Source organism: Grampus griseus, assembly GCF_964374135.1.
Source record: "Grampus griseus genome assembly, chromosome: 9".
In the NCBI taxonomy this organism is placed as follows: Eukaryota; Metazoa; Chordata; class Mammalia; order Artiodactyla; family Delphinidae; genus Grampus; species Grampus griseus.
In genome coordinates this window covers 85378131-85522309 of record NC_139003.1, presented here as the reverse complement: position 1 = coordinate 85522309, position 144179 = coordinate 85378131, and the positions used below count along the sequence as shown (strand labels likewise).

General features: G+C 36.9%; 2 protein-coding genes across 3 annotated transcripts in view; one reads left to right on the top strand and one right to left on the bottom strand.

Moving 5' to 3' along the window:
• The window catches only part of FBXL13 (F-box and leucine rich repeat protein 13), a gene marked incomplete at both ends in the record, with an annotated part of 180714 nt that extends 114712 nt beyond the window's left edge, over positions 1-66002 (top strand). Inside the window, 11 exon segments of the mRNA XM_082661714.1 lie at positions 15861-15959; positions 16701-16818; positions 16911-17073; positions 21985-22104; positions 23074-23200; positions 44710-44746; positions 44749-44789; positions 56260-56291; positions 56293-56392; positions 61321-61484; positions 65816-66002. Coding sequence (XP_082517840.1) covers positions 15861-15959; positions 16701-16818; positions 16911-17073; positions 21985-22104; positions 23074-23200; positions 44710-44746; positions 44749-44789; positions 56260-56291; positions 56293-56392; positions 61321-61484; positions 65816-66002 — 1188 coding nt within the window.
• A 10404-nt stretch (positions 66003-76406) lies between these two features.
• Positions 76407-142624, bottom strand: FAM185A (family with sequence similarity 185 member A). 2 transcript variants are annotated; one of them, XM_082662364.1, is made up of 8 exons: positions 141985-142624; positions 139328-139437; positions 133955-134047; positions 128976-129114; positions 116315-116356; positions 101236-101331; positions 97240-97374; positions 76407-76630 (listed from the first exon to the last, which is right to left on the bottom strand). In XM_082662364.1, exons 1-8 carry the CDS (start codon positions 142409-142411, stop codon positions 76518-76520), a joined length of 1155 nt encoding a protein of 384 aa, XP_082518490.1. In that variant the 5' UTR covers positions 142412-142624; the 3' UTR covers positions 76407-76517. The 2 variants fall into 2 exon arrangements, with proteins under 2 accessions (XP_082518490.1, XP_082518491.1); XM_082662365.1 differs by having other exon boundaries at positions 142288-142624.
• Positions 142625-144179: the final 1555 nt, after the last annotated feature.

Sequence of the window (144179 nt, the reverse complement as noted above, 5' to 3'; positions counted from 1 at the left end):
TCAGACAAGCCCGGAAACCCATACAGAATTAGCCACCTGCTTCCAGCAACCTCTGCTGCAGCACTCAGCATCAGGAACACAGCCATCACTGGGAGAAGGCTCAGAGGACAGGTTCCTGACCAGAATGTAAGGTCTGACTTTCTACTTCCTGTCTGAGGTGCTCCCCCAGAGACACTCTACAATACCAACGAATCTGTTCATGTGGGTGTCTCGGGTCCTTTTATGACAACATGGCTGTGCCCTATTGAAAGTGGGTAGTGAGAATTACAGAAGCACCCTAGCTGAAAACTGTTGCCACGGGCTCTACAAAGCCAAGATCTGCAGTTCCAATGAGAGCAGAAGACTGAGTAGTGAATATCCAGACAAACCCCTCATTCTCACGTGATCTGTCAGCTCTGGCTTGTGGTCAATTTGACTTTCCCTCTTTCTTTAGAGGACACTGGTCTGTGCCATGCATGTCTTCAGACCAGAGGTCACTAGCATCTCAAAAGTAGGATATATGGTTTTATTTCCTGTTCTTTTACTGGGGCTACAGAGTATGGCAATGGACAGTGACTTAAAAGCGGAAGGGAAGGAAATATGCTGCAGCCAACCAGCCCCCATAATCATAGAAATCTTTAATACACAGGCCTCAGAGAATGCTAATCCTTGCTTTATATCATATATAAATCCTGGACTGTATCTAGTTTTGTACCATCTGATGTCAAAAATTCAACACATGTCAATTAGAAATTTTTAAATGTAATATGGTATCCTGGACTAGATCCTAGAACAGGAAAAAAGACATTATAGAAAAACTGGTGAAACAGGAATAGAATTTGTAGTTTAGTTAATAGCACTGTAACAATGTTAATTTTTTAGTTTTGACAAATGTACCATGGTTATTTTAGATGTTAGCATCAGGAGAAGCTGGGTAAGGGGTATGTGGGAAATCTCTGTATTATCTTTGCAAATTTTCTATAAATCTAAAATTATGCCAAAAAAACCCAACAACACTCATATATGTATATATGTAAAATATATATAATGTATATATAAAATCATTACATATGTATATGCATAATACACACACACACAAATATATGCTCACATACGTATATACACATACATATATATGTAATGTATGCACATAGGAATAAGTTTATATATGTGTATATACATGTGCATGTATATGTGTTTATAGGAGTATATATGTATACAGGAGTACTTATATATGTTATATATAGAGAGAAGTAATATATGTATATATGCATGTACATATATATACATATACACATATTATGTATACATACACAGGCACATATATATGATAGATAATATAGATCTTCAACCCAGAGTTCTCTCTCGAATTTTAGACTCATATCTTTTAAAAAATTTATTCATTTATTTTATTTATTTTTGGCTGCATCGGGTCTTAGTTGCAGCACGAGGGCTCTAGTTGAGGCATGCAAGCTCAGCAGTCATGGCACGCGGGCTTAGTTGCCCCGCGGCACGTGGGATCTAACTTCCCTGATCAGGGATCAAACCTGCGTCCCCTGAATTGCAAGGCGGATTCTTTACCACTGGACCATGAGCGAAGTCCCTAGACTCTTAAATCTTAAAAAAAAAAAAAAATCCCTGTTCAAAAATGTAACTCCTTGCTCCACCTTTGGCCTTTCCTATCTCAGTTAATGACAGCTCCATGTTTACAGCTGCTTAGGCCAAAAGTCTTGGAGTCATCTGTTACAGACTGAATTGTATCTGCTCCAAATTAATATGTTGAATTCCTAACCCCTGGTATCTTAGAATGTGACCTTGTTTGGAAATAAAGTCATTACAGATGTAATTAGTTAAGATGAGATCATTAGGGTGGGCCCTAATGCAATGTGACTGATGTCCTTACAAAAAGGGGAAATTTGGACACCGACACATGCATTTACATGGAAAGCGCCATGTAAACATGAAGATAGCCATCTACAAACGAATGAGAGAGGCCTGAACCATACCCTTCCACCAACCCCGCTAACACTGTGATCTTGGACCTTTTGGCCTCCAGAACTGTTGGACAACAAATTTCTGCTGTTTAAGCCACCAGTTTGTGGTACTTAGTTACAGCAGACCTAGCCAACTAATACAATATTCTTGACTTTTTCTCTCACACTCCACATGCACTCTGTCAGGAAGTCCAGTTGACTATTACTTCAGAATCTCTCCAGGATCTGACCACTCCTCACCATTTTCACAGTTACTACCCAAGTTCAGGTCACCATCATCTCTTGCCTGGATTATTGTGATAGCTTCCTAACTGGTCTCTGTGCTTTCACTTCAACCTCTAAGTTTCCTCTCAACACAGCAGCATCTAGAATGGTCTTTTGAAAACCCAAGTCAATGTTCTGCCTCAGTTCAAATACCTGGCAATTCTTCCTATTTACTCAATAAAACAAAAGCCTTCGAAGGACCTTCAGGATTCCATATAATCTGCCTCCTTCCCTAATTGTCTCTCTGACATCACTTCCTACTACTCTTCCTCTTATCAACTCTGCTCCAGCCACACTGGCTTCCTTGATGTTCTTTCATCACACAAGCTCTTGCCTTCGGGTTTTTTGCACTGGCTGTTTTCCTTGCCGGGAACACTCTTTCTGCAGCTACCTGTATGGCTTTCTCACCTCCTTTAAGTCTTTCTCACATACCCCCAAATGAATGAATAAGTGGATAAAAATGCATCAGCTAAAATGCTCCAAAGAGATCCATATTAGTTCCATGTTCATATCAGAGCTCTCTAACATATGATCTTGTTTCTTTCAAAATCTCAAAGAAGAAAATATGGGTAGGATTAAGAGTTTTAATGGAAAGGATAAGTCTATCTTACATGTACACGAGAAAGTGCCAATTAGGAGGCCAGTGATTCCTGGTTATGCTTTTCCTTTACCCTCTGCTCTGTTTGTGTGTAACTCCAAGGGTTCTCATGTTGATATTGCCTTTGGGTAGCCACTTTTCCTACAGATTCATGTATCTTCAATTGTGTTTAGCAGTGGGTTATAGCTAGGCATGGAATAATCACAGCTATGCTGGGAAGGAAGGCTAGGCTGAAGCCAATCTCTGGTTGAAACCCAAGTGCCCAGAAACCAGTAACTCTGAACATGGAGTGGGAAAAGGAGCCAGATGAAGAGTGGGGAGTTTCGGCCAAGGTACAGATTTACATGTTCAGATTTAAGATTTAAGTTAAACCAGAGAGCAAGAGAGCTTACAACAGTTTCTGCCTCTCCGTTCCCGTGCTCTTCATTTCCAGCCTAAGTACTTCCATTAGGCTCACTTTTTGCCCTCTGACTAAACACCCTCATCCTTTCCCTTTCTCCCATTCACCAGGTTAACTTTCACATACCCTTTGAGGCTCTGCTCAATCACAGCGTTCTCTAGGAACCCCTTGCTGACCCCTCATTTCCCCTAACCCAGGTTGGGTTAAGATCCCTTTATTCCACTTCCACTAAGCATTCTCTGTGTATTTGATGGTCTGCTTATTTGTCTGCTCTCCGCCCCACTGTGAGCTCCTTGATGGTCAGGATGGTGACTTATTTATCTGTATCTGTATCCTCAGTGCATAATAAATACCTGGCACATAGTAGGACTTTGATCAATGTTTCATGAATGAATGAATGAAACTGCAGCCAGTTTCAGGGTATGGCTAGCCAGGTTCTTCAGGTGGAAGCTCAGGAGGCTTGTTAGGTATCTGAGAAGTTGGCAACTTGCTACAGCAAGGTCTGATGATCTTTTCTTGGTAAGAGTTGGGTCTGACATTTCTTTCGATTTACAGGGAGAAAAGAGCCTAGGAAACTACAAAATACTAAAGTGAAAGTATGTTTTAATCAATTATTTTTCAGTTACTACACAAGTCAACAGAAATGAAAAGGGACAGCATCCCAGAGATGTTCAAATGATTGGAATACTCAATATAGTAATAATGGTTTATCAGTAATTCCTGTACTATTAAATCTCTCTGGGAACCATGAATCTTAAAGGTACACTGTGTAAACTGCAAACTGGAAGATTCTAAGGTCGTTTTAGTTCTCTCTAGGCTACATAAATTCCAACCTCCCCTTTCAGAGAGGCAAAGATCATGGAAGGTCTTACTTATTCACCTCTGGGGTTTGTGGTGGAGGTGGGAGAAAGCCACGGAGGCACATCCGGGGATGAATGCATTAGCCAAATGGAACAGAGACGGCATAAGCAGAGCAACCTCTCTCACTCTCTCTCTCATACAGCAGAAGGCAGTGGGATGGTGAAAGGAGCCCCAAACTGAAGTTAAGAGACTCAGGATCTAGTCCTTGCTATGCCACTAAGCACTTGTGCAACCCTGGACATTTACTTGCTTTTTCTGCTTCAGTTCTCTCTTCTGTAGAATGGCTAGGTTAGCTAGATGATCTCTGAGATCTTTTTCAGCTTTAGGATTTTGTGTTTCTGTATGATGACTAACCAAGATAACTAAAGAAGGAGTAAGACTGGGGGAAAAGAATAATGAATGGTATTTTGGAAAAGCTGAATTTGAGGTTCCTGTGATATACCTGGTTGTCAATGACAAGAACTAATTGAAAGTGGAAGTCTGGTCCTTGGAGCAGAGCTGGGAGTGGAGGTACAGATTTGGTAGTTTATCAGCAGGAGGTAAATGGAACAATAAAAGTTATGTGACCAGCTAAACCAGTTGTGAATAAACAGGTTATGTACCAAAATAACTTGGTAACAGCCAAATTATAATTCATTTAATATTTATTTGATTACATTTTCCCTTATTCTATATTTTAATGGATGGTAATAATAACTGCTACCATTTGTTGGGTATTGGCTATGAGCTAGCTGTTGAAGAAAGTGTTTTACATTTATTATCTCATTTAATATTTATAAATAACTACATGAGGTCAGTATCACTATTCCCATTTTTGAGATGTGGAAACTGAACACTGGTCTGTTGGTAAACATCTAACAACTGGATAGGAACACGCAAATCCCTGAGTTACAGTGGTTGTTGACCTCCATGGTGTAAAAACTCTCACCATGGCCTATTTCAAGCTAACAACAAGAGGTCACTGAACAGAGAGATAGGAAGAAATGTGCCTTATGTAATACTGTCACCATACAGATATAATAAACATACATATCTTCAAGAGCATAGATAATGGTAACGCGGTAAAATAATTAGAAGGTCATGAGTTTGGGTATTCACTACACTTGTTAATATTGTTTATTTAATTTTAAGTTTATATGATTTAATCTTTTAACTAGCTGTGTTTAACAACTGGCTTCCATAGTTCCTAAAATTTTAACAATCTGCTCTTGCAAGCTAGTATAAGCTGGCTCCACACACCACTGAAAATGATGCTAAGACAGAGTAAGTAACTTGCCTAAGGTCACATAGAAAATGTCTGGGTCAAGATTAGAACCTTGATCCACCTAATTCTGAAGACCAGGCTCTTAACCACTAGACTATCATCTGTAAAACTATACAGTGCTATATACTGTGTATGGTAAAAAATTATTGCTGCATTTCGTATTTGAAAAAAATGTTATGTGGTCTTAAGTGTCATCAGTAAGGAGGGGTTCTAGTGGAAAAGCAGCCATGAATCAGAAAAGTCACAGTGCAATTTCTGCTTTTCTGGGTCAGTTCTTGTGCTTGAGTTTCCCTGTTAAAGGAATGCTTTGTGTCCTTTTTGAATCGCACTTAAACCCGCATTGGGAAAAAAAAAATAGAAGAATTTATTAACATCTTTTAACGTTTCTTGTAGACAGGACTCATGGAAATTTAAATGGTTGTTATTATTACTTTGAATATAACTTTATACTAGCCATACTGAAAATAAAATATAAAGAAATATAACAAACACCTATCGTTTAGCATCCATAGATTAATGCAATCTCTTTGTAGCCAAAATGTATAAGGATGTTTATTACATTAAGTAGCAAAAAAATAAAACATCTGGAAACAATTTTTAGATCTTGAAGAATCAGATGACAAAATGATGAGTCTCAGGGGACTAATCATATTCACCCCTCTGGAGACAAGGTTTGAAAAAAATTTTAATGCTTTCTGAAAAACCATACTTATTTTAGCTTCTCCTCTGCTCCCTGTCATAGGAAATGACTTACACACAGAATTTCATGAACTGCTCATAACACTCTACTTAGGTCTTTGGACCTGAGTGAAGCCCGTAGTTAGGATTGCAGCTGTAAAGCCACCATCTAGCTCAATAAATCTAGACAAACCAAGTAGCTCTATGGATCACTGTGTTGTAAAAATAACGTATCATAGTTGTGATTCTCTTGGTTAAAAAAGGGACTTCCCTGGTGGTCTGGTGGTTAATACTTCACCTTCCAGTGTAGGGGGTGAGGATTTGATCCCTGGTCGGGGAGCTAAGATCCCACGTGCCTTGCAGCCAAAAAAACGAAAACATAAAAAACAGAAGCAATATTGTAAAAAATTCAATAAAGACTTTAAAAATGGTCCACATAAAAAAAAATCTTAAAAAAAAGAAGGAGATAAAGCTCCGTTATAATACAGGGGAAGCTATAAGTAATTTGGCCAGTGGGTGAGGAAGAGAACAACATAGTATACTCTGGACAAGAATGGTAAAGTTTAGGAAGGGTCAGCCTGCTTCTGCAGATCGCAGCTCTGAGTCATTGTGCGGTGAGTACATGCTGAGTTGGCACGCATGCTTGCCTTCCTGGCATCCGCAGGCTTTACTAATCTTGTGTTCTAGTTCCTTACTCACATTGGAAAATGAAACTTTTTTTCTTGTTTGGCTGTTCAGTGTTTTTAGATATATATGGCAATCTTTAACAAATGACTGTATTGACTATGCTCCACCCCCACACACACTTTGGAACTACAAATTTACATTCTACAAACAACTTATTTGACAACTATTTGGTCTATGAACAAGCGGTTGTTGCATCATACTTTGCGCTAAGCATGGTGCTGTACTGTAAAGGATATGATGGATAAGATGCTGTTCATGTTCCTTGGCAGGGATATTAGACATGTGCATAGATATTAGACATGTGCATATAAGGCAGAAGATGCAAAATGCAAAGTGAGGGCTCTGGTCGTTGGTGCTCTGAGATGTAAGACAAAGAGACAGCTCTATCTGAAGCTTCTTCCAGGGCTACCTGGGAGAAGTGCATTAGTGAACATAGAGGAGGGGGTGGCCATGAAGAATATATAGACTGGAAAGTACAGCATCATCCAAACAGAGAGATTGGCAGAGATAATAATTAGACCTCTCTTCCTGTCACCACAGAGGACACAATATTTGAAAGCCTGTCAAGCCCTGTTAACACAGATCCTGGGAAGTGTTCCTATTGAAGCTTGTGGCACATTTGAATGCAATAAAACATAATATTCCATAATGCTTTGGGAGAAATCTTTGTCTTTCCAACAATTCATTCTACTTGCTAAGCCACGCTTCTCTGAGGTCACCAAGAAGTCATGAAGGATATATGGATATGACTAAAGTCATCACATTACACGTTAGTCACTGGCTGCAGTGCTGGTTAGAATGAGAGAAACAGCTGGCAATGGTACAGGAACACAGTGTGGGCCATGTCTACCTAAGATGGATATTTCTAGCTGTCATAGAGGGTCTGGCCCTATATATACCTCTTTTCTGTGCTGTTGAGCTAACTGATTCAAAGACACTGTTGTTAAGAAGTGGAAACTGGGAGCTTGGTAAGATGCTATCCTCACTGAGGTAAGTCTCTTCCTTCTTTTTACCACTTTGGAGTGGCTAGGAGGGATCTGAGCTAGACCTTGATGCACAGCACTCTCGTCTTCATTTTGTATGGTTCACTGATAGCGCATTTCCCACACAGACAGCTGTGTCCTGTTGTGCTGATGGGTTGAGACACACGAGGCAGATGGAGAGAATTTCCCTGTGATCACCAAGGTTTCTCTGCCCCCAATAGCAGCAGTAGCAGTCTGCTGGGACTTGAGACTGGAACATCACTGGTGTGGCCAACTTCCCCAAGTTCCTAAATCATTGGGAACTTAAACCAGAAAATAGCAGAGTGGCAGGGCTCCAGTTGGTGCCCAAATTGAAGCCCAAATCACCTCAAAACTAAACAACAAGATATTAGATCCCAAGTTTTGTAAGAATACTATACAGAAAATGCACAGATACCAGATGTGGTGAAACCCGGTATTTGAATGTGGTAAAATATTTTGCTTTTTCCTCCTAGAGATGAATCTTTAATTTCAGGCTTATATCACCATTCTTTCAGTGAAGAGAAAGGACAACTAATAGTTGGTTACCCTAAAGGATTCTGACAGGAATACTTGAGTCATGAAATATTAGCCAAGCAACTCTCTGGATATTCTAAAATAAACTGTGTAGAGAACTAAGTGTTTCATGCCAGGACAAAACTAAAAAGCTTTTCTCAGAGGTCTCCCTGACCCCCCTTTTCTGTATACAATCTTATTGGTTGATAGCACCCAGTTTTTGGCTGCAGTGCAAGGAACCACTCAGCTGTGGCTGATTACTGCTCTCATTTTTTCCCCTTGTTCAGGAATCTTCTCATGAGCATGTTTCTGAGAAAGCAAGACAGAAAAAGTTTTTCGCTTGTTTTGGGGAAGCCATTATTGGAGAGGCTAGTGTTAGGGTAATAGACTAGGGCTGAGATAAAGGGGAGGAATTTAGAAGTGTTGTGAAAAACAACTGTTTCCATCCCTGGAGTTGTGAATCACAACGGGAGAAATAGTCTCTATCCTTGGCTCTGCGGTGGAGAGCCGCAGAGTCACGGTGTGACTCAGGAACATTCTTTCATTCATTCGGCACTTATGGAGCTGCCACTCTGTGTCTGACACTACGTCCAGCACTAGGGACGCACAGTGAGGAATAGATAAGGAACCTGTTCTCAAATCACACAATTTCTCTAAATACCTTTTCTTTATGTTTACAATGTGAGGGATGGACTAGAATGATCTTTCAAGGCCCTCTACCTCTAGTACTTGAACCTTTATTTTTCTGTGGGCTCACAATGTGCCCAGAAGAACAGTAACAGGAAAACTGGTTCTCAAAGCACATGCCAGATATTGTGCTAACTAATCACTTTTATATACATTACTCTATTTGTTTTCTCAAGAAACTCCTAAAATAAGTATTATTATATCCATTTTATAGATGAGAAAACATCTATAAAGCATCAGAGAGGTTGAGTTACCTTTTGTTGTAAGTGAGAAAGAGGCAGTGCCAGACTCAAACCCAGCTCTGCTGACTCCAAGCCCAGCATTCTTTCCCCCTCCTCTGTTCTCCAGATTTATAATGTTAATTCATCTCCCCTGGACTTTTCTCTGGGAATATTTATGGAAAACTTTTTCAAGAACCCATGGCAGTACAATATGAAATATGTAACTTTTGCCTTATGGGTCTTCCATTAGTTTTCCTTCCCTCTTTACCTACTAAGTTTTCTTATTCATCCCAAGGGTGATCTTGCCACTTCATTTAAGCCCAGGGCTTCCACTGCTTTGCCTTTGCTTGTGCTTTACTTTCAGTTTGGAATCATTTTCAATCTTGTCTTCAGCCAAATTCTGTACTCTTTCCCAGACTTTGTCTTACTCCTAAATTTAATTCATTCATCCCCTAATAGTTATCCAACACAGTAAGAAGTTAAAAAAAAGAGTATAAGATCATGTCCTTGGGGGAAATAAGATATGCACAGATTATAGGAAAGTTATAGGCTAAAATACTTATAGACCTGTAAGGGAAAGAGAAGGAAGGTAGCAGAATAGGGCTGGAGTCACTGGAACTTGAGGAATAGTTAAGGCTTGATTAGATGAAAAGAGAAAGAGGCAGGGAGAGGTAACAAGGTCAGACAAAGAGCAGAGAGGTCCGCTGAGTATTGAAGAAGTTGGATGTCTTTCTGGCTGGAGTGACTAGGTTTGAAGAACTATGGAAGCTGGAATGGAACATTTGAACTGGATGTTATTGTTGAAGAATGTTAATCAGAAGGAGTACTGGATTAAGAGTTTGCACACCTGTGTTCTTGCCTGATCAATTTGTAATCTGGAGAAAATTGATCAAGAGACCTGAGTCTCCATTTCCTTATCTCCTGGGGCTACCTCGGTCTATAGAAGTCCAAGCTCCTTAGAATAGCCTGTTTCTTCTCCTACTGTTCCCACCTCCAGCCATTTTATAGTATGTCTTTACGTGTGAGGAGTCAGTTATGAGCTAAGACCTTTCACAACATGGTATAATCACATGTACTCTGTGAGAACGCTCACAGTGCTGAAAAACATGATTTCTCACAAAGGTACACAAGTTAAATAATAAAAATTAAGCTATACAATTTAAATAATGAAATCAGGCTACACAAGTTAAATAATACTCATACACATGCATTAAAAATTGAATTTTTGATCGTGAGTTTGGGATTAGCAGATACAAACTAGTATATATAGGATGGATAAACAAGGTCCTACTATATAGCACAGGGAACTATTATATTCAATATCCTGTGATAAACCATAATGGAAAAGAATATGAAAAAGAATATATATATGTATGTATAACTGAATCACTTTGCTGTACAGCAGAAATTAACACAACATTGTAAATTAACTATACTTCAATAAAATATTAAAAAATGGAATTCTTACCCTACCAATTTCATAATTTAACTTTAAGACACTAAAGTTCCTTAATTAAATATTTAGAATTAAAACTTTAAGGCTAGAGAGTTTCTGTTTTAACTTGAAAATGTGAGGCAACAATAAGGTCTTAGGGCTTTCTTTTCAGTTGTGTATGATTCAGACAGTTAGTGGTGCCAGATATGATGAATGGTCTCAAAGATGCTAATCTGGAAAAAAATGTGGCCAGGCAAGCGCAGATGATCAGCCAGAACAAAGCAGGCAAGAGCAAAAAGAGCATCAACCATGAGTCTTAGGAAAAGTCAATGTCCAAAGTCTTCAAGGAAGCTGTGATGTTAATTTTGGTGTGTCAACTTGGATGGGCCATGGGGTGCCCAGTTTTCTGGATAAACATTTTTCTAGGTTTGTCTGTGAGGGTGTTTCTGGATGAGATCAATATTTAAGTCAGGAGACTAAGTAAAGCAGATTGCCCTCCCCAGTGTGGGGGTCTCATCCAATCTGTTGAAGGCCTGAATAGAACAAAAAGGCTGAGAAAGGGAAAATACACTCTCTTTGCCTGTCTTCAAGCTAGAACACTGGTCTTTTCCTACCTTCAGACTTGGACTCAGACTGGAACAATACCTTCAGCTCATCTGGGTCTCCAGCTTACCAACTGCAGATCCTGGGACTTCTTAGTCTCTATTGTTGTATGAGCCAATTCCTTATAATAACTCTATGTATCTACGTATGTATGTATGTATGTTTCTATCTATCTATCTACCCATCCATCCATCCATCCATCCATCCATCCATCCATCCATCCATCTATCCATCTATCTCCTATTGGATCTATTTCTCTGGGGAACCCTGACTAACACAGTAGCATTAGCATCTGGATCCAAAAGTGAAGGAACAAGGCAGCAGGTTTCTCTCAGAGTCCAGTGGCAAAAGGTCTTTTGTGTCCTTTTAAAGACATATGTACCCCAATGTTCACTGCAGCACTATTTACAATAGCCAGGTCATGGAAGTAACCTAAATGCCCATGGACAGACAAATGGATAAAGAAGATGTGGTACATATATACAACAGACTATTACTCAGCCATAAAAAGGAACAAAATTGGGTCATTTGTAGAGACGTGGATGGATCTAGAGACTGTAATACAGAGTGAAGTAAGTCAGAAAGAAAAAAAACAAATATACTATATTAACATATATATGTGGAACCTAGAAAAATGGTACAGATGAACCAGTTTGCAGGGCAGAATTTGAGACACAGATATAGAAAACAAACGTATGGACACCAAGGGGGGAAAGTGGCGGGGGTGATGGTGGTGGTGGTGTGATGAATTGGGAGATTGGGATTGACGTATGTATAAAATGGATAACTGATAAGAACCTGCTGTATAAAAAAATAAATTAAGTAAAATTCAAAAAAAAGAAAGGGGCTTCCCTGGTGGCGCAGTGGTTGAGAGTCTGCCTGCCGATGCAGGGGACGCGGGTTAGTGCCTCGGTCCGGGAAGATCCCACATGCCGCAGAGTGGCTGGGCCCGTGAGCCATGGCCGCTGAGCCTGCGCGTCCGGAGCCTGTGCTCCACGACGGGAGAGGCCACAACAGTGAGAGGCCCGCGTACTGCAAAAAAAAAAAAAAAAAAAAAAAAAAAGAAAAGTCTTTTGTGTCCTTTTAAGCAGTAATGCAAGCTGATCTTTTTAAGAGGTAGTGTAGTTTAATGACTACATTGGAACTAGACTGCCTGGATTCTTATCCTGGCTCCACTATTTATGAGCTAGATGACCTTGGACACATTACTTAACTGCTCTGGGCCTCATTTTTCTCATTTGTAAAAAAAAAAAAAAAAAATATCTCCCAATAGGTGGTTGTGAGGATTATATAGACCAGTATATGAAAATTGCCTAAAACAGTACCTGGTACACAATAAGTGTTACTTAAATGGTAGTTATTATAAATCCTCCTGGACTCATTGAGCTCACCACAGTCTCTCATAGAACATTTTGGATCTTCTGATCAGCAACTTTTTCTTCCAGTCACTGACTAAAGAGTGGGAGAAAGAGGAATGCCACAGATGTATTCTTGAGCTTTACCAGGAAGTCTTTGAAATCATCTAACAAGATACTTTTAGGCCAAGTATCACCCAGTGTCTTGGCTTTTCAATAAGTTAAAAGGACCATGTCCTGGAGCAGAAGTTCTCAGTAGATGCTCACTTGCAGCTTACTTCAGCAGCACTTTCTTTAGGTATGTGACTGTAAGTCTACTGTGTGAAGAAGAGGACTGAATTTCCTTCTTTCCTTTGATATAAATTGCTTTCTGATTACAGAAGAATTATACACTCATTATATAAAATTTTTAAAATATAAAAGAATATAAAAATAATCCATAATCCTAGCATCCAAAGATAACAAACAATATTTTGAAATGTGTCTTTCTAGTTTTTTGTCCATTTGTCTGTGACACATACCTTTTTAATTTTTTTATTTATATTTACTTATTTTGGCTGCACCATGTGGCATGTCATTCCCTCACCAGGGATTGAACCCATGCCCCCTGCATTGGAAGTGTGGAGTCTTAACTACTGAACTGCCAGGGAAGTCCCAACACATACTTTTTTAAAACAAGATTAAGATCATAATATATACAACTGCTGTTCCTCAATCTCACTGTCATGCTATTGTGAAGATGACTCTGTGGGAGAGTTCCCCCTGATGTTCGTTTCTGGATAGAGTCTCAGTTTCCCATTACTGAATCAGTATATCATTTCCCATCCATGACCATTTGTTAGGAAATGGAGCCTAAATAACATGTTATTTTAAGGTAATTCATTCATAGGTGAAGATATTTGATCTTTTGACCAGTAATTACTTTGAATACTCTCTACCACTGCTGCTTCCATTAATGTGGATAATGATAGTTGAAAGAAAGAAATCAGTATACAAAGCTGTAGTAATCAAAACAGTGTGGTACTGGCATACGGACAGACGTATAGAATTGAGAGTCCAGAAATAAACCTATACTGTCATGGCCAATTGATTTTCAACACAGGTGCCAAGACCATTCAGTGGGGGAAAATATATTCTCTTCAATAGCTCGTGCTGGACAACTAGATATATGCATGCAAAAAAATGAAATTGGATCCCTACCTCACACCATATATAAAAATCAACTGAAAAGGGAACAATGACCTAAATATAAGAGCTAAAATGATAAAACTTACAAGAAAATACTGAGGGTAAATCTACATGACCTTGGATGTGGCAATGGATTATTAGATATGACATCAAAAGCATATGCAACAAACTATAGAAATGACCCCTGAAAGCATAGTCTTGTACCACAATGTTCATTGTAGCTCTATTTACAATAGCCAGGACATAGAAGCAACCTAAGTGTCCACTGACAGATGAATGGATAAAGAAGATGTGGCACATATATAAATGGAATATTACTCAGCCATAAAAAGAAACGAAATTGAGTTATTTGTAGTGAGGTGGATGGACCTAGAGTCTGTCATAGAGAGTGAAGTAAGTCAGAAAGAGAAAAACAAATACCATATGCTAACACATATATATGGAATCTAAAAAAAAAAAAAGGTCATGAAGAACCTAGGGGCAAGACGGGAATAAAGACACAGACCTACTAGAGAGTAGACTTGAGGACATGGGGAGGGGGAAGGGTAAGTTGGGACAAAGTGAGAGAGTGGTAGTGTATATATGGACATATATACACTACCAAATGTAAAACAGACAGCTAGTGGGAAGCAGTTGCCTAGCACAGGGAGATCAGCTCAGTGCTTTGTGACCAGCTAGAAGGGTGGGATAGGGAGGGTGGGAGGGAGGGAGACGTAACAGGGAAGAGATATGGGGATATATGTATATGTATAACTGATTCACTTCGTTACAAAGCAGAAACTAGCACAGCATTGTAAAGCAATTATACTCTAATAAAAACGTTAAAAAAATAATAAAATAAATAAATAAATATTCATTGCTTAAAAAAAAGCATATGCAACAAAAGAAAAAACAGAGAAATGGACTTAATCAAAATTAACAACTGTGCATGAAAAGACATTATTAAAAAGTGAAAAGATAACCTAAAGAATGGGGAAAATATTCTTAAGTCATATACCTAAGGGTCTAGAATCCAGAATATATAAGGAACTCTTACAACTCAACAAAATGACAAATGACCCAACTGAAAATTAGTCAAAGGGCTTGAGTAGACATTTCCCTAAAGAAGACATTCAAATGACTAATAAGCACATGAAAAGATGCTCAATCTCATTAGTCATTAGGGAGATGCAAATCAAAATCACAATGAGGTACCACCTCAAACTCATTAGGAAATTTTTTGCAAAAGGAAAATATGGAAAAATAAAAAATAAGTTTTGGCAACGATGTGGAGAAATTGGAACCCTTGTAGATTGCTGATGAGAATGTGAAATAGTATGGCCAGTGTAGAAAATATTTTGGTCGTTCCTTAAAAAGTTAAACATAGAATTGCCATATGATCTGGCAATCTCACTCCTAAGTATATACCGAAAAGAATTTAAAACCGGTACTCAAACAAATAGATGTACACATATGCTCATAGCAGCACTATTCAAAATATACAAAATATCTATCAACAGATGAGTGGATAAACAAAATGTGGTATATCCATAAAACAGAACATTATTCAGCCATAAAAAATGAAGTACTGATATATACCACATTGTGGATGAACTTCAAAAACATTAAGTGAAAGAAACTAGACACAAAAGACCACATACTGTATAATTCCACTTATATGAAATATTTAGAATGGGTAAATCCATAGAGACAGAAAACAGATTAGTGATTGCCAGGGGCTGGGAAAAGGTGAGTATGGGGAGCAACTGCTTAATAGGTAAAAGGTTTCTTTTTAGGGTGATAAAAATGTTTTGGAACTACGTAGAAGTTGTGGTTATACAAAATTACGAATGTTTAAATGACCTTTTAAGTGACTGATTTTATGTTATATGAATTTTACCTCAATAAAAAATAGAATAATAAGTTAACTAGACTAACTGTGATGATAATTTCACAAAACCTACATATAAAAATTAAAGAAATCAAGATTAGATTCTTTGTTTCCTTTTATGTCTGCAATATTTTATGGTTTCAATTTTAAAACACAGTAGCAAAATCATGACATAACTTTGGCTATTACTATCTTAGGGTTTTATTAGAGGTCATAATAATGGGTTCTCCCACATTTTCACCAACTCTGTACAATTCAGATTTCAGTCCAAGGCTTCAGGAACATTGCAAACAGCTGCAGTGGGATTAGGCATCTGACCATCAATGACACGCCAACTCTGACGGACAACTGTGTAAAAGTATGTAGTTGGAAACTATATTTTCTTTTCAGTCACATTTGGTTGGCACATTTTCTAGAGCCTTGAATTATTGAAAAATATGAATGGGTTTTTCATTTTAGTTTTCTTATATAAGAAAATCATTAGGAAATTTATACACACACATTTGAATCCTTAAATACCCTGAGAAACTTCGTTGCACAGTTAGGATATTTTTATTTCAATGATATTGTGGCTTAAGCACAAACCTTAAGTCTAATTCTACATGTCAAGCTTCTAAATGTAGTGATTCTTTTCAGCATTCCATTTTCTCATGTTTTCCCTTACTTTTTTTTTTTTGTTTGTTTTTTGCGGTATGCAGGCCTCTCACTGTTGTGGCCTCTCCCGTTGCAGAGCACAGGCTCCGGACGCACAGGCTCAGCGGCCATGGCTCACGGGCCTAGCCGCTCTGCGGCATGTGGGATCTTCCCAGACCGGGTCACGAACCCGTGTCCCCTGCATCAGCAGGCAGACTCTCAACCACTGCACCACCAGGGAAGCCCTCCCTTACTTTTGTAACATCATTTAGTTGATTCCTACGCATTACTCAAATGTAAGTGTACTAAAATACATTGAAAAAACGTCCCATTTTCTTTGAAATTAGGACAATTTAATAGCTAATGTGTCTGTTTCTGAAAATATTGAGAGGAAGAAAATAACCTCATCACTTTCATAAGCTTGTTCTCTATACTCTGGTTAATCTTTTTTTTTTTTCTTCTAAAGGCTTTAGTTGAAAAATGCCATCGAATTACATCAGTAGTTTTCATTGGTGCACCACATATTTCCGATTGTACTTTCAAAGCTCTTTCTACTTGTGACCTCAGAAAGATCCGATTTGAAGGTCTGTGATGTTAAAAAGTGGTTTAGCATTAATTTTACTTTTAATCTTGTGGCAATTCAAATACAATACTTCTTTTTTTAAAAAAAAAACAGGAAATAAAAGGATTACTGATGTGTGCTTCAAATTTATAGACAAGAATTCTCCAAATATCAGTCACATTTACATGGTGGACTGCAATGGAATAACAGATGGTAGCCTCAAGTCACTCTCACCTTTGAAGCAGCTTACTGTGTTGAATCTGGCAAATTGTGTAAGGTAATGAGTCATTCAGTCAAGAAACACTGATTATCTAGAATGTTCCAGACTTCCTCAAGATGCTCATCGGTTAGGAGAGTAAACATGAAAGCCAGGAGTCCAAGTGGAGGTAAATGCATAGTTCTGCGGTAAAACAAAGGAGGGGCACCCAACCCAGACTAGTTATGTAGGGGCATTGTCAGGGAATGCTCAGGATATGTGGAATCACAGGCCCTTGTAAGATTAAATGAATTTGCTGGAACACTTATGGGCCACCTTTCCTAGTGATGGTTCTCACAGCTAGTTCAGTTAATAGGTCTTTTTCCCAAATGGACTTTCCAACTTGCTTATGAAGAACCAATCTTACTGAAGTGTTTCCTCTTGGGTACTAGTTAGATTTCTCCTCTGTGTGGGTTTGCTCACAGATGGACAGAGGGCAAGTTCTTACTGAAACCCTTTCTTCAGCTGGGTTACAAATGGGCTTCTATCCCGGTATTCTCAGGTGGGCAAGGATCAAATTCTTGCTAAAATTTCTTCCCCGGTGGATAGCTCAGCCTCTTGCTTGTATAAATTTCTTATAATATTAAAGGGCCAGATGATAAAAAAATCATTTAATCTACAATGAAATTGGCTAATATTTGGGAAAACATAAATCAAGTCAGAGTAATAAGCTAAGCTACACAAAATCTTAACTCATGTTCCCTATTATTAAAATGGGGAGGCACCATGGGTTGTGGAGGGGAGGTAAAGACAGGATTTGAAATGGGAAAAACCTGGATTATGAAATGAAGCCTCCAGTCAACAGCCAGCAAGGAACTGAGGCCTCCTGTCAACAGCCATGTGAGTGAACTTGGAAGCAGACCCTCCACCCTCAGTCAATCCGTTGGATGATTAAAGTTCCAGCTGGCATCTTGGTTGTAAGCTCATGAGCAAGCTGGCACCATAATGCAAGCAGGATAACTGTGTGTGTGTGTGTGTGTGTGTGTGTGTGTGTATGTGTGTGTGTGTAACAGCTAACCCTATCTGTATTAACATGTGAAATAAAATTGAATTGCATTCATATATTTCACTCAGGCTTCTGCAGGTTACCTAATTTTAAAAAGAAATGGAGGTTTTTCTGCGTCCAGCAGTAGAGTTGACAAAACACTTCAAAGAACTCCTTGCTACAAACAATTTAGATCTTGGATGAAACATACTTTCAATACATTGCTGAGCCCACAAAGAGTACGAGAAATATCCAATATCATGATTCTTCACCACCTTCTCAATGAGTAGACTCTCTAAGACAAACAGTGAATACCAAGCAAACATAAAAGATAGAGCTGCTATGAGCATAAATGTTCATTTCAACATTGGCATTGAGACAATCAGTTTTAGCGAGACTCAAGATAGGGAAGCAGGATGAGACTTCTGCAGTGCCTGGACCTCTTCAAGGGGAACACAGTGGTCTCAGGTAGATAGTACCTAGACCCCTGGAAGAAGTTAGCTCAAAGCTTTTCTGAAGGAAAGCACCTTCTCTTTAGGCATCCAAAGTTCCCATAGGTTAAAGTCAAATAAATAGGTACTCGCAATTAAAGACCATCAAATGTACAAAGATATGAGTCACCATGAAGCAAAATAAATTTGAACTTCCATAATTCATATATTAGAATTATCACAGAATATTAAGTAACTATACATGAAATAGTTGAAGAAATAAATAATGGAAGCAGAAATATGAGCAGACAACAAAATGTGATAAAAATAACTAGATTTACTTGAAAAACTAACTTTTAGAAATAAAAAATATAGTTATTGAAATAAAGAAAATGAATTGCTAATCAGCAGATTAGAACTCACTGAAGAAGAGAAGTACAAAGCTGGAAGATAACTGAAGAAATGACAGCAGAGTGAAAAAATAAAAAGAAAAATGTGATAGAGTATAACAAAAGACAGAGAAGGTTTAATATCAGCGTTTTAGATTAGATTTTTAAAATTCATCTATAAGAGATACACCTAAAACAGGAAGTTTGACAGTCAAAGTATACATTTTTCTCAACCACATATCAATCCTTCAAAAAATGGACTATGTATGAAGTTTTAAAGCAAGTTCCCACAACTTTCATAGTATTGGTAACAAACTATATTCTCTAACTACAATGCAGTTAAATTAGGAATCAGTAATAATAAAAAGATAAATTTCAAAAATATATATGATTTAAAAGTGAAAATTCCAGGGCAGCAGAATCACCTGAAGAGCTGAATAAAACTACATATGCCCAAGCCCTACCCCAGAGCTACTGAATCTGAATATCTAGGGATGGAACACTCGCTTATATATTTTTTAAAAAACAACATGGGTGCTTCTGATGCACAGCCAGGTTTAGGATTAACTGCATTAAGCCATTAACTTGGACCATTACCTGTAAAGTCCTTTTCTATTGACTTTTATGCCTCCAGGATTATCATATAAATGTATATATATATCTATATATACACATCCATATATATACACATACACATGTCAGTATATGTGTATGTGTGTGTGTGTGTGTGTGTGTGTGTGTTAGTATATAAATGTCTGTTTTCAGGCTATCTTTTCTGTTCCATTCATTTATCTGTTTTCTGTCTAATCTTGCACAGTACATTATCTGTAAAATGGGGAAAATAAAGAGTATATACTCAGGATTGTTGTGAGAATCAAATAAGTTAATTCATGTAATGTACTTAGAATAGTGTCTGGCACATAATAAGCACTCAAGGAATGTTACCCTTTATTATTATTACTGCTTTATAATATGTTTTAATATCTAATAGAATGAGACTCTTTATTAGTAGTCTTCTTTTAAGTTATTAGATATTTTTGCCAGTTTATTCTTCCAAGTGAACTTTAGAATAATTTTGTCATATTTCAGAAAAAATCCTATTATTAATTGAAATTATGTTAAATATATAAAATTTGGAAAGATATATAGTTTTATAATACTTATCTGATTTTCTCTTTACCCAAGAATTATTTATTAAAAATGTATTCAGATATCCATGTAGTTTATATCTAATTATCATTGTTACTAATTTTTCATTTTATGACATCATGGTACAAAAATACAGCCTGTACAACTTCTGTCTTTTGGGATCTTTATTTAGGGGTAATGCTGGTGAAAAAGATGATGGTTATGTTGTTTATCATGTTGAATATATATGAATAGTCCATGGAACTTAAATTACATTAATTATATTACTTAAACTTTATGCCCCTTTTCTGTTTGTCAAAAGCTAAGTCTAATACAAAATTGTATCTTAATTATGTTCTTTTTGAATTTTTATTTTTCTTTCATTTTGTATTTATGCTATATTATATATTGCATAAAAGTTCATGACTAAAATTACCAAATAAAAAAAAAAAGAATCCAGACTGGCCTTGGATTTCTCTTCTGTAACAGAAAATTATTTATAATTGATCTTTTTATTAATATTGTTTATATTGTTATATAATATATATACATTTATATGTTTGGTATTTCTGTTACAGAGGAGAAATCCAAGGCCAGTCTGATTTTTTAGGGTTTTTTTTTGGGGGGGGGGTTGTTGGTTTTTTTTGGCTGCACTGCACAGCATGTGGGATCTTAGTTCCCCAACCAGGGATCGAACCAGTGCCCCCTGCATTGGAAGCATGAAGTCTTAACCACACTGATTTTTTAAAAAAATTATTTTACTGGGCTTCCTTGGTGGCGCAGTGGTTGAGAGTCCGCCTGCCGATGCAGGGGACACGGGTTCGTGCCCCAGTCAGGGAAGATCCCACATGCTGTGGAGCGGCTAGTCCCGTGAGCCATGGCCGCTGAGCCTGCGCGTCCGGAGCCTGTGCTCTGCGATGGGAGAGGCCATAACAGTGAGAGGCCCGCGTACCGCAAAAAAAAAAAAAAAAAAAAAAAAAAAAAAATTATGTTATTGAAGTATAGTTGATTTACAATGTTGTGTTAATTTCTATGGATAGTCTGATTTTTTTTATCACACACACACACACACACATATATATATTTTAATTGTTACATCATTACACCATTTCACTGTATGCAATTTCATGGCAGTAAAGAATATGCTCCCTAAATTCTATACCCAACCATATTATCTTCATTGGGGTGATACCTAATCAATGTAAAATTACCCTGTTCGTCTTGCTTAATATTTTTACTAGTATAGTATTCTAACTCTATGTAAAATTATCACCCCTGTGTTAATTTTATTTACCTTTACCTAATACCACTGCACAATTTTCTTTGTTTTTGTTGTCATCTTATTATAAATCTGTTTCTGGTTGACTATTTATAATTTAGAGAATCATTTATAAATGTGGACTTACATGGGAGGGGTGGGAGGGATGGCACTGACACATAGGTGTCTATGATTAAGGACAGTATGGGAAGACTGAGGTCAAGATCTTACAGCATCAGATTTTCTCTGCTTCAGAAAGAAAGGATCTTTAGGTAACTTATTAGGTTCCCAGTCCAGCTAAATTGACCTGTACTTAGTGGAAATTCCTCCAAGATTTTGACAGTAGTTTGACTGTTAGGCTTGGTTCTCGCTATCCTAAGCTTTTGTCTTTTTCTTTTGCAGGAGATTGCGTCAGGCACTGTTTAACATGATCACATTTTAACCCCAGGGAAGAAACCTTATAGGCTATCTGTTTTATTAATAATTAGGCCACCTAATTAAATGAACAGATGAATAGGAATACCATTTTTAGTAATATTTCTCCCATTACTATCATTTATATATTTTCTATTAAAATAAAAGCTATATAATCAAATTTGGTTTACAAATGTTGGCAAAATACCAGATATAGATATCACCTTGCTATTTTGGAATGTATTGGGTATAGTAACTTATTTTAATAGTATTCTACATATTTATACATAAAATCACATGTAGAGCTTTTCTTACTCTTTCCTACAGAATTGGTGGCATGGGACTAAAGCAGTTTCTTGATGGTCCTGCAAGCACAAAGATAAGAGAGCTAAATTTATGTAACTGTATCCACCTGGGTGATGCCTCTATTGCAAAACTATCAGAGTGGTATGATAAAACAATAATATTTTACATCATGTTATTAGTAATCGTATATTTGTTAATAGGACAGATCAGAGGTAGACTTTTGAAGCCATTTGGAAAACATGAGGGATGTCCAGAAGCTGGTCCAATATTCAGCAAAATGAAATAAGACATTGGAGTCATGGAATGAATGAATCTTTTGACTATATCTAAGACGTTTCTTATAAAATTTCAACTTGCAGAAAGTCTGAGATCGAATCACTCATGAAGTTATGAATAGCTATACCTGGGTGACTTCTCTGTACTTTTCAAGGATATCATCTCTATGTAAACCTTTACAGTGTTTCCCAAGGGATATTCTAGCTGGTGGGTTTATTCTTGATCCTGTTTACTTGTAAAAGGTCTTGTGTACACTAAAGGGTTAAGTACAATTCTTGTAACACACTTGTAAAGATAAGTGAGAAATTTAACTTTGCACTTTTAGTGGTCATTCATCGTGGTATTTAGGAGTTGCTCCACGTGTAGATGTATTTCTGGTGTATCCCAAAGCCGCGAAAGAAGGCGGTCCCAATCGTGGTATTTACATGATAGTTTTTGTATGCATGTAACATATTTTTTCTTAATAGAAATTGCAATATGAAATGAAATCACAGAATGTTTTATACAATAATCCACCTCTCTTTCATTCAACTTTGTAATGTCAATTATTTCTACTTTTTTTTTTTCCTTGGCTGTGCTGCCCACAGCATGTGGGATCTTAATTCCCGACCAGGGATTGAACCCGCACCCCCTGCAGTGGAAGCGCGGAGTCCTAACCACTGGACGGCCAGGGAAGTCGCAATTATTTACACTTTTAAGCTTACTTTTATGACAAGAAAAGGAAAATCCTTGTTTCAATAGCATTTGCTTTCCCCAAGTAGTTTTTAATATGAAGAAATTTCTACTGAGTGTGATTAAAAGCTAAAATGAACTCTTCATGCTACTTTCTTTCAGCTGCTCTAATTTAGACTACTTGAGTTTACGAAATTGTGAACATCTGACTGACCTAGGAGTTGAATTTATTGTAAACATCTTTTCTTTGGTATCAGTAGATCTCTCTGGAACAGACATCTCTAATGAGGTAAAAACAATTCAATGACTTCTATTGCTTTCTGTAATATAATCATTTTCCATTGTGTAAACAATGGAGAGAACAATTATTTTTATTTCTTAGAATATTGGATTATAAAGGGCAAGTTTGGGAATATTGTTTCTGGAATAGCGATGGATGAAGTTATTTGTAAATCAATGGTCTTGTTTTTCTTCTTTAAAAATTGGCAAAACACAGTATTTTGAGGAAAGTCCTGACAGATCAGAGTTTTATGTGATAGATCTGACATGTGTTTCAATTATAGACATTTGGTTATTGTGGAGATATATTTTGGATGGCTTAGGTATATTCTTCCTGTGGATTGTATATTCTATAAGACTACCTGAGTGCCTTGAGATCCAAGTCCTTAGTTCAAAACTGAAGTCTAGAAATGGCCTCTACAAATCTATAAGAGGATACATTTTAAGAAACTCATTTCTTGCAAGCTGCTGTTGCTACTCGTCAGAGTTGAAACACAGGTCACACCTATCCTATCATTCCAGCACTGCCCCATTTACTAATCAAAATGAAGATAAACCCAGAGATCTGTCATGTTTCTGAAAGACTTTAATGGACTGTAGTTAGATAAGGAATGTACTGGCTTCTCTTAAAAATCAAAGCATTGGGAGGGATAGAAGAGGACAACAGAGGTGAGGATCTCTCCCCCATCTGCTTGCTAAATCCCTATTCATCCCTCAAGTTCATCAAATATCACCTGTCTCTGAGGTCTTCTCTGAGAAGTCCTACCTTACAGGCAAGTACAGGAACTTCTCTATGTACATCTCCAGCCACAGTGCATTCTTTAACATGACCTGTTTCTGTTTCTCACTGCATTACTGATACCTGTGTTATATGTCCATCCTTCCCTACATATTAATTGGGCTCTTTTAAATAACTATGTCTGTTCATTGGTTCAGGTTCTTTCCTTTCTTTATCTAAGAGTGAATTTAGATTCAGCCTCCATTCTGCTAGGTGGTCTCCTCTTCCCTTCCCTGGAGTGTTGTCTAAATGTAGTATGAGAGTGGGAGCTCAGGGCAGTTACATGTAGTCAACTCATGGTGGAATCAAGCCTGGTCTTCTCAATGCTGTCTTTTGTCCAAGGTGGAATCCAGTGAGATGTCTGAGGGCCCATTTGGTTTCCTTCCAGGTAAATTCCTGATGTGTCTTCCCTTTCCTGGCTCCAAGCCCCCCTTCAAGTCTTCAGGCTCCTTTGTCATAGGGGCCCTTGCTCTGGGCCCCTCCGGGTCATCCTGGGGCATGGGGACTCTGTGAGGCCTTCTTAGGTCCACAATCCCAGACATCCACTGCAGACATTTTCCTGCTGTTACATCTGGGTGTATTTGCCCTCAGACCCGTGCCTCACCCTTCTCACTCTCCTGCAGAATGGCTGATTCATGTCAGTTAGATTCCAGTTGGGTTTGGTGCTTGTGAGGCATTTGTGCACAATGGGAGGGTCAGAAGGAGGGAGAGGCCAGGTTTTCCTCCACCTTTCCTTTCATTATTGTCATCAGCTGCATGTCTTTTGTGATCTACTCCCTTTAGTCAGAACTGCTGTGGTTCTAGCTTCCCTCCTGACCTTGGACTCTGGGCTCTAATAAACACCATTGTTTCCTGTTGTCTTTCCAGCATAGGGGTGGTAGTGGTTTCCTGCTGCTAAATCTCTAGATTTTGTCATTATTCCATTAGGCTTCTCAGTTCTCTAACACCTATGTCGTCAATTCTCTTTCACAATTAAATTTCCTCAGTTTGAAATTAGAGTTGTTTTTATTTTCCTTATTAGATCTTAGCTGGTAAAATGATGAGCGTAGGAAAACTCTCCTGCCTTGTCGCTTTGCACAGCCATACCAGGGAAAGGTAGAATGAGTTCTCATGTACTCTTAGACCCCCAAACCTATCAGGAGATAGAGTCCAGGGAGGTCTGGAACAGGGCCCTGTATCCCAGCACCTCATTCTTTTGCTTCCCTCCTGCTCTCCCTTCCCCTCTTCTTCCTCCACTCTCCCCTCCTTCCCCCGCTTCTCTCTCCCTTCTTCTCCTCTCTCCTTTCTCTTCTCCTTCCCCCTCTGCTCCTCTCCCCTCTTCTCTTCTTTGCTCCCAGTCTCTTCTCTTGGCATAGATTCTTTGTCTAATCTGAGGGTGGAAGAAATGTTCCAACTGATTACATGGTTTTTAAAAATGTCATGTTCCAAGTCTTTCAGGGTTTAGAATTTAAAGCTTACAAGTCTAGGATGTCTTTCTCCTGTGTTGTTCTGTAAAAACCCTTCCCTGACACATATAAGTAGAAGGCCAGGCTGTTGTCTGAAGGGTCACAGGGTAACAAGAAGGATCAAAGCACATTTTAAAGTACATCAAAATATAATTCCACCACAGCACTCATCACAAGCCTGAAGGATCTGGTGAACATCTGTTGAATTAACGAAGGTAGGCTCAGATGCTCTATCCTAGTTTTTAGCATTTGCGAAAAGCTCAGTTTTTATTTTCGAAGACCATATATTAAAATTTTTAACTGAGGAAAAGTTAAAAACTTAGGAATATAGCCTCAAGTCCCATTCACTTTTAATTTTCTTGTAAAGAATACACACAATCTGAAAGAGCACCTATGGAGAAGAAAGCTAGTTGTTTTCTGCCAAAAGTCTGAAAAATATGTCTTCTGAAGGCTGTTGTTTTCTTCCTCCAAGTAAGTTAAATTGTGATCTAAAAGTCAAATCATTGACAACATAGTGCTACAACAGCTGTGGAAGCTAACCTCAAACAGTCAAATTAAAATGAGTCAGCCCAGATGTCAACTCAGGCAGCTAAACACCAGCCTGGATTGTAGGTCTGATGAAGTGCAAATATGACTATAGACTTAACATTCGAGATTTAAACTCTGGAATGTTACAGATATTCACCAGAGATCAAATGTGACCACTTACGCCTTTGGGAAAAAAACAATTTATGTTTTCTAATAATTATGTTCACTCACAATTCTTTTCACTAGTGAGTTTTTAGTTACAATCACACTACTTACTTAGTTAACAAAAATATACTCCAATTACATTGTGCTTGGTGCTGGGGATACTGGGCTGAACAAAACAGACAGGGCCCCTCCTCCTAGCCCTTACATTCTAGTGGAAGACAGGTGTGAGACAAGTGGTTACAAAACATGATGGGTGTGGGAAACAAACAGATGGGAAACTTAACCTGGCTCAGAGAGTCAGAGAAGATCTTCTTTTACGAGAGAAGGAGAAAGAGTATGTGGTGAGCCAAAGAAAAAGCTCGCACAAAGGTAGAGAGGTTGAAAGTATGGTCGCATCAAGGAAATCTGCACATTTAGGTATAGCTTGATTAGGAGGAGAGTGGTGAGAGATGATGTTTGAGAGGTAGGCGGGGGCCAGGTCATAAGGGGCCCAGAAGCCACAGTGAGGAGTTTGTTCTCTGCCTTGTTGGCAATGGAAGGACATTCAGTATTGTCAATTAGACAGTAACACAGTCAGACTGACATTTTGAAAAGGTCCCTCTATCTGCTGGATAGACATGGGGATGACAGATGTACTAGTGACCAATTATAAAGTAATCCAGGTGAAAAATTATGAGGGTCTATATTAGGGCTATAACCAGGGAGATGGTAGTAGGGCTGGCACAGCAGATTGAGGGACATTTAGAAGAAAGAATCAAGGGGAGCTAGGGATAGAAGGAGTATGGGGGTAAGGAAGAGGGGGAGGGAATCAAGGATGATGCCAGATTTTTGGCTTGAGCATCTGTATAAATGGTGGTGTCCTTTACTGAGCTGTGTCCCTTCCATAGGGGGAGGAACAGGTTGGCTACAGGTTGGGAAAATAGGCATGTTTAGTTTGAGTCACCTGCAAGACAGCTTTATAGAGATGTATAAGCGCTCCAGAAATAAGCAGGGAAATCAGTGAAATTTACTCTTTGGAGGTAGAAAAGCTCTCTAGGGTTGCAGTGGGTGATGGGGCACTGTGTTCAGAAAGTCATGGATACTTATGAGCAAGTTAATCAGCAAAGGCAAAACTACAGATATTTAGAAATCCAAAAAGATGTTTAATTGAGAGAGCTAATTTAAATGGGGGAAGCCAAGAAGAGAACACAGTTATTTCAAACTTTATACATTTTTTATAATTATTTTACTGTCTTCGGCCATTCTTTTTGTGGACAATAGTGACTAATGTATTACATCATCCATGAATAAAAGTTACTTAGGAAGTTATCTAATAAGCATATTTTATAGAAAAGGAAAAACATCAACTTTTCCAATATAAACAGGATAGGGTTTGTAAGTGAAGGAAATAGCTTATTAATGTGATGGTATTTTAAGCTATCTTTAAAATTCTTTAACTTTCCATAACTTTTTCTTAATGTCTAATTTAGTGGGATGTTATCTGTTCTCTACTTACCCCAGAGGATTGTTTGAATATAAGGTTATATCTCCATGTATACAGGAAAATGTTTTCCACTCTAGTTAGGAGAATTATCATTTGCTGAAGACCACAGGATCCACAGTTAGGGCAGTTCAATCTGTTGCTTAAACTGTTTTAGTCACCACCATACTTGTTTAAAGGAAAAATGAGTCAGAGCAATGTTCCAGACAGTATACTTAGACAGAGGCTTTAAGAAGACTCTTTCATTTGCCTGATTTTCAAAAGTTTTCACCATGAGTGCCTACTGTGTAGGCCATCTCCTGGAGTCCCCTCACTGGAATGTGAGATCCATGAGGCTGAGACTTTGTTTTGTTCACTGCTGTTTTCCCTGGGGGTAGCAGACACTCATAAGTACACATTGAATGAAGGAACAAATGCTGAGCTCTAGGGCACCAAATTTGAATAAGATCTGTTCCCTGCAGCCCAGTTTGGAAGGGTGTGACTAATTTAAATATGGTGTGGCAGGTGTAGTGGTAGAGGAAGCAGAGAAAAGGATCTATTAACTCAGTCTGTCTAACACAGAAGCATGCAAATGCATGCTTGTTGAAGGAACTTTACGTAGCTTAGTACTGCTAGAATATACTGTGAAAAGGAGATGTCACTGAGGGAATATCACGTTATCCCCAAGGAGCCTGGACTTGAATCAGTGGATGATGAAGTAGCATCTAGAAGGGGAGCCACAGTCAGAGTCAGCCTCCCATTTCAGATTATTTGGGTTATTCTCTGGGTGACAGACTGGAGGGGAGACCAGTGGGAGTTACTTCAGTAGTTAAAGAAAGAGATGAGGAGTTCTTGAACTAGGTCATAGGACAGAAGTAGTATGGAAAGAACATATTCAAGATTACTTAGGAGGTAAAATTGAAAGAACTTGATGACTGATTGGATGTGGAAGATAAGAGCCTGGGGGTGAGGGGGAGGATAAGAATGATTCCAAAATCTGGCTTTGGGCGGATGGAAGTCCTACCTGAAAGAAACTTAGGTAATGTAGGAAAAGTAGCAGGTTTTGAGGGAAAGGTGACGTCAGTTTTATCAGACTGAGTTAGAGTGTGTGGGATATTCAGGCCAAAGGCTTGGGAGAGAGATCCTGAAGGAAGACTCAGATTTAGGAGTCATCAGCATGGAGGTGTGAATGTGGCCAAGATCCGGAGAGACAGTGTAGGGAGTAAGGAGAGATGTGTACCCAGGAAGAACACAATAGAACACCAATATTTAAAGAATGGGAAGAAGATAAATCCATGAAGGATACTAAAGAGAGAAGATGAAAAATGTTGTAAGAGAATCAGGTGAGTGTAGTCATGTGTGGAATGTTGAGGGAATAACCAACAACGTCTAATAAAACAAAAATAAAATCGGAGAAAGACCAAAATTTGAAAGAACATTTACCATTAATTAAACAGATGCCTGCCAACCCCTCTGATATCATTTCATGTGCCTGCTCCTCTCATTCTCTTTCCTCCAGCCCCACTGCCACTTTCAAGCTCCTCAAACAAACCAAATTCTTTACTACCTCAGGATCTTTATACATATTATACTTTCTGCTTGGGATGCTCCTCCTCCCACTCTTGTGCTTGGGTAGGTAGATGCTAAGCAAGTAATCCCTGATGTCCCTGACAATAGCTGTAGAATCTTGACATGGGCTGATAATGCCTTTTAAGATATTCTGGATGTAATTTTATAGATACTAAACATTAGGCATGCTATCTGTAATTATCAGAAAATCACACTCTCACAAGCCTCTTAGATAGCCTCATCCACGAGAGGGCAGACGGCAGAAGCAAGAAAAACTACAATCCTGCAGCCTGTGGAACAAAAACCACATTCACAGAAAGACAGACAAGATGAAAAGGCAGAGGGCTATGTACCAGATGAAGGAACAAGATAAAATCCCAGAAAACCAACTAAATGAAGTAGAGATAGGCAACCTTCCAGAAAAAGAATTCAGAATAATGATAGTGAAGATGATCCAGGACCTCGGAAAAAGAATGGAGGCAAAGATCGAGAAGATACAAGAAATGTTTAACAAAGGCCTAGAATTAAAGAAAAAACACCTCGAGGATTTAAAGAAAAAACAAACAGAGATAAACAATACAATAACGGAAATGAAAAATACACTAGAAAGAATTAGTAGCAGAATAACTGAGGCAGAAGAATGGATAAGTGACCTGGAAGACAGAATGGTGGAATTCACTGCTGCAGAACAGAATAAAGAAAAAAGAATGAAAAGAAATGAAGACAGCCTAAGAGACCTCTGGGACAACATTAAATGCAACAACATTCGCATTATATGCGTCCCAGAAGGAGAAGAGAGAGAGAAAGACCCGAGAAAATATTTCCCATGTTAGGGAAGTCAAAAACTTCCCTAACAGGGAATGGAAAAAGTCATCCAAGTCCAGGAAGTGCAGAGTCCGAGGCAGGATAAACCCAAGGAGAAACACGTCTAGACACACAGTAATCAATTTGGCAAAAATTAAAGACAAAGAAAAATTACTGAAAGCAGCAAGGGAAAAATGACAAATAACATACAAGGGAACTCCCATAACATTAACAGCTGATTTCTCACCAGAAACTCTACAAGCCAGAAAGGAGTGGCATGACATATTTAAAGTGATGAAAGGGAAGAAGCTACAACCAAGATTACTCTACCCGGCAAGGATCTCATTCAGATTCGATGGAGAAGTCAAAAGCTTTACAGGCAGGGCTTCCCTGGTGGCGCAGTGGTTGAGAGTCCGCCTGCTGATGCGGGGGACATGGGTTCGTGCCCCGGTCTGGGAAGATCCCACATGCCGCGGAGCGGCTGGGCCTCTGAGCCATGGCCGCTGAGCCTGCGCGTCCGGAGCCTGTGCTCCGCAACGGGAGAGGCCACAACAGTGAGAGGCCCGCGTACAGCAAAAAAAAAAGAAAAAAAAAAAAAAAAAAAAAGCTTTACAGGCAAGCAAAAGCTAAGAGAATTCAGCACCACCAAACCAGCTCTACAACAAATGCTAAAGGAACTTCTCTACGTGGGAAATACATGAGAAGGAAAGGACCTACAAAAACTAACCCCATACAATTAAGAAAATGGTAATAGGAACATACATATCAATAAGTACCTTAAGCGTGAATGAATTAAATGCTCCAACCAAAAGACACAGGCTCGCTGAATGGATACAAAAACAAGACTCATACATATGCTGTCTACAAGAGACCCACTTCAGACCTAGGGACATATACAGATTGAAAGTGAGGAGATGGAAAAAGATATTCCATGCAAATGGAAATCAAAAGAAAGCTGGAGTAGCAATACTCATATCAGAAAAAATAGACTTTAAAATAAAGCATGTTACAAGAGACAAGGAAGTACACTACATAATGATCAAGGGATCAATCCAAGAAGAGATATAACAATTATAAATATATATGCACCCAACATAGGAGCACCTCAATACATAAGGCAACTGCTAACAGCTATAAAAGAGGAAATTGACAGTAACACAATAATAGTGGGGGACTTTAACACCTCACTTACACCAATGGACAGATTGTCCAAACAGAAAATTAATAAGGAAACACAAGCTTTAAATGACACAATAGACCAGATAGATTTAATTGATATTTATAGAACATTCCATCCCCAAACAGCAGATTACACTTTCTTCCCAAGTGCACATGGAACATTCTCCAAGAAAGATCACATCTTGGGTCACAAATCAAGGCTCAGTAAATTTAAGAAAACTGAAATCATATCAAGCATCTTTTCTGACCACAACACTATGAGATTAGAAATCAATTACAGGGAAAAAAACGTAAAAAACATAAACACATGGAGGCTAAACAGCACATTACTAAGTAACCAAGAGATCACTGAAGAAATCAAGGAGAAAATCAAAAAATACCGAGACAAATGACAATGAAAACACGATGATCCAAAACCTATGGGATGCAGCAAAAGCAGTTGTAAGAGGGAAGTTTATAGCAATACAAGCCTACCTCAAGGAACAACAAACATCTCAAATAAACAATCTAACCTTACACTAAAGGAACTAGAGAAAGAGGAACAAACAAAACCCAAAGTTAGCAGAAGGAAAGAAATCATAAAGATCAGAGCATAAATAAACGAAATAGAAAAGAAGAAAACAAGAGCAAAGATCAATAAAACTAAAAGCTGGTTCTTTGAGAAGGTAAACAAAATTGATAAACCATTAGCCAGACTCATCAAGAAAACGAGGGAGAGGACTCAAATCAATAAAATTAGAAATGAAAAAGGAGAAGTTACGACACCACAGAAATACAAAGCATCCTAAGAGACTACTACAAGCAACTCTATGCCAGTAAAATGGACAACCTGAAGAAATGGACAAATTCTTAGAAAGTTATAACCTTCCAAGACTGAACCAGGAAGAAATAGAAAATATGAACAGGCCAATCACAAGTAATGAAATTGAAACTGTGATTTAAAATCTTCCAACAAACAAAAGTCCAGGACCAGATGGCTTCACAGGTGAATTCTATCAAACATTTAGAGAAGAGCTAACACCCACCCTTCTCAAACTCTTCCAAAAAATCGCAGAAGAAGGAACACTCCCAAACTCGTTCTATGAGGCCACCATCACCCTGATACCAAAGCCAGATAAAGATACTACAAAAAAAGAAAATTACAGACCAATATCACTGGTGAATATAGATGCAAAAATCCTCAACAAAATACTAGCAAACAGGATCCAACAACACATTAAAAGGATCATACACCATGATCAAGTGGGATTTATCCCAGGGATGCAAGGATTCTTCAATATATGCAAATCAATCAATGTGATACACCACATTAACAAATCGAAGAATAAAAACCAGATGATCATCTCAATAGAAGCAGAAAGAGCTTCTGACAAAATTCAACACCCATTTATGATAAAAACTCTTCAGAAAGTGGGCATTGAGGGAACTTACCTCAACATAATAAAGGCCATATACAACAAATCCACAGCAAACATCATTCTCAATGGGGAAAAACTGAAAGCATTTCCTCTAAGATCAGGAACAAGACAAGGATGTCCACTCTCACCACTGTTATTCAACAAAGTTTTGTAAGTCCTAGTCATGGCAATCAGAGAAGAAAAAGAAATAAAAGGAATACAAATTGGAAAAGAAGAAGTAAAACTGTCACTGTTTGCAGATGACATGATACTATACATAGAGAATCCTAAAGATGCCACCAGAAAACTACTAGAGCTAATCAATGAATTTGGTAAAGTTGCAGGATACAAAATTAATGCACAGAAATCTCTTGAATTCCTATGCACTAATGGTACAAAATATGAAAGAGAAATTAAGGAAACACTCCCATTTACCACTGCAACAAAAAGAATAAAATACCGAGGAATAAACCTACCTAAGGAGACAAAAGACCTGTATGCAGAAAACTATAAGACACTGATGAAAGAAATTAAAGATGATACAAACAGATGGAGAGATATACCATGTTCTTGGATTGGAAGAGTCAATATTGTGAAAATGACTATACTACCCAAAGCAATCTACAGATTCAATGCAATCCCTATCAAGTTACCAATGGCATTTTTTACAGAACTAGAACAAAAAATCTTAAAATCTGTATGGAGACACAAAAGACCCCAAATAGCCAAAGCAGTCTTGAAGGAATGAAACGGAGCTGGAGGAATCAGACTCCCTGACTTCATAGTATACTACAAAGCTACAGTAATCAAGACAATATGGTACTGGCACAAAAACAGAAACATAGATCAATGGAATAGGATAGAAAGCCCAGAGATAAACCCACGAACCTATGGTCAACTAATCTCTGACAAAGGAGGCAAGGTCATACAATGGAGAAAAGACACTCTCTTCAATAAGTGGTGCTGGGAAAACTGGACAGCTACATGTAAAAGAATGAAATTAGAATACTACCTAACACCATACACAAAAATAAACTCAAAATGGATTAGAGATCTATATGTAAGACCGACACTGTAAAATTCTTAGAGGAAAACATAGGAAGAACACTCTTTGACATAAATCACACCAAGATCTTTTTTGATCCACCTCCTAGAGTAATGGAAATAAAACCGAAAATAAACAAATGGGACCTAATGAAACTTAAAAGCTTTTGCACAGCAAAGGAAACTACAAACAAGATGAAAAAACAACCCTCAGAATGGGAGAAAATATTTGCCAAGAATCAATGGACAAAGGCTTAATCTCCAAAATATATAAACAGCTCATGCAGCTCAATATTAAAAAAACCAACAACCCAATCCAAAAATGGGAAGAAGACCTAAATAGACATTTCTCCAAAGAAGATATACGGATGGCCAAGAGGCACATAAAAAGCTGCTCAACATGACTAATTATTAGAGAAATGCAAATCAAAACTACAATGAGGTATCACCTCACACCAGTTAGAATGGGCATCATCAGAAAATCTACAAACAACAAATGCTGGAGAGGGTGTGGAGAAAAGGGAACTCTCTTGCACTGTTGGTGGGAATGTAAATTGATAGAGCCACTATGGAGAACAGTATGGAGGTTCATTAAAAAACTAAAAATAAAATGACCATATGACCCAGCAATCCCACTACTGGGCATATACCCAGAGAAAACCACAATTCAAAAATACACATGCACCCCAATGTTCATTGCAGCACTATTTACAATAGCCAGGTCATGGAAGCAACCTAAATGCCCATTGACAGACAAATGGATAAAGAAGATGTGGTACATATATACAATGGAATATTACTCAGCCATAAGAAGGAACGAAATTGAGTCATTTGTAGAGACGTGGATGGATCTAGAGACTCTAATATAGAGTGAAGTAAGTCAGAAAGAGCAAAGCAAATATCGTATATTAACACATATATGTGGAACCTAGAAAAATGGTACAGATGAACCGGTTTGCAGGGCAGAAATTGAGACACAGATATAGAGAACAAACGTATGGACACCAAGGGGGGAAAGTGGCGGGGGGGATGGTGGTGGTGGTGTGATGAATTGGGAGATTGGGATTGACATATATACAATAATATATATTAAATGGATAACTAATAAGAAACTGCTGTATAAAAAAATAAAATAAAATTCAAAAAAATTCACACTCTCAACCTAGGTCATTTCAAGGCAATATCAGTAGGTTTTATTTTATTGATGCATTCTCTCTTTAAGAAAACATAAATCACATGGTGAGATTAATTACTCTAGATGGTTTTCTAAATAAGTGTTCTTTAGTTCCTAATATATTGTATCTTATCTCTGCCACATTACAGTATAGTCCCCTAGAGGGGTGTTATGCTTTTAGATGGCCTCATTTGGGTAGCACCCTAATTATTTTCAAATTGAACTGCAAAACAAACAAAAAAACCAGTAATCCTAATTGAATATTGGCGTGTGGTTTCCATCTTAATTTTAATTGTATATGTTATAAGGTCATTTAGTTTCAGATATTTCTAGCCAAAAAAAAATAAGCCAACGTGAGAACTTCAACAATAGCTCCTGTATCTGTCCCCTGCCTCCCCTCCAACCCTGCTGCCACTGCCATAGTTCAAGCACCATTTCTCCTTACTAACCTCTCTTGCCTTAAGTATCACTGTCCTCAGATCTGTTCTCCACTCTGCTGTGGTGTGATCTTGCACCATGCAAACCTGAGCCTTTCACTTCCTTGCTCAGACTTCTTCAGGAGCTCTACGTTGCTTTCAGCATAAAGTCTAAATAGTCTACTGTGGAGGACCAAGCTCTTCCTGAGGTGGTTCCTGCCTACTTGTGCAGCCTCACTTCCAGATGACTCCCACCTTTCATCTTTGCTCCAGAGACATAGAACTGACTCTCCTACAGCTCCGCAAACATGTCATGCTCTCCTTGCCTTCCCATTTCTGTGAGTTAATCTCTCTGTCGGAAACAGCCTTTCTTCTTGTCCACCTAGTAAATTCTTGCTCATCCCTCAAGTTTCAGCTGTGTGAAGCTCATCTGGAATTCCTGGGCAGGCTTAGGATCTACCTGCCTTGTGCTTCCGCTGTACTTTATAATGCCTCCAATAAAGCAATCAGCTCGATATATTTTAATATTTTTTTCCACGCCTATCTCCTTACAAATTGTAAGTTTCTTGAGGGCAGAGGCTGGATCCTCCTATCTTTGGGATGCCCAGCATTATGCTTAGTACATAGAGGTGTGTAAAATATTTGATCAGTGAGTCAGTGAGTGAGGGAATGAATGGATCTGGTACCGTTTCCTTCCTGTAAACCAAACACTTAGACTTTTAAAAATTCCACATTTTCTTAGCTATGATCTGAGCTGGAGTGGGAGAGCTTACAGTTGCATGTCTTAATCTGATGATGTGCTTTCAAGAGACCACCCATCTGCATGGAACACACATACAAATAAAGCCTGAGCTTTAGTGCAGCACAACCCCTAAAGGAGGAAGCACATGAAATCACTTGAGATTTAAGAAATAGAAAGAATGGGAGTTAAAAGAAAGCAGAATAACTCAGAGACAAATGGATTTGCCTTGGATTAAAAACAAAAAACACATTAGAAGTCTGCCCTACTGAACTTTTTCATATGAAGCTGGACCTCTCCTTAGTCCATTCCAGGCCCTTCTTCCCAGCCAGTGGCCTTATATGAGTCTGCTGGTCCCATGACTAGCAATAGTGGTTTTCCTCATAGAAGTTCCAGTCAATTTTCTCCTGTTTCCAGCAAAATGCCTACTAAAATCATTGCAAAAAGAAGTGACCATCCTGAGCTTGTCTTTTCCCTCAAGGAGAATATCTGGTTGATATAACCTTCCTCTCAACCTCCATCAGGTAGGAGGCAAGTAGACTCAAGGTGACTTTTCTATTTCCAGGTAACAGAGATGCTAATTTTCCTTCCCTCCATAAACATATAGAGGACCAATTTCTGTGTATTGACCAAAGCCTGCTTTCCTTTAGACTTGTAGGTTGGTAAATTAGGGTGGAAAGGTTGACACATTTAAAAAAGAAGTATGATACAAAATTCGTACTAATAATCAAGTAAGTAGAAATAAATAAAAATAATTAAGAAGAAAAGGTAAATTATTTTTATAAAATTGTAATTGCTAACCAGAGTATAAAGGGGAAGATCACTTGTGAGGTTAAGATACATTTTCATGGACATTGTACAAGATAGCATTATCAATGATTTTAGAAAGAGGATGTGTTAATTGAGATAAAACATATTTCCAATAAAAGTTTTGTTCTTTACTCCTAAGAGAATGTGGTAGGCAACACCAAACAGAGCGAATCTTTCAGAAAGAAACATTATATAAATGTTAACACTGATTCACACAATTACAAAGGGAACTAGATTTCATCCAAGAATTCTGAGAGTATGCCAGCAAGATAAGGGAAAACTGGGTCCATAAAAATAATTTTATAAATAGACTACTCATTCATTCACAAATACTTATTGTCAACTGTGTGTCAAACGCTATGCAAGGTTATAGGAGTACTAAACTTACACAGCCTGGTCTCAAGGTACAACTTAGTGGCAAAACAACAACAAGAGTAACATTACATGGCTAAAAGTTACTAAAAGCATGAGTTCAGAGTGTGGCTTCACATCCTTACTGGTGTCACAACACTATGAGAGTTCAGGCAAGTTACCCTGTGCCTCCATTACCCTCTCTTTAAAACAGTAATTATAATATTACTTTCCTCATAGTGTTGTGAGGATTTGTAAAGTGCTTAACGTAAGTGTGTGGCACACGGTAAACATTCAATACATCTTTGCAATAATTTATTGGAATTATGACATAATGAGGTATATTTGCTGTTATGGAGATATGTGCACTGCACTGCATCTTGGAAGCATGGATGAGTTGGAAAGTGAGTGCTTTTGTCCCTGTTGTCTCTGTGGAGGAGTCAGGAGATGCTCTTCAGCTTTTGAGGTGCAGCTAAGAGCTTCAGTAGGTGTTTGTGAGGTAAAGAAGAGAAGGGCATTCTCAATGAAGGAAGAAGCAGGGGGGGAGGCATAGAGACATGACAGAGGGTTATATGTTGGGAGATCCACAGGTGACTTTGTATTGGCATAGCATGGCCTGAGAAGACGGAGGATGTGGCAGGAGATGAGGATGGAGAAAGAGGAGGAGGGCAGAATGTGTATGGCCTCGCAAAGCGATTCAGACTGTGCTATATGCAATGGGAGCCACTGAAGAACTCTGAGTAGGACTCATACAGATTTGTGTACACAGACATAACGGTAAGGGGGATCTATTTAAGAATGGGAAAGGTATTGCAATGACACTAGAAATAATGAGGTTTTGATCATGGTGGCAGATGAGGCATGCATAAGAGATTTTTAGGAGGTAGTATAGGTAGGGCGGGCTTGGTGATTGACTGGATATGGGGAGCAGTGGGGAGAGGAGTAGACACAGATAATATCCAGGTTTTTATCTGGTCAGCTGTGGACATGGTGGTACCATTAACCAGGAAAAGAATCCTAAGAAAAGGATTAGGACTTGGACACAAGATGCTGAATTCCATTTCAACATGTTTCAATCCAGTACCAGGACACATCTCTCCTGACTAAGAGCTCATTTGGTCCTGGCTGACAAAAAAGACAGACACCCATTTGGCTTCAGAATCTTCCCTTTTGTTTTGTTTTGTTTCTCAGTATGTTTGACAAGGAATCATAGGCATTCCATATATTACAATTTAAGCATTACTGAAAGCAGAAAATTTACGCAAAGGATTTTCAACAACACCTTCTAACTGTATCCCCTCTATCACAACAACTTATATCCAATTTTACCCTCAAAAAAAAAAAAAAAAAAAAGCAGCAAGAAAGGAGGCTTCTTATGTTTGCTGTTAGGGATCTTTTGTTCTTTTTAGATTTCTCATGATCTACACTCCCAATAATTACATCAAAGTCCTCAGTCATCCTAGACTCCTGGGTACCTCATTCCATCTTATTTCATAGAATGTATTTTCCAACATCCTATATTCAAATATTCTAAATTGTATAGATTATATTTATAGATTTCTCAGAGAAATTTCCCCCTATATTTGTTTATCTTTATGATTGTATTTTATGTGAATTTTCTGTTTATATTCTTTAGTCATTTATATATTGAGGGGTCTCAATATTCCTGCCAATTTGTATGAACTCCTTATAATGTAGTTATTAATCATTTGTCATATTTTCATATTTTCTCCATACTTTACAATGGCTTATGTCATGACTATGGAAGAGAGGTTTGTTTCAGTGTTTTAATATTGAAAGCCTATAAGCTACTGCTTATAAAGAGTATTCAAGAAAAAATGAATTAAAAGTTGGACAAACTATGCAATCTTATGTAATTTTATACAGATTTTTTCAAGAGACTTTCTTTAATCATATGCAGAACAGATTATAAAATTTATTTATGCTTATTTACTGTTCTGGTGTGCCTGTATTAAAGTGCTGACAGTTTCCAAACTGAAATATACTATAAACAAGGATGGTTCCTGGCTATCAGATAAACTACATTGTATTTTATTCTAAAGTTAGTATTCCATAATGCCTAGACCATCTTCCAGACTTTTTCTAAAAGCACAGACTCTCAGAAGAAAAGCCATGTGCAAGTTGTAAAGACTAAATCTTTCAGATTGTGAAGCTGATTAACAAGGTTTCCTCAACAATATATAAAACTTGTTTTTTAATTATGACCAAATATTTAGTCTTATAATAGGGCAACATACTGATGTTTTTATTTTCCTCAGTGTGTCATCTTTTGCCAACAAACAACATAATTACACCAAGCAAAACAGTAATTCCATTTTGTAAATGCGCTTAACAGGAGTTTGGGAAAATTAAAAGACTGTTGCCTGTTAGAATGAATGGCTATTACCAAAAAGGTAAGAAATAACAAGTGTTTGTGAGAATGTGGAGAAATGGGACTGCTTGTGCACTGTTGGTAGGAATGTAAATTGGTGTAGCCACTATGGAAAACAGTATGACGGTTCCTCAAGAAATTAAAAATAGAACTATCATATGATCTAGCATTTCCAAAGGAAATGAAAACATTAATTTAGAAAGATATATGTAACCCCCCTGTTCACTGCAGCATTATTTACAATAGCCAAGACATGGGAACAACCAAAGTGTCCATTGATGGATGACTGGATAAAGAAAATGTGGTGTATATATATATATTTAGCCATAAAAGAGAAGGAAATCTTGCCATTTGTGACAACATGGATGAACCTTGAGGGCACAATGCCAAGTGAAAAAAGTCAGACACAGAGGGATAAATACTGTATGATCTCATTTATATGTGGAATCTAAAAAAAAAACAAATAAAACCTCATAGACACAGAGAAGAGATTGGTAATTGGTGGAGGTGGGGTTGGGGGGTGTGGGCAAAATGGGTGAAGGGGGCTAAAAGGTACAAACTTCTAGTTATAAAATAAATAAGTCATGGGGTGTAAAGTACAGCATGGTGACTACAGTTAATAATAATGTATTGTATATCTGAAAATTGCTAAGAGAGATCTTAGAAGTTCTCATCACAAGAAAAAAAATTGTAACTATATATGGTGACAGATGTTAAACAGACTTATTGTGATGGTCATTTCACGATACATACAAATACTGAATCACTATATGTACACCTAAAACTAATATAATGTTATATGTTAATTATATCTTAATAAAAAAGATTGTTAATAGGTAACACAACAAATTAACTGGGACAGCTAGTTGTTATGTCTAAAATAATCTTTTGTTCAAAGTACCTCTCAAACTATTCAGCAGGAAATAAGGGAAAGAGTGATGGAAAAAAAGGTTTAAATAAATAACAGATTCTATATTTAGAAGGAAGGATAGAATCAGAAAACTCAGCATTTTGCAACTTTCAGCAAAATAACTGATTTAGGCAAGGATCATCAATTAATGCTCAAATCATTGACTGAAACGTTGTTGGGAAACAGGGAATTCATGCGGTCTCAAAGGATCACATCATGGATTATTTATTAAATAAACAGAAAAAATACAGTTCTAATGAAACTGCACCTAGGTAGTAGTTTTACAGAAAATGTTTACCTAGAATCTAATCATAAGGAACAGTCAGACAAATCCAGAATGTGGGACATTTTACGTAATGGCTGGCCTGGGATCTTGAAAGACAACATTTAAAGAAAAAAAAAAAGGCTAAAGAGACATGCAACCAAATGTAACGTGTGAACTCTGAGGACTGGATAAAAAGCAAATTTGAATACTGACTCTATATTATATAGTATGGTAGTACTGTTAATCTTCAGTATCATATTATATATACATAATCCTATATAGTTACATAGGAAAATGTCCTTATTCCTAGGAAGATGCATATAGAATATTCAGAGGTAAAGCATCAAGATAGCTGAAACTTATTTTCAAATGGTTCACACTACACATATGAATTTAAAATATATATATTATATATACATATAAAACTATATTCACACATAAATATCAGTAAAACTATAACAGCAATTAAGCAAAATGTGGCAAAGTATTTATAACTGGTGAATTTAGGTGAAGGATATATAAGTGTTCATTATACCATTCTTTGAACCTGGCTGTAGATTTGAATATTTTCAAAATAAAGAGTTGGGGGAAGTATGTTTTATGTTTATGTTGGTGATATTCTAAGCCTGGAGTAGTATGACTCAGTCATATAGTAAGTACACACAGACACACATACCATTCCAACATTTGGTAACTCGTTCATTGCTGATGTCTATCTATATCACCTAAGCAATTCCAGATGTAAAATTGGGGGAAAAAAAGAATAGTTTTCAAAGGATTTGTTTGCTCCCAACTATCTGGTGTACATCTATCTGTTCCTGGCAGCATGTAGTGTTCCCACCCACTACTCCCAGTGACCCCAATCTGAACTATTTTCCAAACAACTCACACTTTCCAAATGAAGCCTTTGTTCATGCTGCTTCCTCAGTCTGAAACACTGTTCCTATTCCTTTGTCAAAATCTTACCCAGACTTTAAGGCTTAATTCAGATTCTTCTTCCTCTGTGAAAGTCTCTTCTAGACTGTCACCTATTCCTTCCAACTAAAAGCAATCACCCCCTGCCCTGTGATCTCTATACCTCTTTTGAAACACATCCTCATTCTTTTTGCATTATTGTCACTTATTCCCTAAAGAGGGAAAGTTTTGTTTAACAATGTTGCATAGGATAAAATCCACATTCCAGAATAATGTACGAGGCTCTCATGGCTTGGTGCCTGCTTCCTTTTGAGTCTTAAGTCTTGACACTCCCTTCAATGGACCAGAGCTACAATATAAGCCAATTTTTCACTAGGGACGCCTGGACCCCTAAGATCCAGGTCTCTCAATTCCATGGCCTATGAAGGAGCAAGGCGCTCCCCAGGATTCCTATGAATTCCTAAGGCTTCGCATTCTCATACAACCTGTAATGCTAGTGACTTCTCCAGGCTACCACACCATCTGCTTTCCTTTGCATTTTACCTGATTACAAAATTTAGCCCCTTCTAAATTTTGGGAAAATAAACCAGAACCTTTCCTGCAAAGCATTCGTGAGTTTGGCTGACTTTTGAGGGAGATGAAGGAGGATTTACATTTTCATGATGCTACAACTTCCCTGAAAATTTAAGTACCCACCTGCTCTTTGCCTCACTGAGGCCCAGTCACTCCATCTGGTTGGCTCCTCTTTGCTTCTTTCTTAGTCTTGTCCTCCCACCTTCCTCTTTTTATCCCTCCCAGAAGTAAAAGCTTGGCACAGCCAACCCCCAGGACTTTCCCCCCCAAGCACTTAACAAGGTATTAAACAAAACAAAACAAAAACAAAACCCTGCAGTTTATTCCTTAACAGAAATTCTTAGATCAGCTTTTCAGATATTTTAAAAATCCATGTAAATCTAATCATGCCATGCTACATAGTTCCATATATATGCCATACTATTTCATACCTCAATGCTTTTGCACATTCTGTTCCTTCAGCCTGGAATGTCCTTCCCTTTGTAGCTTTCTTGGCAATTTACACTTCCCCACTCATGACTCTCCTCCATGCAGTCTTCTCTAATCCAAAGTAGTGCCCTCATCTTTCCTCTTTGGTTCGACCACCGTGCACAGTATTTACCTTCCACAGGGTTGTAATGATCTAGTGTACATGTCTGTCTTTAATGCCAGACTATGGGATCCTTGACAGTAAACACTGCACCTCATTGACCTTTATACTCCCAGCTTCTATCCCAGAGCCTGAACAATATAATACATGCTAAATAAATATTTATCGAATGATGAATTAAGAATGAATGAATTTTACCTAGACCTGAGATTTAAGACTTTCTAAGGTATAAAGAAAGACTGTAAAATGCTGGAACCATCACTTGCTTCACCTTCTAATTTGGAGCATTTATAAGCTTCACAATGCCAAGGCATCTTATTATCTGTCCTTTTAATTATAGCCATCCTAGTAGGTATGTAGTATTTAGTATCTCACTGTGGTTTTGATTTGTATTTACTTAATGGCTAATGATATTTAATTAATTAAATTTTGAGGCCATACATTTTAATGAACAACCATAGTGATGAAATGTGGCACTCCATTTTAATACTAATTAATATTTTAAAATAATTTTGAACAAAATGGTAAAGATATTATAGTCTGTTAAATGTCATACTTAACAAGTATACTTCATTACAGCTCATCTTTAAAAAATTCTAACATGGCTACATAGACATAAAAAAAAAGTGAAAACTTCAGAGAAACTATTCAGAGATAGTTCCATAAGACAAATTCCACATCGAATAATAAAACATCTTTAGCTGTTATCAAGTACAGGGCAAAGGGAAAAACTTTGCATCTCTTACTTGATATTTTTGTTCAAACCATTTAGTTTCTGTTGGGGTAGTATCTAAACTCCAATTCTTCTAACATGAATAAAACAGCATCCACATCTGGAACCCAGACCACGTGTCATGGCTTCACAGGGTTTGCCCATTCTTTGTTTTGAAATAAGGAGACAGAAAACATAATGTGCTCCTAGCAAAAGAATCCACATTTGCAATAAAATTAAAAGTATAAATGGAGTGATTTTATTTTTGTGTGGTATACAGGACTGTTAAATGAGATTAGAAATTGCAATTTAAACAGTGACTTCAATGAAGCAGAACTTCAAGCACTTTCCTCCTTGATCTGGCTTTTGTTTTTGAAAAATGAAAGGGCCTAATATGTACATCAGTGAAAAAAGCGGGATATAATATTTGCAGGACCCATTTTCAATTACGATCCAAATGTGGTTTGTACGATCAATAAAATGTAAACCAGTCCTGCAAATAAAATGTAAAAAGGACAAATCATATACCATTTCTGGCATTTTCCCTGCCAGCCAGCTCTGGGACCATAGAATGAGGAAAATGGTCTAGGAAGCATATCTAACAGAAATAGAAAAGTAATATGATCCTGAATGCAAAACAGGAGGATGGCATCTATAATGCACATTAGTCAGTTCCTTATCTGAATGTTGTGCCAGTTTAGGGCAGGAGGGTATGGAGAAATGGGCCAGCAAAACCACACATAAAAAAATGAAGGGCTAAAAGTACAATCTGTATTTTTTTAAATAAAAAGAAGCAAAGCTTTTAGCCTAAAAAAGAAGTGAGCTACTGATGAATGATTATCTGTCTATACGCCTTTATATAAAGATATTTCTTCTCCCTCCAAGCAGTTAAACATAATAAAATGAGATAAAGATTTTCAGATGTTTAGGCTAGGCATAAAAAAGAATTTATTGATAAATAGATTCATTAGCCACATGAAGTGTCTTCAAAACAAAGCTGTAAGCTTAGGGGTCTTTAAGGTTTCTTTATATTGATTCGTATAACATTTACCTGGAAACAGAAGGCAAGATAAGAAGTTTCCTGCCTCTGGGATTTCTAACACTTTTTGTAAAACATTAGGGACAACCTGAAAATTTTATTTAACAATGCTGTCTAACCAAAGTGATTTTATGATTTGTTAAGTGTAAAGAAATAGAAGACAGAAGCTAAATTTTTTTTAGTTTGCATAATTGTTATCTCATTGGAAATATACCTTCCATACTAAATTATAATCATCAAATAATCTTTATATTAAACATTTTTTGGGTTTGATGACACTTTCCAGGCATAAAAAATTAAAGGAACTTTATCTGAGTGTGATAAAATCACTGATATTGGAATTCAGGTAAGATAATTACAGTTCTTCGTTAAAGAATTACGATTGAAAATTAAGCACAAATCAAATAATCTTTGTAGGTCACAACAGAAAAAAGAAGTGGATTGGAACTGTAACAATACATATGTGATCCTGGTTGAGCCAAGATTAACATCTGCCAATAGTCAGGTCTCCACAGCCCAAGGTGACTGAGAGGTTTGCTTTCCCATTTTTCTTGTCTACTCTCTCCCTTCCAGATGTCAGACTTACAGGATAACTAGGGATAGGTTGACATTTTACTTGTAGAATGATGAACTGCAATGTGGTAAAAGTCTCATATAATGGAAGTGTTCTGTAGGTAATCTGTGTTATATCATCTAACCATAAAAACTGGGGGACTCTGAAAACCTATACCAGGTACTTAACAATTAGGGACTTAAGTTACTCAAACATAGCTGGTAGCATAGTTTACCAGGATAGAAAGCATGAGATAAGTAACTGGATAGAATAAATGATTATGTGCTCAAATGGTACTTTAAGAACTCATGAGAAGTACATTTCCTAGACCTGGTGTTGAGTGATATATAGGAAGTCATAAAGTAGCTATTGTGAGTAAGCCACATGTAATGTTTATCACAACATTAAGCAACTCAATTTGCTGTTAAAAGAAGAAAAGTTGCAATCATATGTCACACATGTATTGAACTAGGGCAAAATCTGGTTACTTATTAGTAAAATAATGGAAGATAACATTCTTAAAGGGAACTAATAATCTAGGAATGCGGAAACTGTTAAATGCATCAGAAACTCCATTTAAAGTATCCTGAGAGTTCAAAACCCCAAGCATTTATGAAAATCTGGGGCTAAACTCAGAAAAAATTTTTTTAAACAGAAACCCTTATTGAGATAAAAGGATTTATCTCACATATGGAAAGATACTGCAAATGATGGCTGAAAAGTCCACCAGAGCATGGCAGACTTGAAGTTAAGCTCTCTTCCATGAATTTGAAATGGACTTTGCAAGTCCTAACATTACTAATAGGAGAGTGTTAAAATATTATATGAGCTGGTGGGCTATAGAGAGGGACAGGCCAAACGGTGCTCTAGACTTTAGCATAGAATTCTAGTGTTCTGAAGCTCAAGGAATCTTAGAACCATTTAAACCACTCTGTTATTTTACAAGTGAGGAAACTAAGGCCCAGAGGGCTTAAATGATTAGTCCAAAGTCCTATGCCATCTCAGCAAACTAATCTAACTCATCTAGTTTTACAGAAACGAAGAGTAGAAGTGGAGAACTGCTGTTCTAAATGGTTGATTGGCAACATGACAGTGGGAAAAACTGTTTTCAAATGATTTTTGCTGTATTTCACTGCATCTGGACAATGTAATGGTACTTAAGAGGAAAATGTAACACCATTAGGGAGTCTCCTTTTAGAGGTATTAGTGTCAAGCAATGTCAATTTCCCCCAGTTTCAGACCCTGGTTCCAAAGGTTCTAGCAGGTTCCTAAGAAATCTACCTAGTAGTACATTCAATTGTATAAAGAGTTAAAAAGAACAAACACTATCTTTCAAAACAAAGATCCCAGAGAGGACTAACAACTTGCATATAGGACAAGATTGTAACTCTACAATAACAAAAGGGGTTATAATGCATGTAACCCACTAGAAAAAAAAGCCAAGAGGTTCCTGTAAGGCTAAACCATGGTTTACCTACTGCAGTTCATTTAAGGATTAAACATGCATTTACATAAAACTTTATCCATGAATATGATCTAGTCGGGCTTTCAAAAGGTCTTTGACAAAGTGATAGAATAAAGTTTATTAAAATAAAACGGTTAAGTGTTAACATTTCTAATACTGGGTTATATTTCTTATATGGTGATCAGTCACATTTGATCAACAACTACAAATCATTCAGAAGTATTGAAACCTACCATGGTGATGACATACATGGCCTCTTAATATCTATCACTTATTAATTTTAAAATGCTTCTTTGGATGAGACAGAGGGCTGACCAAAGTCTGAGGCTACATACCAGGAAGCCACTGCTTTCTGCCATTTATCTTTGAGTCTACAGGTTCCAGGCCTTTTTATTTTCATTCTTTGGAGCCTGAAAAATCATACTATTTTTAGGTGCTCTGAGATCTTAGATGAAAGCGTTTACCCATATGCTAACTATATGATCATACAGCTGAGTTTGGCCTAGCTCTAAAAAATGTAACCTTTTAAAAATTGGTATGTATTGATTTTCAGTGCCCTAAAAGAAAATAAAACAGGGGGAATACAAGCACATGGAAATATAGAATTATTTAATTATTAGTTGCATAAGATCAGCTGTTCTATTCAAGTTCATGAAAAAAATTTTTTCTCTTTCTCATCATCCCTCTTTTTCTCCTCCCTGCTTTTGGAGTGTGTGTGTGTGTGTGTGTGTGTGTGTGTGTGTGTGTGTGTGTGTGTGTGTGTGTGTGTGTGCACTCGAGTGTTGTGGCATTTAACCTCCTTTTACCTCTTCCAAGGATCCAAGGTTCACACTTCTGGGCATGTGGTAATCCTTCTCCTCCTTCCCTCCTCCAGCCCAATTATTAAGTTCCAAAAGAGATGAAACAAAGAAGGGGGAGGAGAAAGTGACACATGAGCCAATTTCACAATTCCTTATCTGGATTTACAAGAGAGGGGGAAGAGAATAAACTAAGGTGGTTAAACTGAGATGTTTAGGTTATCCTAAATTTATCAGGAAATTTTTTCTTATTACTTTAGAAGCTAACTATAGGAGATTTTCTTTTTAGCTTAAAACATTGAAAACTACATAATGAATTAATGAGAAAAAGGAGGAGATGAGCATTTTTACCCTGATTTGGTTCTGCACAAATCATGAACATTACAGGAATAAAGAATTACCTCATTTTAGTTTTACTGGAAACCACAGCACATGCAGTTTGAGTGTCTGGAGCCTCAGATGTATTGACTTTTTAGAATCTGGTTTTAATTACTTTCCCCAACTTTAGTTTTGTTCTGAGAACTTTAGACATTCAGCGATCATGTTAAACTAAAATTATTTGGTGCTCTTGAAAGACACATTTATTTTGGAAGCAATGTTTGATACAGTCATAATTGACCATTTCTTAAGAAAACTTTTCCTTGAGCATTTTGCAAATTTAAATAACAGACTGTCAAGTTTGGCAAAAAATTGGTCTAACTGGGATGTTACAATACAAATAAATTGGAAGCTCTGTCTTATTAAGTTGTTTGGATAGAACCAAAGGAATAAATAAAATTATTCACTCCAGTTGCTTTTTACATTCCCTTAATCTAGTTTTTATTTCTCATTCCCTTTTTTGGGGAATGAAGTATGCTATAAATACATTAATACAATATCCATACATATGAATGTGCATATTTTTCTTTATGCAGGTTATTTGAGAGTGAAAACCTTGAAGATTGACCAAAATTATTTATTATTTCAGTTTTCATATGTTGAGGTAGTTAAGAAACAGCACTAAAGACGAGAAAATCAGGTTTAGTTATGTCTCACCACAAGGACTTACACATGTATGTACGCACTGAAAACATGCCTCTGTGTGTTTACATGTAAGTATGTATGTAAATGTATACCTATGTGTAGTGTATGTGTGCAAATTAAATATTTACAAGTTTTAGCATGTTAGATTACATATATTTACATGTAAATACATGTAAGTATATACCTAACTGTCTAGCACGTGTGTGCTAAATTAAATATATGTACACATCTTAGTGGTTGTTAGACTACATGAATATGTCAATGTGTGTGGATATTTATTATGCCCAAATTGTGTATAGAGATGTTATAAGCTTATTTATTTCTGGGCTAACACCAAATAAATGATGGTCAATATTCAAGACAAATAAAATTAGTTTGTTAAAGAATTACCTTTTTGTTTATACTTTAACTTTAAAAATTAAATATCTATGTACATTTACATAGATATTTACATTTACAAGGCTCTTTTTCCTACGGTAAGGAAATTCAGAATATGCTCTTAGAAGAAATAACTTTTTTTTTACAAACAAAAAAATTTTATTGAAGTACAGTTGAATTATAATGTATGAATTTCTGTTTCACAGCAAAATGACAGTGATAAATTTATATATACATTCTTTTTCTTTTCTTTTTTTCTTTTAACATCCTTATTGGGGTATAACTGCTTTACAATGTTGTGTTAGTTTCTGCTGTATAACAAAGTGAATAAGCTATACATATACATATATTCCCATAATCCCTCCCTCTTGCATCTCCTTCCCACCCTCCCTATGCCACCCCTCTAGGTGGTCACAAAGCACCAAGCTGATCTCCCTGTGCTATGTAGCTGCTTCCCAATAGCTACCTATTTTACATTTGGTAGTGTATATATGTAATGTTTATATGTCAGTGCTACTCTCTCACTTCGTCCCATCTTACACTTCTTCCTCCGCTTGTCCTCAAGTCCATCCTCTACGTCTGCGTCTTTATTCCTGTCCTGCCCCTAGGTTCTTCAGAACCATTTTTTTTTCTTTTTAGATTCTATATATATGTGTTAGCATATGATATTTGTTTCTCTCTTTCAGACTTACTTCACTCTGTATGACAGAATCTAGGTCCATCCACCTCACTAAAAATAACTCAATTTCATTTCTTTTTATGGCTGAGTAATATCCCATTGTATATATGTGCCACATCTTCTTTACCCATTCTTCTGTCAATGGACACTTAGGTTACTTCCATGTCCTGGCTATTATAAACAGAGCTGCAATAAACATTGTGGTACATGTCTCTTTTTGAATTATGGTTTTCTCAGGGTATATGCCCAGTAGTGGGATTGCTGGGTCATAAGTAGTTCTATTTTTAGTTTTTCAAGGAACCTCCATACTGTTCTCCATAGTGGCTGTATCAATTTACATTCCCACCTACAGTGCAAGAGGGTTCCCTTTCCCCACACCCTCTCCAGCATTTACTGTTTGTAGATTTTTTGATGATGGTCATTCTGACCAGTGTGAGGTGATACCTCATTGTAGTTTTGATTTGCATTTCTCTAATGATTAGTGATGTTGAGCATCCTTTCATGTGTTTGTTGGCAATCTGTATATCTTCTTTGGAGAAAAGTCTATTTACATCTTCTGCCCATTTTTGGATTGGGTTGTTTTTTCTGATATTGATCTGCATGAGCTGCTTGTATATTTTGGAGATGAATCCTTTGTCAGTTGCTTCATTTGCAAATATTTTCTCCCATTCTGAGGGTTGTCTTTTCGTCTTCTTTATGGTTTCCTTTGCTGTGCAAAAGCTTTTAAGTTTCATTAGGTCCCATCTGTTTATTTTTGTTTTTATTTCCATCTCTCTAGGAGGTGGGTCAAAAAGGATCTTGCTGTGATTTATGTCATAGAGTGTTCCACCTGTGTTTTCCTCTAAGAGTTTTATAGTGTCTGGCCTTACATTTAGGTCTTTAATCCAGTTTGAGCTTATTTTTCTGTATGGTGTTAGGAAGTGTTCTAATTTCATCCTTTTACATGTAGCTGTCCAGTTTTCCCAGCACCACTTATTGAAGAGACTGTCTTTTCTCCATTGTATATTCTTGCCTCCTTTATCAAAGATAAGGTGAACATAGATGCGTGGGTTTATCTCTGGGGTTTCTATCCTGTTCCGTTGATCTATATTTCTGTTTTTGTGCCAGTAACATACTGTCTTGATTACTGTAGCTTTGTAGTATAGTCTGAAGTCAGGGAGCCTGATTCCTCCAGCTCCGTTTTTCTTTCTCAAGATCGATTTGGCTATTCAGGGTCTTTTGTATCTCCATACAAATTATGAAATTTTTCTGTGAAAAATGCCATTGGTACTTTGATAGGGATTGCATTGAATCTGTAGATTACTTAGGGTAGTACAGTCATTTTCACAATGTTGATTCTTCCAATCCAAGAACATAGTATATCTCTCCATCTGTCTGTATCACCTTTAATTTCTTTCATCAGAGTCTTATAGTTTTCTGCATACAGGTCTTTTGTCTCCTTAGGTAAGTTTATTCCTAGGTATTTTATTCTTTTTGTTGAAGTGGTAAATGGGAGTGTTTCCTTTATTTCTCTTTCAGATTTTTCATCATTAGTGTATAGGAATGCAAGAGATTTCTGTGAATTAATTTTGTATCCTGCTACTTTACTAAATTCATTATTTAGCTCTAGTAGTTTTCTGGTAGCATCTTTAGGATTCTCCATGTATAGTATCATGTCATCTGCAAACAGTGACAGTTTTACTTCTTCTTTTCCCATTTGTATTCCTTTTATTTTTTTGTCTTCGCTGATTGCTGTGGCCAAAACTTCCAAACCTATGTTGAATAATAGTGGTGAGAGTGTCTTGTTCCTGATCTTAGAGGAAATGGTTTCAGTTTTTCACCATTAAGAACGATGTTGGCTGTGGGTTTGTCATATATGGCCTTTATTATGTTGAGGTAAGTTCCCTCTATGCCTACTTTCTGGACGTTTTTTTTTTTTATCATAAACGGTGTTGAATTTTATCGAAAGCTTTTTCTGCGTCTATTGAGATGATCATATGGGTTTTATCCTTCAATTTGTTAACATGGTGTATCACATTGATTGATTTGCGTGTATTGAAGAATCCTTGCATCCCTGGGATAAACCCCACTTGATCATGGTATACGATCCTTTTAATGTGCTGTTGGATTCTGTTTGCTAGTATTTTGTTGAGGATTTTTGCATCTACGTTCATCAGTGATATTGGTCTGTAGTTTTCTCTCTTTGTGACATCTTTGTCTGGTTTTGGTATCAGGGTGATGGTGGCCTCATAGAATGAGTTTGGGAGTGTTCCTCCCTCTCCTATATTTTGGAAGAGTTTGAGAAGGACAGGTATTAGCTCTTCTCTAAATGTTTGATAGAATTCACCTGTGAAGCCATCTGGCCCTGGGCTTTTGTTTGTTGGAAGATTTTTAATCACAGTTTCAATTTCAGTGCTTGTGATTGGTCTGTTTATATTTTCTATTTCTTCCTGGCTTAGTCTCAGAAGGTTGTGCTTTTCTAAGAATTTGTCCATTTCTTCCAGGTTGTCCATTTTATTGGCCTATAGTTGTTTGTAGTAATCTCTCATGATTCTTTGTATTTCTGCAGTGTCAGTTGTTACTTCTCCTTTTTCATTTCTAATTCTATTGATTTGAGTCTTCTCCAAGACCCAAGAAAAATCTTGATGAGTCTGGCTAATGGTTTATAAATTTTGTTTATCTTCTCAAAGAACGAGCTTTTGGTTTATTGATCTTTGCTATTGTTTCCTTCATTTCTTTTTCATTTATTGTTGATCTAATCTTTATGATTTCTTTCCATCTGCTAACTCTGGGGTTTTTTGGTTCTTCCTTCTCTAATTGCTTTAGGTGTAAGGTTTGGTTATTTACATGAGATGTTTCTTGTTTTTTTTTTTTTCCCCGGTACACGGGCCTCTCACTACTGTGGCCTCTCCCGTTGCAGAGCACAGGCTCCGGACGCATAGGCTCAGCGGCCATGGCTCACGCGCCCAGCCACTCCGCGGCATGTGGGATCTTCCCGGACTGGGGTACGAACCCGTGTCCCCTGCATCGGCAGGCGGACTCTCAACCACTACCTCACCAGGGAAGCCCTGTTTCTTGTTTCTTGAGGTAGGATTGTATTGCTATAAACTTCCTTCTTAGAACTTCTTTTGCTGCATCCCATAGGTTTTGGGTCGTCGTGTTTTCATTGTCATTGGTTTCTAGGTATTTTTTGATTTCCTCTTTGATTTCTTCAGTGATCTCGTGGTTATTTAGTAGTGTATTGTTTAGCCTCCATGTTTATATTTTTTACAGTTTTTTTTCCTGTAATTGATATTTAGTCTCATAATGTTGTGGTCAGAAAGGATATTTGAGATACTGTAGTTATGAATTCAGTTTATAACTTAGAATTGTGGAAGTTGTATTTCAGCCTTTGAAGCAGCACAAAATAGTCTTCATTATAGAAAATAGTTCTTGGTAGCACAAGATTTTTCTGTAATTATCAATAGAAAACCCCACCCCACCCCCAAACAGAAGTTGGTAGCAGGATTAATCAGAATGTAATGAGGCAAATAGTCAAGAGATGGTGTTATGAGTATGCACCATGAGGTGAGCTTTTTTGAGACTGGGAGCTGCCACCTGTCGAGGTGGTTTAAATCAGGATTTTGGCAGAAGCACATTACTGTGACAGTCAGTAAATGTTAGCGAAAATCAGTCTCTTCTACATACCCAACTTAGGAATGCAGTCATTAAGCCCCCATACTGTGACTCAGCTCATAAGATACAGAGAAGAAATTATTTAACTCACTAAGCGATTTGGAAGTTGTCTTCAAGATTGTTAACCCACAGCAAAATTGGTTGATACATGGGATGGAAGTCAAAATCGGTAATTTTTAATTTTCTCTCCATTTTCACTATAAAAGCTTAAGAATCTCAGTCTAACATTTTCTGAGAAAAGAAAATCAACAGCATTGATATATGTGTGATTTTGTAACACTGTAGCCAGAAGAGCATATAATAATCTTATCAGTAGGGGGGAAATGGAATTTCATGAATGATTATGTTGAAAAATGCCTGCAGACTTAAGTACTTAATACGACTTACATGTCTCTAAAGGAAAATATGAATTATAAAAGAGGAAAAGTTCTGACTTATTTCTCAGATCTGCACTGATTTATGCCAAGCATAATGCCTTGGACTCATCTTTGTGCCTCAGATTTTCCATGAGTGAGAATGCTACCATGAATGTATCATAGACCTTGTAATAATTTTTGTAAGTTATTCTTAATTTAAAACCTCTGAGAAAGTTTAACTTCAAAGAATATCAGAGCTTTAAAAAAAGGCTTAAAGCAGAAGTGATTCAAGCAGTCCAAGATATTGACAGATGCTACTGAAAAGGGTTTGCAGACACCAAGAGCCTTGAATCTCCCTTTGAAGCTTGTTTCATCTTTCAATAAACTATTCTTATTTTTTAAAATATTCCTTCTTGCTTTACATTTTCTCTGGTTCCTTGAACTCTAACCATTCTCTAAGCAGAAAACAATGTTATCCTACCTCTTGCAACATAAGAATTCCTGTATTCTTAAAACAATTCTTTATATCCTTGAAGATACCCATAAAGGGTTGAGCAAGCAACTAGTATTTATTGAGAACTTACTGTATTCTAAATATGATGCTTGTGAAAGGGGTATAAAAAGCTAGCAGGGTTCCAGACAGTACCTCTGAGAGACTTATTGCATTCTAATTGAAAAACTTGTTGAATCTGAGCTGAGCTTCAAGACTACCAGTTCCAATCCTTTAAAGCTAGATTTCCCTCTGCACCACACTAGTTGTGCCCTCTATGCTTGATTATCTCCAATGACAGGGACCTCAATGTTTCCTGAAAAACTGCTCCTTCCAATTTTTGACATCACTTAGTTGCTAGAGGAAACAAATCTCCATATAAATTTAGCCACAAAACAGGAATGAGTGAAGTACTGTAAGTGCTGAATCAGCTGAAAAAGACAAGTTCTGTATGAGGTCAAAGGAAAGAGGAATCACTGTTGGTTGCTGTGGTCAGAAAAAGATGATTTAGGGTAAAATAACCAATATCTTTTAGTTTTCTCCAAAGTACAATACAAATGTGCATCTTTATTATTACTGTTATCATATGCAAATCCCCATAACAGTTAACATTTACTGAGTGCTTACTACATGCCAAGCATGTTATACTGTCTCTCAAGTAACACTGTATATACAATTTTATAGCTAGCTAGAGAATCTACTTTGTTCTAGGAACTATATCAGGTACATATATTATTTCATATAATCTGCACAACTAAACTTTGATATGGGTGTTATCATTTGCATTTTACCCGAAGAGACGTTGTGGCTCAGCGAGTTTCAGTAACCCATAGTGGCAGAGCAAGGCTTCTAAACCCACTATATCTGATGCCACTGTCCTAGTCTTATCTACTGTGCTAAACTGCCCCTCCAGGAAACTTTCCCTCTTCTATTAACTTATTAAAGAAAACAGGTGGCTGACTAGTTCTTTCCAGTCTTCCTTAGGGCTAAAATAAGGGGAAATTGGCATACTCAATGAGAGGGAAGCCCACTGGTAGTTTTACCTCTGGAGTCATCCTAATGGCCATTACTGATCCAACAGCCCAGGTCCTTCCCTCAGGTCTGAGAGGAAAATGTCTGATAGACATCCATTTTTACATATAAATAAGGAATGCCTTAATCCTCTAGGATTACTAAAATTTAACACTTGTAACTAAAAATGGTAAACTATCATATACCGAAGTCTCTAATTTAGTACTCTAAGAATTTGAGCTGCTTCACAATGAGGCTAAACCTTTAGAGTGACTGAGCACACGTTGATAGTTGTAATTCTTGTAATTTGAGGGATGGACTTTTCTTACTAGTATTAAGGTTATCTTGAATTGGTCATGGTTTCCAATTTCTACTCATCTTAAGATATTTTTGTTTCTTTCTTTTTTTTTTTTTTTGCGGTACGTGGGCCTCTCACTGCTGTGGCCTCTCCCATTGTGGAGCGCAGGCTCCGGACGCGCAGGCTCAGTGGCCATGGCTCACAGGCCCAGCCGCTCCGCGGCATCTGGGATCTTCCCAGACTGGGGCACGAACCCATGTCCCCTGCATCGGCAGGCGGACTCTCAACAACTGCGCCACCAGGGAAGCCCGACTTAAGATATTTTTACAGTTACTGTTAGTTTACTTCTGCAGATCATTTTGTTCTTGTATAACTGCTGAACTATAAAATTTGACCATTATTTCCTCATGGATTCTTCTTATCACTCAGGTTTTTTGTTTGTTTTTTGTTTTTACTGAAAAGTAGGAATGAAAATTAAGAACTCCTGAGATAAAGGGAAGAATTTCCATGATTTCCAGACCTTTTCTAGCCCTAAAAATTTCAGATGAACATTTTGGCATTTCAGAACAATGCTGGAGGGTAGATATTTTCCCTAATTTGAAGAAGAGGACACTGAGGTTCAGAAAGATTGAGTGACTTGCTAAGGTTTCAAAGCTAATAAGGTGGTAGAATGAAATTAAAACTTAGGTCAGCCTGGTTCCAAAGACTGTGCTTTTTCCATTATTTTATACTGTCAACCCCAGAGTGTTTGCCTTCCAATTCTCATCTCCAGATTTCTTTTCCTCCACTCATTGGACTGAATATAACTCTAATAATTACTAACCACATGGGTAAAATTCCATTTGCGCTAACCTCAGGAAAACCAAATTCTGTTAGCAGGAATTTGATTATTACTGAACTGTTAACTGGTGTGTGAGTATCTTTTGTTATAAAGAAATTCTGGACATAATGGCTTTTGTTTGCAACAAAATGTAACACATCTATATTTCAGAAACTGAAATGCATATTAGGTAAATTGCTATGGGTAAGATGGCTATAGATGTACACAACATTTGAATAAAGACTAAGAAAAAGAAAAAGAAAAAAACCTTTAACTTTGGAATTTCTTGCAGGCATTCTGCAAAGGCTCACTGATCTTGGAACATGGATGTCTCTTACTGCCCCCAGCTGTCAGATGAGATTATTAAAGCACTGGCCATTTATTGTATTAATCTCACATCTCTCAGCATTGCTGGCTGTCCAAAGGTATGTGCAGGAGTCAGCTCAGACATATCAGATTGAAGTATTGCCAAAGAACCCAGGCAGGGTAGCAATTAGCAGTTGGACTCACCAGAGAACTTGTTTTCTTTGCCATGTCTGTGGTATTCATTAGAGTTCTCTTCTTTCCCCAAATTGGAAATAGCTTTATGATTTCATTTGTGTCAAAGTAGAATCTGCAAGAAGTTAAAGACAACTCTTATACAAATATAAAAATGTGTCAAATATTTAATTCAATGAGAGAACCAGCAAAATGGTAAAGTCAATTCATAGAGCATTTGATCAAACTGGGTATTTATATAGGAACTAAAGAAAGAATGTTGGAATATAATTGTTAGGTTAAATCCAAAATTGGTTAATGTCCTACAAGGTAATAAATCCATAACCTTGGAGTTATAGTTTCTACCAGACAGAAATAATTTGCATCTCTCCTGGGCAAAAATATAACAGAGTTTGGGCCCTAATCAGTACTAAACAGTATGTCAAACAAAAGCATAATTCCTTATAGAATTTCTCAGTTGGACCTGTTAAAACAATGTTCCGGTAAGACAGTGAAAGGATATGCAATCATCTTTTGTCTTATTTTCAAGTGTTGGATAATTTTTCTTGACATCTTCTTTGAAAGGAATATATACTCATTGCAAAATCTTTGGACTACATATAAAAGTGTGAAGGACAAAGTAAAAATTCAAAGTCATACCACCAACCAGGACATAACCACTGTTGCATTTTATACTTATTCTTCTAGAATTCTTTTCTATGTACAGAGATTATAAATAGTTACAGGTTTGTGCTTTGTCTTGTTTTTTAAAGAACAGAATCATACTTTCTATAATACATTGTAACCTACTTTCTTTTCTCTTAATATACTATGCATATATCCCCATGTCAAGAAATAGAGATCTCTGGCTCTGGATTAATATGGCAGATTGAATATACACACATAATTTTGTTCCCTCTTGAAACCCTACCAAAACTGCAGAAGAAGGGTGAGGGGCCACTTTGATAGGGAAAACAGTAGAGGAGACAAGAGCAACGAAATTTTGGAAACTTGAAAGTAGATGGACGAATTTAGCATACCAGAGATAGCTTTGAATCCTAAGACAACATAGAGAAAGCTGGGAAAAAAGTGGATTTACACCATAATCTTCAAACTTGGCAATACTGTGTACCTCTGGAACTAGCTTAAGACGGTGGCTAGAATAAGGAAGACTGGGTTAAACGTTCTTGAGAAGTAGACAGATCTCTAGATCTGCTCCTCTACTCCATACCTCTGGGCAACTGCCCCTCCCCACTCTCACCAGATTTGAGATGTATTTCCTACAGCCAGATTTCTCAGCCTTGGCGTTACTGATATTTTGGACAAGATCATTCTTTGTAGTGGGGGACTGTTCTGTGTACTGTAGGATGTTTAACAGCATCCTTGCCCTCTATCCACTATATGTCAGTAGCACCTAGCCCCCCACACCTCCAGTCATAACAATAAAAAATGTCTCCAGATATTGCTAAATGTCCTCTGGGAGGGGGGGACTGAAATCTCTCTACTATCTGCTCTCCAGATAATAAAACAGAAGGTTGCTGAGCTGGGAGACTCATGTATAATTGAGATCTTGGGTACAAAAATGAAAATGGGAATTAAGTGACTCAATGCTGAACGCAGAGACATTCAGCACTTTTCCAACAGAGCATTTAGAATATGGGTGCCAGATCTCTGCCTCCAGGCAGCAGATTGGAAGCCTCTTTTCTGGGGACTCTGACTAGCCCAACATGAAAGATTGAAAAATACTGACATATGTGGATTTTCCAACAAATAAGCCATCTAAACCATTGAAGTTTAATGTAGAGAAGGCCCATATCCTGCACTCAGACCTTCCAATCAGCTTTTAGCTCTCCACTATTAATCATGAGCAGACATCAAGGACATAAGAGACTAGACTTAAAAGAAAAGCCTCTAAAGTGGAAGATAAAGACCAAACCAAATTAACAGGAAAAACTCAGAGGAAGTAAAATACTCAGAGGGAAGAAAACTAAAAAAACTTTAAAAAAATCCTCAGAAATTGCAAGGTTATTAACAACCTTGTCCTCTTCTATTGTGCACACTGATGGGCTTCTGTTTACCAAAGCATCACCTGACATTTCAAGATGCCTTCATTCTAGCTAGTCTAAAAATTCAGCTTCTCAGTTGTTTAGTCTGGGTGGTGAGTAGACTAAGAAAGTGATGCTAGGAACTCCTGATTCCTCCATCATTAACTGTGCCACAATAAGGAAAAGGAGGCAGTGGTGGGAAAGACATGGTGAATCATGACATTAATCTGAAAAATTCACAGTAAAACTCTCTTTGTTCAATAGTGTACTTGTTTAGAACTAGGGAAAACAGATGCCTTTCTGGTCAACATCATCTGGTTCTAGAAGTGAGCTGGGTCAAGGAACTCAGGACACTAGCAGCACTGACCATGAACCCTCTGCAGCTTGAGCAGTCATGGCTCGCAGGGTCCTTGCTTCCACTGCACACGGACACATGGGTAACACATGGCTCACTGGGAACTGCCTTGGCTGTAAAGCAGGCACAGATGTCGACTGGGCTTTTAAGAGGCTCCACTAATAAGCGAGGAAGGTAGGAGAATGAGAAAAGGAAAGACTCCAATGAGAACAGGAATTGAGGCAGAGAATTTTTTGTTGTTTCGTTTCACTTTGGTTTGTTTTTTGGTAAGGAAAAACTGAGAGTTCCTTCTATAAATCGTGCGGTGGATATTGTCTTGCAGCCTAGAAACTAAGGAGGATATCACACAAGTAAGATATTATAAAATGAATCACTCTACACTGAAGATCTACGCTGAGAAAAAGGAAGGGGAGTAGTTATTTCAGAACCTCAATGTAAGGGAGGATTTAGCTTTACCATCTATGCAGATGAAATGAGTATCCTGATTCAGAAGATGTAGTGACCTTAAGTTGGGCCAATGTGAACACTCCTCACAGCCTCAGAAATCATAAGGCTGTGGTCCTGTCTAATACATTTCAGTTCCATTGCTTCTGATGAGCCATGAAACACATTAGTGTCTGGCTCACCATTCCAGGCTAGGTTTCCCAAAAGCCCATGGGTCAATCTTGAATGGCCATCTTGTCCACCTCCTGGAAGGTCCCTTCAATCAGCTCGCCGCCAAGGTCAGTGAGTAGTACTGTGACCTCATCCCACCCAGCACTAAAATGAGAATAACATAATCTCTGCTCAGTAGGACTGAGATCAAGACCATGTATCTGGGAGTTACGAGCATGGCCAGTCATCTCCACCTCCAGTTTCCAGCTCCCATAAGTCCCCAAAACATCACCTCAGTCACTGAACATTTGGGATTCTGATCTACAGGAAATGTTGGGCTCCTTTTCAGTTCCCCCGGTATCAATAAAACCTAGCACTCTGAGCTCTACCTATCCAGGATTTTTCCATCATCTCATTGTCTTTCCTTTTCTCTACAATTCTGAGGGTTAATCCCCACCCCCAGTGACATTAGGTCTTCAGAGACCCACAAAGAATGGCAAAAATGTCTGAAGCATTTTTGTGAGAATCAGATGCAATGTTAAACCTTGGTTCTGAGCAAGTTCTGGAAACAGAGCATGCTTAGACAATGACATCTATTTTTCCAAACATAAAAAGTATACATTTCAAACTGAAGGGTTTTTCAGCATAATTCTCTCAATTTTATGTTAAAAACAAGAGCTTAGCCTCATGGCATGTTTTTTAGAATGTTCAAACATTTAAAATAAGAAATTAAATCCAGTTGGAAAAAAATTCCTTTGGGGAGAGTAATCTAGTTGATTTTGTAGCAAGTCCCAGTTCAGCTATAAATTCAAAAGCTAAACCTTGAGTAAGTGAAGTAATCCAAGAAGTGGAGTTGAATTACCTCTGCAGAACATCTGGGCAAACTCTCAAGATACTGGAACCCTGAGCAGAAATTCTCAGAGTGAGATTCATGCAGTCTCTGTGGCTTCTACTCTTCTCTCCCCTGCTGCCTACAAACATCTGTCTTACCTACTTGTCCCTTTCCAGAACCAATTACTCCATACACAAATCATCAGAGATGTCCAGATCCCTTCTCACAGCAATCTGGTCCTGTCTGCAACAGGTTAACTTCAGTGGATATATATATTTTATAGTTTTGTAACATGTGATGTCATTAAACTTATGTTTCTCAAATTGATGATGCCTTACAGTGGATTTCAAGTTTAAAGTTAAATCCCATTACTGCAGCATTTCATAAACTGCTCATATTGGTGTGACAGGTATTACTAGGGAAATTTTGATGAAGTTTCCAATCCCAAACAGAAAACTCTAAAATGAAAATAATAGCAAGATCACAAATTCTATTAGTGCCACTTGAAACAGACATCTTACTGTTCTGGAAACAGACTTAAATCACTAACTTGAGTTATATAGGCTCATCACGTGACAAGCTAGTTAAAGAGAATCTACAATGGTTCTGATTCTACTTGTTATGGACTGAGTATTTATGTCCTTCCAAAATTTGTATGTTGAAACCCTCATCCCTGATGTGATAGTATTAGGAGGTGAGGCTTTGGGGGGCTAATTAGGTTTAGACCGAGGTCACAAGGGTAGAGCCCCCATGATGGAATTAGTGTCCTTAAAGAATAGGAAGAAACTAGAGCTCACTCTCTGCCATGTGAGGCTACAGCAAGAAGGTAGCCATCTGCAAACCAGGAAGAGGGCCCTCACCAGACACTGAACCTGTGGGTAACTTGATCTTGGACTCCTCAGCCTCTAGAACTGTGAGAAATAAATGTATGCTATTTAAACCATCTAGTCTGTGGTATTTTGTTATAGCAGCCCAAACTGACCAATACACTACTCTTCCCTGGGATGGAGTTTGTTGGAATAATCAGAGTTACTTTGGCTGTGTGTTTAGATTACTGACTCAGCATTGGAGATGTTATCGGCAAAATGCCATTACCTGTACATTTTGGATGTTTCCGGTTGTATCCTGCTTACTGACCAAATGCTTGTGAAACTTCAGATGGGCTGCAAACAACTCCGGATCCTAAAGATGCTATACTGCAGACTTATTTCCAAGTAAGTATGTACCTGAATATGAAAAGCTTTGAGAACTACTTTCTGAGAAAATAGAATATGTCACCACAGCATTCATAATACATAGTGGTTTTCAGAGTTAGGAAGGTTTCATTTTATTTTTTACCTAATTGAAGCCAATATTTTGGGCGGAACCAAGGGAAGCTCCCTCTAAAATAGTCTTTGTGGCTTCACATTCCTTTCCCAGTAGCCCTTCTACTCTTAGTACTTCCCCTTCTTTGACCATGCAGATGCTCAAGGCCTTAACTCTGCTCCTCATAGAATAATCACTAGCTCTTCCTCTACTCCTCTCTCAAAATATTTCCATTCAGTTAATCTCCTCTAGGGGTTAAGAAACGAATCAGACTAAACTAGCTCACAATTATGGACAAATTATTAACAGTTATCCTAAGAGCCCCATCTCTCCCAAAGCTATTTGTTTGACAGTTGTTATTTAACTAAGATCTAGAGCTCAGAGTAAGGTATTCTGATGACTGCTACAGGCCAACCTATTTACTCAATTTACAAAATGTTTCCAATGAAATAAGAGTTGGGTAAATAAGCAATCTATAAAGGTAGAATGTATTAGGTGTCCACCCTGTGAGTTTTTAGATAGAAAGCAGTTATTTGCTCCATTGTTCATTTTTTTTTCCTACTGACTGAAAGTAAAAATGTGCAAGTATTTTAACTGACCTCTTGAAGTAACCTGTGGAGTGTTCAAATGAGAATTCCTGACCAATCCCTGAAGGTCAGGTTCTTTTCTGAAGGTTGGAAAAATGAATACTAAGAATTAATAGTATCAAGGTACAAAGTACATAAGGTGTTCTAAGCATGTAGACTTCACAGAAGAACTTTCTTAATTAAGCAGCCCGGGCATGAGCTGACCCATGAGACCTGGTCACTTGATGCCTGAGGAAGAAAATGATTTCTGATCTAAGGATGTGTATGCTAAAATGAAATGAAAAACAAAACAAAAACAAAACTATTACTTGTAAAATAGGCACTCTCACTGGGCCCAGGCTTGCCAGGGAGGAGGGCAGCCAACTGAAGCTGGATCAGAAAAAAGGGAGCAGGTTCTTAAAAATTTTTGGAGAGGAGTAGAGACTCAGCCCTTCTTGATAGGTCTGGAGACGACTGACATGGATATTATTAACTTCATTTAAAGTGTATACCATGAAATGAGGTCCTACGAGTCCCTGCTGACCCTGTCATATCGTTAAACAGCCAACTTTGGGCAAGATGACAGTAAATGAATTAATATATTACACAAAGGAGTTTAGCTTCTAACCTTTTGACTTTATTTTGCCGATCATTATTTTGGGGAGGTAATATTATTGAACTTCTAAAACGTAGGATTTTAAGTAGAATGAATGAAGACTTTCTAGCCAGGGCCTCTCTGATCCTAAACATGGTGAACGTAATCATGGTATGGGATGTTAAAGTGTAATAAATATGGTGCTTGGTCAAGAAGACCCAAGATATCTAGTAATTTCCAATTCCTGCCTTTGACTACCCACTCCTCTTGCAAGGTCCTTAGATAAAAATACGCAAAGAAAATAAAACAAGTAAGATTTTACTACTAGGGTTTGGCCCCCAAAACCCAATGCAAAACTCTAGTTAACTAACTGAATCTATGGAAAATTCCTTTACCTAATCCAGGACAGCCAAAAGGTCTATTTTGTTTTCTACCACCAAGCCTGCCTGTCCCTATGAGCAAGAAGCAGACAGAGACTTGGCCCTAATACCTAGAAGGGAGCTGGCTTGTCTGCCCATCTCATTGTCTAAAGAGGCCAAACCACTGTACTCTCCCTTATAGCTCCACTCCTGCTAAGATCCAGCAAGAAAGAGGCCTAGAATTCTCTGATTCTATCCTTGTCTAGCAATGGAGAAGGGCTATCCCCGCAGCAGGGTGGCTAGACTAGTTAGGCTCCAGGAGCATCTGTTCTTGACATCCTGCTTCTAGGAGAGGATGCTGTTTGTCAGTCAAGCACAAGATACTTGGGTTTCAAAACTGATTAGAGAAGTGGTAAGGCCTGGCCACATTCTGCTGTTTGGGGTCAGCTCTAGAGACTGTAGAGCATCTTCTTCTCCACTTAGATCCATGGGATTCTTGGGTGGAACTGGAAGTGCTGCAGAGAATGTGGACCCTTCAAGACACAAGCTCATGATGACATCTAATCCCCTACCTATGTTCACTCTAAAAAAGCACAGTTGTTTGCTCTCGCTCCCTAAACAGCAAGAGCTTTGTTTTGTCTGGGTGAAATGGAACATTTGGTAGTTAGGATATAGGAGATTTTTCTTGGGAAGAGGTTCAATGACTTTGAATCACAAAGCAATGTATTCCCACACATCTGATTCCATTTGGACATAAAAGTATACAATGCAGCCCTTAAAGTCCAATTATAGCCCTCAGAAGAAACTGTTCTTTATACAAATTCCCCCATACTCAATGGAATCTGAAAACACTGCACCAGCTTTACAAATCAAAGAGGTCTGTTCAGCCCATCCTATCTGAACTAGGGGAGTAGCAAACTTTTGGTCAATGAGCAAATTGGCTGAAGCGCTTCCAGCATGAGATATGCTGTTATTCTACAACCCCAGAGCCTGAAGGGATCCCAGGAAGTGATTCCAGAAGTCCCATGTGGAGACATAATAAAGTCTCCTTTAATTCAAGGAGAAATAAGTAATAACTGAGATTATAAATTTGACGGGAAAATCTAGCTGTCTACATTTGAAGCAGTTGTATTCAACTAACCTTTCAATTTATGGACCTCTGTGGGGAAAGCAAGACAGGCAATGGAGATGAAGAAAAGCATAGTGGAAAAGAGGGAGAAAGACCCAAACAATAGTCTCCACAACCCAGGAGGGTCTGAATCACAAAGAGGCAGAAGAGCCATTAAGTCTATAATTAGCAAAGAGCAAAGGGACCTTTCTGATATTTTTGTGTCTGGAGTCGAAAACTTTAAACTTTAGAGAGATGAGTAGAGAAAGTCTAGGTGGTCTTCAGAGCCCCAAACAGCAGTATAGAGATTCCTTGAGGACCTTATTTAGCAGTTCCTGGCAGCATAAATTACTACCTAGGTACTCTAATATCTGTGTTGTTAGGAAATAAATCTCAGAGTTCTCCTCTCTAGCTCACGGAAAGGTCTTTGTGGTAAGGCCCTTGTAATTTGGACCTACTGAATTTTATTATTAATATGAACAAATAATATTACTTAACAATTATCACTGGCCATGTATGTGCTAAATCTTATTTTATGTTTATTATCTAATCCTCACAAATACCCTATTACCATAAAAATGAATAAGGAAACTGGTATAAGCAGCTTAAATAACATACCCAAAGTCATACAAATAAAAGACAGAGCCATACTTTGTACCTAGATCTTATCACTGTTATGCTGCTCTTTTATCTTTAGATTAGTGATTTTCAAGTTTTTTAAAGCTCTAACATTCAAGAGATTTGATCAATAAGGGGAGACAAGTACTGTTTGCCCAATTTACTTGCTGATGCATAAATAAGAGGCTGATTACAAGTAGTCTTCGATGTAGGCTCCAAATTCCCCTTTCTTTTAGCTTACTCAAGAAACTAGAAGGAAATGTGAGGGCAAGTGATGTTATTACAGGGATAACCTTGAATCCCCTTTAATTTATAAAAAACAAAAATCACTTACAAACTTCAAAATATCATTATTATTAACCATCTGATACTTTACAACTGTGTGGCATATCGTGTTTGAAAATCATTGTTCTATACTGATCCAAAGAAACCTCTCTCGCCAGGTTAAATGTGTAATGACTAACCACTGCAGTAGACGGCTTCAATTCCCAAATCATTTCCTACAAGTTCTTGGAGTCACTCAGGCCTAAGTACCTGAGCAGAAGGTACTCAAAGGATCCCACATGCACTTGAAGAAACTTAGAACACACAGTGAGTCCTAAGTAGACATTTTCTTTTCAATATTTCCCAGCTCCCATCTATACTAGAGCATTAAGCTATTAAAAGAGAGAGAGGGAGTTTGAGACAAACAGACAGACATGTTTCTGGCAGGAGCATTCAGTTTCTACATTTTCAAGTTTCCTGATACTTTTCATTTACTGTATCTGTTAATCTCTGAACTGGATGAACCAGAGAACTATTGAGCTACTTAAGCTTTGGGATCCTGATTATTAGCACAATTTACCCACACCCTCCCCATCAGGAAGGCAAGAGAGATGTGAAATGAATTCAAGTTGTGACAGTGAGTTCTTTAATTCCAAATGTGATCTAGTTTGAAAATTCTGCACTAGTGATTACTTCTGCAACTAGCTAATGCTCATCACTGTTATTACAGAGAAGCAGCTAACAGAATGTCATCTATAGTTCAGCAGCAGGAATATAATGCTACTGACCCTCCACTTTGGTTTGGCTATGACTGCGAAGGCAAGCCCCTTCCAGAGCAACAAGATATAACACAACTTAAAGATTCAGAATTGATGGCGGAAGAGTCAACATACAGTAGTGAAGAGGAAGCAGCATGACCTTCAACCTCAAGCAGGAAGAACAAAATATGTAGAACTTGGCAACTTCATTTCGTCCAAGTATTTTTACTAGCTGGATCTTAACTGTGTAAACAAACAGCAAATCATCTCCAGATTCTTATTCAGGCTACAAATGTTTCTAAATACATCTATAAGTTCTTCTGTCTAATAATCATGATTTTAAAAAGCCAAATCAAGCACTGCTACTACGTAAATTTTCCACTTAAATTTACCTTAATCAAACCAATAGTTTTGATGAGATTATCAAATTTAAGGTTACAGTTGTACGAAACAATCCTGAGAAATGTGATGTTATTGACAAGGAATTTAGAAGCTTCTCTTTAGAAAAGAAAGCAGAAGGCTATATAAATCAGAGTAAGAGTTTGAGTAAGGGCAATGACTTCAAGGATCTATATACATTTTACATATAGTAGTCAGTACATGTTTATCCCAGACTCCTAATTTATCTCTCCCCCTACCACCTTTCCCCTTTGGTAACCTAAGTTTGCTTTCTATGTCTGTGGGTCTATTTTTGTTTTGTAAATAAGTTCATTTGTATCTTTTCTTTTTTTAGATTCCATGTATAAGAGATGTCATATGATATTTGTCTTGGTCTAGCTTACTTCACTTAATGTGATAATCTCTAGGTTCATCCTTGTTGCTGCAAATGGTATTACTTCATTATTTTTAAGACTAATATTCCATTTTACACACACACACACACACACACACACACACACACACCCCACATCTTCTTTCTCCATTCATCTGTTATGGACACTTAGGTTGCTTCCATGTCTTGGCTATTGCAAATAGTGCTTCAATGAACATTGGGGTGCAAGTATGTTTTCGAATTATAGTTTTCTCTGGATATATGCCCAGGAGTGGGATTGCTGGATCATATGAAAGAAATTGAAGATGACACAAACAGATGGAAAGATATAACGTGTTCTTGAATTGAAAGAATCAATATTTTTTAAAATGACTATACTACCCAAAGCAATCTACAGATTCAGTGCAATCCCTATCAATTTACCAATGGCACTTTCCACAGAACTAGAACAAAAATAAATTTTTAATTTGTATGGAAACACAATAGATCCTGAATAGCCAAAGCAATCTTGAGAAAGAAAAACAGAGCAGGAGGAATGAGACTCTCTGACTTCAGACTATACTACAAAGCTACAGTAATCAAGAAAGTATGGTACTGGCACAAAAATAGAAATATAGGTCAATGGAAGAGAATAGAAAGCCCAGAAATAAACACACACACCTATGGTCAATTAATCTATGACAAAGGAGACAAGAAGATACAATGGAGAAAGAGTCTCCTCAATAAGTGGTGCTGGGAAAACTGGACAGCTATATATAAAAGAAAGAAATAACATTCTCTAACACCATATACAAAAATAAACTCAAAGTAGATTAAAGATCTAAATGTAAGACCAAATACTATAAACCTCCTAGAGGAAAACACAGGCAGAACACTCTGACATAAATTGCAGAAATATCTGTTTGGATCCATCTCCTAGAGTAATGGAAATAAAATCAAAAATAAACAAATGGGACCTAATTACACTTAAAAGCTTTTGCACAGCAAAGGAAACCTTAAACAAAATGAAAAGACAACCTACAGAATGGGAGAAAATATTTGCAAATGATGCAACAGACAAGGGATTAATTTACAACATATACAAACAGCTCATATAGCTCAATATCAAAAAAAACCCAAACAACCCAATCCAAATACAGGCAGAAGATCTAAATAGACATTTCTCCAAAAAAAGACATACAGATGGCCAACAGGCACATGAAAAAATGCTCAACATAACTAAATATTAGAGAAATGCAAATCAAAATTATAATGAGGTATTACCTCACTCTGATCAGAATGGCTACAGTCATAAATGCTGGGGAGGGAGTGGAGAAAGGGAACCCTCCTATACGGTTGGTGGAAATGCAAATTGGTACAGCCACTATGGAACAGTATGGAGGCTCCTTAAAAAACAGAAAGATCAAATTTGCACTATGGAAGAATTTTTCAAACTATGGTATATCAAAAAAGCTCCCAATTTTATGCTAGGAGATACGCGTTACTGATTGTGTATCTACAGATTAATTTTTAAAAGCTTTAATCTATGAATTTTTACCATTCTGGTAAAAGATAACTCCTTTTGGATTTTAACAGAATTCAAATGATCACATGCCAGTGTATCATTATTTGATACTACGTAACACTGATGTTTATAGAGTCCAGGAAAGGAAGAAATCTGTTCTGACTGCCACAAACAATGTTGGTAATATTAGATCAGTCTTTTAACCTTTCTATTTCCTCCATTACTCATCTTTTAAATGGGGTTACTGTCTTTTGTACCCCACAAATGTGAAGTAAGGATAAAACTTAAGGTAAAAGATATGAAAGTTATTTTGAAAAGTTTTTAAAGGTCTTATTTTTTTAAAAGGTATTTTACAAGGTATTATTATAGGGTATTCTGATATCAGCTAAATGCTTTTAGTAATTCTCCCCTTTCTTAAGTTGGTTTTGAAAGTTTTTGAAGTACGTAGTATCATTTAGCTGTAGAATGGCTCCTGGAAGTAGACAGGGGAATCAGCCGAGTAGGAAATTTTAAGACCTAACCCAACAGACATAAGATGACTGTTCCAGAGGGTGATTTTTAACTAAATTTGGAGATTCTGGCAGCTGCATATAAATTGGCTTCTGACCCCTAACTGTCACAAGCACAAAACTGGAGAGACCTATACAGGAGGCAACTGCTTTCTAAAGGAAAAACACGTGCATGGGGAAGACCAGGGTTAAGGAGAAACATACCCCGTTATGTTCTCTAGAAACCAGGCAGGGTATTTAACTGTCAAAGTCTGCTCCAAAAACTCTTTGAGTAAGGTCTTCTTTTAAACAAAAAGAGGAGACACATTTGTTAATTATGAGGAGACACATTTTATAGTTACAGAAATGAAAGAAAAAGGGTAGGTGTTAGAAAAAGTGGGCTATGAAAGGGGACCATGAAAAGTGGGCTATGAAATCTTTAAGTTCTCAGTGCAAAGTACTCAAGGTATCCAAAATATTACTTAGGTCTTCAGATCTTAAGCATTTGAAATACATAGGTCTGTGTTCAAGAGAGTAAAATATGTCACATTTCCTTTCTGTTTGGACTTGACTATGTTATCCAAAGATGTACCATTCCTTTAATAATTTTAAATACAGTTGACTGCTGTTTATGCTCATGACCTTTCTGGCTGTTTTTGACAAACTTCATAAACTTTATTTTTAATCATGAAAGTATTTATATAATTGCATAAGGTGAAAAAGATTATAAAAATTGCCTCATTGCTTCCCAGTTTCCTCTACTTAATAATTTAACACACACACACCACAACCACATCAAACATACTAACATGTAAGTGTTGTCCAAACTCATACAAATTTTGATTTCATGAAGGGTGAACTAAAAAGTGACTTTGAGACACCCCGCAAAGCTGACTTTTTGTTTTATAAATAAGAAGTTAAAGACAGAACTCCAAATAAAATATTAACAAAAAGAGTCTAGTACAAGTCATATTTGGAAAGGCTTATTAGAAAATCGGAGCTTAAGAACTGATTTATCCTAAGCATAAGAAATACAGTTCAGTAGATAGGTCTATTCAGTGTTGTATAATTTAAATGTTCCAGGAATAAACATGTAAGGTTTGAAAGAAAGAGAATTCATAAAATAACTTTATATAGTACGCCATTGTAAAAGTGAAAATCTGTCTTCATACACCAGGCTATAAAGTAGCTGAATGCCCCCTCCCCGCAACGCATTATGTCTTAAATTACATACAAAAAATAAGAATCAGTAGCAACTGCATCATATTTGTGATGTGTTTTATTCACAGCTTAAAGTTATACTGTTGTCATAGTAAGTACAATAGTAAGTAGAAAACATGTTACACAAGAGCTCTGGTACAAAGAATTTCAAAATAGCTGCCCCCTATTACCTATATTTTTGTAAAATGTCTTCTTCTTGAGTATAAGTGGAAACTATGAATATGATGAGATATCACTCCATGACTGTTACATTATATGGCAAAACAAAGATTATCCTGAGTAGGCCTGACCTAATCCTCTGAGCTCTTTAAAAGCAGAGTTATCCCAAGGTGGCTGCAGAAAAAGAGCTCAGATATTCACAGCATGACAAGGACTGATTGCATTAGTGCTGGCCTGAAGAGAAGGCCATATAAAAGAGATGCAGGTGGCCTCTAGAAATTTAGAGTGATTGCCAACTGACAGCCAGCATGGAAACAGATATCTCAGTCACACAGTCACAAGGAACTGCATTTTGCCAACAATACGAATGAGCCTGGAAGTAGACTATTCCTCAGATCATCTAGATGAGAGCTCAGCCTGGACAATACCTTAAGTCCAGCCTTGTGGATAACCCGAGCAGAGAATCTAACCATGCTGAGCTCGACCTACAGTACTATGAGCTGATAAACAGGTGTTAGTATTAGTTTTTTCAGCTTTACAACTGATTTTATTTTTCAAAAAATTTTAATGAGGTAGTTGATATACAATATTATATGTTTCAGGTGTACAACATAGTGAATGACAATTTTTAAAGGTTATGTTCCATTTATAGTTATTATAAAATATTGGCTATATCTCCTGTGTTGTACTATATATCCTTGTAGCTTATTTTATATATTGTAGTTTGTACCTCGTAATCCCCTACCCCTATCCTGCCCCTCCCCACTTCCCTCTCCCCATTGGTAACCACTGATGTGTGTTCTCTATGAGTCTGCTTCTTTTTTGTTATATTCACTAGTTTGTTTTATTTTTTACATTCCACATACAAGTGATATCATACAGTGTCTTTCTCTGACTTATTTCACTTAGCATAATACTCTCCAGGTCCATCCATGTTGCTGCAAATGGCAAAATTTCATTCTTTTTCATGGCTGAGTAGTATTCCAGTGTGTGTGTGTGTGTGTTATCCATTCATCTGTTAATGAACACTTAGGTTGCTTCCATATTTTACCCATTATAAATAACGCTATGACTACTGGGGTGCATGTATCTTTTTAAATTAGCATTTTTGTTTTTTTCAGATAAATACCCAGGAGTGGAATTGCTGGGTCATGTTAGTCCTATTTTTTGTTTTTTTGATAAACCTCCATACTGTTTTCCATGGTGGCTGCACCAATTTACATTCTCACCAAGTGTAAGAAGTTTGCCTTTTCTCCACATCCTTGCCAACATTTTTTGTGATCTTTTACAATGATAGCCATTTTGACAAATGTGAGGTGATATCTCATTGGGGTTTTAGTTTGAATTTCTCTGATTATTAATGATGTTGAGCATCTTTTCAAGTGCCTGTGCCCATCTGTATGACTTGTTTAGAAAAATATCTATTTGGGTCTTCTGCCCATTTTTTAATCAGGTTTCTTTTTTCTTTTTTCTTTTTTTGATGTTGAGTTGTAAAAGCTGTTGTATATTTTGGATATAAACCTCTATGGGTCATATCATTTGCAAATATTTTCTCCTATTCAGTAGGTTGCGTTTTTATTTTGTCGATGATTTCCTTTGCTGTGCTAAAGCTTTTAAATTTAATTAGGTTCCATTTGTTTATCTTTGCTTTTATTTCCTTTGCTTCAGCAGACAGATCTCCCAAAATATTGCTACAATTTATGTCAAAGAGTGTTCCGCCTATGCTTTCTTCTACAAGTTTTGCTTTCTGGTATTACATTTAGATCTTTAATCCATTTTGAGTTTGTTTTTGCATATGGTTTTAGAGAATATTCTAATTCTAGTCTTTTACATGTAGCTGTCCAGTTTTCCCAGCACCACTTATTGAAAAGACTTTTTTTCACTGTAATATATTCCTGCCTCCTTTGTCATAGATTAATTGACTATAAGTGTGTGGGTTTATTTACTGGGTCTCTATTCTGTTCCACTGATCTACATATCTGTTTTTGTGCCAATTCTACACTGTTTTGATAACTGTAGCTTTACAGTATAGTCTGAAGACAGGGAGCATGATTCCTCCAGCTCTGTTCTTCTTTCTGAAGATTTTTTTAGTTATTCAGGGTCTTCTGTGTTTCCACACAAATTTTAGGAATAATTATTTTAGTTGTGTGAAAAAGATGCCCTTGGTATTTTGATATAGATTGCATTGAATCTGTAGATTGCCTTGGCTAGTATGGTCATTTTACAATATCAATTCTTCCAATCCATGAACACAGCATACCTTTCCATCTGTTTGGATTGCCTTCAATTTCTTTTGTAAGTGTCTTATAGTTTTCCAAGTACAGGTCTTTTACCTACTTAGGCAGGTTTATTCCTAGGTATTTTATTCTTTTTGATGTGATGGTAAATGGGATTGTTTTCTTAATTTCTCTTTTTGATAGTTCATTGTTAGTGTATAGAGACACAACAGATTTCTGTGTATTAATTTTGTATCCTGCAACTTCACAAATTTAGTGATGAGCTCTAGTAGTTTTTGGTGGTATCTTCAGGATTTTCTATGTATAGTATGTCATCTGCAAACAGTACAGTTTTTCTTCTTCCTTTCCAATTTGGATTCCATTTATTTCTTTTTCTTGTCTGACTGCTGTGGCTAGGACTTCCAAAACTATGCAGAATAAAAGTGGCAAGAATGGGCATCCTTGTCGTTACTGATCTTAGAGGAAATGCTTTCAGCTTTTCACCCCTAAGTATGATGTTAGCATTGGTTTGTCATATATGGCCTTTATTATGTTGAGGTGTGTTCCCTCTAGGCCCACTTTCTGGGAGTTTTTAATCACAAATGGATGCTGAATTTTGTCAAAAGCTTTTTCTGCATCTATTGGGATGATCATATGGTTTTTATTCTTCATTAATGTGGCGTATCACACTGATTGATTTGTGGATATTGAAAAATTCTTGCATCCCTAGGATAAATCCCACTTGATCATGGTATATGATCCTTTTGATGTATTGTTGGATTCAGTTTACTAATGTTTTATTGAAGATTTTTACATCAATGTTCATCAGTGATAATTGCCTGTAATTTGTGTATGTGTGAGATATCTTTGTCTACTTTTGGTATCAGGGTGATGCTGGCCATGTAGAATCAGTTTGGAAGTGTTCCTTCCTCTGCAATTTTTTGGAATAGTATAATAAGCGTAAGTGTTAACTCTTCTCTAAATGTTTGGCAGAATTCATCTGTGAAGCCATCAGGCCATGGACTTTTGTTTGTTGGAAGGGTTTTTTTATTACTAATTCAATTTCATTATTTCTAATTGGTCTGTTCATATTTTCTGCTTCTTGCTGGTTCACTCTTGGAAGACTGTACATTTCTAGGATTTGCCCATTTCTTCAACATTGTCCATTTTATTGACACATAGTTGTTTCTAGTAGTCTCTTATGATCCTCTATTTCCATGGCATCAGTTGTAACTTCCCCTTTTTCATTTCTGATTTTATTAATTTGGATCCTCTTTTTTTCTTCATGAATCTGGCTAAAGGTTTATCAATTTTCTTTATTTTTTCAAAGAACCAGCTCTTAGCTTCTCTGATCTTTTCTTTTTTTTTTAAGAGTCTATTTCATTTATTTCTGCTCTGACCTTTATGATTTCTTTCCTTTGACTAATTTTGGGTTTTGTTTGTTTTTCTTTTTCTCGTTCCTTTAGGTGTAATGTTAGGTTGTGTATTGGAGATTTTTCTTGTTTCCTGAGGCAGGCTTGTATTGCTATAAACTGTGCTCTGAGAACTGCTTTTGCTGCATCCCGGAGATTCTAGATTGTTGTGTTTTTGTTTTCATTTGTCTCCAGGTATTCTTTTATCGCTTCTTTGATTTCACCAGTGATCTATTGGTTGTTTAGTAGCATATTGTTTAGCCTCCACATGTTTATATTTTTTGCAGGTTTTTCTTTTTTCTTGTAGTTGATTTCTAGTCTCACAGCATTGTGGTCAGAAAAGATGCTTGACATGATTTCAATTTTCTTAAATTTACCAAGGCTTGTTTTCTGGCCTAGCATGTTATCTATCCTGGAGAATGTTCCATGTGCACTTGAAAAGAATGTGTATTCTGCTGCTTTCTGATGGAATGTTTATATAAGTTCCATCTTGTTTAGTGTATCATTTAAGGCCTGTGTTTCCTTATTGATTTTCTGTCTGGATGATCTGTCCATTGATGTAAATGGGGTATTAAATTCCCTACTACTATTGTGTTACTGTCCATTGCTCCCCGTATGTCTGTTAATATTTGCTTTGTGTGTTTAGCTTTGCTTATGCTGGGTGCATATATATTTATAATTGTTGTATCTTCTCTTTGGATTGATCCCTTGATCATTATGTAATGTCCTTCTTTGTCTTTTCTTACAGTCTTTGTTTTAAAGTCTATTTCATCTGATATAAATATTGCTACCCTGGCTTTCTTTTGATTTCCCTTTGCATGGAATACCTTTTTCTATCCTCTCACTTTCAGTCTGTGTGTGTCTTTAGATCTGAAGTGAGTCACCTGTAGGCAGCATATATATGAGTCTTGTTTTTTAATCCATTCAGTCACTCTATGTCTTTTGATTGGAGCATTTAATCCATTTATACTTAAAGTAATTATTGATATGTATATTCTTATTGCCATATTGTTCACTGTTTTGGGGTTGTTTTTGTATGTCTTTTTTGTTCCTTCTTTTGTTCTCTTCTTTTGTGATTTGATGACTACCTTTAGTGTTATGTTTGGATTCCTTTTTCTTTTTTGCGTGTGTATCTTTTATAGATTTTTGGTTTGTGGTTACCATGAGATTTACATATAGCAATCTATATATACACGATTGTTTGAAGTTGCTGATCTCTTAATTTCCAATGCATTTTAACAACGCAGAATTTGTACTCTCCTACCCTCATGATTACTGTTTTTGATATCACTTTTTACATATAATTGTCTGTGTATCCCTTAACTACTTATTGTGGATATAGACAATTTTACTACTTTTGTCTTTCAACCTTCCTACTAGCTTTGTGCATGAATGATTTCCTACCTTTACTATATGTTTGCCTTTACCAATGAGCTTTCTCCTTTCATGATTTTCATGTTTCTTGTGTCCTTTTTTGCTTACAGAAGTTCCTTTAACATTTCTTTAAAGCCGATTTGGTGATGCTGAACTCTTGGCTTTTGCTTCTCTGTAAAGCTTTTTATCTCTTCATCAAATCTGAATGAGAGCCTTGCAGAGTATTATTGGGTTTTGGTTTTTCCCTTTCATCACTTCAAATATATCATGCCATGCTGCTCTGGCCTGAAGAGTTTCTGTTGAAAAGTCAGGTGATAGGCTTATGGGAATTCCCTTTTATGTAACATGTTGCTTTTCCCTTGCTGCTTTTAATATTCTCTTTTGTCTTTAATTTTTGCCATTTTAATTACAATGTGTCTTGGTGTCTGCCTCTTTAGGTTAATCCTGTATGGTGCTCACTGCACTTCCTGGACTTAGATGTCTGTTTCCCCTTCCCAGGTTAGGGAAGTTTTCAGCTATTGTCTTCAATTATGTTCTCAGCCCCTTTCTCTTTCTCTTCTCCTTCTGGGAATCCTATAGTGCAAATATTAGTGAGCTTGATGTCCCAGAAGTCTCCTAAACTGTCCTCATTTCTTTTTTTTTCCTTCAGCGTCACTGATTTCCACTACTCTGTCTTCCAGCTCACTAATCCATTTCCCTGTATCATTTAGTCTACTACTGATTCCCTCTAGTGTATTTTTCATTTCAGTTATTGTATTCTTCATCTCTCTTTGGTTGTTCTTTCTATTTTCTAACTCTTTGTTAAAAACTTCTAATGTCTCACTCTGTGCATCCATTTGTTTCCCAAGTTCTTTGATCATCTGTACAATCACACTCCTGAACTCTTTCTTGGTTAGATTGCATATCTCCACTTCACTTAGTTCTTTTTCTGGTGTTTTAACTTAATCCTTTGTTTGGAATATGTTCCTCTGTTGCCTCATTTTGCCTAACTAGTTGTTTTTATTTTTATGCACCTGGTAGGTTGGTTATGTTTCCCAACCTTGAAGAAGTGACCTTTTGTGTTCCAGCAGTGCACTCTCCTCTCAACAGTTATATGCTCTAGGGGTTCCTCCTATGAGGGTTGTGTGGGTCTTTCTGTTTTGGCAGGCTGACTATGTACGTGGTCTGATAGGCTAGGTTGGCCCCTGGTCTGCTTGGTTGCCAGGTCCTGCCTTGTGCAGATGCTGCTGTCCACTGGTTGATGGTTGATGGCAGAACCCTGGGAGGCCCTGGGGCTAGTGCTGGGTTACTGCTGGGTGGAGTCAGGGTCCAGGAGATCCCAGGGCAAACAGGTATTATTTTAAGTCAATAAGTTTGTGGTAATTTGTTATAGAAGAAAACTAATAGCTAAGTACAAATTTTGAAAAGGCTGCCCCAAGACATCCCAATTTATTGTTTTCAACATTTATATGAACAGTGGTATTTGAGTTTTTGTAGTCACAGATCTACTAATCGTTGTTAAAATTTAGAAACATAACTCAAACCATTCTTAGTCCTGCAGTTTCAGGGACTGAAACCAGCTTTGGCTTCTAAAGCTTACAGTGCCTTTTGGAGCATCAGCCTTAATCCATTTTTCATGTTTGCTTGCTTGATTCAGGAGGCCTGAAACACAAAATTGCATAAAATTATATCTTGATTGACAAGAGCAATATTTGACTACATAGATCTTAACACTACATCTCTAAAACTGAAAAACACTTTTGAACTGCAAAAATCTTAGTAAAGACAACCTGAGTTGGAAGAGAGTTGCAAATAGGTTACTTGGGCTTGTTCTCTCCTTTCTTTTCCTCAGAACAACTCTGAAAGGGAAACTACTCTGTTTTTTGTTTGTATTTTTTTTGGATGCACGTTTTAAAAAGAGCTTTATTTAAGTGCAATTGACAAAATAATACATGTATTTAAAGTATGTAATGTAATAAGTTTTTACATATGTAAAAGTCTGCAAAACCATCTCCTCAATCAAGATAATGAACATATCCATCACTCCTAAGTTTCCCTGTGCCCCTTTGTAATCTTTCCCTCATGCCCCACCGGCCTGTCACCTCTACAACCCCCCCGACCCCCACCAATCCTTCAATAATTACTAATCTACTTTGTGTCACTTTGGATTAGTTGCATTTTCTAAGATTTTAATAAATGGAGTCATACAAAATATACAATACGTAGTCTTTTAAAAAATATCTAGGTTATTTCAGCATAATTATTATGAGGTTCATTCATATTGTAGCATGTATCAGGTGGTTTCCTCACACAGATGCTGATCCGTACTTTGCTGAACAGTCATGGGCACCCTGTGTACCTCTGTTTGCTCTGGAACTTTCTCTTGTTAACTCTAGCAGCCCTGGTCTCCTCCACGTGGTGAGTCTGTTGGGCTCTGCCTACGATACCCATCCCTGCCCTGCAGCCTGGAAACACTCTCAAGGTAATAGGCTATGGCAATCATTGAGCTCACCTGGTTTGTTTCCCATCTCTAGTCTTCTAGTTCTGTTTTTTCTTTCAATCAAGGTAGTTAAGATGCTACACCTCCTCTGGAGATCCACTGCAATTCTGAACTTAAGAGACCAGTCAAATCTGAACTGATGAATGTTGTGAATACACTGGCTCAATTCATCATATACATTTTCTTTGTTGAATCCAAGCACACAAATCAGGAAACAACTCTCTTCTCTAGGACAGTTTTCTCCTTTGTTAGTATCATATGATGTTCCCAGCTGCTGAAAAGGTGCTTTGTACCATTCAATCTTTGTGTCACGTGCTTTTGTGTGATACAAATTCTCCTGTGAATTCTTGTCTCTCCCCTTTAATCTGAGCCATAATCTTATCTATCTACATCTTCACTGGATCCTTCCCAAAAGACAGCAGCATATTCAATGACTTCCTCTAGAGTTTCTTTTTCCTTCCACTTCTCTTGCTGTATTTTCAGTATCATCACAACCCACTTCTCAGTAAACTGCTTAAAATCTCTCTCATTCCAACTAGTAATCCCTGTATTAGAAGCTTCTCTTTTCCCCCAATCTTCATCATTAAGGGGTTCAACTTTATCAATTTTAATCTGTTCATCTTTTTGTGCCTTACCACATTTAGCAGGTCAGGATTTCAAGGTATCTACAACCAATAGTTTTTGTATAGTACAGAACTTCTTTTTCTAGTAATTCAAATAAACGTAGAGGAAAGAACTGGTAATCCTGAATATTGGTTGTTCTATTATTTTTTACACATTTTAATAGCAATAGTAAAGCATCAACAATAGTAAGGGTTTCCCAAATATCTAAGATCTTTTACCTCCTCAATCATGAGTTTCTTGCTTACGGAAGGAGAAGCCAAATCTACCCATTTCCTTCTGCAGCAGAGGAGACAATGCACAGTTCTATTGTTACTAACAAAATGAACACACAAGTGATTTTAGCTTAGGGACAATACTCACAAGCAAGACAGTTTGTAAAGTTCCATTTAAGTTGCTGGAAAATAGCCTTATCTTGCAAATAAGAAATTTACTGAAAGCTCTGTACTTTGGGTTGAATCTGTGGAGATTCTAATTCTTATTTGTAAAGTTTATAAATTCCTTCCTACAAAAATCTTGTAACAGAGATTGGAACTTGGGGCTGCAGAAACCTTGTTCCTTATTTAATCCCCTTTACCAATGAAAATCAGACAATATTTTTTTGACCAAGAAATGGGAAATGACTAACCTATCCCCCTGTGGCTTGGCTTCCTTTAAGTGAGAGAAAAGTTTCTTCTCAGGACATGTTTTTAAACTCTAGCATTTGCTCTCAAAATCTGCCATGTCCAAATCTACTCAAGTATATAAATATCCAAGTTTGACTGACTGAGTGATTTCCAAATACCTGGTTGATAAGCATTACTCATTATTTAACCCAAAATGCACCTGATCTAATCAGCTCTAGCCATGGACAAAGACAGGGCTCTAAGGAGTAATTGGCAGAATTTCTGTTCCTTGTTTAAAAATAGCCTTGTTTAAAAATAAGCCTCTTGGCTAAGGTGAGCTTCTTCCTGCCCCCGACCCCACCACTCCCCACTCCAAACCTTGTAACAGACTTTGCTTACTTACATTCTGAGGGATAATTCTGGTGCTGTCTTATTAGGAACAGGTTAAATTTCAGTGCATCACAGCTGGAGGATTCCCTCTTTTACATTATAAACACTACTGACCACCCACTATGGGAAGCATCATGCTAAGTATTTTAGGGAGGTTCAAAACATGTAAAAAGACACGGTAATGCCCTCAAAAAGCTTACCAGCTGGCTAGGAAAATAAATTATACACTTTTGAAAAAGGATTTAAATAACTACTCTGAAATCTTATTTATTTATTTATTTTTATTTTTTTTGTGTGTGGTATGCCGGCCTCTCACTGCTGTGGCCTCTCCCATTGCGGAGCACAGGCTCTGGATGTGCAGGTCCAGTGGCCATGGCTCACGGGCACAGCCGCTCCGCGGCACATGGGATCCTCCCGGACTGGGACACGAACCTGTGTCTCCTGCATCGGCAGGCAGACTCCCAACCACTGCGCCACCAAGGAAGCCCCTGAAGTCTTAGTTTTAATGCACGTTTTTCACAAACAAAAGCTCTAACACCACACACAATCCCGTAAAACCAAATATTTTTAATGTCAACATTTTTTATCTGTTCTTCCCTTGACAAAAGTGCAACCCAGGACATCTTAGCAACAAATTTTTACAAGCAAATATTTTTGAGCTAGTTATAATGCTGCCCATCATTATATTTTCTCTCAATTATTTGGAATAATGAAAAAGTCAACAGTACACTAGGTTTTGAGCAAGTATGCAATTAATCAGTTTTGCCCAAGAAATATCCTTTTATGTCTAATCACATCCTCTGTATTTTTTGTCTCAGATATTGTAGTTTTCATTTCTAGAAATTCAATTTTGGTCTTTTTTATATCTTCCATGTCTTACTTAACTTTATCCCAACATGTGGAATTCAGTTATAATAACTATTTTATTTTTCTTCTCTGCTAATTCTAACATCTGTGTCTTTTCTGTATAGGTTTCGATTGATATTCACTTCATCTTGGGTCATGATTTCTTGCCTATTTGCATGTCTGATAATCTTTGATTGGATGCCAGACATGGTGAATTTTATTTTGTTGGGTTCCAGGCATTTTTGTATTTCTATAAATCTCAAGCTTTGTGCAGTTAAAGTACTTGGAAACAATTTCAACTTTTCATCTCTTGTTTTATGATTTGTTAGGCAGTTCTGGAGGAATGCGCAGTCTAGGGCTCTTTCCAACTACTAAGTGCTCTACCCAGTGCTCCATGAGTTATGGTATTTTCCAGTCTGGCAGGTGGGATAGGCGTTTTTCCTGGACTTGTGTGAGCATTAGGTTCTATTCCTTCTGGTACTTTATAAACTCTAGCTATCAATCTCTGTGGACTCTCCTTATGGTTTCCTCAATTCAAGGAGTCTGCTGGGCTCTACATTAGTCCCTTCTCCATGTACTACAGCCTGAAGACTCTCTTGAGGGAGTAAGCAGGGACTCATTTTGCTTGCTTCCCAGCTCTTAGTGATCACTTTCTTTCATTGCCTGATGTACAGTATCTTAGAAACTGTTTTTTCATGTATTTTGTCTATTTAAAAATTTTTGTTGTTGTTGGTTTAAGTAGAAGGGTAATTCAGTCCTTTTTATTCTACTTCTAGCCTAGAAGCCCTCACTGTTTCTATCTTTCTCTCTTTCTCCCTCTTCCCATCTTTTTTCCCCTCCCTACATCATGCTCTCTGTAATTTCTTGTTGGGAAATAATTAAAGACTCAAAAGAAGTTGTAAAAATAGTACAAAGAGGTCCTGTGCACCCATTACCCAGTTTCTCCAATGTTGACATCTTATAATAACCATCGTGCATTATCAAAAATAGGTAATTGTTTGGCATACAATTAATTAGACTACAGAGCTTACTCAGGCTTCACCATTTTTTACATGCACTCACTCTTTTACACGTTTTTGTGTGTACTTTTATGAGATTTTATCACATGTATAGATTCACATAACCATCATTATAATCAAGATACAGAATTGTTTTATCATCACAAAGAAAGTTCTATGTGATATCTCTTTATAGTTTTATCTTCCCTCTCCTTTCTTAACTTTTTGCAACAACTTGTCTGTTCTCCATATCCATAATAATGTCACTTCAAGAACATTAGATAAATGTAATCATACAGTATGCAATATTTTGAGACTGGCTATTTTCACTCAGCATAATGCCCCTAACTTCTATCCAAGTTGTGGGTATTAATAGACTGTTCTTTTTCACTGTTGAATACTACTCCACCGTATGGACATACCACAGTTTGTGTAACCATTTACTGGCAGAAGTATATTTTAGTCATTTCCATTTTTTGGCTATTATAAATAAAGCTATGAATACTTATGTACAGGTTTTTATGTGAACACTAAGTTTCATTTCTCCAAGATAAATGCCCAGGAATGTAATTGTTGGGTCATATGGTACTTTCTTTTTAACAAAATACCAGGCTGAATTCAGGAGTGGCTATATTATTTTCCATGCCCAATACCAATGCAGAAGAGATCCAATCTCTCCACATCCTTGCCAGCATTTGATATTATCAGTATTTCTTATTTTAGCCATTCTAATAGGTATGTAGTAGCATCTCATTCTGGTTCTAATTTGTACCATACCAATGGCTAGTGATGTTGAACAGGTTTTTGTGTTTTTACTTGGCATCTTATACCTTCTATGGCTGTACTGTTTCTTAAATTTTACATGATTACACTTTTAGGTGCACAAATCTTTTTTCTTCATTACTGGGAAGAGTTTCCTCAGGGTAAGATTTGGCTGTGGTTCAGTGTTTCGTATATGACCAAAATAAACATGAAAACAAAAACTAAAAAAAACCCAAAAAACCCAGGCATTACAAACAGAATTCACATGCTCTAAGACTGGGGTCTGTACTTTGATCTCTAGTCTAGGAATCAGCAAACTATGGCCCACAGGCGAAATCTGGCCTGACGCCTGTTTTTATGGCCTAAGAGCTAAGAATGGCTTCTACGCTTTTTTTTTTTTTTTTTTTGCGGTACGCAGGCCTCTCACTGTTGTGGCCTCTCTCATTGCGGAGCACAGGCTCCGGATGCGCAGGCTCAGCGGCCATGGCTCACAGGCCTAGCTGCTCCGCGGCATGTGGGACCTTCCTGGACCGGGGTACGAACCCGTGTCCCCTGCACTGGCAGGCGGACCCTCAACCACTGTGCCACCAGGGAAGCCCGACTTCTACACTTTTAAAGGGTTATAAAAAAAAAAAAAAAAAAGAGTAAACAACAGAAACCGTATGTAGCCTGCAAAGTCTAACATTTACAATCTGTCCTTAACAGATAAAGTTTTCAGGTGAATGGGAACAAAACCTGATCTTCCTTTTTTTTTGGGAAACGTTAACAAACAAAGCTGATGTCTACTTATTACACTCTCCCAGGATCTTACACTTTAACAAAATGGAGAAACAAAAACACCATAAAAGCACAAAGGATCTGAAGGCAGATCCTACATTAACTACCTGTCAAAGTATTTTTAAGTAGACAGCCATAAACCTACAGCATTCTTCATCCTGTTACCAAATTTCTTCCATGTCATCCGGAAGCACATCTACATGACTGACAAATCCATATGCTGTAAACTTGGAGAAAACCAAAACTTAAATGTGTTCTCAAAATAAGTTATTTCTATGAGTCATATCAAAAGACTAGATTTTTTCGCCCATTTGGAGAGAAAATACTGTCTCTAGCTCTTAAAATGGCATCCTGTGGGCTTGGTCCCATTTCAACATCTTTTCCAACAAATGAACCCATTTTCCATTATAAATCACAATACCATTAAATGTATGTCTCCAGCCTACAAACAAGCTGAGAACTCTCTTCTGACTTGGTAGTTTATTTTGATACCAAATGAACTTATTTTTATTATGCTTTACATTTCCAGTTTGACTAAAATAAAGTGAACCCAGTAATACCACTTTCCCTACCATGCAGACAATGACAAACAACAATCATTTGGCTGACAACATACTTTATCTCTAATCATCTAAATTGTACCACATGCATTTTTGGTCTTAAAAATGGCTTGATATACAATGGTGAGGTTTCATATCTAAGTTGATGAACCCAGTCTAAAACTTAACAGAGAAGTCAACTTATTCCCAGAAATACCTTATCTAAGGTATTCACCACCTATCCAATTTGCCATATATGGGTAGAGCACGAAACTCAGAATCAAGGATCTCATAAGGATTAGAGAATGCATCCCAAAGAATACACACTGTGCACAACTCTTTAGTAGGTAAATGTTTTACCTTAAGAGAGTTCCAGGCTTTCTTTTGACCTCAGAATAGTACATATTTGTAAATCACTTTAAGAATTATACAACACACACTGACAACTAACTGATGAACAATTGACAGGAAGGCACTGGAACTCATCAAAAAAGATACCCCACATCCAAAGACAAAGGAGAAGCCAAAATGAGACAGTAGGAGGGGTGCAATCACAAAATCAAATCCCATAACTTCTGGGTGGGTGACTCAGAAACTGGAGAACACTTATATCACATAAGTCCACCCACTGGAGTGAAGGTTCTGAGCTCCACGTCAGGCTTCTCAACCTGGGGGTCTGGCAACAGGAGGAGGAATTCCTAGAGAATCAGACTTTGAAGGCTAGTGGGATTTGACTGCAGGAGTTCGACAGGACTGAGGTAAACAGAGACTCCACTCTTGGAGGGCACACACAAAGTAGTGTGCGCATCGGGACCCAGGGGAAGGAGCAGTGACCCCAGGGGAGACTGAACCAGACCTACCTGTTAGTGTTGGAGGCTCTCCTGCAGAGGCGGGGGTGGCTGTGTCTCACCGTGAAGACAAGGACACTGGCGGCAGAAGTTCTGGGAAGTACTCCTTGGCATGAGCCCTCCCAGAGTTCGCCATTAGCCCCATCAAAGAGCCCGGGTAGGCTCCAGTGTTGGGTGGCCTCAGGCCAAACAACCAACAGGGAGGGAACCCAGCCCCACCCATCAGCAGACAAGTGGACTAAAATTTTACTGAGCTCTGCCCACCAGAGCAACACCCAGCTCTACCCGCCACCGGTCCCTCCCATCAAAAAACTTGCACAATCCTCTTAGATAGCCTCATCCACAGGAGGGCAGACAGCAGAAGCAAAAAAAACTACAATCCTGCAGCCTGTGGAACAAAAACCACATTCACAGAAAGATAGACAAGATGAAAAGGCAGAGGGCTATGTACCAGATGAAGGAACAAGATAAAACCCCAGAAAAACAACTAAATGAAGTGGAGACAGGCAACCTTCCAGAAAAAGAATTCAGAATAATGACAGTGAAGATGATCCAGGACCTCAGAAAATGAATGGAGGCAAAGATCGAGAAGATGCAAGAAATGTTTAACAAAGACCTAGAAGCATTAAAGAACAAACAAACAGAGATGAACAATACAATAACTGAAATGAAAACTACACTAGAAGGAATCAATAGCAGAATAACTGAGGCAGAAGAAAGGATAACTGACCTGGAAGACAGAATTGTGGAATTCACTGCTGCAGAACAGAATAAAGAAAAAGAATGCAAAGAAATGAAGACAGCCTAAGAGACCTCTTAAACACAACAACATTCGCATTTTAGGGGTCCCAGAAGAAGAGAGAGAGAAAGGACCTGAGAAATATCTGAAGAGATTATAGTCAAAAACTTGCCTGACATGGAAAAGGAAATAGCCACCCAAGTCCAGGAAACACAGAGAGTCCCATACAGGAAAACGCAAGGAGAAACACTCCGAGACACATAGTAATCAAATTGGCAAAAATTAAAGACAAAGAAAAATTACTGAAAGCAGCAAGGGAAAAACGACAAATAACATACAAGGGAACTCCCATAAGGTTAACAGCTGATTTCTCAGCAGAAACTCTACAAGCCAGAAGGCAGTGGCATGATATACTTAAAGTGATGAAAGGGAAGAACCTACAACCGAGATTGCTCTACCAGGCAAGGATCTCATTCAGATTCGATGGAGAAATCAAAGCTTTACAGGCAAGCAAAAGCTAAGAGAATTCAGCACCACCAAACCAGCCCCACAACAAATGCTAAAGGAACTTCTCTAAGTGGGAAACACAAGAGAAGAAAAGGACCTACAAAAACTAACCCCAAACAATTAAGAAAATGGTAATAGGAACATACATATCGATAAGTACCTTAAATGTGAATGGATTAAATGCTCCAACCAAAAGACACAGGCTTGCTGAATGGATACAAAAACAAGACCCATATATATGCTGCCTACAAGAGACCCACTTCAGACCTAGGGACATATACAGACTGAAAATGAGGGGATGGAAAAAGATATTTCATGCAAATGGAAATCAAAAGAAAGCTGGAGTAGAAATTCTCCTAGCAGATAAAATAGACTTTAAAATAAAGAATGTCACAAGAGACAAGGAAGGATACTACATAATGATCGAGAGATCAATCCAAAAAGAAGATATAACAATTATAAATATATATGCACCCAACATAGGAGCACCTCAATACATAAGGCAACTGCTAACAGCTATAAAAGAGGAAATTGACAGTAACACAATAATGGTGGGGGACTTTAACACCTCACTTACACCAATGGACAGATCATCCAAACAGAAAATTAACAAGGAAACACAAGCTTTAAATGACACAATAGACCAGATAGATTTAACTGATGTTTATAGGACATTCCATCCAAAACCAGCAGATTACACTTTCTTCTCAAGTGCACATGGAACATTCTCCAGGATAGATCACATCTTGGGTCACAAATCAAGCCTCAGTAAATTTAACAGAATTGAAATCCTATCAAGCATCTTTTCTGACAACAATGCTATGAGATTAGAGATCAATTACAGGGGAAAAAAATGTAAAAAACACAAACACATGAAGGCTAAACAATACATTACTAAATAACCAAGAGATAACAGAAGAAATCAAAGAGGAAATCAAAAAATACCTAGAGACAAATGACAGTGAAAACATGACAATCCAAAACCTATGGGATGCAGCAAAAGCAGTTCTAAGAGGGAAGTTTATAGCAATACAAGCCTACCTCAAAAAACAACAAATATCTCAAATAAACAATCTAACCTTACACCTAAGGGAACTAGAGAAAGAAGAACAAACAAAACCCAAAGTTAGCAGAAGGAAAGAAATCATAAAGATCAGAGCAGAAATAAATGAAATAGAAACAGAGAAAACAATAGCAAACATCAATAAAACTAATAAAAGCTGGTTCTTTGAGAAGATAAACAAAATTGATAAACCATTAGCCATACTCATCAAGAACACGAGAGATAGGACTCAAATCAATAAAATTAGAAATGAAAAAGGAGAAGTTACAACAGGCACCACAGAAATGCAAAGCATCCTAAGAGATTACTACAAGCAACTCTATGCCAATAAAATGGACAACCTGGAAGAAACGGACAAATTCTTAGAGAGGTATAACCTTCCGAGACTGAACCAGGAAGAAATAGAAAATATGAACAAACCAATCACAAGTAATGAAATTGAAACTGTCATTAATAATCTTCCAACAAACAAAAGTCCAGGACCAGATGGCTTCACAGGTGAATTCTATCAAACATTTAAGAAGAGCTAACACCTGTCCTTCTCAAACTCTTCCAATAAGTTACAGAAGAAGGAACACTCCCAAACTCATTCTATGAGGCCACCATTACCCTGACACCAAAACCAGACAAAGATATTACAAAAAAAGAAAATTACAGGCCAATATCACTCATGAATATAGATGCAAAAATCCTCAACAAAATACTAGTAAACAGAATCCAACAGCACATTAAAAGGATCGTACACCATGATCAAGTGGGATTTATCCCAGGGATGCAAGAATTCTTCAATATATGCAAATTAATCAATGTGATATACCATAATAACAAAGTGAAGAATAAAAACCATATGATCATCTCAATAGATGCAGAAAAAGTTTTTGACAAAATTCAACACCCATTTATGATAAAAACTCTCCAGAAAGTGGGCATAGAGGGAACTTACCTCAACATAATAAAGGCCATATATGACAAACCCACAGGAAACATCATTCTCAATGGTGAGAAACTGAAAGCCTTTACTCTAAGATCAGGAACAAGACAAGGACGTCCACTCTCACCACTATCATTCAACATAGTTTTGGAAGTCCTAGCCATGGCAATCAGAGAAAAAAAAGAAATAAAAGGAATACAAATTGGAAAAGAAGAAGTAAAACTGTCATTGTTTGCAGATGACATGATACTATACATAGAGAATCCTAAAGGTGCCACCAGAAAATTACTAGAGCTAATCAATGAATTTGGTAAAGTTGCAGGATACAAAATTAATGCACAGAAATCTCTTCCATTCCTATACACTAATGATGAAAAATATGAAAGAGAAATTAAGGAAACACTCCCATTTACTATTGCAACAAAAAGAAGAAAATACCTAGGAATAAACCTACCTAGGCAGACAAAAAACCTGTATGCAGAAAACTATAAGACACTGATGAAAGAAATTAAAGATGATACTAACAGATGGAGAGATATACCATGTTCTTGGATTGGAAAAATCAACATTGTGAAAATGACTATCCTACCCAAAGCAATCTACAGATTCAATGCAATCCCTATCAAATTACCAATGGCATTTTTTATGGAACTAAAACAAAAAATCTTAAAATTTGTACAGAGACACAAAAGACCCCGAATAGCCAAAGTAGTCGTGAGGGAAAAAAACGGAACTGGAGGAATCAGGCTCCCTGACTTCAGACTCTACTACAAAGCTACAGTAATTAAGACTGGCACAAAAACAGAAACATAGATCTATGGAACAAGATAGAAAACCCAGAGATAAACCCACGCACCTATGGTCAACTAATCTATGACAAAGGAGGCAAGAATACACAATGGAGAAAAGACAGTCTCTTCAATAAGTGGTGCTGGGAAAACTGGACAGCTACATGTGAAAGAATGAAATTAGAACACTCCCTAACACCATACACAAAAATAAACACAAAATGGATTAGATACCTAAATGTAAGACCAGACACTATAAATACTCTTAGAGGAAAACACAGGAAGAACACTCTCTGACATAAATCAGAGCAAGATCTTTTTTGATCCACCTCCTAGAGTAATGGAAATAAAACCAAAAATGAACAAATGGGATCTAATGAAACTTCAAAGCTTTTGCAAAGCAAAGGAAACTACAAACAAGACAAAATGACAACCCTCTGAATGGGAGAAAATATTTGCCAACGAATCAATGGAGAAAGGATTAATGTCCAAAATATATAAACAGCTCATGCAGCTCAATATTAAAATAACAAACAACCCAGTCCAAAAATGGGCAGAAGACCTAAGTAGACATTTCTCCAAAGAAGACATACAGATGGCCAAGAAGCACATGAAAAGATGCTCAACATCACTAATTATTAGAGAAACTCAAATCTAAACTACAATGAGGTATCACCTCACACCAGTTAGAATGGGCATCATCAGAAAATCTATAAACAACAAATGCTGGAGAGGGTGTGGAGAAAAGGGAACCCTCTTGCACTGTTGGTGGGAATGTAAATTGATACAGCCACTATGGAGAACAGTATGGAGGTTCCTTAAAAAACTACAAATAGAACTACCATATGACCCAGCAATCCCACTACTGGGCATATACCCAGAGAAAACCGCAATTCAAAAAGACACATGCACCCCAATGTTCATTGCAGCACTATTTACAATAGCCAGGTCATGGAAGTAACCTAAATGCCCATCGACAGATAAATGGATAAAGAAGATATGGTACATATATACAGTGGAATATTACTCAGCCATAAAAAGGAACGAAATTGGGTCATTTGTAGGGACCTGGATGAACCTAGAGACTGTCACACAGAGTGAAGTAAGTCAGAAAGAGAAAAACAAATATCGTATATTAACGCATATATGTGGAACCTAGAAAAATGGTACAGATGAACCGGTGTGCAGGGCAGAAACTGAGACACAGATGTAGAGAACAAACGTATGGACACCAAGGGGGGAAAGCGGTGCAGGGGTGGGGGTGGTAGTGTGATGAATTGGGCGATTGGGATTGACATGTGTATACTGATGTCTATAAAATTGGAGAATCTGCTGTATAAAAGAATAAAATAAAATTCAAAAAAAAAGAATTACACAATACACAGTTATTTACCAGTGACGGCAACAACAAGGGAAACCATGGAGCAGGAATTTAAATAAAATTACAGGTTTGACACATCAAACCCTGTGGGAAGCCTGAGCCCCAAGAACTAAATTTTATTGGCATGGTTTCTTGCAGAAATCATGTTACAGATACAATCCAGACCTCTTAGCAGTGAGAGTATTTCTGTTTCTATGCCTCATAGGCTCTGTATGGTGGCCCAAAAGAGCTGAGCTCAGCTGCCTATAATAACAACTGACACATAAAGTTGCTCATTACTTCCAAATTTGGGTTTCAGATTGGAAATCTCCATAGGAAAAGTAAACTGCTTTAATTTTCTAGGCCTCAAATTATTCCACTTGATATCCACTTGATAAATAAGGTCTGTGGCCTTTTGGGCACCAGTTTTGGAATCAAAATGAAACAAAAGTTTCTCTAAACTCAATAACTTGTTCATACAGCTCGCTCCACAGGAGACTGTTGTGTTTATCTGAAGTCCCTCTGTACGATTACTTTAACGGATTTAATCTACTATCAGAGACAACCTGGGGCCCAACCTCATCGTACATCATGTGCTACTCTCCAAAAGAAATCTGCTGATCAGTACCCAGATTCTTGGACTGTGGGCAGGAAATAAACTTTGCTCTAAAATTTGGTCCTTCCTGGTTTAGGAAATAGGGGCTAGAGTATAAGATATAGTAACAAATAACAGAAAAATAATTAAATGGCCTAAGAAGCTTCATAATAACCAATGAGGTAAGCATGCATCTTCCTCATAGCATCCATTTACAAGCATAATTTAAAATTTTATAATTTTTTTATATAATAAAAATTTATAAAGAGTAAAACGAAAAATGCTAACCATTATCTGACTAGCAATTAATAATCTTTTTGCTGGTGGAGGGTCTTGCTTCAGTGTTGATGGCTGCTGACTGATTAGGCTGGTGGCTGCTGGAGGCTGGAGTGGATACGGCCATTTCCTAAAATAAGACAACAACGAAGTTTGGTGTATTGACTGACTCTTCCTTTCGTTGTTTCTCTGTAGCATGCAATACTGTTTGATAGCATTTTACCCACAGTAGAACTTCTTTCAAAATTGGAGCCAATCCTCTCAAATCTTGCTGCTGCTTTATCAACTAAATGTGTGTAATATTCTAAATCCTTTGTTATAATTTCAACAATCTGCTAGCATCTTCACCGGGACTAGATTCCATCTCAAGAAACCACTTTCTTTGCTCATCCATAAGAAGCAATTCTTTGTCCATTAAAGTTTCATCATGAAATTGCAGCAATTCAGTCACATCTTCCAGCTCCACTTATAATTCTAGTTCTCTTGCTATTTCCACCACATCTGCAGTTACTTCCTCCAAAGTCATGACTTCCTTCAAAGTCATCCATGAGGGTTGGACTCAACTTCTTCTAAATTCCTGTTAATGTTGCTATTTTGACCTCTTCCCATAAATCACAAATGTTCTAGTGGCATCTAGAATGGTGAATCCTTTCCAGAAGGTTTTCAGCTCACTTTACTCAGATCCATCAGAGGAATCACTATCTATGGCAGCTAGAGCCTTACAAAATGTGTTTCTTAAATAATAAGACTTGAAAGTCAAATTTACTCCAGATCTGTGGGCTGCAGGATGGATGTTGTGTTAGCAGGCATGAAAACATTAATATCATTATACATCTCTATCAGAGCTCTTGGGTGGCTAGATGCATTGTCAGTGCACAGTAATATTTTGAAAGGAATCTTTTTTTTCGTTTTTTTTTTTTTTTTTTTTTTTCCTGAGCAGTAGGTAGCAACAGTGGGCTTAAAATATTCACTAAACCATGTTGTAAACGGATGTGCTGTCACCCAGGCTTTGTTGTTCCATTTATAGAGCACAGGCAGAGTAGATTGAGCGTAATTCTGAAGGTGTGTAGGATTTTCAGTATGGTAAATGAACACTGGCTTCAACTTTAAGTCACCAGCTGCATTAGCCCTTAAGCAGAGTCATTCAGTCCTTTGAAGCTGTGAAGCCAGGCACTGACTTCTCTTCTCTAGCTATGAAAGGCCTAGGTGGAATTTTCTTCCAATATAAGGCTGTTTCTTCTACATTGAAAATCTGTTGTTTAGTGAAGTCACATTCATTAATTACCTTAGCTAGATCTTCTGGATAACCTGCTGCAGCTTATACATCAGCACTTGCTGCTTTTACTTTGCAGTTTTATGATATGGAGATGGCTTATTTCCTTAAACCTCCTTAAACCAAACTCTGCTAGCTTCAAACTTTTCTTCTGCAGCTTCCTCATCCCTCTCAGCCTTTACTGAATTGGAAAGAGTTAGGACCTTGCTCTGGATTAGGTTTTGGCTTAAAGGAAAGTTGTGGCTGGCTTGATCTTCTATCCAAACCACTAAAATTTTCTCCATATCAGCAATAAGGCTGTTTCACTTTCTTATCATTCACGTGTTCACTGGAGTAGCACTTTTAATTTCCTTTAAGAACTTTTCCTTTGCATTCACAACTTGGCTACCCGGATGAGGCCTAACTCTCATCCTATCTTGGCTTCAATATGCCTTCCTCATTAAGCTTAATCATTTCTAGCTTTTGATTTAAAGTGAGATGTGCAACTCTTCCCTTCACTTGATGACTTAGAGGCCATGGTACGGTTATTCACTGGCCTATTTCAATATTGTTGTGTCTCAGGGAATAGGGAGGTCTGAGGAGAGGGAGAGAACCAGGGGACCAGCCAATCAGTAGAGCAGTCAGAAGACACAGAACATTTATCAATTAAGTTTGATGTCTTATATGGGCGACGTCGTTCATGATGCCCCAAAACAACTGCAACAGTAACATCAAAGACCACTGACCACATATCAACAAAACAAATAATAATTTTGAAAGTTTGAAATACTGTGAGAATTACCAAAACGAAATACAGAGATGCAAAGTGAGCAAATGCTCTTGGAAAAATGGCGCCAACAAACAAGCTCCATGCACAGTTGTCAAAAAACTTCAATTTGTGAAAAACATAAATTATATCTGTGAACTGCAATAAAGCAAAGTACAATAAAATGAGGTACACCTATATCAATTTTTTTCCACCAAAATTTATCCAAGGCTTATTTATTTATTTGTTTAGTTTAAAATAGATCACTGTGGAGTCGAGGCCACTGAACTCTTTCTCCTGAATTACTACAGTAACCTGCTAATTAAAATTAACTTTTCCTTCATCCACCATTGTCCTTTCCAATTTTTCCCCACTCAACATTTAGTGATCTTTCTAATATACAGATCTGATTATATGAACCCCAGATTAAAACCTTTCAGTGCCTTTGCAAAGCACTGAGTATAAAAGCCAAATCTGCCCTATATGATCTGATCCCTATCGATCTCTCCAGCCTCCTTTTATACCACTGTGCCCCTTACTCGCTACACTCTAGCTATATTGGACTTGTCTCACCTCCTCAAACTCACAATGCTAGTGTAATTTAGATGCGCCACCTCCATGCTCTCACAGTACCACGTACATACCTTTATTATAACATTTATTGTATTGTATTCACTGGTTTGTCTGTCTTGCTTCACTAGGATGTAACCTCCTCAGATGGCAGAGAGACCAAACTTTATTATCTTATCTTTGCACTCCTAGTTTCTAGCAGTACCCGACTCAATAAATGTTTGCTGAGGAACTGACTGAACAAATAAAGGAAAATAGAGATGACAGGTGGAAGAGGAACTAGGCTAGGAAAAGATAATATTTGTTTTCAAATATATTAAGTTTGAGGTGGTACCTGTTTAGTGGAATGGAAATGGGCAGGACTTAATAAAGAGATTGGGTCCGCAGATAATGATTTTATCCAATGACAGGACTAGTAACTGTTCTTAGAGGATTTAATAAGGTCTTTTTTTTTTAATGGTTGGAATGATGAGAACAGGGTTTTGAAATGCAACTTAAACTAAATCTAAATTTTAAAAAGGCATATGATTCTACGAGTTACAGAATGAAAAATGAAAAAATAATTTATAATTCAAACATTCTTAACTTATGTAAAATAATTTGATTATGCTATCATTCAGAGCATTATTAAACAAATTTGTATTATTACTTTACATTACCAGGGCCAAAAAAGGTAACTCTATTGGCTCCCTATCAAATTCAAGATACCAGATCACAAGAAAATGATTCTTACCACATTTAATACACTTAAATTTTCATCAAATTTTCTCTGCGTAACTAAGAGTCTGCCCATTAGGCACTGAGTTAATCTGAAAGTGTACAGGTGTTATTTTTATTACTGCTCTGCTTTTTGTTAATATAATATGATTTTTAAGATTGACTTCTTAACCTTTACGATATATAAAATGAATATTTAAAACTGAAACTTGATCTTTTTTCTTGGTCATTAAATAAATTACTTTATTTTTGACCAAAAAAATACTGCCTCCCCCAAATAATCTTTACTCTCTGCCAAGATTTAATATAGTGGCTGTTAATAATTGTGAAACTTGGTCTTATGAAGATACCCCAATGCCATCATAACCACACACCACCACCACACTTTCTTTTTCTTGAGACTATCTCATGGGTAAGTCTGTGGCATACGTGCACGTACACACTTTAATTTCAATGTCCTCTGGGCTGGAGACAAGATGGCGCAGTAGAAGGATTTAAGCTCACCTCCTCTCACGAAAACACCAAAATCACAACTAACTGCTGAATGATCATCAACAAAAAGGACTCAGACCTACCAAAAGTGATATTCTACACCCCAAAACAAAGAAGAAGCCACAACGAGATAGTAGGAGGGGCACTTTCACAATATGATCAAATTCCATACCCACTGGGTAGGCGACCCACAAACTGGAAAATAATTATATTGCAGAGGTCCTCCCACAGGGTGAGAGTTCCAAGTCCCATGTCAGGCTCCCCAACCTGGGAGTCTGATATCGCAAGGAGGAGCCCCCAGAGCATTTGGCTTTGAAGGCCAGTGGGGCTTGAGTGCAGGAGCTCCACAGGTCTGAGGAAACAGAGACTCCACTCTTGGAGGATGTACACAAGTTTTCACATGCACTGGGACCCAGGGCAAAACAGTGACTCCATAGAAACCTGGGCCAGACCTACCTGCGGGTTAGGGAGGGTCTCCTGTGGAGGCAGGGGTCAGCTGCGGCTCACTGTGGAGTCAAGGACACTGGTGGTGGACGCTCCAGGGAACACTCATCAGCGTGAGCTCTCCTGGAGGTCGCCATTTTGGCACCGAGACCCGGCCCCACCCAACAGTCTGCAGGCTCCAGTGCTGGGACGCCTCAGTCCAAACAACCAACAGGGTGGGAACACAGCTCCACCCATCAGCAGACAGGCTGCTTAAAGTTGTCCTGAGCAAAGAGCCACCTAGAAACACACCCCTTGACACGACCCTGCACACCAGAGGGACAAGATGCAGCTCCACCCACCAGTGGGCAGGCACCAGCCCCTCCCACCAGGAAGCCTGCACAAACCCCTGGACCAACTTCACCCACCAGGGGGCAGACACTAGAACCAAGAAGAACTACAATCCTAAAGCCTGAGGGATGGAGACCACAAACAGAGGAAGTTAAACAAAATGAGATGGCAGAGAAATAGGTCACAGATGAAGGAAGAAGATAAAATCACGGAAGAAAAACTAAGTGAAGCAGAGATAGGCAATCTACCTGAAAAAGAATTCAGAAGTAATGATAGTAAACATGATCCAAGATCTCAGGAAATGAATGGTGCACAGACTGAGGATACAAGAAATGTTTAATAAAGAGCTAAAAGCTTTAAAGAGCAAACAGAAATGAACAATACAATAACTGAAGCGAAAAATACACTAGAAGGAATCAATAGCAGAATAAATGAGGCAGAAGACCGAATAAGTAAGCTGGAAGACAGAATGGTAGAAATCACTGCTGCCGAACGGAACAAAAGAAAAAGAATGAAAAGAAATAAAGACAATCTCAGACACCTCTGGGACAACATTAAATGCATCAACATTTGCATCATAGGGGTCCCAAAAGGAGAAGAGAGAGAGAAAGGGACTGAGAAAATATCTGAAGAGATAATAGCTGAGAACTTCTCTAACATGGGAAAGGAAACACTCACTCAAGTCCAGGAATCACAGAGTCCCATACAGGATTAACTCAAGGAAGAACACACTGAGACACCTATTAATCAAACTGACAATAATTAAAGACAAAGAGAAAAATTTTTAAATCTTTTAAAATATTAAAAGATAAGGGAAAAAGCAACAAATAACATACAAGGGAATCCCCATACGGTTATCAGCTGATTTTTCAGCAGAAGTTCTTCAGGCCAGAAGGGGAGTGGCATGATATACTTAAGATACATATGTTCAGATTTGACAGAGAAATCAAAAGCTTTACAGACAAGCAAAAGTTAAGGGAATTCAGTGCCACTAGATCAGCTTTGCAACGAATGCTAAAGGAACTTCTGTATACAGAAAAGGCCACAACTAGAAACAAGAAAACTAACAAATGGGAAAGGGAAACATAGAATAAAGGTAGGAAATCATCCACACACAAATATGACATCAAAACCAGCAATCGTGAGAAGAGGACAGTACAAATTCAGGATATTGGAAATGCATTTGAAACTAAGAGACCAGAAACTTAAAACAATCTTGTATATATACATAGGCTGCTATATCAAAACCTCATGGTAATTTCAATGTCCTTCTCAATGCCATTCTGGTTAAGATTTTAAAAAGTTTGCCAGCATTAATTTTTTTTACTACATAAATATATTATCTATACCATAAATATTTTTTTAAGTAGTATCAGCCATTAATACATCCACAGGTAATTAGAAAAAATGTGGAAAAGCTCTTCACATTTCTGGAATTGAGAATTTGTACTAAAAGGTCAGGCTGTACTAAAAGATCAAGTTTACAATGTGCATAATACCAAACCAAACTCCTATTTATTATAATCATACAAAATTAACTTTATATTTTACACTGTAATATATGTATTTACAGTTGTCCCTTGAACAACACAGGTTTGACCTATGCAAATCCACTTATACACAGATTTTTTCAATAAATACATACGATAGTACTACACGATCTGCAGTTGGTTGAATCTACAGATGTGGAACCACAAATATGGAGGGCTGACTGCAAAGTTACAGGTGGATTTTCGACTGCCCTGGGGCAGGGGACCAGTGTCCCTAACCCCCCTGTAGTTCAAGGGTCAACTGTAGTTGATTTTCAAGTTCAAGAATTAGAAAGCAGCTGTGCCAAAAAAGGAAAAAAATTTTTTAATGGTTTTCAGATTTTTGATTATGGTAAAAAACACATAAAATTTACCATTTTAACTACTTTTAAGTTTACAGTTTAGTAGTGTTAAGTATATTCATATTGTTGTGCAATAGATCTCCAGAACTTTTTCATCTTGCAAAACTGAAACTTCATACCTGCTGAACAACTCATTTTCCTCTCCCCCTACTTTGTTTCCTTAGATATCTTGTATAAATGCAATCATACATTATTTGTCTTTTTTGTGATTGGCTTATTTCACTTAGCATAGTGTCCTCAAGGTGCATCCATGTTGTAGCATGTGACAGGATTTCCTTCCTTTTTAAGGCTGAACAGTATTCCATTGTATGTTTATATATCACATTTCATTTTTGCTTTCATCCATCAATAGACATTTGGGGTGCTTCTACCTCTTGGCTACTGTGAATAATACTGCTATGAATATGAGTGTGCAAATATCTGATAGGGAAGTTCTTCAAATAAATTTTATCCAATGACTATTCACTATCCAGGAATAGTGAGTGCTTCAAACTAAATGTCTGCAATTGTGTTACTGATAAGCAGTTGGAAGAAAAAAGTGTCAAATGCCAACATGTGACAATGGAAAGGAATAAAGACTAAAACTTCAGTTAAATGTAGCATATTTCTACTCATAGATGGACAATGACTATTCACCTTACATAGCAAAATGCAGCCTCCTTACCAGTAATTATTATACCGTCATCTTTATGAGCTTCATCCATTTCTTCAACATGGACTTCTGAGTTCACATCAATCTCTTTCCCTGATAACTGTAAATAAGCTTGAAGAGAAGATGCAACCTTGACAAGAACAGATCCTGTGACAAATTTAAAGGAGAGCTTATTAATGCAAAGAAATAAAAAGTACTAGAGCCTATTATAAAAAATGATTGAACAGGTAGCATTGCTCCTGATACACCGTCTTTACTCATCAGCTTATTTTATTTAAATAGCTGTACCTTTTCCTTACTCCCAGGTATTCCCAAGGCATTCACAGTATCTTCTGTCAAGAGTATGAGTCATTAGGACATCATGAACTACTATTTCTCTTTTTGCCAATAACCCTTGTCAACTCATCCAATACCAGAAAAGTGAAGAGTTTAATACACATGCAGCTTATAGACAGAATTTACCATTAATTGAGAATTTACTAAGAGCCAAACACCTTCATTATATTATCTTTTAATTTCTCTCTCAACTTTATGAGGTATTATTATAATTCCGATTTTACAGATAAGAACTTGCTCAAGTTTCCACTACAGCTACTGCTGGAATCAAGATCCATTTCAATGACAACAAACCTATGCTCTTAACCATTGTCGTGTTTCATACACTGCTACCTCATTGTATTACAGGACTTGTAACCTCACTGATCATTATAATACAACCAGAACCCTGAGCTCTTGTGCTTTCAGTGGTACCTTGTTTGGTTGGGGGTGTGGAGAGGGCGATAACAAAAATTTAAAACGGAAATATTTAAATTTCAACTGACTAACATTTCTTTTTAATGGATTACAGACTTTTTGGGTACCTGAAGCAAGACACTCAACTTTATTTCATCTACAATCTTACAATAATTCAACTTCTAAAGGACGAAATAAGAAAAAGTACTCTGTTAGGAAGGAATCATTTTTCAAAACAATTATGTGGTTTGCAGTGCAAACTCACCAGTACACTCCTGTTTCAAGAGTTTTTCTTTCTCTATTTCTCATATATCAAATAAATAAGAGAGGCCTTTCCCATAAAGCAGTAACCCCAACTCTGTGGACAAAGATGGTCAGGATGACATCCATTGTGAATGTTGTAAAGATTCCTTTTAGAAGGCATTTATTTATGGGTCTTTGTGTGCTTTCTAGTTTGGTTAACATCAGCTTAAGTTTCAGTAAATAATTCCACGTCTTCTCAGCCTTTCTAATGGGAGCTGGAAATCTGGGGTTAAGAATGATGAAGTTTCATATTTAGTACTCAAAAAGGGGGGAACAAAGCACATAAATACAATTGGTTTACCTTATTTAAAAAATAAATTGCTTTTCAGGGTTTAAATGTAAACTACTAACAGGAGTTGCCCATAAAAAGATATGAGAGCTTTAGGAAAATACAAAACAAAAACAAACCTGGAAAATGTCAGGAGGAATAGAAGATACATGTTTTTTCTACCAAACATACTTTAAAAAGTAGAAAATAACAGATTTTAAAAACTTTTTCTAGGACATTACCTCTACATACATCAAATGTAATAATTTTATGAACATCTTTCTTTTCTGTTCTTAAATAAGGGATCTTAAATCTGTCAGAGTTTGTTTTTTTTTTTTGTGGTACGCAGGCCCCTCACTGCTGTGGCCCCTCCCGCCGCAGAGCACAGGCTCCGGACGCGCAGGCCCAGCGGCCATGGCCCATGGGCCCAGCCGCTCCGCGGCACGCGGGATCCTCCCGGACCAGGGCATGAACCCGTGTCCCCTGCACCGGCAGGCGGACTCTCAACCACTGCGCCACCAGGGAAGTCCTGTCAGAGTTTTAAAAATGTTAAGCAATGCAGATAGTTCTATCCCCATCTCTCTCCACATCCTTAAAAAGCAAAAACTATCACTATTAAAACTCCATTCCTATTTATGAATGAAGAATTCTCATGACTTGAAAGCTTTCCCAAATGTCCCATCTCTAAGACTATCTTCTTTAGAAAGGAGAGCTCCTGTATGTCTTCAACCTCTTTTCACTTCAAAAACTGCTTCACGGTTATTGACATCAATACCATTTTTAAAAAATTAAAAAGTGAACTAATACTAACAACAGCATCATTAATTGAAGGGATACTATATATTAAGATTAGTGGCTTTATCAAGGACAATTTTTAAGCGGAAAAGTCAGTACTCAGATGCAGTTCTGACTCTCAAGCCATAACACAGCCTTTCTGAATGAATGAATAAGGTCACTATGTTAAGTTTCATAGGAAGAGAGGAAACAAGCATTGTGACATTCTTTTTCACTTGGCAAAATGGCCATAGGAGCTGAAAGGACAGCCTAAGAGACTCAAGTAGCTGGCTCTTAAACCCTACAGCAAGACAGTGGCAGAGTTGGAAAGGATTCCAGATGTCTTTACTATTAAGCAGTAGAATCCTGAATAACTTTCCATCACTCCAGAAAGTTGCTGTTCCCAAGTGTAGTGAGAATTAGAGACCTGAATTAAGACAGAAATCTTTGTTTCCAGTTATCTTTAAGCTCCTGCCAGTATCATGGTCCCAATAGGAGAAAACACAAAATTGTAATCCCAATCAAGTCTTGCAACATCATATGCTATTTCAATAAGTTACTGGAACAACAATCCAAATAATAGTTAAAAATAATTAAAGTGGATGAAGATTAGCAATGCTTTTTGTTTTACTTTTTTGCCCATCCATACAAAACAGGAAACAATTTTCATGTAAGAGCTGCTATTCAAAACTTTGTTTCTACTCTGTTACTAGTTACATTAAATGTAGTAATATTTTTCCCCTTGGGTCTTCATAATACAAGAAAGCAGTTATATGACCTTTTTTGACATTTACAAAATACCCTGAATAGTATTATTGAAGCTCTTAGAAATTTAGTGAGAACATATTATCCTATTTAAAAGGAAAAAAATATATGATCTTGAGAAATCAAAAAATACCTGTGTCTCAGCAATAACTTCAGTTTCAGACGTCTGTGTTTGTAGTTTTATTTTGACATTGACAAGAGAGCCTCACTGGGCAAAAAGCTATTAAAAAGTGTTAAAACTTTAAATTTTAAAGTATTTAAAATTTAAACTTTAAGGTTTAAAGTATTTAAACTTTGCCAACATGGCAAAGAAATTACTAACAGCAGGAACAACTGGTCTCTGTGGAGGTTTTTTCCCTGTTATACACATAGCCTTGTTCTGGCCCATATGCAAGAGCTTCCAGACTTTTTCTAAAACATTTTTTATACAGAGCTATGGTTCTTAACTTTCTGAACCCAGGTCACTTAAGCCACTATAGCCAAGCTACTCCAAGTACCCAAGTCACTTGCCAGCATGCACGTGTACATCTATGTGCATGCACGCACACAAAGACTTGTATATTCAGCCTTCAGATGATTAAAAAGTGTATAATTATTAATGAAAGACTTGGACTCTTAGAATAAGCTATTTGTATTAGAAATAAGATTACAGAAAGAGACATATCGTAAGCCTGATACTACAAGAGACCAAGTCAATAATCACTTTAGAGGACCTTTTGGTGATACCTTTATTGCAGGATCACGCTTTTAAAAGTATTACTCTAGAGTAATGGCCTGAGAAGGTCCTCTTACAAGTTAGCAGGAAAGCTTCCAAAAGAATGTATGAGAGCACTTTCCCTCCAAAGAATATTCTATTTCCGACATTAAACTGAAAAAACCCAAACACTAACACTAGAAAATTCCACAATAACAGTCAATAAATTACAACATTTTTGTTTGTATTACAAAAGGAAAGATAGTCTTCATGGCCATCTGTTCCAAAAGTTTCAAAGATCACTGGTCTAGAGGGCTAGTATTCCAGTCTTTAAATCGGGTTCGAACAGAGAAAAATTTTATTGAAATCTCTATGTCAGTGTAGATAAGATAATTTGACCATCTGTTTCCTGAATGTTACATAAAACCTTCCTTACACCATATGTCAAAATAAAACATTCTACTTGGCTAACCTTTATGGGATTTCAATTCCACTTTTCCCAGTTGGCTGACATAAACATCTATGGCACCCTGATAAGTCGAGGCACTTAGACATCCAGAAGACGAATCTAGGAGGAAGGAAGAACCATAAGCATAATCGTCTTATTTGAGTAACTGAAATTATAAACTTGAATTAAAAGGCTCTACTTCAGCATTAGGATAAGGAGCTAAGAGTCCTGCAAGGTTTTGTATTTTCCTTATAACTATACCATCTTTTGCTTTAAAATGAAAACAGAATCAGCAACCTAGAAATCTACAGCTGGATAACTAATAAGAAAATCCCTATGCTTGTAGTAATCTCCAAAACTTAACTCTAAACATGTTTACTCTAAAACCTAATGCGTAGGAAGGACACAAGCAATGACAGCCAAGACCATTAAGCGCCATTGATACATTTAGTTTATTATCAACTTTCAATATTTACTAAAGAACTCTATTTCACGTACAGTCACATATAAGTAGTAGCGAAGTTAACAAAAATCAAAACTCATATTTTCTCCTTTTAGCAAATTTGCTAGTACTAAAAAGTGCGGCTAATAGTGAAAGATTACTCTAGATAAGGTTTTGTTGCATTTCTTAGAGGGACAGAGATGGGGGGGAGGGAAGGAATGACCTGAAAAGTGGGTGAAGCTTGTTAATATCTAAATATTTCAAGTTTCTGGAATTGAACAGATTATCTTTAAGTCAGGGGAAGAAAATTACAATTAAGGTGGTCCTGATTTGACACTCAAATTTCCCTAGGTCAACAATGAACCCAGTTTTCAATCAGCCAACATTTCAAGTTCCAGGGAAAGCTGACAGTCAGATAAACAAGAGAATTATGTTGAAGAGTCAGTGCTAGGTAGCTTCTCCTTTTTCCTCCTCTCCCACAGCAACAGAACTTTCAGTTCAATATTCTATCTGACTGCCCTGAAAAGAGCAAAGCATATTTTTTCAGAGAGATCTCTTAAAAAGCATATTTTATCAGGAGGTTTTATTACTTCAAAGTAGAAACCAAGTAGGGAGTATGGTGAAAATAATGCCAAAAATTACATTGTACTTTTTGCAAAATGTGAAGCAAAAAACATTTGTACACTCACAAAGGAGCCAACATTCTTCTTTACAATAAATGTTAAATGACTGTAAACAAAGACAAAAACTTGCGAAGAAACTGTTTAAATTTGACTTCTAGATAATTTATCTCTAACCTATAATCAAAATGCCATTTATCAGATACAGTGTATTTAATTTTTACGTGTCAAAACCGAACACTGAAGCTGGGAAGTTAAGTCACTGGATATAAATGACAGAACAGCTGGACAAGGATGAATATTTCTCTTCTCAGGCACCAAGAGAAACTCCTTTAAAAATCTCTTACTACATCCTAAATAAGTCAAGTAAATATATATTACGGTAAAATAATGTGAACTACAAAGTGTCTATTATCCCAAATTGAACAAAGTAAAATATTTGAAACAACAGTTTAATTTCTTGCTTTCTCTAGGGGGAAAAAACCCACAAGATTTTTATATGGTTCATAAACAATACTTTTTATTTCTTTTCCCCTTCACATGTGACATAAACAACACCTAAATAATTATATCCTAAGCCACTAATTAATTACATCCTCATGTTATCGGTCTTGAGTTCTAATCATGGCCCATAAACAACACCTAAATAATTATATCCTAAGCCACTAATTAATTACATCCTCACGTTATCGGTCTTGAGCTCTAATCATGGACCATCCACCGGAGGCTGTCAAAAAAATTAAAACTCAAGATGTGTTTTCAAAAGAGAAAGCAAATGTGGTATTTTAAAAGCTACATAGCAAGACAAATACTAATTTTCTTTTGTATTCTATAATACAAATGATTGGAAAGAAAAATTAATTATCAAGAGTCAAATTAAGGCTTCATTCACAGAATTTCATTTTTCGGAGACTCACAAAACAGAAAAATTCTATTAAAGCTCTTGGAGGAAGACTTAAGGGAAATATGCATTAGAGATTAAGAAGTAAACAGAAAATTATTAGTCCAGACAGTGACTGGAATAAACTCCCACAGAGAGTTTTCTATCACCACAATTTTGGACAAAGATTTTGTTCATCTGACAGAGACCACTGAGTTTTCCTGGAAAATTACACAGACAAAAGAGAAAAACTGATGTCAACTACCAGCTAAAACTATATATAACCAAATAAATAGATATTTGTGATATATACTCTGCTATTAAGCAAAGAATAACAGCTAAGCTCAAAAGGATAAAATTCCAAACTTTTCTATTTTCCTTCAGACAAAGGGAGAATTCTCTTGAAATTGTTCAAGCATGTTCAGAAAATTCTTCTGCATTTTTATAATTTCACCTCAAGTGTCAACATGTAGATAACTAAGGAACAGCAACACAAAAGATATCTCTTGATTTCTGCAACTTGATTCCTACACTTCCAAAGCTACACTAATTGCAAGAACAAGGAATGAATTTTATATATAGGATGTAAAGGATTTGCAAAGGCAGAATTTTAAGGTCACTTCAAGGAACGTTTTCTAAATTAATGTCCTGCTTAGGTATTCTATGTTAGGGAGATAGCATATAGGAGGCTGGGCTTATGAGAGACACACAAGGCAACCCCTACTGCTCCCCACACCCCCCAAAAAAACCTATGAAGATATTCTTTTTTAAAAGATATAATTACCAGTATACAGCTTTGGGCAGTGCCTTCCAAAAGAGGCAACATAGGGCAGGGAAAGTAAAGCCGGGTGAGCAACTTCTATTCCACCATTATCTACTATCAAGCTCTGCTTTCTCCTGTTGACTTTTTTTAAATGGAAGATGACCAGGTATTCCAGAAGAAGATATTATTTTTAAAAAATATGAGTCTAGGTAAAATCAGGCTTTTGATATACATAATCAAAATTTTTATAGCACTTCAGCTTCTAAGAGACCTCTATATGTATTACGGAAATTAGGAAGAACAGGGATGTTCTTCCTAACAAGGATGTTAGAATGTATTTACAAAATCCAAGTGACTGATGAGATTACCTAAGAAGCTAATCAATTATATTATCTAAACTAGAATTAAAGAACCATAATTACACATATTCTTCTTAAAGGAATCATGGAGATGACACAATCCATTTTCCTGAAATCAGATAGTATAATACCTAAATCACCTCTAGTCTCATAATATTCCAATTTGATACTATTATATGGCTTTTTCTCTATATCCATTCCAGTATTTTGAAGCCTCTGCTAATCTAACAAATTTCCCTCTCAGGTACCTAAATCACTTTTTGTTTCTTTGTAATTGTTTTACTTCTACTGATCTCAATTTCTCAAAATCCAAGTTACTCAATTGACTTTAATTAGGGTGTCATGATTTGCAGAGTTGCCTTCAACTTTCTCCAGCAGATCTTTTACTCTAAGGAAAACACAAACCAATCAATCAAGAAATTTCAAATAAACATTACCCACTTGTCATCTTTGGGATTAAGGCATCAAACCCCAAATTTCTCCAGATTCATAACAACAATGGTTTTCAGACTTTACAGCAGGGTCGCCAAATTAGAGTCCCCCTCTTGTTTTTCTTAATAAAGTATTATTGTAACACAGACACAACTATTTGTTCCTATATTGTCAATGGCTGCTTTCATGTTAAAGTGAGAGAGGTCCATAGTACAGATAGACCGTGTGGCTCACAAAGTTTAAAAATTTTACTATCTGGCCTTTTATAGATAAAATCTGCTGCTCCTAGAGCAAAACATTTTGTTTTGAGTTTTTCCCCAAAAAAAACAAAATGTAAAATTTGATTCTATTTAAGACAAAGAGATTTACGAATGAAACCAGCCCTTTTTTCTAAGGCTTCAGTAATGTACACAGATAGGTATACAATTCTTGCTTATAGAAATGAAAAAAGTTGTTGTCTTAAGGTAGTTCAAGCTTTTCATTGACCCTGATTGCTTACTGTTTTCTAGGGGTAATAGAGTTGCTTCCATCCAATTTACTAAAGTGAGAAATAGCACATCACCAAGTAGATAACTAGGACTTTGCTGACTTGCTTAAATATTATGTCAACTTTCTGTTTATTTGTTTAACCTCTTAAGCAGTATGCTATTATTAAACAAAAAATTTAGCAATGTTTTTTGACTTATGAAAGAGCTCGAATGGGTTCTTGAAAAATTGTATGGCATCTCCTGACCCAGTTGTCAGCAGAAATGGGACGTATTCCCACAAATCAGTGACTTAGGTCCAGATATATTCAAAGGAAGAAACCTATCACAGGATCTAAACAGCTTTGATTTCTATATAAATGTTGGATGATTTCTGCTGTGCTCCTCTCTCACTTCCTCTCCCATTCTCTTTTCCTCCCTTCTTTTTCTGAATTAATGCTTGATATGAAAATATACATAATATTTTGAAATGATAGTACAATGTTTTACTCTTTTTTATTCATTTAATAAAATGTCAGGAATATCTTTCTATATTGTATACTATAGAGCTAGGTTATTGTTATTGTTAAAGGCTGAGTAATATTCACTTTATGAATGTACCATACTATAATTATTCTCTTACTGGGAACAACTTAAAATGTATACTCTCTTTTGCTATCATAAACAAAGAGATAAATGCCCTCATGCATATATCTTTATATCCTTACCAGATTTTTCCTTGAGATAAAGTTCTAAAAGAGGAAGTGCTAGAGCAAAGCAAATGTAGATACTTCCAATTCTGATATATGTTTCCAAACTGACCTACAAAATGGTTGATCAATTCATACTTGAACTAACAACTGATAGGAATCTCTGTTTCACCATAACTTTCTCAACAATGGATATTATCAATGTTTTAAATCATGACTTTATATTTAGATGTTTTGGATTAGCAGTAAGGTGGAACAACATTGTACATGTATATGGACTATTTCTCCTGTGAACTGCTTGTTCATGTTTATCCATGTTCCCATCCCACTGATTGTTCCTTTTCTTCTCATTTGTTGTACGTACATATGGATGGAGATTTTATATATATGTATCAGATATCTTTCTAGTTTGTTACCTGTATTTTATTCTGGTTTTTATATATATATATATATATATATATATATATATATATATATATATATATATATTTTTTTTTTCTTTTTGCGGTACGCGGGCCTCTCACTGTTGTGGCCTCTCCCGTTGCAGAGCACAGGCTCCAGACGCACAGGCTCAGTGGCCATGGCTCACGGGCCCAGCCGCTCCACAGCATGTGGGATCCTCCCGGACCGGGGCACAAACCTGTGTCCCCTGCATCGGCAGGCGGACTCCCAACCACTGCGCCACCAGAGAAGCCCTCTGGTTTATATTTATTCATACAGAAAAAAAAAATCAATCAACTCAGAATTATATACCTAATGATAATATTCTTCCAAAAAGAAGGCAAAATGAAGACATTTTTGATGAGAGAAAACTAAGAGAATTTATTGCCAGCAGACTTGGACTGACTGTAAGAAATGCTAAGGAAATGATACCACTTGTAAAATCATATTTTCAGGATGAATAAAGAGCACTAGAAATGGTAAATATCTAGATAAATATAAAATATTACTTTCCTCTCTTTTAAGTTCTTTAAAATACACATAACAATATAAAGCAAAAGTCTTATCAATGAATCAATATTAAGGGATCTATAATATATGTAGATATAAGATAGCCTATACTATAAAGAACAAGAACAGGTAAATGGATCTATCTGGTTGCAAGTCTTGTGCATTTTATATGAAGTGGCATAATATTAATTCTAAATAGACTGAGAAAAGTTAAAGTTCTATATTGAAATCACTGGAAACTCCAATAAAAAATGCAAAAAGGTATAGCTAAAAAGTCAAAAGGAAAATTAAAATGGAATTCTGAAAAATATCCAATTAATGCAAAAGAAGTCAAAAAAAGGGAGGAAGAAAGAAACAAAAATAGAAGGGACAAAATAAAATAAATAACAAAATGGTAGACCAATACCCAACCATAACAATAATCATATTAAATGCTAATAGACTACACACTCCAATTAAAAGACAGAGAATTCTAGGGACTTCCCCCATGGCACAGTGGTTAAGAATCCACCTGCCAATGCATGGAACACGAGTTCGATCCCTGGTCTGGGAAGATCCCACATGCTGCGGAGCAACTAAGCCTGTGTGCCGCAACTACTGAGCCTGAGCTCTAGAGCCCACGAGCCACAACTACTGAGCCCGCGAACCACAACTACTAAAGCCCGCATGCCTAGAGCCCATGCTCTGCAACAAGAGAAGCCACCACAATGAGAAGCCTGTACACCGCATCAAAGAGTAGCCCCAGCTCACCGCAACTGGAGAAAGCCCGCACACAGCAACGAAGACCCAATGCAGCCAAAAATAAATTAATTTTAAAAAATTTTAAAAAAAGACAGAATTCTAAAAATGAATTAAAAAAAAGCAAGTTCCAACCATATGCTATGTATAAAAGATACTTTTTTAAGCATAAAGACCAATTGAGAATTAATGGACAGAAAAAGATACACCACGCTAACATTGAGCATAAGGTGGCAAGAGTGCCTTTATTATTATTAACATTAAGCATAAGAAGGAAAGAGTGCCTTTATTATGATTAGACAAAGTAGATTCAAGACAACGAATATTACCTAGGATAAAGGAAGACATTTTATAATGACAAAAGGTTTAATTCACCAGGAAGACATAACAATCATGAATACGTATGTACCTAAATAACAGAGATTCAAAAGCTAAACGTAAAGCTGACAGAATTAGTTGAAAACTTTAACCCCTTCTCTCAGCAACTGACACAACAACTAGAACAACAACAAAAAAATCATTGCATTACACATCATCTTAAGGGCATGTAGCACTAGGCTAGAACCACAGGCCGGATGATAAAATAAATCATAATAAATGTAAGACAACTGAATCACACAGAGTATGTTCTCTAACCAGAATGAAATTTAATTAGAAATCAATAAAAACAAGAGATCTAGAAAAATCTTAAATATATGAAAATTAAACAAGAGACTTGTACAGACCAAAGATGAAATCACCAGCAAAATTTAAAGTCTTTTAAAATGAATAATAATGAAAAATGCAACATTCCAAAATTTGGGGGACGCACTGCTTAAAAGAACTTATCATTTAAAAATTAATATTAACAAAGTCTAAAATCAATGACCTAACATTTTACCTGAAGAAGCTAGAGAAGAGCAAAGGAAATTCAAGGTAAATAAAAGGAAGAACAAAATAAAGAGCAAAAATCAATAAATTAGAAAACAAACAACAGGGAAATTAACAAAGTAAAAAGTTGGTTCTTTGAAAAGATCAACAAAATTGATAAAGTCTAGCCTCATTAATCAGGAAAAAGAGAATATAAATATCAGTATCAGGAATGAAACAGAGGGTATCGGTATAGATCCTATAGGCATAAAAATGAGTATAAGGGAATACTATGAACATTATGTGAACAAATTTGACAATTTAATGAAATAGACAAACCCCTTCAAAATACCACTTACCAAAATGTAATACCAGATAAAACAGAAATAGAATAACAGAATATCTATTAACAAAATTTAATTCATTATCAACAACATTCCTATTTGCAAGGAAGGTTTCACTGGTGAATTCTATCTAATATTTAAGGAAGAAATTATACCAATCTTACATAAATTTAGAAAAGAGAAAGGAGGGAATCTATTCAACTTCATTTTATAAGGACAGCATAATCCTAATAGCAAAACCTACAGAGATTTTACAAAATAAAAAATTACAGATCAACATTCATCATAAACATGAATGCAAAAATCCTTGACAAAATATTAGCAACCCAAACCCAACAATGTATAAAAAGGATAATAAATCATGATTAGGTACGGTTTATCCCAGGAACACAAGGTTGGTTAACATGCAAAAATCAATGTAGTTGATCATATTAATAGAGTAAAAAAAGAATAAAACATGCAATCATTTCAATAAATACAGAAAATGCATTTGACAAAATTCAACAACCATTCATGATCAAAGAAAAGAAAAAAACTTTCAGAAAACTAATAATAAAAAAGAATTTCCTCAGTCTGGTAAAGAACATCTAGAAAAAGTCTGTATAGCTAACATCATACCTAAAAGGTAAAACAATGAATGCATTCCCTCTAATATTGTATACTAGGATTGGGAACAAGAGTAAGGAATCCTACTTTCACCACTACTATTCAATATCGTACTGAAGAACCTAGCCAGCCTAATAAGGCAAAAGAAAAAAAAAAGGAATACAGATTGGAAAGAAAGAGGTAAAACTGTATTAATTTGCAAATGGAGTGACTGCCTACATAGAAAAGAATTCTGGATTCTAAAAAATATGCTATTAGGACAAATAAATAAATTTAGCAAGGTCACAAGATATATGGTACAGGTATAAAAATCAATTGTATTTTGTATATACCAGCAGCAGACCATTAGAAAAAGAAATTTTCTAAAATTCCATTTATAATAGGGTCAAAAACACAAATAAATTTAACAAAAGATGTGTCAGACCTCTACACTGGAAACTACAAAACAAGATGACAGAAATTAAAGATATATATAAATGAAGAATTACACTATGTTCATGAATTGAAAGACTCAATTTTTGTGAGTGTCTCCTCTTTCCAAACTGATTCCAAATATAATTGCAACTGGATTTTTGGTAAAAAATTTTTGGTAAAAAATTGACTAGCTAATCTTAAATTTTATATAGAAAATCAAATTCAAAACACTTTTAAAGAAGAACAGGGACTTCCCTGGTGACACAGTGGTTAAGAATCTGTCTGCCAATGCAGGGCACACGGATTCGATCCCTGGTCCGGGAAGATCCCACATGCCATGGAGCAACTAAGCCTGTGCACCACAACTAATGAGTCAGTGCTCTAGAGCCCACAAGCCACAACTACTGAAGCCCGTGCACCTAGAGCCTGTGCTCCACAGTAAGAGAAGCCACTGCAATAAGAAGCCCACGCACTGCAAGAAAGAGTAGCCCCCGCTCATCGCAACTAGAGAAAGCCCATACACAGCAGTGAAGACCCAACGCAGCCAAAAGTAAATAAATAAAATAAATTTAAAAAAAGAACAAATTTTGAAAACTACCTATTTTAGAGACTTACTATTTTTTTTATTTTATTGAAGTATAGTTGATTTACAATGTTGTGTTAATTTCTGCTGTCAAGTGACTCAGTTATAAATATATATATTCTTTTTCATATTCTTTTCCATTATGGCTTATCACAGGTTACTGAATATAATTCTCTGTACTATACAGTAGGACCTTGTTGTTTATCCGTCCTATATATACTAGTTTGCATCTGCTAATCCCAAAGAGACTTACTGTTATAAAGCTACAATAATCAAGACAGTGTGGTACTAGCCTAAGAACTGACAAATAGATCAATGAAACAGGAGAGACAGAACAGAAACAGATCCATACTTATATAGTCATTTGATTTCAGACAAAGATGTGGAAGTAATCCATTGGAGAAAGGAAGTTTTTTCAACAAATGGTGATGTAAAACTAGGTATTCATATGGGAAAAAATGAATCTTGATTCCTAACTCACAACAAATACGAAAATCAGAGATGGATCAAAGGTAAAAGCAACAATTTTAAAGCTGTTAAAAGAAACAAAGGATAACAGCTTCATGATTGAAGGCAGACAAAGATTTCTAAGGACACAAAAAGCAATAACCATAAAAATAACTGGTAAATTAGACTTCATCAAAATGGAAATCTTCTCATCGAAATACACTGTTAAGAAAATAATCAGGCAAGCCAAAGACTGAGAGAAAATATAGAAAAACAATATCTGGCAACGGACTTGTTCCTAGGATATATAAAGAACTCCTACAATTCAATAATAAAAAGAAATAACCCAACGGAAAAAATAAATGGGCAAAAGATCTGAACAAAACTTCACAAAAGATACACTAATGACCAATATGCACACGAAAAAGTGCTGAAGGATGGACCTAGAGATTATCATACTAAGGGAAGTAAGTCAGTGTTGGGAAAACTAGTAAAATGGTCTTCTTCAGGCTTCAGAGGCAGAAGCAGGCCTCTGATCGACCTGTGACCCTGCCTGGACTGCATGCCTGCTTGCACACCTAACAACTGCTGCTAGCAAGTCAAGCAGCACTTAGGATAAGAAAGGGAATGGGTCTTGGAATTTCTTGAGCCCTGGGGACCTGGCCAGTCCCCTGGGGTCTGGAAAATCTTGTGACTCACATGATGAAATTAACAGCATTGTTACAACTGAACCAGAGCTGAATTTTTGAGCAAAAACTGCTAATAGTTTGCTGCCTTTAATTATAAACAGAAGCCCCCAGAACTCCAATCTGAAGTCTCACCTGTGTGATGCACGTACCACCCAGGACCTTCCCAACTGGGGCTTCAGATTGCGTTACTTGGGACTTCCCAGCTGCTGTCTGGATCTGGAAGTAGGTGTTGGCCCAATTCGGTGATGTAAGTACCCTGTAACATTTTTCTAATATTCTTATTCTTCTCCTTCTAATGATTTTATATTAAAATTAAGTTAAATCACCTCTCATTAAAGAATTGGTTAAAACTTTGTGTGAGACGAGTGGTTATTTTGGCAGCGAATCCAATGAACCTTAAAACCGAAAGCAGGCTTTCGGCAAAACAGTCAGAGAAAGACAAATAACATATGATATCACTTTATGTATAAACTAAAATATGATACAAATGAACTTATTTACATAGCAGACTCACAGACTTAAGATTACCAAGGGGGAAACGGGGAGGAGGGATAAATTAGGAGTTTGGAATGAGCAGATACAAACTACTATACATAAAATAGATAAAACTATATAGCACAGGGAACTATATTCACTATCTTGTAATAACCTCTAATGAAAAAAGAATATGAAAAAATATATATGTATAATTGAATCACTTTGCTGTACACCAGAAACACAACATTGTAAATCAACTATACTTCAAAAAAAAAAAAGTGCTGAACACCATTAGCCATTAGGGAAATGTAAATTAATACCAGAGATATACTACTATCCACATGCCAGAATGGGTAAAAACAAAAAGACTGACAATAATATATGTTGGTAAGGATATGGAGCAACTAGAATTCTCATACACTGTAGAAGAAAATGTAAAATGGAACTTTGGGAAAAGTCTGGTAGTTCATTATAAAACTAAACATAAACATACCTACTCAAACCAGCAATTCTCTTTTTTAAAAATTGTTTTACTTGGTATTTTAGAATTTAATCCATATTTTATTGTCACCCCCTCACCTGCCCCCTTCATTTATTTATTTGGCCACGCCGTGTGGCTTGCAGGATCTTAGTTCCCCGACCAGGGATTGAACGCAGGCCCTCAACAGTGAAAGCGTGGAGTCCTAACCACTGGACCACCAGGGAATTCCCTCAAACCAGCAATTCTATTCCTAGGTATTAAGAAGGAAAAAAAAATACATATATATATATGTGTGTATGTGTGATATATACACACATATATATTATATATACACATATAAATAAAATAAATATATACGTACATATATACATACATGTAAAATAAATACATACACACAACATGGGATTGAACTGCACAGGCCCACTTATACATGATTTCTTTCACTAAATACATACTACAGTACTACACAATCTAAGGTGGGCTGAATCTGTAGATGAAGAATCACAGATGCAGAGGGTCAACTGCAAAGTTAAATGTGGATTTTTGACTGCAGGGCGGGTTGAAACAACTCCTGCACTGTTCAAGGGTCAATTATATATATATAATATATATATAAATAAATGAATATATATATATATAAAATCTCCACATCCATAAAATAACTTGTCTAAGAATGTTCATAGCAGCTTTATTTACAATTGCCAAAAACTAGAAACAGCTCAGGTAGCCACCAACAGGAGAATGGATAAACAAACTAAGCTTTCTAGTCACCTGCTTCCACGTTGGCACCCCTCTGATACAACAACTAGGTTGTTCTCTTTAAATACAAATTGTATTTAAATACACCCTGCTACCACCCTGCTGTAGTTGGAATAAAGTCCCAACTCCTACCACATCTACAAGGCCCTGTGATCTAGAGCTCTCACTTACCTCACCTCACACCATTTTCTCCAGAAGTCTCCCTTCTATATCTCAAAAATTATAAAGTAATTCCATTTTAAGGGCTTGCACTGGCTGTCCTCTATCTGGGCAGCTGTGCATCCAGAATTTTACATGCCTCTTTCCCATTACTCTAGGTTTAATTCAAATATCTCTTCTCCAGACCCTCCCTGATTGCTAAACTAAGTAGCTTTCTTTTCCCCTCTCTCTATCCCATTACCCTCTCTTATTTATTCATTGTACTATGTGAAATTATCTTTTGTTATTTACATACCGACTGGTTTTTTTTCTCAGCCCGAAGGTGAGCATAAAGACATCTTGTTGACCAACATATTCCTCAGTACCTAAACGAGTTCCTATTATAAAGCAGGCTCTCAGTAAATATATGTCGACTAGTTATTGCCATATTCAGGGTTGTCTTCAAATGCTAACACAATCTTAAGATCAATATAAACAGTGACATAGTTTATACTTTCTTCCAAAGTCTTAATAGAGATATTCAAAGAATGAAAGGAATTTAAGAAATGAACACTTCCCTTATTATTAAGGTTAAACATTGAATGACTACCATGCATTGGGCTGTGCTTTACATTATTTAATTTCTCAAAAACCTTGGGCTATATGGGTGGTAACCATGTATAAAAATGCAAATTCAGAGAGATTTAGTAATTTTTTCAAAGCCACACAGCTAACATGTGGTAGGACCAAAATTCACAGTCTTCTAAAGTCCATGCTTTTCCACACTATCACAGATCATGATAACTTAATAAATGCATACTTTTTCTCTTATTTGAAAAGATTCTTCCAAAATAGGACTCAAAATTTATCAATGACGTTTACAAAATTAGAAATTCAACCTTTATTTACCTTCACTTATTTGGAATTTTTAAGAGCAACCTAAAGCCACAGATGCCATTTATGTTTCACTGAAGAAAATTATAAAGGCTCATTAAATACTTCTATAATTGTGGTCAGTTATACTTCTTAACACTGAGCTCAGGTAATTTTCTCTGAATGAACAGAGATTTATTTAAGAAAAATAAAACACTTTGCCTTAAAATCTCTCTAATACTTAATAGTGGGAAAAGGGGAAAGTTTATAGGGGAATTCATAATGTTAATCAATTATACACAGTGCAAAACCATCTTCAAAGATGTAAATTACTGATCATTTCATCCTTGCTATTACTATTCTTTCTCAGTATGGATAAATAACCCATTTATTTCCAGTTTTAGAGAGAATGGTTTTCCCTTTACGTTCCCACAATTCCATCCAACAATAATACTAGCATTATCGTATTATATTAGATTTTAAGTTTTCCTCAAATTCACATCTGCCTAAAGGGCCTGCTAGTGGGTAATGAAACTTCTTATGCCTCCCAATTTGGAATATTCCCCTTCTTTTTCCTCCTTCTCTACTGCTACAAACTCCACCCGTGTCTAGGACTTTCTCTCCTCAACTAGCTCAGCTTCTCACTAGTGTACCTTTTTTTCACCCTAGAAACTTCCCTTACTATCCCCAGATGTACCCTCTGATGAAATGGCCTGAAGAGTCAGCAGTGAATTTTGCTTTCTCACTGGAAAACAGGTAAATCCTGTCATGCTTTAGTTAAAATGATTTATAATCATCACTTAGGAAGCCTTTATCTTCTATTTATCCCTCACGGAACACAAAAGTTATAATGTCTAGAAAACTTAAAAAAGGATGTGCACTCTAAACCAGAGAATCCAGAAGGAATGATAGTGAAAAGGACTGTTGGGTATATTCACTATTTCAGTCAGCACAAAGAAAAAGCAAATTTCAAATGTCAAAAAGGACAAAACCAGGAGGCCTGGCATTCACACTGGCAATAAGCCACAGCTGCTCAATAAAGAGGGAGTTTCCCATCCCCAAATCCCCACCCTCTAAGGCCTAGAAAACAACCACCACTCTTAGAGCTCACAGTGTTCCTTTACCCAACAGGCAAGCAGGTGCTATTTGGGTTAGAGAAAAGCTCTGTCTAAACTATCTGGAAGAGACTTCCCCGGTGGCGCAGTGGTTAACAATCTGCCTGCCAGCGTGGGGGACATGGGTTCGATCCCCGGTCCGGGAAGATCCCACATGCCACAGAGCAACTATGCCCATGCAACACAAACTGAGCCTGCGCTCTAGAGCCCGCGAACCACAACTACTGAAGCCAGTGCACCTAAAGCCCGTACTAGAGCCCGTGCTGCGCAACAAGAGAAGCCACCGCAATGAGAAGCCTGCACACCGCAACGAAGAGTAGCCCCCGCTCACCGCAGCTAGAGAAAGCCCACGTGCAGCAACGAAGAATCAACGCAGCCAAAAACAAACAAACAAACAAACAATCTGGAAATGTGAACTTTTGCTCCCACAGGCACAGCATCACATGTGGTGATTAGGTCTAAAGTACCACTAGCCACTATTAGTTCTGGCCTAGGATTAGAACAATTACTATAATTTAAATGGCTATTATTTATTGAGTATTTAAGCATATGTCAGACACTGTGCTAAAGTACTTTATATACCTCACTTAATCCTTACAAGAACCCCATACGATAGGTACTTACTGTTATTTCTATTTTTTTCAGATGTGTAAGCTGAGGTACAGAGAAGTTAGGTAATTTGCCCATGTGTAGAAAGTGGTGAAATCAGAATTCTAACAGTATTCTGACTGATACCAAACCTATAATTATCCAGTATTTATAGGATGATGAACCAATGAACTTGCAGAAATAATTTCACATATTCCTATACTGGGTCTGCCTATATTTGACTAGGCAGAATCCTAATAGGTATATTTGGATCCTATTAGGTTCATCAGCTAAACTGTAGACTTTATTTACTCTAATTAAATATCACAAATATAGCTATTTTAAAAAGCACACAAAATTTACCAACCACTTAGCACATACCTACTGTGATGTTACCCATCTTGCTTTGTAATGTTATATTACCTGTAAAAGAGAAAAAGACAACTTTATACATTAGAGATAATCTAAAAAGGAACTGTGTTAATGGTATCCTAAAACATGGTTAGATACCCACAACATTATTTAATAACATTGTTATTGTTGGCAATTTTTCTCAGATCACAAACCTAGTGAGAGATTCAGTTGCAACTCGAAAATAAACAGATTTAGGCAACTATACAAATTCTCTTCCTCCACCCCACCTTAATCTTTTATAGCATAACTAAAAAACGAACCCCCATACTTTCCGGGAAACATGGAAGAAAAATAATGATTCTTCTAAAACCCTAAAATGAAAAAATTACTTAAATGTGCTCAATACTCATTTTCAATCTAAACATCACAATATTTATCAGACCACACAAAGCCAAGTTTTGAACCAAATAACACTAAAATAATCCATGGAAAAAAGTAATTACTATTATCTTTCAGGCCAGTTTGGCATGTCTATCTGTTAGATTAAAGTGGTTTCTGTGCCAAGAGTTTAAAAGTTTTGAGGCAGGAATAATGAAAACACTGAAATATGACCAACAAAGAAAAAAATCTTAAAATATTTCCACCTTTAAATGAAAATATATTTTCCAGGATATGTATAGGATATTACAACCATTCTTCCCAGCCCCTTCCTCCAATACCAAAAACAGCAGGATTTTTCTTCATATGTGTTTGCATGTATAATTACTCCTAGAGTCATACTACCTATATTTACTGCACTGAAAGTGTAGGCAATATTATCTCTTCTACCATAATTCCAAAACTACAGTAAGAAGTAAAGGAATAACTTATCTCAGAATTAATCTAGAGTAAGTGAAATCACTTACTTCATTTCATGCATCTTGTAAATACTGACATGTATCAGTACCCGGGAAAAAGAAAAAAAAGGCACTAGATTCATTTGTCCAAAGTCAAATGTGCTCTAAAAGTTTTATATTCCATCATACTTCATGTGAATATATGAATAAAATTGGGCTTGTGTGGGCTTCCCTGGTGGCGCAGTGGTTGAGAGTCCGCCTGCCGATGCAGGGGACACGGGTTCGTGCCCCGGTCCGGGAGGATCCCATGTGCCACGGAGCCGCTGGGCCCGTGAGCCATGGCCGCTGGGCCTGCGCGTCCGGAGCCTGTGCTCCGCAGTGGGAGAGGCCACAGCAGTGAGGCCTGTATACCGCAAAAAAAAAAAAAAAAAAAAAAATTGGGCTTGTGTGAAGTTAAGCTTATAAAACTATTTTCAAGTTTCAGTAAGTTACAAGGTTGTGAAGAACCTCCTGTTAAATGGTTAAGTAAATAAACATTATTTCATTGGTGTGCTCTAGATACTCTTCCAATTTTCAACCCCAGTAAATGCAGATTCACATGCAAGAAGTAGCCAAAGATCTTATAGCTTCTAAGATGGCTTCCAATGATCTCTGCCTCCCGGTATTCATGCCCTTGTATAATCTCTTCCACTCATGTGCAGGAGATTTGCTTTGTTTTTACCAAAGAGAATACTAAGGGCAAAAATGATGGGATGTTACTTCCAAGACTAGGTAACAAAAAGATTCTGGCTTCTGTCTTGCCAGCTGTCTTTTGCTCTGATGGAAGCCAGCTTGCCATGTTGTCAACTGCCCTGTGAAAAAGGACCAAGAGCAAGGACCTGAAAGAGGCCCCAAGCCAAGAGAATCTAAACTGAATCCTGCCAACAACCATGAGTGAACCAGGAAGCAGATTCTCTCTTGGCTGAACCTTCAAATAAGCCCATGGCCCCAGCTGATACCTTGATTACAACTTTGAGAGAGATCTGGAGGCAGAGGACCCAGTTAAGCGACACCCAGATTCCTGACCCATTCAAAGTGTAAGAAAATAAATGTTCGTTGTTTTCAGCTGCTAAATTTGTTACACAGGACGAGGTAACTAGAAAAGATTTTGAAAGCTGGAAGTGGGGTGATGCCACAATAACTAAAAATATTGGAATAGCTTTGGAACTTGACAGTAGGCATAGGCTGGAAGGATTTTTAGGAGCATGGTAGAGAAAACCTAAATTGCTTGAACAGTGTGTTAGTAGAAAGCTGGACTTTGTGTCCACTTCCCATGAAGGCTCAAAAGGAAGAGAAGAAAATGTTTTTGGAAACTGGAGGAAGGCAGATCCCTGTTAAGTAGTGTTGGAAACTCTGCAACACTGTTACTATCAGTAACGTGGAAAGTAGGAAATGTGCCTAATGAACTGAATGATCTAGCCACGGAGACTGCCAAGCAGAGTCAAAGTGTGGTAGGTGCTGCCTATTTTTCCTTGGCGCTTCAGTAAAATGCAAGAGAAGAAAGATAAGCTAAACTAAAGAAAGGACTGTTAAACAACAAAAAGACCAGGACATGAATGATTTTGAAAAGTCTCAGCTTCTCAAGATGGCAAAAGATGCTAAAGGTAAGAATGGCTGCTATACAAAGTCTGAATCCAGGGCATGGCCAGAACACGGCCTAAAAATAAAACTGGTGGATTGACTGTAAAATCTTTTGTTAAGAATCCAGAAGGCTCAAGGGTGATACCTCACAGTATTAATCAGTCATACAAAACGTCCATTAAACAGATTATGGGTATCTCACAGATCCTCTCAGTCAAACAATAGGTCCTCTAGAAAGCTTGAGAGCACTGTATCTTAATAACTCTGCGGAAGTCCGTATTTTGAAGATTCTTGGCTGTGGCTTTTATCTAATGGAATAAACCCCAATATGATTCACAGGAGGCTGACAAAATTTTTGAGAGAAGTGTATCAGCAAACACATTGCTAACTTCAACTGAGAGGGACAGTGACAGTACCAAGTGAAATGAGACCATTCAACCCCCAAAATTCTGCTGGCAGGAAGCTGACTGAGGAAACTCCTCAGCTGCAAACACATGCTACATTTCATGAAAAAGGAAGGATGACTCAGAGTGCAAAGTCTGGAACCCTGAAGAATTATCGCAAGGCCTTGAGATCTAATCAAGTAACCTCCAACGTTTGCCCACCTGAATTTCAAAGTCATTATGGACCAATGACTCCTTTGTGCCCCTTATTTTCTCCTCTTTGGACAGGAAAGTCTATGGAAATTATCCTATGCATATCTCATCCTTGTATTCTGAGTGTGTAGGTGGTGTATGTGGGTTGAGGGGGCTAAAGAACTTGTCTCTTCAGTTCACAGGTCTTCAGATTCAGAAGAACAATATTTGAGATATTTAAGCAACTATACCCAAGGAGGCTCATCTACATCTGGATCTGATTTTGATGTAGAGATTGTGGACTCTGAGGAGATATGTAATGGGATGAGACTTTGGGAACCTTGAAAGGAAGGGAGTGCGTTTTGCATGTGGGAAGGACCCGAATCACTTGCAGGGGTTGCAGAGAACAGACTGGCCATCCAAAACCTTATAGGCTATCTGGGGAGATGCACACATGAGAAGTTAAAAATTAGAATTTATTAATAATTATAAGTGAATGTTGTAACTGAACAGTATGAATTAGTTGCCACAGCCATTCAGAGGAAACAGACTAAAATGACCTGGCATGAACAGGGAGAATAGTGATATCGGAGATATCACCAGAGTGGAAGTTTGAAATGTGGGTAAAATTTGATGCTGAAGGGAAAGGATTTTGTGGAAAAGATAATGAAGTAAGCAAAGGTAAAAAGGCATAACGATGCACGCTATTATTTAAATCATGCTCATCAGTTAGGCTGGAGCAATTAGGCAAGTTTATGAGGACAGGGATTAAGTCTTTCTTATTTAGTGTTATATTTTGAGAGCTTAGTATATTGCCCAGTACATAGTAAATACTATTATTTTTTGAACAAATGTTCAAAATTAGTTTGGAAAAATAGGTAAAAATAAATCTGCAGAAGAACCATAGAGTGCTTAGTCTATTGACTTTATCCTATACTGAAGGAGTCAGTGAAGAATTTCAGGATAGGCAGCAATACAAGAAAAACATCTTGTATTCCTTCCTAATCTTTAGGAAAATTAAGCTAGTGTGAGACGCTCAGAATTCTCTTTACTGTTTTCACCTTATGAATACTTCAAAAATAAGGTAAAGCAGACCCCTGATATTTGTGATTTTAACTGTTAGTAAAGAACTATGACATGGTTCTACAGTCAGTCATTTAGCTAGTAATAAGTTCAGTCACCCACTCGCAAGACAAAACTTTGGAGCTTTATTACCTTATACTAGTCTTCAGTGAATGCAGTAAAAATGTACTTTTTTAAATGAAAATAGAAAACGTGGTCTTTCTCAAAAAGTTAATCATTAGTGCTTGTAATGAAAGTGAAGTGATCAAGAAAACAACGGTTTTAGAGCCATAAGATAGAAGCTTTAGATCCATTAAAAAATGAGGACTAGTTCACATTATAGCAGAATCTGTACAGTCTCAAATTACCTCTCTCTTGAATGTTAGAGTTCTGTACAGTAAAAGCATAACAGAACAAGAAAAGTATGGAACTAATTTTAAATATAAAGAATATGTCAAAATATTTTTATCAACACTAAAGGATTTTTAAAGCAATAAAAAAATATTCTCCACTTATATCAAAATATTTAGAAAACCTCTACCCTAAACAGAAATATCCCAAAGTCTTTAAAATATACAACATGGAACTCTTGTCTCCAATACTTTGTGGAATAAGGTAGAATATTGTAAAGTACACAAATCAACCAAATGGGCATTACTAACACAATTTTCTATATTTTGGTTTCACCCATTTCATCTCCAACCACTGAAAATAAACAAATCAACTATTTGAGAGGAGTATATCTTTGCAAAAGCCTTCCTTCCAATAAAGCAGATGCCATATGGTCTGTAATAATTATGTGTGCTGACTCTTCTTTCAAGTTATGAAACTTTTCCACAAACCCCAATTTTTGAGAAAATATATAGTTCTCCTTAACTAGCAACTCTTCATTCTAGTGTGGTCAGAGGAAAAATAAGCTATCGATTTAAAGATAAACATCAGTTTATTTTTCTTCACTAAAATAAATGTAATTATGGTTAAAAACAGCACATATACTTTCATAATCCAAACAGAGAAAGCAAATATCCTTAAAAGTTAAATCCTTTTTGTGCTTCTTTTTTAGGGGGAGGGCTGCAGGAGCAGGAAGAGAGAGATTTTTTATTTGCAAGCCACAGGGCTAAATGGTAAGAACACAGAGAGAAATAAAACATGACCTTTGCTCTTTAATAATGCAAGAATTTATGGGTCAATGGAAGGCCAGAGATGGGGGAAGGCTGCTTTAGCTGAGTACTAAAATATTACTAAAAGTCAATGAGATAAAGAAAGCCGGGAAAATCATTTTAGGAAGACTATAATTGATAAATATGATCAAGGGCTCTGATCAAAAACTCAGAAGTAAAGAACAAGTAAGAATATACACAGGAAGAAGTAGGACACTGTGTAATTCTAGAAGACAAAGCATAAGGTCAGAAAAAGGAATTAGTAAGTTAGCTAAGTCACTGAGGCAGTAGAAAAGGGTTTGGGTAAGAGAACGCCATGTTCAGTGTGCCTTTCTAATAACCAACCACAGCTATAGTGAAGAGGATGAATTTGAAGAAGGCAAGACTGGAAGCAAACTTACTGTTAGAGTTGAGGCAAGAGATGACAAGAATATGAATTAGAATAGTACAAGTTTGGGTACTTCCCTGGTGGTGCAGTGGTTGAGAATCCACCTGCCAATGCAGGGGACACGGGTTCGATCTCTGGTCTGGGAAGATCCCACATGCCGCGGAGCAACTAAGCCCGTGCGCCACAACTACTGAGCCTGCGCTCTAGAGCCCGTGAGCCACAACTACTGAGCCCACGTGCTGCAAGTACTGAAGCCCACGTGCCTAGAGACCGTGCTCCGCAACAAGAGAAGCCACAGCAATAAGAAGCCCACGCACCACAACGAAGTGTAGCCCCCGCTCGTCGCAACTAGAGAAAGCCCACGCACAGCAATGAAGACCCAACGCAGCCAAAAATAAATTAATTAATAAAATAAAATAAATAAATTTTTAAAAAACCAAACGAACAGTAGAAGTTTGAAAGAAAAAACTGGGATAGATTGAAGAAATATTTAGATGATAAAACCTACGTATACTTTGGGATTGATAGATGTGGAAGGTGATAGAGGAATTTAGGGTTACTTCTAGATTCTAGCTTGGGAAATTAGGTACATGGTAATATTAGAATCTGCAAATGGAAATAAAGGAGGAGGATTATATTATGGATGAGGTTGGGGAGGTGAGGGCTGGGAAAGTAGGAGAAAAGAAGTTAGAAATGTGAAGTCGTTTGAGAAGCCTGTAAAGATCCAAATGGCTATATCTACCAAGCAGATGGATGTATAAGCTGGAAGTCAGCACTAGAGATACATATTTGAATTATCAGAATACAAGGGTAGCTGAGACTCAAAAGTGTATAAGATGCCCAAGGAAAAGAAAGAATGGAAAAAACAATGAAACAAGGATGAAATCCTGGAGAATAGCAAGGGGGTGTGGAAAGAGGAGGAACTCATAGACATTTGAGAAAGAGCAATTATAAATATAAGATGTGACACAGACTGCCAGTAACCCCCTAATACCTGTGTGCCTTTCTCCTTCCTTAGAACACACTAAACTCTTTATCTCAGACTCCTGCAGTTAAAGTCATTTGAAAACATTCTGGCTAACAAATTTCTCACATGATCCTCTATGATCTCTCTTCCTTTAGTGGAAGCTTGGAAGCCACACACTGAAAATGGCGGCATCAGCTTTATGGAAGGAGTCCAGTCCCTCTAAGGACCTGAGCAGAGTCAAAACACTGCATGAAATAGCAACATATTTTATCATACGTCTAAATCATGAAAAAAAAAAAACCTATGCTGTCTGTACCACAAAGGGAGCTGTAATTCCTCTCCGGTATTTCATATAAAAAAGTTTTAAGTGTCCAGATTCAACATTAACATAAATTATCATGTGTTAAAATGACAAACAAACTTCACAATGAACTTAAGAATAAACACTAGAATTAGAACAAAGCATTTTCATGAACTTCATGAAGAGTTCCATTCAATCCAATAAAAGTTCCTTTCTTTTAAAATTTTATATTACTTCTGACTTTCTAAATTCACAAGGCAGATTTATAAATTCGCCAGAGCCTATATGTCCTCCTTAAAGCAAATTGAGGCATTTCTTTGTGCTATCAAAATGATCAACTGTATTTGTATAGTTTGTGTAACTTTTACTTCTGTGAAAGTTTCCAAAATCCAAAGTAATTATTTGAGGAACAGTTTAAGGATGTACAAATTGCTAAATCTTTGGGGAACAAAGGACTTCTGAAGTACAGAAAAATGAGAGAACTAATAGTCATCAATTTATGTATTAATGTATGTTCCCAAAGAGTCTAAAATAAGACCCTAAGTTATATAGGGAATCTAAATATCTTAAATGCAGTTTAATTCATTAATCATTTATTCCAAATAATAACATAAGTTAAATATAAAACACTAAAATGACTGTCATGAGTACTCCTACATATTAACCCTAATTAATTTGTTTAAATTATGTCATAAATAAAATCAATCCCAGCAAACCATTTCAAGGAAGCTTTTCTTTCTAACTCAGGAGACTATATACCTATATTTAAAAAATATATTTACTAGAATATATGTAAATACATGTATATCTTATATATACATGTACAGAATTCTTTTAAAATCACAAATATTCAAAGAGCAGAATATAATAAAATGTACTTTACACAGAATCTAATTTCTTATAATTTAGAAGGAAATCAAGATAGTAAACTGTCACAAAATTTTATATCTAAACACAAACTATCCAAGTACTCATTCTCCCACTAGGTTCTCAGTGCCAGAACACTGGGGAATATTTGTTGAGTCAATGAATAAACTAGTTTCTTTTGTATTAGAAGGCACACATACTTAATAGATGTGATTCAACCAACATTATGAATAGTAAATATTACTAGTCAATTAGATTACTCATTTTCTTACCAAGAAAATATTGTTAGCTCTACTTAAAAATTTCATTTTGAAAACCATTCAAGATAGATTTTTCCCTTCTCTACACACAGGAGTCAATTTGCAAAGCCAGGAAAGACATATTACTCCTTTCATTTTCCCTTTCCTCATTACCTCTTAAGTATTCAGCAGTATGTTGGGTATTAGTTTGCATCAGGGTATATGAACAAAAAGACTATACAGACAAGAAATAAATTTCATGCTCTGTCTTCCTTTCATGGAAGACTTAGAAGCCACACACTGAAGATAGCAGCATCACTTTTAAAGAATGAACCGAGTCCCTGAATGGCTCCACGGAGCTAAGCTGAACCCAAACGCTACATGGAACACCACGTTTTCATAAGGCACAAAAACCCTGAAATTGGGAGTTTACAATTTAGAACCCAGCTGAAGCAGTGCACCTGTGTTGTAGCTCTGTCTGTCTAGAGGAAACATCTCTAGAGTGACCCAGGTAGCCCTAAAAGCAATGATGGAATTTGGGTTGCAATCAAGAAATTCACCATGGCTATGTGCACACATTTGTTTGAACACTGTTTAAAAATATCTCCTAAAAAGTCAAGAAACCTGGATCAAATTCTTGCTCTTCCACTAATTAACTTATAATTGAGAGCAAACAATTAGACATTTCTAAGTTTTGTTTTCTTCATTTGTAAACAGCCAATTATCCATTAAATAAAATGGGCTGGCTCACTTAGGCACTCAATACATGTTTGCTTTCAAACAACCACCCCCAACCTATTAACACAAGGGCTCCAAACTCATACACCTGGTAAATCTATGAAAAAGACAGTTATTGTCATCATATTTGTGGTACAAATGGCTTTTTACAACATCTGTATGTTGGGTTTAAAAAAAAAATCTACCTTAAGAAAAAGAAGCCAAACTTGGACTTCCCCGGTGGTGCAATGGTTAAGAATCCACCTGCCAATGCAGGGGACATGGGTTCAAGCCCCGGTCTGGAAAGATCCCACATGCCGCAGAGCAACTAAGCCCGTGTGCCACAACCACTGAGCCTGTGCTCTAGAGCCCACGAGGCACAACTACTGAAGCCCTTGCGCCTAGAGCCCGTGCTCTGCAACAAGAGAAGCCACTGCAATGAAAAGCCCGCGCACAGCAACGAAAACTCAATGCAGCCAAAAATAAATAAAATAATAATAAATTTACATTAAAAAAAAAGAAAAAGAAGCCAAACTAAATAAATCCTAAACAGGCAGGTCTTAGAATGTGTATATTCTTATGAATTTGTTTTCTGTAAGTCAGATGTTTAGAAGTAGCAATATATTTTCCTGTAAAAATAAGTTTTAAGATTTCCAAGCTAGTTTATTTAAATACAGCCAAAATATGAATCTAATTGGTGTTATATGACCATCACCACTTTGAACAAAGACTTCAGTGGAATATATATTCAGAGTTCCAGCTTGGGATGATCCTTGGGAGGTATCTCTCCCTACTAAAATCCCACTAGCTAGAGCATAGGGACTTCCTTCCACCAGTCACGACTCTAATCTTCTAACCTATTAAGAGGTAGGGCTAGAACACTGCCTGTTCTTCCATACCCATCCCACCTCCACACTCCAAACTCAAGGAACATGTGCATATAATCCCTTAGGACAAGGATGGAAATAGGGATGGCATAGGAGGGGGAAGCAAGAAACTTGGGCCTCTCTTAAGGGTGATTTAAAAAGTAGGCAGGCACAGAGTATGACTAAGAAATGCAGATTTTTTTTTCAAATCTCTCTCTTTCATATACTTACTACCACTGAAAAACCAAGCAGAATGAGGGCCAAGGACTAGATGGAGAAAGCAGGGCTGAACAACATGGAACCTCTTGTACAGTGGCAACTGGATCAAATTTTCCCTTCTCCTACTTCTCTCTGCTCCACTAGTATTACAAACAAGAGAGATGATGCTCAGTCCTTCCACTACACCGTAAGTTCTTTAAGGATAGGTATCATCTCCTGTACAACTTCATACCCTTGGTGCCTGAAAATCTGGCACACAGTAGATGGTCAATACACGTACTGCACGAATGAATAAATATAACGGTAGTCGGTGCTATGAGCCATCATTCAGAACCCCTTTGTAACTGCAGGGCTTATTTTCCTATCTATTGGGAATACTGCTGGCAGACAGTCTTCAGCTCTCTGCTCTCTTAGGGAATTGCCTTATCTGAAAAGAGCCATTTTGATCCAAGATCATTGTGCTTCTGGGGCAGTTTGCATCTAAGGATTGGGGATATAAAGGTCCATCTCCCCTCACCCCAACTTGAGACAATTCTGAGGACCATCCCAGCTTCAGAGCACCCCTTTGGGGTTGTTGAGACTTATCAAGTCTAACCTCTCCTGTGGAAACTGGGCTTTGTTCCTTTGTATGGCACTGGTCCCCAGAGGCTTCCCTGGTAAATCTGCTACACTCTAATTTCCATCTCAGAGTCTTTCAAAATCCCAACCAGAGACAACAGTTCAAAAGAGGATCTAGGTCTGGCTCAGACTGAAACCACCAAAGGAAAGGTATTTGACTTCACATTAAAGGTCAGTAAATATAAAAGGTTTTATAAAGGCTAAAGAATGAACTCTTTTATTCCTAGCAATTTGTTTCCATTTCAGCCACTGTAAGTAATCAAGAGACCTACAGTATTTTACAGAGTGAAGTAAGTCAGAAAGAGAAAAACAAATGCCATATGCTAACACATATACATGGAATCTAAAAAAAAAAAAATTTGTTCTGAAGAACCTAGGGGCAGGATAGGAATAAAGACGCAAACGTAGAGAATGGACTTGAGGACACGGGGAGGGGGAAGGGTAAGCTGGGATGAAGTGAGAGAGTGGCATGGACATATATACACTACCAAATGTAAGGTAGATAGCTAGTGGGAAGCAGCCGCATAGCACAGGGAGATCAGCTAGGTGCTTTGTGACCACCTAGAGGGGTGGGATAGGGAGGGTGGGAGGGAGATGCAAGAGGGAGGGGATATGGGGATATATGTATACGTATAGCTGATTCACTATGTCATAAAGCAGAAACTAACACACCATTGTAAAGCAATTATACTCCAATAAAGATGTTAAAAAAAAAAAAAGAGACCTAGAGTATTTTGAGGACTGCTTCAAAAAAGTACATCTGTTTTACTATCATGTAAACTACTAATGTACCAAGTTCAATTCTCAACTTACTTAAAAGAAAGCAAAAAAATTTAAACATTAATGAATTCAGTGTAAACAAGGTATAAAGCACTGCAGAAAACAGAGCTGTTCTTATCATGGGTGTTAATCAACATGTGACATGATAAGGAATTGCTTTTCCACTAAAAATTACTCAATATATTAAGTACAGTACTTTTAATCACAATTAATGGTTAAAAATACAATGCTTACATAAAAGTCATTGTTGAAATATATAGTTACAAATTACCAGAACTATTCAAGGCACACCTCAGTAAACAAAACAAAAAACAACAAAACTGATGAATAACTAACAAAACTATTTGCTTTATTTTGGACTCAAATAATACCTTAACCCTACAAGAATGGTTGATGAGGTTTAACTATGAAATTGAGGTTCAAGAATTATTTCAAGCATATAAGTACTCATTTTTTCAGATTTTTTTTTAACTGTAAGACTACCTGCCAATTTGCTAAATAGCATGGTTTGCACTAGCCAGGTTTTCTAATACCACCTAATAATTCATGCTGACTAGTAAAATCTGGAGGTTTTACCAAAATGTATAGATAAATAGATTCAGCTTTCCTATAGAAGTTAAATGAGTGGACTACGTACAGCAAAAGTTTGTCTATAACTCCTGGAAAATGGTCCAAAAGGCATTTAGCAGATGCGTATATACTACTTTCCAGGATAAGAGATTCTTAATTCTATGTGTACATATTTCAGAAAACATACCTGGACTTAAATCATCTGCTATGTGGGAACTGAAGAAGCATGCTGAGTGACACTGAATACCAGCATGCCCTTTGCCATATTACTTCACCATTACATTCTCTTCTTTTCTTTCAATAACACAAAAGTTAACTAAGTAATATTACATATCTGCAGAGACATGTTTTAAAAGTCACAAGATGATATCTAATTAAAGAAAACTGAAAATGGCAGGGCACTGGGAGGACCTGGTGCTAGTACTAATACACATAAAGCATTTCAGCCAAAATTAGTATCACTGAATTGCTATAATCGGATCCCACACAAATGTTTCATTAATTTATTTAATCCTTAGCTTTCCTATCATAACATAAAAGCAATCACTCAGAACCCATCTTTATTTTTTAACACTGCTTTTATTTAATTGTGCTTTCCTCTGAATATTCCTGCACATATTTCCTTGTTTGTTGCCTTCTATAAAGAAATGCATTAAAAATCAGAATTATTATTAGCTTCATATATAACAGCATAATATTCAATTTCTTGCCAAAATAAAATTCAGTACCATATGAGTCACTTTATTTTGTGGGTTTTTTAAAAGATGGTTAGCCTGCAATTAATTATTTAGAGGGGCAGCTTCCTAACGGCAGATCCTCCTTCACCTACAAAGAAACACAGTCATCTCTTAAAATTTATGTCATGTGGCATATCTAAGATGTATTAGGCCTCTGTCACCTTACCATGAACACTTCCTAATGTAATATCCCCAGCAGCAGAAGATAGAAATGATGATTCTGTGTAAAGACACTTGGCTTTCAGCAAACCATCTTCAGTAGATACATTAACAGAACTTCCCTGCAGTTTATCTACGGTCACAGTCTAGTAAGAGAAAGACTCAAATCAGTTCATTATAAAATGAAGACTGGTAAAAAGCCAGAATTAGTGGGCAACTAATATGTACAGTACACGGCCAATTTATTGACTTCAATTCCCCAGCTCTAAATACAAGATTATGAGCAACAGTGTTTTCTCTGTGGAATAGACCCATTATATTCCTTCATTTATTTAGATCTTCTTTAATTTCTCTTAATAATGTTTTATATTTTCTATGTAGAGTTCTTCATCTTTTGTTAAATTTATTCCTATTTGATGTATTCTAAATGTTATTATAAAAGATAGCTTTTTAAACTTCATTTTATCTTAACTGGCTTTTGTATTTGACCTTAAATCCAAAACCTCACTAAACTCACTTAACTGATTCTAATAATCTACCTGAATTAAAACAATTTTTCTACATGCATAATTATGTTCTTTACAAGTGATCGTTTCATTTCTTCCCTTCTAATCCTCATATTAATACTGTTTTTCCTGTTCTTTCCCGCCTTACGATCTGGCTCAGGCCTCCAATTTAACAGTGAATAGAAGTGATGAGATAACAAGCATCCTTATCTTATTCCTATTCTCAGAGGGAAAGCTTACAACATTGCATCATTAAGTATGGTGTTTGCTATAGATATCTTCTAGATCCCTTTTTTTTAGATTAAAGAAGTTCCCTTCTATTTCAAATCCGTTTTGTTGTTGTTGCTGTTTAACTCATGAATGGGTTTTAAATTTTAGCATATACTTTATCTGATTTTATTGGACTCTCATATGATTTTTCTCATTTCATCTGTTAATGTAGTGAATACACTATTACTTCTAGAATTTTTCCACTTTACATCTAATTAGCCAGTAGCTTTCCACTGAACAAAATGGAAGGATTTTTGTATTTATCCCTAATCTTCTCTAACAAAATTCAGTATACATTTATGTCTCAAATATTGAGCCCAATGTAAAATGAAGGTATCTAATTAAGGATTCCAAATTATATTTATAGTATTTTAAACAAATGTTTTATAAGCATAAAGTGAGCGTTAATATAAAATTGTTGACATAAAAACTGAATCACTAGGAAGGCTTGTCACAGTTTTGCCCAGGGTCAAATTCAAGCATTACACTGAGGTATTTAAAGAAAGAACATTATTGTTTTTCAACACATTGGCATCAGTATTATATTCAATTGTTATACTTCCTTCAAAAATTGTTGAGTTCAAAATATTATTTAATAAGAATTGAGTTTCAAGAATACTAAAATATTAGAAGACAGATAAACTATGAAAAGAGAAATTAAAGTACCCAGAGGTTGTTATGGAAAGCAAACTAAAATTACTTTGCTGTCTAGATTTGAAGTATATAATTTTGGTTTTTAATGGACTTTTATTAGGTATATAAAATACCAATTGCTTCTTATCTGCTACAGCTAATTATGGATTCATAGGAATTTCTTTTAAATCTAGTTTCAATAAATCTGTCAAAGAAAGATAGATATTTTACATACATTCAGATTTGTGAGAATACACGTTTTGCGTTCCTCAGTGTAATAGTAAGGTTTAAAATTTCTGAAAAAAATTATCCTTTACCTACAAAATTTCTTCATGAAAAGTTGCTTTATGCATAGCTTAAAATTCTCCAAGTATTTCCATAAAGCAGACAACAAATATGAATACTCTAGCTTTTTATAAATAGTGAGGCTGCTTTAGGGAATATCAAAAGATAAATGTTGCAAGAATATTTGAAACTTAATTGAATTGGCAAGGGGGAACTTTTGATTAGACTGCCCCCACAACCAAATAAAGCTTTTAAGACACTCCTTATGAGTATCAGAAAAATGCCAAGGATTTACTTTGTTCATTAAACACTAAATCTCTTACCCTGTAGGAAGCTAAAAAATATCCTCTCCTGCCCCACCAAACTAAATGAAAGCAAGCAAAAGTACAACACTCATCACAATAATATAGCTATTTTAACCAATCAATCCGTAAAATTAATTTCAAAGAAATAGAAAATTCACTAAGGGCCATATATAATGCACTATATCAAATACTAACTAGAACAATTAAACTTAGGACACCACAGTTTACAGCAAAATATTGAGGATCTTATAGTTACTAATGCTAATGGAACAAACATTCAAAAAAATAGATTAAACTGTACAGCTTGCTTATTAAGTGAAGTAGATATTTAAAGAAAGAACGAAAAGTAGATCCAAAAATACCTTTCTTAGAGAGATATTGCTATAAATTAATTTGCTTTTCTATACAAGAAGAAATTTTTTTCACAAAGTTATTATAAACCAACATTATAAAATAAAAATGAAGTTTTAAGGAAAAACTGTGGCCTTGTAGCCCAAACTAAGAAAGGTCAACTGATAACTATATTATCAATTCATTCAACAATCATTCATTCAACAATCCATTCATACAATGGATTTCTATCTTGTCTGTATCAAACTTAGGATACTGAAATTAACAATACAATTTAAAAACAGCCATTCCATATAAAATGATACATAAACAATATACTGTTAAGTGTTTATAATGCTCACTTGATTCTCACAATCTTGTTGAGCAGAAAAAACAAACAATACCATTCCTATTTTATGAATAATGAAACATAGTCTCAGTAAAGTTAACTGATAGGTCTAGGACTGGCCAAATCACCTTTCCTGTGTTTTATTTACCTTTATCATCATCATTATAGTCGACACTATAATGGAGTTAGCTATGCAAGACATTATTTTAAGTACCTTATCTGTATTATGCATTAACTCATTTAATCCTCATAACAACCAGTGTGAGTTAATGTCATTACTATTATTCTATTTTCCAGAAAACCAAGACACATAGAGGTTAAATAACTCATCTGAAGTTAAAGAGCTTAGTAAGTGGCTGAGCCAGGATTCAAACCCAGGTACTCTGGTTCTCAATTACGTGCTCTAAACCAATTCACTATGCTGCCTCTCAAATATCCAAAACACATTTCTATGGAAGTGGTATATTAAAAGTTAACATATTTCATAAGAACTTATTTTATATAAGACCTCAGAAACTTAGAAATATGCCTTAAAAATTAATACTATGCATAATATAAATAGAAAGAAATATCAAAACTGATTCTTTAGTACAACACAAAACTCCATCAGGCAGGAAACAAAATAGTATAACAGAAAGTAGGAATAAATTAATATTCAATAAACCATGAAAGTTGAGAGGATAAATAATGAGTGGAAATAGTGGTCAAAATATTAAAAATAGAAAATAATTAAGATGATTTAAATTCTTCTTTGATAGTTACATGTGAACATCAATATGCAATATTCTGCAACTGCAGGTGTCCAATTTCCCTTTTGCACCTCCAAGACCACAACAATCAGAGAGGTGAAACTAAATGCTGCCTCAAAACAGCTGCCACATAAAGCCAGGCAGTGTCTTTCAACACTTTTTAAAAAGATAAATTTGAATATTTGGGTTTAAACAGTCTCCCACAGGTTCTAAGAGAAAGGTGATGGAAAATAAAAGTGACAATTGTAGAACAATTAGTGTTATAACCTACCTTGTTTAATTATGCCAACAATAATCTACATATAAGATACAATTCCTCCCCACCAATTATCGGAGAATACAGCTGAGTATGGAATTGAACAAATTTATGACAAAAGAATCCTTGCAAATTGTCAAACTGTAAAATAAAAGGTGGCTCAGACCTTTCTAAAAGATTTAAACCATTAGTGATCATGCTAAAAAATTGTGACAATTTATACTTCAAAATTATACCTTTATTCTTAATACTATGCTAAACCACAGAAAGCAACAAAAGTTGACTGAAAAAATGCAAACTGTCTTATAACAATCAAAGTTCCTATGGATAATAAAAGCTTTTGGAGAACAGTAATGCTGTCTAATGGTGCCATCTTGTGGAAAACACTGAAGAAAGTCGAGTTTCGAAACTCCTAAAATTGCCTAAAGGCAAAATAAACAGGTCTTGGAAAAAATACTCAAATAAACCTAACAATAAGAAAAATTTAATCCCACTTATTTTGGTATTATGTAATGACTGATTTTAACCCATGATCATTAAGATTAAAATCTCTTCAGAATCAGAATTCAATATTAAGTATTTGCAAGGGATGAACTGGGAGTTTGGGGTTAGTACACAAACTATTACATATAGAATGGATAAACAACAAGGTCCTACTGTATAGCACAGGTAACTATATTCAATATTCTGGGATAAACCATAATGGAAAAGAGTATAAAAAAGAATGTAATATGTGTGTATAACTGAGTCACTTTGCTGTACAGCAGAAATTAACACAACACTGTAAATCAACTACACTTCAATACAAAAAAATTTTTTAAAGAAATATTAAGAATTTAAAGATGTTATTGAGGGAGTTTCCTGGTGGTCCAGTGGTTAAGACTTCGCCTTCCAATGGAGGGGGTGTGGGTTCAATCCCTGGTGGGGAAGCTAAGATCCCACATGCCTCGTGGCCAAAAAAACAAATCATAAAACAGGAGCAATATTGTAACAAATTTAAATTCTTTAAAAATGGTTCACATCAAAAAAAAAAAACTTTAAAAAAATAAAATAAAACTTAAAAGTTATAAAAAGATGCTACTGATTCCAAATAAGTAACTAAATATCTATCAAAAGTATTAAATCACAAATTTAAAATTAAATTGTATAATATTTAATCATCTCAGTTCAAGTTTGAATTTACTAATGAACTCAAATGCATTAAAAAGGGAATGTTTTGCCACAAATTTTGTAGAATCTACCCACTGTGTGAGCCAACCAGATGCAAAATTGCAAGTACTAGAAAAGAAAATTACAATCTTACACTTTTATCTGATGCATGAATATCTATATTTCCATAAACTGTTCCCAGGCAGATCACTTTACCTCCTTTTGTTTGAATATGTAATTTTTGACTCTGAAAGACAAATACAAAAATTCACATAGAAAAAGAGACAATAAATTTGACTTATACTAATAAAAAATGTTCCAACATTTTATACATTTCTTTTAAAATAATAATAAAGCAGTAAAAGAGGAAGTAGAAATGAATAGAAATGCACTGTTTGGAATAATAACATCAGTGAGAAAAGAATGTCAACTGCTGTTAAAGTGATTAAATAAAGCTCCTTGGACTCAAAGGAAAAAAAAAGATACTTGGGTGTTCTGGTAGCTTCACTGAAGAAAGGGTTGAGAATCAAAGATCACAATGGCTAACTAAACATACATCATGATGAGAATGACAACAATAATCACTGTTCATCGTTATTAATATTCATCATTAATAACAGTAATATTTATTACTTACTTGGCATTTTCTTTGCACCAAATAACAACGTTCACTACTTTATGTGAACTAACATTTAATTCTCACAATTCAGAGATGGGTATTATAGTTTTCCCATTTTACAGAGGAAGGAATCCAAGAATCAGAAAGGTTAAACAACCTTATCAGGTGACACATTAGAAAACAACAAAATCTAAACTAACAGAATCAAGCTCTGTATGATTTCAAATCCTACATTCTTATTGCTGGAGTCACCTAAAGAAGTATATATTCACACTTAGGATAACAACCCACTGACTGTTAAACTTTCTAGTACAACACAGCCCAGAAACTGGAACTAAATGAAAATGTCTCTAAGAAAATAGCAGTTACGGTTAGCCTCCTCTGCTAGATAAAAAAAAACGTGTGTGTATGTAACACTTGATTTCACACTTGGCAAGTGTGGCAGAAACTATGATAGGTCCACAAAAATCCACTTTTTCCCGAAGTACAGAGTATAGCTGGGCCCATGAAGAGAAAATGTTTTCCAGCTTCCCTTACCTCCTAGGTGCTGCTCAGTTCTTGCCAACAGAATATAAATAGAAATGTTATGTGCAATTTCCAGGCTGGTGCTTTTAGAAGAACTAATGTGCGTTCCCTGTGCTCTGCCCCTGCCACCAGGTGCATGTATATTACAATAAGGCTCTAACAGATAGCAGAGCCAGAAGATGAAGGGAACCTACAATACCTGAATAGAAATGAGTCACCCACACACTTGGACACAAATGAAAAATAAACTATAGTTGTGTGTGAGCCATTAGATGTTTGGTCTATTTTTTAGGGTAGCTTACTTCAGCTTAATATTTGCATAAGTCTTCAGTTCTACCACATCTATAAAGAGAAAAAGAATAGGTAAATACCAGAAGAAGAAAAATAGCAAAAGCAAACCCACCAATATCATAACCAGCAACAGTAGAGACGTTATCTAAAAACTGGGAAAAAAAATACAAAACAACCTTCTGGTTGCTTTACTCAGGGGGAAAAACAGTAAAACCTTGGGTAAAATGGCCCAGGAATGAAGTTTAAAAAATTCAGTGAAAAGGGCAAAATGAATCATTCTTAAAAAGTTTATCTATATTACAGCATGGTAGACTTCATGCCCATAGAAACATGAGTCAGAAGTCAAACTGTATTTAATACAGTCTTTATCAAGCAGACAAGTAACTGATGAACCTTAGAAAAAAGTATCTCCAAAACAACTGTTATTTTATTTAAATCAGGAGTTCTTAACCAAGTTTACACGACATTCTAGACAGTCTGTGAAACTTACGAAATTGTAAGCAAAATTTCATATGTGTGCATTTTTTCTAAGGAAATAATCATCATATTTTCAAAGAGGTCTAAAGCACAAAAATGTTAATAGCTATCATTAAGTTCAAAGCTCATCTAATTTCAAAAAATAAAGTAGATTATAAAATTTAAAAACATATGGATCTTGGGTGGCCTCGGCCTGCAGCAAGATTTCAGTTCCCTGCCAGAGACTGAAGTCAGGCAGCAGCAGTGAGAGCTCTGAATCCTAGCCACTAGACCACTGGGGACCAGTGGCCAGTGACAAGGCCCTAGACTACCAGCTGTGTAGAAATGAATTTTCACAGAGACGGAAAGTAGTGAAGCAAGTAAAGTGTTTAGGAGGAAAAAGTACAGTTCTTGTGGATAGAAACATGGGTGGGCTCAGAGACAGAGTTGCCACCTTGTGGTAGTTTGAATCACTTTTATGGGACATTTCTTCCAGGTTTCCTTTGACAATCACCTTGCTTTGCCTGGTTCTGAGTCCGTATTTGGTATATCTCAGGATCTTCCCCGTGTGTGCGCGCATGCATCTCTCAGCCAAGATGGATTCTAGCAAAGAGGCCGATGCATAGTTGACGTCACTTACTCTGGGGTGGCGCCCCCTCCCTTGTGGACCTCCAAGAAGCCTTTCTGGGCATGTGTAGTCGAGAAGGTATCCTTGACTTTGAGAATAAGGAATATGTGGTCTTTTATCTCTTATCTGGGAAGGGCCCAGCCTCCTCTCTCCATTGTCCTGCTATTATATTTTGAAGTTTCTGGCCACAGGGAATGAACTCCAGCTGCTTACCCTGGGGCCCATCTATCTCCTGCCTCAATATGCAAAACAAAGTAGTTAAAATGTTTAAATAAATCAGAAGCTATTTAGTATAATATAAACTATTACTATTGCAATTTTTAAAAATGCAAATATGTGGCATTCAGTGAGTTAGTACTGCCAGACATTTTGCTTGGACAATAAGGAAAGGTGGAAAGAGCATGAGCTTGGAATGCAGAAAGACCCAAGTTCAAATTTTAGCTCAATTTATTAGCTGTGGGAACCTAAATGAGTTCCTTAATCTCTTAGTAGCTCACAGTTTCTTCCTTGATAAAAAGAAGATAATTCAAGGATTAAATGAAGACTTAGCTACATTTCTGGGTACATAATAAGGACTCAGTAAACAGTAGCTGTTATTATTGCTATAAACATCTTATAACATACATCAAATATATTTCAAATCCTTAAAATGAGTGGAAGAGAAACTTACATTAATAGGCGATCACTAATTAGAGATAACGATATTGTACTATATTTAAAACTTAAACCAGATATTTCACAAAGCGTTCCCATTCTGAATTTAAGTCAGTTAAATCCTAAGATCTCAAGAATAATTCTCTTACCTCTTAATTCTCCTAACTACCATTAAGATTCAGCGGACCCAATTCCAATTCTTGAATTTCTTTTTTGAGCTATTCTATTTGTAGGACTGATATTTCATGACTTTTATTCTTTCTTAGAGGTCCCCCAAAGAATAAATAGAAAATTTACTCATTTTTTAAATAGAATAAAACTCATTCTATCTTAAAATTACCATAATGGTTCACTGGACTCCTTTGTAAATCTAAAATACATTATGGGATTTTAGTATTCTTATTTTTCATATGTCTCATAACATTTTGCTATTTCATTATCCTAGCAGTTATTTCATTATTATTTGTCAATTATTCCCAACTATGCTAGAAAATGTCTAAAAGAATAAGACAACAGAAGAATGATGAACTTGCTTCAAATGATGGTTCTCAACTAAAGGTGATTTTTGTCCCCCAGAGGACATTTGGCAATGTGTGGAGATATTTTTCATTGTCCTAAGTGAGTGTGTTTCTTGGCACTTAGTTGGTAGAAGCCAGGAATACTGCTAACCATCCCACAGTGCATAGGTCAGCCCCTGACAACAAAGAATTTTCCAGCCCAAAATGTCAACAGTGCCAAAGTTGAGAAATCATTTTTCATTTTATGCACATAATGGCAGAAAAAAGAAAACTGACAAAATAGATCTTTCAGAATTATCAGACGGATCAAAAGATGATTGCAAAGAGACAGACAGCAGTACAGTAGCTTCCAAATTTGGCTGTGAAATTGAAAATCTAAGACTCTGAGTCTCCAGAGAACAATATTCTAGATGAATTTCTGAAATTCAAGCATTGATGAGTGACCAATATATTTATAAGGACAAAAAGGAACCATGGTATTCTCATCCATTTAGTCACTCAACATGAAAACTTCATTGTGCAATCTTTTATAAGAACTGGAACCATCTCATTTTTCCAAAAGGATATGTAATAGTATTCTTTAATCGCTTTTGATATTTGTGCAACTCAACTTTTCTTATTTTTTTGGCTGCGCCAGGTCTTAGTTGTGGCACATGGGATCTTCGTTGCGGCATGCAGGCTCTTTCAGTTGCGGCATGCAGGATCTAGTTCCCTGACCAGAGATCAAACCCGGGCCCCTTGCATTGGGAGCATGGAGTCTTAACCACTGGACCACCAGAGAAGTCCCTGTGCAACTAAATTTACTGAAATGGTTCACATGTGAAGACATGCCAAAGGTAGGTGTGCAAATAAAAGTGGCTGGGACAAAACAAATAATGTAAAAATTTTTAAATGCATCCAATTAATCATACTAATTACTGTTTATGCAACTAAAAATGAAAATGCTTTGCAATTATGAAGCAAAGATGCCTGACTTCAACAAAGTTACCAAAGTTCACAAAAGTATTGAGTTTTGGGTCTTCCCTGGTGGCGCAGTGGTTGAGAGTCCGCCTGCGGATGCAGGGGATGCGGGTTCGTGCCCCAGTCCGGGAAGATCCCACATTCCGCGGAGCGGCTGGGCCTGTGAGCCATGGCCGCTGAGCCTGAGCATCCGGAGCCTGTGCTCCGCAACGGGAGAGGCCACAACAGTGAGAGGCCCACGTACCGCCAAAAAAAAAAAAAAAAAAAAAAAGTATTGAGTTTTGAATATGCAAGTGTAAATAGTATCAGTAGTAACAATAAGCTAGAACTTATCAGAGATGTATTTGAAATCATTCAGAGCTGAGACCAATCTAATTTTAAGAAAATTAAATATAAAAGCGTTGTTACAAAGTGAGACGAATCATTTGCTGTTTAGCACAAATAACTACTTAATCCTTAAGTAATGAACTACCTGGTACATTAAAAATGTGATTAATTTAGTATTTTAAGCAAATTTATAATGCTTAATGACTTTCCCTTACTCCTTAATAAATGGAAGAAAATCATTCGTTAAAACTAAAATTTCTTAAACTTAGTAAGATCTGAGAATGCTAAGAATGTATTATTAGTATCACTGTACACTTTGAAATGAAATCTAAAAGGAACATGATGAAAACCTTCAAAGTTGCTACAACCTCTATACTTTCATAACAGAACTGACGAACTTTTTGCAAGGAATTTCTGAGTGATGAATAAATGATACTCAATATTTCCAATAAATGATGCTCGAATAATAACCTTAATTTGATACCGTAGTTCATAGTTTAAGGTGTTATAAAAACTAACGTTGAAACAAAATTAGAAAAGTATTTATACCTTAACTGACTGTAAGATGCTGGTCCCCTGTTCGGTTTCAATTTTGCAATTATCACACTCAATATTTTGGACTTTTACACAGCCAGATCCTGATGACTTGATATTCAAATCTAGAAATGAAAAAAAGAAAAACCAAGTTAGTACTACGGTTAATGAGCTCCAAAGCATTTCAGTGTCCCGCAGAAATCCAGCTACTCAGTTTACTGAATCCTGGAAAGAACACAGCTGTCAGCAGCCTCTCTCTAAAGGTAAGGGATCTCCACCACAGCAACAGGACCAAATGTAAAGCCCTTTTCTACCAGTTTTTAAAAAGCAGTTATTTCTGTTGGCAGATATCATCTAAAGAGAGGAAGTAACATAGGAGATAAGTAAAGCAGGTCAAAGATTCCAGTTCTTATAGAAGATCATAGAAGCCTCTTCGCCACTGAGAAAATACACAAACACAGATTTGAGTAAGAGTGCAGGAAGTTAACAAGTCATTATGGTGAACTGGATAAGTCAGTTAGCTTATTCTCTTCTATATTCATGAAAGTTTAAAGATTTGTTCCCAAACTTTCCCCAAGTTAAAAAGCCTACTGCAGGAGTGGCATGGATCAGTATATATGACCATGAGTTCAGTTTTCAAATCCTACTGCTAACCTTTCATATGTAAAAAAAGGAAGATATTATCATGCAGCTATATCACAAGGTATCTGAAGTAATAAAAAGTGGGAACAACTTTGAAAAATCTAGTACTGAATAATATTAAAACCTCAAAATTGTGGATAAATAACAGTGATATATACGAAGAAAATTTGGCAAATAAGCCATACTTAGCTTTAAAGTTTAACTTTAAATTCAATTTAAGGTGTAACCTTAGGTGTCTCTGTATAAAAAATCTTTAAAACACTGATATTTAATACCAAGTTCAAATAAATATTGATGATTTCCCTTAAAACAGATCAGAGAATTAATGCTACCCCAAACACAAACTACTGGGGTCTTAGCACTACAATTCCAATAGTCATGACATAAAAATCAATTTCTACAGTTGAGTATATGGCAGTCTCTATAAAGGCAATATTTTGGTTGGGATTAATATAAAATACATAAAAAGACAATTTCACCCCACACTTCCATGGATGCAAATGTAACTGCAAAACTTTCAGCCAGTTAAGTAGTGTTACAACATAAGGTTTGATCTCAAGCAGTAATGATAGGCATGGGAAGAAGAAAACAATTTCTAAATATACTCTACCCTCAGTAGGTGGGTAGAGAAGTTAAGGCTACATACTGAGTGGTAGTAATGCTACACTCACTCATTCACTGAAACAGTTATAGACGAACTGGAGGAACACGAGTAAGTATGAGTAAAATTGAATTATGTTGATTTGAGGGCCTGTGGAATATCCACATATTAACACTAAATTGGAAATGAGATTCTGGCTCTAAAAAGAGGAATCAGCAAATAATAAGGTTTGGGTAGTTCCATTTTTATCTGTGCTGCCATAAAATTTTGCTTATCTCTATTTCAATACTCAGTCTATTTTGTACTGCATAATACACTGGCAAATCTTCCTCCCCAACCCAGACTGTTAACATTTTGAGATCAGGTCTCTTATTCACCTAGGCTAGTTAAAAAAAAGTTGAGAAGCAATAAGGCATAGTGGTTCAGCAGACTCCAGTCAGTTCAAATCTCAGCTCCACCACTTTGTATCTGAGAAAATAGGCATAGTTCTTGATCTAACCCCACTACAAATTAAATTTCATGAAGGCACGGATTTCTTCTACTTGTTCACCCACAATAAATACTTAGTATATGAAACTTGCTGTATCTCAATTCCCTCATCTTAAATGGTGACAATAAGTGTCTATAATACAGTGCAACTGTAAGGATTGGAAAAGATCATCTTAGAAGTGTTAGTTGCTATTACGATCTTCATTAGTATCTTCCTTCAGTCCCGGGAAGTCGGAGAGCCAGGGAAGACATTCCTAGAAAAGTGCTGCGTACACGGTCGTTTCCATGTGAGAAATAACATGGAACCCAAATACCTAGGAAACATATCTGGCAGCCATTATCAGTTGAAGTTTCCCAGACAATCTTACTATGTGTTTTTCTTCATGGCCTGCTACTCAGAGAAAATCTACTTAGGCCAAAATGAGTGGTGACGTTTTCAGTAAGAAGCCGGGTGTCTATCAGAAACCAAACATCTGGTCCAGGTTCGATGGAACATGCTATAGACAAGGCTGTTTGGGGACAGACGCCAGGCAGTGAGCAAGGGGAAACGCGGATGGTCTGCCATGCCACTGAGTGGATTATCAAGATACTTTAACCCTGAAAAATACACCACATTGTTACCGACAAAGTGCAGTGACACAAATAGGAACAAAGTGCCAAAGGAGAACAGAAGGGGCTCCACAAATGTTATTCGGCTTAGATTATTCCAAATCATGTTTCCATTCAATTTATAAAATTGCTGTAATTGAGAACCTAATTCCTAACTACTGCCCAGAAACCCAAAGCACAACAGAAAAAAAGAGGCAACCTCCGAAGGCGTAAATTGTAAATTAGGTTGGAAAGTCAGATCCAAAGGGACCAATTAAAAACGCACGTCGACCTAATTCTATAAATTCACTGGATGTGCCCTGGGACCCAAGCCCGTTTAAACTTCACTTGCCAAACTTCAGGGGCGCGTTCACTTCCACGGACGCCTGGGGGTCGATGACGTCAGACACGATGGCCACCTCCTTCTGCGCCTCGTCGTACCTCACCTGCAGGCTGGCCACGGCCCCACCCTCCACTCCGCTCACCGCCACCAGCACGCGGTCGCCATCCGGGTAGGTGAGAGGGTCCAAGGGCCTCACGGCTAGGGAGCACGGGAGCCGCGTCCGCAGCCGGCCGAAAGGGCTCACCAGAAGTGCCCACTCCTTCAGAGTCCGGCGCGCGGGACCAGACCGAGAGACGTCGGGCTGGGACCCACCTGAGCCGTACAGCCGGGCCTGACAGGCCCCGCACGCACAGCGCCCCGCGACCTCGCTGGCCCACACTCGGAGCAGACAGAGCCGGAGGCAGCCCAGCCCCCATCCCGAGCAGGGGACGAACATGGCGTGCTCTCACGCTTCCTCAGTTCACCTCAGCCACAGGCTAGTCTCGCCACGGCCAGTCGACTTGGCCGCTGTGCCGGCGCAAGTCAGAAGGGAGACACTTGAGAGGGTGTGCTAAAGCAACAGCAAGACTGCTCACTTCGTTCAGCAATTTAAACCTCAGCTACACACGCCTCGGGGGCAAATTGGAATTTCAAAGCTCTAAGTATCCACGCTGACCATAACTCCTCGCCTACTCCCGCCCTTTCGCAAAGGCCGGTGGGATAGGTAGTTCTAATGGAGTCAGACGTCGAGGGGCTCGGCGGCTTAGAAACTACATTTCCCAAGAGGAAATGCCCAAGGTTGTTAAGTCTAGTAAGAGCAGGTGTTACACGGGACTCGGAAGGCAAGCGCTCCTTCCCTCTAGCCAATTATCCATTGGAGGGACGGGGGGGGGGGGCGGAAATCACACCAGAATCCAACTGGCCAATGGAAAGCGTGGAAGGCGAAAGATGGGCAAGGCTGTGTGGTTTCCTTGGATACCGAGGACGCTACTTCTTTGGAGAGGGTGGAGCTTTGGAGTGAGACGAGGAAGCCAAAACTCACAGAGAAAAACAGGAGCCTAAATAAGGATCAGGACCGAGGGAAGTGGTAGGAAATTGCGCTTTTAAAGGTGAGAACTAGATGCAAAATAGGAGTACCCTCAGTGAGTGGTTAGTTCCAAACTTCATTAAACTAGTGCGGGGTACCCTGGGATAGAGAATCCCTAGGGAAGAGGATCAAGACCAGTTAGTGTTTTCTGAGGAAACTCCCTCTTTGATATCAAATATAGGAATAGGGTTAGAGTCCTGTCTCCTTCCTGACTCTAAGTGATCTTACGTCAGTCATTGAACGTCTCTGGGTTTTAACCGCTCGCTCTTAAAATGAGGTCAATAATACTTTCCTTGTCTTGCCTCAAAGGGTTTTTGTAGGGATCAAATGAGATAATGGATGTGAACACGCTGCACAGGCTGCCAAGTTGCAATTTAAATTATTATATTTTTATTTTATAGCATAGACTCTACGTTACCAAGAAAAATCTGAGCGATCACGATTTGTGTTGACAGCAGCACTGTTCCCTTTGACTACAAATGATCCTCGGTTTTAGGACTAAAATAAGATAGAGAGATAGAGAGAGATAGAGAGAGAGAGAGAGAGAGAGAGAGAGAGAGAGAGGGAGAGAGGGAGGGAGAGAGACATAGTGCCATGGGAAGAGTATGGAATTGGTTATTTTCCTGGCTCGGCCATTGGTTTATCTGTGTCACCTACACCTGTTTCTTCCACTTTAAGATGAAGAAGGATTGTACTAAATGACTCCGTAAGGTCTGTTTTACCTTTTATTATTTTGTGGGCAATTTAAAAATGAGAAAAGATTTATTTTCTCCTTTCCTGCTATCTCTCCCTTTCTGTGCCAGTTCCTCCTCCTACAAATTATTCCCTAAGTTCTTTAGCAAAGACACCCTGCAAACAATGACGTCCAATAAAATGCAAGTGCTGAAACTGAATGCCATAAAAAATTGAAGCCCTTGGCCAAGTGCAATAACCAGAATTACTGGGAGTAATAGTGATAGAGGGATGGGCTAAAGTCCTAATGAACTGAGCTAAAGTCCTCAGGGGCCCAAGTCATAGGGTGCTTTGCAAGCCATTACCTTGTTAGAAATTCAGTGTTTTTCTTAAGTTATCCTTTCCTCCTTTCTGTCCCAGTCCTTCCTCCCTCCTTATTCTTCCTCCTTATGAAGGCTCACAATAG

Excerpts from the sequence above, each read along its gene's own strand:
- FAM185A (XM_082662364.1), bottom strand. The coding sequence starts at position 142,411 with ATGTTCGTCCCCTGCTCGGGATGGGGGCTGGGCTGCCTCCGGCTCTGT. Across the intron at positions 134,048-139,327 it reads GCATCTTACAGTCAGTTAAG|AGTCAAAAATTACATATTCA; the intron begins GTATAAATACTT and ends TTTGTCTTTCAG. Across the intron at positions 97,375-101,235 it reads GGAATTGAAATCCCATAAAG|GATCTGTTCTTGTCAAGGTT; the intron begins GTTAGCCAAGTA and ends AATTTGTCACAG.